The sequence below is a fragment of the Hemibagrus wyckioides genome, linkage group LG18 (genome assembly GCF_019097595.1).
Source record: "Hemibagrus wyckioides isolate EC202008001 linkage group LG18, SWU_Hwy_1.0, whole genome shotgun sequence".
NCBI lineage: Eukaryota > Metazoa > Chordata > Actinopteri > Siluriformes > Bagridae > Hemibagrus > Hemibagrus wyckioides.
In genome coordinates, this window is record NC_080727.1 from 5,975,768 (window position 1) to 6,100,154 (window position 124,387).

At 38.7% G+C, this 124,387-nt stretch overlaps 5 protein-coding genes and 2 pseudogenes across 18 annotated transcripts; all 7 read left to right on the forward strand.

Moving 5' to 3' along the window:
- Nucleotides 1-3,186: 3,186 nt before the first annotated feature.
- Nucleotides 3,187-5,446, forward strand: LOC131369261 (glutamine synthetase-like). Its single transcript, XM_058415802.1, has 6 exons — nucleotides 3,187-3,358; nucleotides 3,884-4,045; nucleotides 4,145-4,291; nucleotides 4,516-4,643; nucleotides 4,768-4,967; nucleotides 5,056-5,446. The coding sequence occupies exons 1-6, from the start codon at nucleotides 3,187-3,189 to the stop codon at nucleotides 5,387-5,389; spliced, it is 1,143 nt and encodes a 380-aa protein (XP_058271785.1). The 3' UTR covers nucleotides 5,390-5,446.
- A 5,292-nt stretch (nucleotides 5,447-10,738) lies between these two features.
- On the forward strand, nucleotides 10,739-14,079 carry LOC131369145 (glutamine synthetase-like). Its single transcript, XM_058415609.1, has 3 exons — nucleotides 10,739-10,794; nucleotides 13,481-13,669; nucleotides 13,752-14,079. The coding sequence occupies exons 1-3, from the start codon at nucleotides 10,739-10,741 to the stop codon at nucleotides 14,077-14,079; spliced, it is 573 nt and encodes a 190-aa protein (XP_058271592.1).
- Nucleotides 14,080-22,957: 8,878 nt separating this feature from the next.
- Nucleotides 22,958-28,105, forward strand: LOC131369146 (glutamine synthetase-like; annotated as a pseudogene).
- Nucleotides 28,106-29,530: 1,425 nt separating this feature from the next.
- On the forward strand, nucleotides 29,531-35,225 carry LOC131369147 (glutamine synthetase-like; annotated as a pseudogene).
- On the forward strand, nucleotides 35,225-35,661 carry LOC131369269 (glutamine synthetase-like). Its single transcript, XM_058415813.1, has one exon. The coding sequence runs from the start codon at nucleotides 35,292-35,294 to the stop codon at nucleotides 35,610-35,612; it is 321 nt and encodes a 106-aa protein (XP_058271796.1). The 5' UTR covers nucleotides 35,225-35,291; the 3' UTR covers nucleotides 35,613-35,661.
- A 5,613-nt stretch (nucleotides 35,662-41,274) lies between these two features.
- On the forward strand, nucleotides 41,275-84,489 carry arrdc1b (arrestin domain containing 1b). Its single transcript, XM_058415346.1, has 8 exons — nucleotides 41,275-41,522; nucleotides 67,678-67,788; nucleotides 72,423-72,473; nucleotides 77,057-77,211; nucleotides 78,060-78,242; nucleotides 78,368-78,544; nucleotides 79,087-79,567; nucleotides 80,409-84,489. The coding sequence occupies exons 1-8, from the start codon at nucleotides 41,405-41,407 to the stop codon at nucleotides 80,474-80,476; spliced, it is 1,344 nt and encodes a 447-aa protein (XP_058271329.1). The 5' UTR covers nucleotides 41,275-41,404; the 3' UTR covers nucleotides 80,477-84,489.
- A 3,979-nt stretch (nucleotides 84,490-88,468) lies between these two features.
- Nucleotides 88,469-121,138, forward strand: ehmt1b (euchromatic histone-lysine N-methyltransferase 1b). 14 transcript variants are annotated; one of them, XM_058415313.1, is made up of 28 exons: nucleotides 98,792-101,062; nucleotides 101,258-101,481; nucleotides 102,636-102,723; nucleotides 102,833-103,323; nucleotides 103,769-103,934; nucleotides 106,321-106,454; nucleotides 106,720-106,875; nucleotides 107,841-107,912; nucleotides 108,208-108,334; nucleotides 109,295-109,444; nucleotides 109,969-110,204; nucleotides 110,310-110,453; nucleotides 110,526-110,752; nucleotides 111,283-111,471; nucleotides 111,644-111,726; nucleotides 111,820-111,926; nucleotides 112,036-112,158; nucleotides 112,670-112,771; nucleotides 112,884-112,988; nucleotides 113,380-113,534; nucleotides 114,646-114,813; nucleotides 115,897-116,041; nucleotides 116,790-116,867; nucleotides 117,544-117,659; nucleotides 117,741-117,827; nucleotides 117,995-118,073; nucleotides 118,722-118,897; nucleotides 119,521-121,138. In XM_058415313.1, exons 2-28 carry the CDS (start codon nucleotides 101,449-101,451, stop codon nucleotides 119,705-119,707), a joined length of 3,924 nt encoding a protein of 1,307 aa, XP_058271296.1. In that variant the 5' UTR covers nucleotides 98,792-101,062; nucleotides 101,258-101,448; the 3' UTR covers nucleotides 119,708-121,138. The 14 variants fall into 14 exon arrangements, with proteins under 14 accessions (XP_058271302.1, XP_058271299.1, XP_058271293.1 ...); XM_058415315.1 differs by having other exon boundaries at nucleotides 98,792-101,058; XM_058415317.1 differs by having other exon boundaries at nucleotides 98,792-101,054; nucleotides 101,258-101,956.
- Nucleotides 121,139-124,387: the final 3,249 nt, after the last annotated feature.

The following is a 124,387-nucleotide window of genomic DNA, read 5'->3' on the forward strand; positions in this document are numbered from 1 at the left end:
TTTCTCCCTTTTCCTCTCCTTTTAGTGCCCGTATCTGCCACGGCCCGTGGAGAGTCAGTAGCAAGTCTGTGAGGTCAGACAGACTAAGATGGAAGAAGACCTGTCGTATAGTCAGGAAAGCATGAAATGAACAAGGATGGGGTCTATAATGAACTCTGTGTTATCAAATTAAGAACATTAAATTTACACTATGCCACACACTGCCTTTTACCAGACAAATATTGTCATTGTTTTGTTTATTCACAGTGGAGTTTAGATGTTGTTAACACAAACGCTCTCTGTATGGTGTGTGATTTGTTGTACTGAGACTGTGGTGGTATTTTTATCCATGTGATGTGTCAAAGGGATTTCTGTACCAGATATTAGATTGCTGTAGGATGTTTCCGTACACAAATGTGATCTATTAAAAAAAAAAAAAAAAGCAACTGTGTTTTTATAAGTTGCCAAATGTATATTTAAATATTTATGTTTAAAAAAATCTTGTATTTACCACTTATATTGAGCATAATAAATAAATAAATAAAATAAAACAAGGCAACAATGGCCATCACCATCTTCTTCACTGTCCTATTCCTGATGACTGAGTGGGTGGTGACAATGACAATTACTTTTCACCTCTTCTTATCCCAAGGCTGCTGTCTCAGCGTGAGTCTGCGCTTTGCCTGTAACAACACTGCACAGCACAACAGCAAAGCACTACATCATCAGATCCACATATGCACCATAGTAATCGTGTGGAGTGATAAGCAGTGATGAGAATATGAGCTATAGGAGCTGACCGAGCTGACAAGTACACGAGCTGACAAATTTCACATGGCTGACTTAGGGCTGGATGTGAAGAAGGCAACATACAGAGGACGTCTGGTGCTGAGTGAGTCATCTGTGTTATGAGAATAGTCCTGGAGCCTGAGTTGTGCAGCAATGGCATAAAACATAATGAATAAACAGACACGTATGTTCGAAAAGAGACTCTGAAAAATAGAAATCAAGTGTGCTCAGTACAACTGAAGTGTCTTTGTAGTGCACTCAGTTGTACTCAACTTAAATGCTTTAAATATAAGCGTCAGTACAACTGTATACAAATCATGTGCCAATATTTCTCAAATGAGTTCAACTTAAGCGTATTCAACACAACTTAAGTGTGAATGCAATTCATATATATTCAATGCTTTTCAAGTGTATTCAGTACTACTCAAGGTTTTTCAGCTCAAGAGTACTTAACTGAAGTGTATTCGATACAAGTCAAGTGCTAATACAACTCAAATTCATCTCAGGTGTATTCAATACATCTTAATTGTCAGTACAACTCAAATCTATTAATTGCTACTCAAGTCTATTCAATACTGTTCAAGATTCTTTTCAAACAAAGTGTACTCAACAATACCTAAGTGTCAATACAAGTTCTGTGCATGCAACTCAAGTGTATTCCATACAAATCAGCTGCTAAGACAACTCAAATTGATTCAACTCGAATGTATTCCACACCTCTGAAAGGCTGATTAAGCGAAACTTTAGTCAAGTTTATTCATCTCAGTGTTCAATTCAAGTATTCATCTCAGTGTTCAATTCAAACTCAAGTTCAGTATGACTTAAATGTCAGTACAACTCAAGTATACTCGGATGGGTGTGCAATGCGACTTAAATAGCGGAGCAACTCAAATGTATTTAATACAGTGTGTCAGTGCATCTGTGTATTCAAACCCTTGAATGTGTTCTACTCAAGTGTACTTATTAAGCCTTAACTGGCAATAAAACTCAAGTGTACTTAATTCAAATATATTCAGCACAACTCAAATACAGCTAAAGTGTCTTCAAACTAGGTGTATTCAATAAAACCAAACTGCAAATACAGCTTAAGTGCACTCAGCTCAGGTCTATTTAATATAACTTCAGTCTCAGTATAACTTAATGTATATGTACTTAAGTGTTCAACACTCAATAGCGTAAGTGAAATTTCACTATAGTGGATGTTTAAATGAGAGGCTCTACAATACAAAGTCATAAAACAGATAGATTTTCTGTGATTTTCCTTATGCCATTAAATCCTGAATTTCTTGCAGTGTCTACCACAAGATATTGATAATATAAATATCATTCTAACAAATGCATATACAAATCTACCTTTTCCAGTGACTGACTGTTGGTTCAGCTGAAGTAGAACTGCTGCCTTCACCAAGGCTCACTTCTCAATCAGCATTTCTTACAGATTGCACCCTGGTTTATTTGTGAAGTGAAGCTAGACTGGACTTAATGAACAGTTCTGTCCCTCTGTGGCCTTTGCTGGGTGTCCATGCCTTGCTCTGCAATAAAACTGAGCTCTCTCATCACTTTTAGTGGCTCCTGGTATAGTTGTATAGCATGTAATTATGCGTTGAATATGGTGGATAACCGGCCTCAGCAAATTAGAGTAATTTGTGTTTCAGCTGACAGTCACGCATCAGTGATTGTAGTTCCCCAAATGGATTCATGGTGACTGGAGAAACCAGCTAGTGTCTGTCTGATGTAAAGGCAGATTTTTTTTTTCTTTTAAATTAGCTAACATATTTCACAAAAAAGGTTATATTATTTTTTTTTGTAAAAGAAACAAATGAGTACCAAATTTAAATAATTTAGATTAGCTGGCTTTGACTAAGTTGTCTAAGTCAATTAGGTAAGCAGTAATGAACTTGCAGTAGGTGTGGCTTTTTTTTTTTTTTTACATCACAGGAAACACTTAAATGCAGGATTCAGAATGGTATTTGGGTTTTGCTGTTCATCTTGTGTGCAGTAAACAAGACGGACAGTCCCGGAAAATTTAAAGTAAGTCTCTTTTGTGTCTAGTGAATGCTCTTATTATCGTGTATTTATGCATAAACATGTTTACATCATTTTTGTCTGTTTTAGGTATTTAGAAAGTTCTAAGTATGATGTATATAATAATTTGCAAGCACTGTTTAGATGGTTAACTATTAAATTGTATTACACTACACTGCTGTCGAATGGGAATCTGATTGTTTAGAGCCGTTATTGTTTGTTTTTATAACAGCACACGTTTATATTAATGGGCTTTGTCTTAATATGTTACCATTTCAATAAGGGATGCTCCACTGCATTGCTTTTCTTGCTCAGTGTTTCCACTGTTCTGTTTTTACAGCATCTCTGTTCTTTCCTAATATTCAGTCTACCTCAACTTTCGCAGGTGCTGCCATGTCGAACGCCTTGTCTGTCAGCTCGCAACTAAATAAGGTGCTGCGCTCCCACTACCTCAGCCTTCCTCAGGGAGGTCTCTGTCAGGTCACCTATGTTTGGATCGATGGCTCTGGGGAGGGCCTTCGGAGCAAAACCCGAACCTTGGAGTCTGAACCCAGCAGCACTGAGGGTATCATAAGAACCTAGTCTGAAATTATGCACTAACTGAGAACAAAAACATCATAAAAAGAAGTCTGGACAATGTGTGCTGAGTCTATAATCCAAATGGGAAAATAGAATGATAGAGTATTTTACCTGCACTTTCTACAGATATGTCATTATGTGTAATCACCTGACAGGCTTGTTTGTAATAGGCTACATGAATTTACACTTTGGACTAGGAAGAAATCAGCCCGAGCCTCATTTTTTTCATACTGTTCTGTATGTTATTTAATTAGTTGTTGATGGTACTGTTATGTCTGATTGCACAAACAACCAAATTCACTGTAAAACATTTCTTTAAAGCAAACAATATGATCCCAAAAATATAACATTATGTAACCTTTTATTTAATTTTATTTTAGACATTTGCATTTTGCATTTAAATAAGCAGTCCCTGGAACATTTCCTTTGAGAAACTTTTTATATTAGGTATTTAATAAGTAACTGTAGTAGAGTAAGGAATTAATATTTTACACTTTGCTTTTTGTGCTAGATATTCCAGAGTGGAACTTTGATGGCTCTAGCACAAACCAGTCTGAGACTGCTGACAGTGACATGATCCTGGTTCCAGTAAGTATATTCAGAGACCCTTTCACTCTGGACCCCAACAAACTGGTGTTCTGTGAGGTGCTCAAGAACGACCGCAAACCTGCAGGTAAAGTCAAAGAAAGCTCATTTGACTAATAGTTGAGTTTTTTTTTATTAATTCAAAATTGACTTTGAATACTGTATTATGCTATGCATTTATATGTAGAGACTAATCATCGGCATGTCTGTAAGAAAATCATGGAGAAGGTGAAGGATTTCCGACCGTGGTTTGGGATGGAGCAGGAGTATACTCTGCTGGGAATAGATGGACATCCTTACTCCTGGCCATCAAACGGATACCCCAAACCCCAGGGTAAGAAATTAAGACTTTATGTCAGAGTACACAGAATGAATTAGATGCTTGGGCCTTATATAATGAAAGACAAAATGATATGGTTTGTTCTAATTATTTACACATGAATTATTGTGTAAATATAAACACAGGCACAAAGGATTCCGTATCTTTTGAATTTGAATTTTTCTGTCTGTATGAATATTACATGTGTTTTGTTTGTTTTTCCTAATATTTATTATCAGGTCTATATTATTGTGGAGTGGGTGCAGATAGGGCCTATGGCAGAGACATTGTAGAGTGCCACTATAAAGCGTGCATTTATGCAGGCATCAAAATTTGTGGTGCCAATGCTGAGGTGAAGCCCTCTCAGGTAAATTGCAATTTTCATTCATTTCATTCATTATGGATCATAGAGTTTAGGTGAAGATTTAATAACCAGCGGTAACTCAGACATAAGTGCTATGTTGGCGAACATTTTTGTTGTCTCTGTACAGTGGGAGTTCCAGGTGGGTCCGTGTGAAGGAATTGTAGCAGGAGATCACCTGTGGATGGCGCGTTTCCTGTTGCACAGAGTGTGTGAAGATTTTGGTGTAGTTGCCACTCTGGACCCCAAACCCATCCCGGGGAACTGGAACGGAGCAGGCTGCCACACTAACTTCAGCACTGAGGCTACTAGAGCGGAAGGAGGGCTGGAGTGAGTACATTTTTATTCATGGATACGCTAAGATAAACAGATCGTTATGCCTTTATGCATGTCCTTGTGCTTCTCTCTAATATATTAGGCATATGGAGAAGATCATTGAAAAATTGCGCGCACATCATGTCCAGCACATCCGAATCTCAGATCCTCATGGTGGTCATGACAACCAGAGGAGACTCACAGGCTTTAATGAGACCTCCAACATCCATGAGTTCTCAGCTGCTGTGGCTAGTCGTAGAGTCAGCATCCGCATTCCCCTGAATGTTAGCCAGGACAAGCGTGGATATTTGGAGGATCGCCGGCCTGCCGCCAACTGTGACCCATATGCTGTGACCAGTGCTATTGCTCGCACCTGCCTAATGGAGGATGAGGTGGAAGATCTCCTGAGTGATCTGGATATTAACGATTTGGAGTAAAACATTCCAAATACCATTAATACACATAGTCCTATGTAACTGGACATATAACATATAGTATACAGATATATTGAATATACAGTATATGCAACTTAGACCTGATGTGTTCTTTTGGTAAAATGTTAAGCTCCCTGTCTCTAGGTCTATATCTCTAACAAATGGCCAAGGTATTATTGCCAATATTTAAATAATGATATATTTTAATAGTTGGATAATGTTCATTAAAATAAAAACTGTGCTGGCAGGTTCACTGGAATTATTTCAAACCTGAAGAGGCCCCTGAGTGCAAAAAAATTTTACAGGATGAAAGGCTCTACACAAACAAGTCATAAATCAATATCAAATCCCATATTTCATTAAGTATCTTCCACAAGATATTGATAATACAAATTTAATTAAAATGAATAAATGTTTAATGAAATGAACAATGTTCAATGTTCAGACATTATTATATATAAACAAATTATTTGGTTTGAATCCATGTAAATTCAACAGTTTCACAGGAACTGTTCAGTCAGACAAACTAAATGCAAATTGACGCAATGCAATAGACACTAGAGTGACAAAATGACAATACATGTGCCCATCAAATCTATTTAATTTTCTGAGTGACTGAAAACTAATACTATAAAGACAGTGTTGGTACAGCTGAAGCAGAACTGCTGCCTTCACCATGTCTCACTTCCAGATTACAGCCTTGTTTATGTGTGAAGTGAAGCTAGACTAAAGGAACAGTTCTGTTCTGTTTGTCTTATGTAAAGGCAGATATTTTTAGCCAACATATTTTACAAAAGGTCACACAGGTCATATTTGGGGTCAAAGAAAGAAGTGAATCTTAGTCGATTTAGTTTTGTAAGATTCAAGTTGAATAGTTGAATCTTACTTGTCTAAGATAATTAGGTAAGCAGTCATGAACTTGCAGTAGGTGTGTTTTTTATTTATTTTTCACATCAGATTCAGAACAGATCAGGATTCAGAATTGTATTCAGGACTCACTGTTTCATATGAGTGCAGTTAACGAGAGAGACAGTCCCAAACTAATCTAAACCTCCTAAAGTAAGTCTCTTTTGTGTGTAGAGAATGCTCTTATTTTCATTTACATATATGCATAAATATGTTTAAATCACTTTTGTCTGCTCTAGGTATTTATTGTTCTATATATGATTTATGTAATTATTTGCAAGTAATTGCAAATCTATATCTAATTATTTGCAAATATTTGTTTCAATGGTAAACTATTACAATGTATTATACTACACCACAGTTAATACATTACATGTTCATCTGATTGTTCAGAAGTTGTTGATTATTTCTTTTTATAAGAGCACAGGTTTAGATAACTGGGCTTGCCTTAAAAATTTTAGCATTTCAAAAATAATCAAAAAATACCCTATAATGGGAAAACAATAAAAAAAAAAACTTCAGGGTGGTAATAATAAGTCTCATTTGTGTTGGACTACATCACACCAACACTGAACTACACTGATTTTTTTTGCTCACTGTTTCCAGAGACAGCATCTCTGTCTTTTGCTTATTTTCACTTTTCGCCTAAGGGTATAGAAAGGTGTATATATAGGGATATTCAGACAAAAACAACTTCTGGACTTAAATCACCAAATCTGAATATGGTCTTTTAAAACTTTGGTGTAATTGTCACTCTGGACCCCAAACCCCTACCAGGGGACTGGAACAGATCTGGGTGCCACACTAACTTCAGCACTGAGGCTATTAGAGCAGAAGGAGGGCTGGAGTGAGTATATTTCTATACAAGGATACAAAAACAAATTCTTATTCCCTTATGCATGTCCTTGTGCTCCTATCCACTATATTAGGCATATTGAGAAGATGATTGTATGAAAAATTAGGTGTACATCACGTCCAGCACACCTGAATCTCAGGTCCTCATAGTGGACAGGACAACCAGAGGAGACTCACATCTCCAACATTCATGAGTTCTCAGCTTCTGTGGCTAGTCGTGGAGACAGCACCAACACCCCGCTGGTAGCCAGAACAAGAATGGATATTTGCAGGATCGCCGGCCTATCGTATTATATCATATTCTCCACAGTGGTCAGGCCAAACAGAAGAATGTTCAAACCTAGGCCCCATATTCATACACCATTACTCAGACTAAGTGGTCTGTTCTACATTTGTGCATTTATGTTTTACGTGCATTTATTTTATTCATGGACTAGCTTGGAATACACATTGTTTCTAGCCAGAGTAAACTAAAAAATATCTTTTGTCTCTGCTTACTTTCTTCCCTGCTGCAACTGTCAATTTGACTTGTTCTGTTCTTTGTTGTACTTCTTGAGGATGACATAGATGCTATTAGGTAGTGTGTCATAAAAGGACTCTGCATCTACCTGAACGAGGATCCTGACGATCTGGTGCAGGAGTACATGGTGAGTGTGTGCTAAAGTAGGCAGAGCCAGATTTTTTTTAAATAAATAAAAAAAAGAATACAATATTTATCTTTTATTTTAATCTCATTAAAACAATAAAAACAAAACACTTCCAGACACTATAAAACCCTCTACAATTACCTGCAAAACAGCCATCAATCCCAAACTACTTTCAGGACTTTAAGGAGAATGAGCGTGACCAAAGGCAGGCAAATCCACAATGTTTACATCTGCTCATCCAGATCATGTTCATACACAATTGAACAAGAAAGTGCTACCAAACAAAACTACCTACATGGCCACACCCCCTACTATTAGCCACCTCCCCGGCTACACTTAAATAAATAATTTTCATTTTATCAGGACATGGCTGATGTCAACACACTAAAGGCCCATAGAGGGCACAACTGTGGGTATCTATGTTGCCAGAGGGACTTCCAGCAGTGACTACTCTGATGTTGGAGTAATCCTCGAGGGTGTGGTGGTACTTGAAGATCTGGAGAGTGTGGCCTTTGCAACTGCCATGCTGTTTGCACTTTTTTATGCCTTAAATATGAGGTACCCGTCAAAGCTTTGCTACACCTTTGAGGTTATTCAAAAGGTTATAATGGAGTTAGATTCAAGGTTTTGAAATAAAACTGTCGTTGTTTTAAGTGATGGGGAAAAAGTGTGAATGTTGTTAAGATTGATTAAGAAAAAAAAAATTGAAAATTAGACAACAAAACTGGACATCAAAAAATGAATAATTGCTGAAAATGTAATTGTAATTTATTGTATTAATATAATAACTTATTTTAAATATGAACATAAAATTATTTAAATGAATAAACCATTATAATTTATCCATTTAATTTGATGACAATTTTTTTTACAATTTTGAAAATATTGGAATACCAAATGATGTTGGGCTGAAGTGATCAAACAATGTTGGAATAAAAGGGATCAGACTGGGTTAGAGTGAAGTGATCACATTGTGTTGGGGAAAAATATTTACTTTATTGAGTCAAATTTTAATAACTTTGCATGCACACAAAGTACTTGTGCTGGTTGCATAAATAGTTTTTTTTAGTCATTTTAATTTTAGTAATTTTAGTAAATTGTTGCTGAAACAAACATTATGTGTGCAACCAATGTCAATTATTGAATTTAGTAAATCCAATGAGTTATTTTTTTCAGTGTAATGGGTCCTGTTATTTCCCCTCCGCCCAACCAGAGGGATACGCCTGAATACTGAGCAACTTCCAGGTCAAGAGACACTTCTGGGTTTTAGCATTCTTAAGCCATGCTCATGGTAGCGTGCCAATCCATTCTTTGTTCCATTGTTCAGTGATTTGTTCTGTAACGACTTTGCTTATGTTTATATCGTTCTACATGTTTCATGCCTAGCGTTTTTCAGATTTCTTTGCATCCCAGATTGTCTCTTCTGTGTTTTGGATTATTGCGCCTGTTGTTACTGACCTTGTCTTTGGATTACTTTTTTGATTTGTCTATTGTTCTGATTAATAAACCGCATATGGATCGTATACTGCCTGCTCCCCCCTCTACACTGTACAATACTTTGCCAGCAGGGAATCCAGCAGACATTAATCAGCTGTAGGCTATTGTCGCTCATCAGGGAGCGGTACTGGTGGCCTGTCACGATCAGCTCACAGCTTCACTGTCTGCCAACTCCCATCTCCTCCAGGTCCTCCATACGATATATGCCAAGCCCCTGCCACCCCCAGTGCCCCAGAACCCATGTAGCTGGGTAAGACACGGGTATCTCCACAGGAGCGCCAGTGATGTCTGTAACTCCAGCTCTGTTTTAACTGTGGACAGGCAGGTCATCACTGTGCCACATGCCTGGAGAAGTCCAGTTCCCGAACTGCTAAGGTGATTCTGAGTCCTTGCCCCTACATTTTCCTATTACCAGTGCAGTTGCTATGTTCTAATGGAATTTGTACTCTCTCAGCCCATCTAGACTCAGGGTCTGCCTGATCCATTGCTGGGTAGTTGAAGATTTACTGATGGATCAGGAACTACGACCTACCAGAAGTGTCTGACTGAAGGACACGCTTAATACACCCCAAAGTCTTCAATCTACTCCTCAACCAATCGGCTATAGAGAATATGGTTCACAAATGAACTGAAAAAAAAAAAAAACCAAGAATACAACAATATGTTGTAAAAAGAAAGAATTTCAAGAAAAAAAGACTTTCAGTTAACCCCAACGTTATACCCTCAATATGAATTTCTAAGAAAACAGAACATAAACACATTAGATAGATAGATAGATAGATAGATAGATAGATAGATAGATAGATAGATAGATAGATAGATAGAACTTTATTGTCAGTGCAAAGTACAGGTACATAGCAACGAAATGCTGTTAGTTGAACCAAGAATAAACTTCAGATATAAAGCTTCCTTCAAACCAGTTGAAGTGTTTATTATTTTTTTAATGAGCCAGTCTTTGTAACTGTAGTCACACTGAAATTTTGTTGAATTTTATTTTACAGATGTTTTTTTTTTCACAGACTCTTTCCTAGAATTGGATTTTCTTCCTAAAAATTTGCAAGTGTATGTTGTTGATTCACTTCCCTACCTTACCCCTCGGCATCCCTCTTCCCATCCAATCAACTATATCATTTATATCATGTATATCTATGTATATACTCCTTATGGCTCAGCTGTGTTTTGCAGCAACAGAAAAACTAGATCCTAACTGATAAGCATTTCTTAAAGATTACACTATTTTTTATTTGTGAGGTGAATTCTGAATGAGAGTGGTGGTCTGCTGAATTCCTGGGTGGCCTGAACTGCGGGCCTTATGCACCCACTGGATGAACTTGGCACTTGGCTAGTCAGCACATTTTGCTTATTGGGCTGACACTCAGGAGGAAGCACTTCTGACTGGTGAGCCTGTTGGATATTCTCCATGAGGTCCCAGTGTACAGGGGCTATAATGGTTGCTGAGGACAAGATGGATTCCTGGAGTGGTGGCTGGTTTATGGAGTCATGGTGCTGTGAAAGTGCATTTTTGGTTCCTGGTCGATAGGTCACGGTAAATTGGAACCATGAGAGGAATAGGGCCCACCTGGTGTGATGAGAGTTGAGCCTCTTGGCACTTTTTAGATATTCAAGATTCTGTTATTATTGGAATGGGTGTTTTGCCCCCTCAAGCCAATGCTGCCATTCCTCCAAGGCTTTCTTGATTAATAGAAGTTCTCTGATGCCAACATAATAATTTGATTCTGTGGGGGTTTATTTTCAGGTGTGAAAGGCACATGGGCACTGGGGTCCCCATGACGCTCAGATAGACCTGCCCCTACTCGGCAGATGAAGGTGTCAACTTCTACAATGAATGGTTTGCTTGGGTTAGGGTGCTTCAGAATAGGGGCTGTTGTGAAGCTACTTTGAGACTCTCAAAGGCAGCTTCATCACTTTCAGTCCAGTAGAGATGTCTGGGTTTGCCCAGAAGTAGTGAGGTCAGCAGGGACACTATGGAACTGTAGTTCTTTATAAAGCACCTGTAGAAATTGGCAAACCCCAAGAGATGCTGTAGTACTTTTACATTGGTGGGTAGTGGCCATTTTATCAACATTTGTACTTTCTTTGTATCCATTTCCACCCCTCATTGACTAATGATACACTATATTGCCAAAAGTATTCGCTCACCCATCCAAATAATCAGAATCAGGTGTTCCAATCACTTCCATGGCCACAGGTGTATAAAATCAAGCACCTAGGCATGCAGACTGTTTTTACAAACATTTGTGAAAGAATGGGTCGCTCTCAGGAGCTCAGTGAATTCCAGCGTGGAACTGTGATAGGATGCCACCTGTGCAATAAATCCAGTTGTGAAATTTCCTCGCTCCTAAATATTCCACAGTCAACTGTCAGCTGTATTATAAGAACGTGGAAGTGTTTGGGAATGACAGCAACTCAGCCACGAAGTGGTAGGCCACATAAACTGACGGAGCGGGGTCAGAGGATGCTGAGGCGCATAGTGTGAAGAGGTCGCCAACTTTCTGCAGAGTCAATCGCTACAGACCTCCAAACTTCATGTGGCCTTCAGATTAGCTCAAGAACAGTGCGCAGAGAGCTTCATGGAATGGGTTTCCATGGCCGAGCAGCTGCATCCAAGCCATACATCACCAAGTGCAATGCAAAGCGTCGGATGCAGTGGTGTAAAGCACGCCGCCACTGGACTCTAGAGCAGTGGAGACGCGTTCTCTGGAGTGACGAATCGCGCTTCTCCATCTGGCAATCTGATGGACGAGTCTAGGTTTGGCGGTTGCCAGGAGAATGGTACTTGTCTGACTGCATTGTGCCAAGTGTAAAGTTTGGTGGAGGGGGGATTATGGTGTGGGGTTGTTTTTCAGGAGCTGGGCTTGGCCCCTTAGTTCCAGTGAAAGGAACTCTGAATGCTTCAGCATACCAAGACATTTTGGACAATTCCATGCTCCCAACTTTGTGGGAACAGTTTCAGCTGGCCCCTTCCTCTTCCAACATGACTGTGCACCAGTGCACAAAGCAAGGTCCATAAAGACATGGATGACAGAGACTGGTGTGGATGAACTTGACTGGCCTGCACCTCAACCCGATAGAACACCTTTGGGATGAATTAGAGCGGAGACTGAGAGACAGACCTTCTCGTCCAACATCAGTGTGTGACCTCACAAATGCGCTTCTGGAAGAATGGTCAAAAATTCCCATAAACACACTCCTAAACCTTGTGGACAGCCTTCCCAGAAGAGTTGAAGCTGTTATAGCTGCAAAGGGTGGACCGACGTCATATTGAACCCTATGGATTAGGAATGGGATGTCACTTAAGTTCATATGCGAGTCAAGGCAGGTGAGCGAATACTTTTGGCAATATAGTGTATATCCAAGGATCCAAATGGTGTCTGTCTGGAACTCACATTTTTCTGCCTTCACATAGAGGTTTTTTCAATGTAGAGAGGGGGATATACCCGACTGCTAGGGCTTCCACTATGTAATTCTCCATGGCTTGGCTTTCTGATAGCAAGAAAGGATGGAGCAGTTCCAGGGACAAGGGGGCAGCTTAGTGGCTTGTTACTTGTTAAAAACTATGGCCAGGTCCTGGTATTCCACTGGGATGTTGATCAGGCCCTGACTCTCAGGGCTCTCCACTGAGATCGTTAGGCAATGGCGTGTCAAGCGATGTTGTAGGCAGTTGTCCTCCTGGCAAAATGGGGACCACCACACAAGTTCTTTACAGTGCCAGGATAATTGAGGATTGCATTGGTGGAGCCAAGGGGACCGCAATATGAAGGGATTGGAGACAGAAGAAATTATGTAAAAGTCCAAACTTGCAAGTAATTTGGTCCATTTGGGTAATGTTGCCCTCTCCAGTAGGGTGATTATCGATGGTCTATACACCTATAGCAAACTGGTTCAAACAGCTCTTCCATGCCTGTCCTATTCCATTATAGGATATCATAGTGTGCATTTGCTCTATACTGCAGAATCTTGGTGGAAGCAGAAGGTCATCTGGGTATTTTTCCCATCTACTGTTTTATGAATACTGGGAATTCAGACATACTGTTGGTATACTGCTTTTTGCCTGTAGTAGAGTACTAGGGATGTTTAGACGGAACCAACTTTTGATTTAAATCACCAAATCTAAATATGGACTTTTTAAATGGTTCATGTTACATGTTGCTGAATATTTTTGTTCCAGGTGGGTCCATGTGAAGGAAGCTGTAGCAGGAGCTCACCTTTGGATGGCGCACTACCTACTGCACAGAGTGTGTGAAGGCTTTGGTGTAATCGTCACTCTGGACCCCAAACCCATCCCAGGAAACTGGAAAGGAGCTGGCTGCCACACTAACTTCAGCACTGAGGCTACTAGAGCAGAAGGAGGGCTGGAGTGAGTATATTTTTATACATGGATACACAAACACATCTTTATTCCCTTATGCATGTCCTTGTGATTCTCTCCACTATATTAGGTATATTGAGAAGATGATAGAAAAATTGCGTCCACATCATATCCACCACATCAGAATCTCAGATCCTCATGGTGGACAGGACAATCAGAGGAGACTCACAGGATTTAACAAGACCTCAAATGAGTTCTCAGCTGCTGTGGCTAGTCCTGGAGTCAGCATTCGCATCCCCCTGAATGTTAGCCAGAACAAGCATGGATATTTGGAGGATCGCCGGCCTGCCGCTAACTGTGACCCATATGCTGTGACTGGTGCTATTGCTCGGACCTGCCTGATGGAGGACAAGGAGGAAGATCTCCTGAGTGATCTGGACATTAACAATTTGGACTAAAACACTCCGAATAACAGTAATACATATGGAAATATTGAATACATTGAAAATGAAATATTGGGTACATTTTTTTTTTACATTTTATTTATTTATTTATTTAATTTCCTGGCCATGAGATGATTTGGATAAGCACACATGTACAAGCTAAAGATTTAGTTTAAAAAAATTGAGATAACTGATCACTTTATTTCACAACAGATTTCACAAGGGGGCAGCACATGCAAGCAATGACTTTTGAGGAGCTCGAGTCATATACAAGTTGTGGTATAGAGTCCCTGTTAATAATCTTTGACAAATGTATTAAACTCACCATCAAAGAGTTGTTTAGGGTTTCTTACATGACATATGGTTTCTTATCGTATTTTAGTCTTTCCTAGGTAAATCCTCTAGACCTACCTAGACCTACTGACAGAAAAAACAATCAGCTTGTGGTCTAATAATAATGACAGATAGGTTGCTTAAGCCATTCCACAAATAGATGTGTTTTAATCTGAGATTAATTTAATGCTACAGTCATGTAGAGAATGTGTGGCTAAACAATCAATATTCTTATTCAGGTACTTTTTAAAGTGCAATCAATGATCTGGTGCTGTCAATTTTTTTGTATTCTGTTCAAATAAATGTGCAGCTCATACTAAAAGGATTTTAAAGGTCATAAGCAGGCAAGGCAGCCACAATTTTATTTTTTTAAAAGTAGCATCTAGCAAATATTTGTTCCTTAAATACTAGACATACTATAATGGGATTTTTAAATTCTTCTTCTTATTATTATTATTATTATTATTATTTATTTATTTTTATTTTTTTATTACCTTGTTTTGTTTAGTGTATAGATTTTCTCTGTCAGAAATTGTTGCATTTTGCAAAACAAAAATAAATTTTTGCACATATCAGTGAAAGTCAGAGTTAATGCATGAATGCACTAATAAATTCATGATGTGTCACAATCAACGATTTTGTTTTTTTAATGTCACCAGAATAATAGTTTTATTCGTTTGTCACCAGAATATTTTTTTTTTTTTAATCGAGCCAATGAAACCCATGGGTCTTGCTAAGCATTTCTTACAGATCACTCCATTGTTTATTTGTGAAGTAAATGAAACTAGACTGGACTTAATGACTTAATGAACAGTTTTGTCATGGTCTGTTTCTGTTCTGTTTGTTAAATGTATTCAGGCAGTTGTCTCTCAAGTTTCTTTTTTTAAGTTAGCTTACATGTTACATGAATCAGGTCATGTTTTGGATAAAGAAAGAAGCAGATCTTACACAATTTTACATTCAAAAATGTTTGGATTGGGAGGATTAGGAATGTGCTTGCAGCAGGTGTGGCTATGTGTTTTGTTTTGGGTTTTTTTTTTTTTACTTCACAGCCAACATTTAAGTGTTGAAGCATATTCAGGTTTATCTGTTTTGTTTGAACACACTTAAAGAAACTTAAGCTACTTTAAGAGGGACAGTGCCAAACAAATGTAAAGTAAGTCTCCTTTGTGTGTAGAGAATGCTCTTATTATGTATTTATGCATAAGTATGTTTAAATATTTTTGTCTGTTATAGGTATTTATTGTTCTTATTGTTCTATGTGTGTTTTATCTAATTATTTGCAAGCACTATTTAGATGGTTAAAATTGTATTATAAGAACACCGCTGTTGAATCTGATTGTTCAGGAGCTGTTGATTATTTCTTTTTTTAACGGGACATGCTAAAATTAACGCTGTCTCACTGGAAATCAATTGAAAACAACTTCAGGGTGGTAATAATAACTACTTTGTGTTGGATTACATCACACCAACATTGAACTGCATTGCTTTACTTTCTCAGTGTTTCCACTGTTCTGTTTTCACAGTATCTCTGTGCTTTCCTTATTTTCAGTCTACCTCAACTGGCCTCATAACAGAATTCCCCAGCTATGTGTGGAAACATCTGAACCCATGCAGATTAGCCGTTCCCGAACCTCTCTGGAGGAACAAGAAGGCCGTCAGCATTACCGATTGTGTTTTTACTGTGGCCAAATCAGACACTTATGTGCCAGCTGGATAACCAACTGATCTTCACTCATCAAACAATCCCACTCACCATGCAGATTAGACTCTTTCACTCTGAAAAAATTACCCTGCTCATCACTTCCTACCCCACTAACCAAATCATGCTGGGCTTTCCCTGGTAACACAAGCCCGGAATATTATTGGCAGCTAGAGGTACCATGCCGCTCCACCTCTGTGGAAAGCCTAGACACCATGAAAAGTGTGCCCATGCCCAAGGAATACCAAGACCTGAAAGATGTTTTTTGCAAGGAGCGCACAACCAAACTACCCCCCCCCATCACCCCTGGGACTGCTGCAGTGGAGAAATATATGGAGGAGGCTCTAGCAGCAGGCTTCATTCATCCTTCCACATCACTTGCAGCATCAGGTTTCTTCTTTGTTAAAAAGAAAGATGGGGGAATATGATCTTGCATAGATTATAAGGGCTCAACGCTTTTACTGTCAAACATCCTTACCCTTTACCCCTTGTACCTCGTTCATTACAGCAACTTAAAAACGGCAGAATATTTACAAAGCTGGACCTTAGAAGTGGATACAAATTGATTCGCATTTGAGAAGGGGATAAGTGGAAAACTGTGTTCGTAACTGCATGGGGCCCCTATGAGTATTTATTAATGTGAGTTCCATCAGCACACAATCATGTTCCTGGGATATGTCATCAACCACAAGGGGGTATAAATGGATACTAGCAAAGTGAATGCAGTTATGGACTGGCCCATACCCACCAGCATTAAGCAACTTTCTATAAAGGAGGCACTAGAGGATTGGAGGCACTGGCTGGAGGGGGCCCTTCACCCATTCCAAGTACTTACCGACCACAAGAACCTGAAATATATGAAAGGAGCTAAAAGACTTAATCCCAGACAAGCACGATGGGCCCTCTTTTTTTTTTTTTTTTTTTTTTTTTTTACCAGGTTTCAGTTTACAGTTTCATACAGACTTGGCTCCAAAAATAGCAAGGCGGACGCACTCTCCCACCAGCATGACCACATCCAAGTGGAATCCCAGAAAACTATACTGCCACCCTCAATCGTTGTTGCCCACATCCATTGGATCATCATGGAGGAAATTTGGCGGGCTCAGTAGGAGGAGGAAGTACCCCAAGAATGCCCCCCTTCATGCCAATATTTCCCTATGACCCTCAATCAGTGGACCATTGAATGGGTACATACCATGCCCAGTTCTGGACTCCTGGGCATTCAATGAACTTTACAAATGTTCAGGAAACATTCTGGTGGCCCTCATTTTTCAAGGATATCAATGCATATGTCAATGCCTGCCCAAGTCTGCATGCCCAGAGAACTGCCAACTGGGTTTCTGAAACCTGTCCCAGTCACCTCAACGACCATGGTCTCATGTTTAAGTCAACTTTGTTACTGACCTCCCAACCTCTCATGGCTTCATGATCATTCTCATGGCAGTTGACCAATTCTCAAAGGCCTGCAAACTTATCCCTTTACAAGCCTACCACACAGCCATGGAAACTGCCACCACCCTATTTGAACATGTTTTTTGAAACTTTGGCATCCCTGAAGACATTGTCTCTGAAAGAGGAGTACAATTCACCTCCCAGGTGTAGAAGGCACTCTGCAAAAAACTGGGTATTGATGTGAGCCTTACATCTAGCTATCTCAAGCTAATGGCCAGGTGGAACAAATGGTCTGGCTATCTACAAAAAATCTAAACCTCCGGTTTCTTTGTCGAAAATTAAGTGCCAGGTACATTGGCCCATTTAAAATCATTCGTCAAATTAACGGGGTAATTTATAGATTAGAGTTGCCAGAAGCTTATTGCATAGCACTGTCCTTTCATGTCCCCTTTCTTAAATCCACCCACACCAGTGACAACCCCACTCCAATGCCTCCGCCCTTAGAAGTGGATGCTGCACCGGCATACCTGGTCCACACAATATCGGACTCTCAGAAAAGGAGGGGCCAGTTGCAATACCTACTGTGAAGTGTACAGCCATGGGGACTGGGAATAGTATGGGCCCGAAGAAAGAGCATGGGTAAGTGCACAACATCCTTGACCCAGCCCTCCCCTTCGAATTTCACATCACCCACCCTGACTGACTAGGCCTCAGATTCCAGGGTTGACCAAGGAGAACACCTAGAGGTGTACCTGGTGTCACAATTACACCTGCTAACCTTGTTCCTGCCTGCCAGAGGGACCCTTCGCCTGAATATTGACTATTTTGGTGTTGCACAGAGGTCAGCATGGGCACCCTGACTGGTCTGCAGCTATGTAGCCTCATACGCAAAACACTGATGCACTGTATTCTGTGTATTCTGACACCTTTCTATCAGAACCAGCATTAACTTTTTTTTAGCAATCTGAGCAACAGTAGCTTTTCTGTTGGATCAGACTACTTGGGGCAGCCTTTACTTCCCATGCACATCAATGAGCCTTGGCCGCCCATGACCCTGTCGCCGGTTCACCACTCTTCTTTCCTTGGACCACCTTTGATAGATACTGACCACTGCAGACCAGGAACACCCCCAAGAGCTGCAGTTTTGGAGATGCTTTGATCCAGTTGTCAAGCCATCACATTTTGGCCCTTGTCAAAATTGCTCAAATCCTTACGCTTGCCCATTTTTCCTGCTTCTAACACATCAACTTTGAGGACAAATTGTTTACTTGCTGCCTAATATATCCCACCCACTAACAGGTTCCAGGATGAGGAGATAATCAGTATTATTCACTTCACCTGTCAGTGGTGAAGTGATCATGTTATGCCTGATTGGTGTACGTGTGTAGTGTGAATACAATCCTGAAATACTACAAACTATCATGATGGCATTGTCATTTGATCTACGATGTCACACTAACTAAAACATTTTTTTTTGTAAAACTGCAACTTCAACAAGTTAACAATTTACTCAGGTGTTGTTTAACAAGTACACTTAACTACAAGAAACAATGCTTGACACTTATAGCACTCATACTTAAAAGTGCAGACACTCTACATTTTCTATCAAGTTTATAACGTGGAGAGACATGTCTAATATGTTCTACAGGTAGACTGCACACTAACAGGTGATGGTCTGTGATGTCATTGCTTTGAGATAGAATGGTTATATTAGTAACATCAGTCCCATGTGATATAACTAAGTCTAGTGTATGATTAAAATGATGACTTGGTCTATTAATGTTTTGTTTAACCCCAAAGGAATTTAGTAGATCTATAAATGCGAGTCCTAACGCATTGTTAGAATCGTCTACATGAATGTTAAAGTCTCCTACAATTAACACTTTGTCAAAATTGATCAAAAGATCTGAGTGTAAATGTGCAAACTCATTAAGAAAATCAGTGTAGGGCCCGGGGGGTCTATACACGGTGGCCAGAGCAAGATATAGTAGGGATTTTTTATGTATGTCAAAGAGTGCAACATTAAGGATGAGCACTTCAAATGAGCCAAACCTGGGTCCTGTTTTCTGATTAACGGTAAGAGAATTATTATAGATGGTTGCAACACCACCACCATGACCTGTCTGATGGGACTCATGCTTATATGAATATCCTGAAGGAGTAGACTCATTTAGTCCAATGTATTCATTTGGTCTAAGCCAGGTTTTGGTAAGACAGAGAAACTATAATCTGAGAACAGACACAGTTTCTATAGGACGAGCTATGTGTGAACTTGTATTAGTCTGGCTAGTTGAACAGTAGCTATTATAATTGTGATCTGAGGTATGACTTACCAGTCAGATGGCGCGCAGTGTCCTGGAGATGTTGTCTGAGAGGACTGCTGCTCCAACTCTGCTTGGGTGCAGGCCATCAGAACGGTAGAGCCAAGGACGCTCCCAGAAAACATTCCAGTTATCAACAAATGGTATTTTCTGTTCTTGACACCAAGACTGTAACCATTCATTAAATGCAAATAGCCTACTGAACCTTTCGATTCCTCGCTGGAACGTGGGAAGTGGTCCTGACACGATAATCCTCGTTGTGGGCGATGTGGTGTGAACCTTCTCCACCAGGCTCCTGAAGTCCTTCTTCAGGATCTCCGTCTGCCTCAGCCTGATGTCGTTCATGCCAGCATGGAGGACCACAGCTCCGATGTTCTTGGTGAGGATCGCAGGTACCTGTGCAGCAACATCAAAAACACGAGCACCAGGAAAACAACCAGTGCGCACCTTACCTTTAAAGACCAGAAAGACCTGGGCATAATATTAGACAGCAACTTGTCCTTTGAAAATCATATTTCCAATATTACAAAAACAGCCTTCTTCCATCTTATAAATATTGCCAAGCTTAGGAACATTTTGTCTGTATCTGATGCAGAAAAACTAGTCCATGCATTCATGACCTCCAGACTAGACTATTGTAATGCATTACTAGGTGGTTGTCCTGCATCCTCAATAAACAAGCTACAGTTAGTCCAGAATGCAGCCGCCAGAGTTCTTACCAGGTCAAGAAAATATGATCATATAACCCCAATATTATCATCCCTGCACTGGCTACCTGTTAAACTTAGAATTGACTATAAATTAGCACTACTTATGTTCAAGGCTCTAAATGGTTTAGCTCCCACGTATCTAGCCAGTCTTCTAACGTTACAATCCACCACAGTCTTTAAGATCACAAAATTCCGGACTTCTTTGTAGTTCCCAGAATATCAAAGTCCACAAAAGGGGGTAGAGCGTTTTCGTATTTAGCTCCTAAACTTTGGAATAGTCTTCCTGTTCTCAGACTCAGTCTCCCAGTTTAAACGTAGACTAAAGACTTATCTTTTTAGCCTGGAATACATTTAACACATCCCATAACCTTGTGCTCCAGTACATCTGATTAAATGCACATTATTATCTAGTACTGCTAATATTATGAACAGCAGCTACGCTAATGCTGTTCCATTGTTTCCCTTCTTCTACCCATCCCGAGGCATACAGAGACTGTGCCGGCTCCAGTGGCACCCGGAGATGGACCAACTCCAGCCGGCTTCTGCTTTGTGAGGATTGGGGTATTCAAAGCAGCGCTGTGGATGACAACAACTTATTGATTTACATAATATTCTACACATGCTGTATCGGCATCACACAACTGTTACCCAAATGAGGATGGGTTCCCTTTTGAGTCTGGTTCCTCTCAAGGTTTCTTCCTCATACCATCTAAGGGAGTTTTTCTTTGCCCCAGTTGCCTCAGTCACCTCAGGCTTGCTCACTTGGGATAACATGTAGGACTGTTTGTCTGTTTGTCTGTTTATATGTTTGTTGTTTTTTAATCTTACACAATTTTACAACAAAAATATATATAGATTGGCTTTGAATAGGTTGTCTAAGTTGCTTAGAAAGATAGTGCTGAGCTTGCAGTAGGTGTGGCTATTTTTTCATGGCCAACAATTAAGTGCTGAATAAATTTCAAGTCTCGATGTTTCATTTGAGCACAATTAACAAGAGGGACAGTGCTAAACAAACATTATTCTCCTAAAGTAAGTATCCTTTGTGCGCCTTAGAGCTGCAGTGAATCCATCGAAAACCCAGAGATCATACAACCATCTCTGAGGAATATAACGACCTCAAGGAGATCTTCAACAAAGTGCACGCTACTAAGTTACCCCTCACCATTCCTGGGACTGCTTGATTGACCTCCTACCCAACACTATACCTGTGCTGAATCTACCCACTATTGCTCCAAAAGAACCAAGTCATGGAAGACTACATCAAAGAAGCCCTAATGGCTGGGTACAAACCTCCATCCCACCTGTTGCCACTGGGTTGTTCTTAGTGGAAAAGAAAGACAGAGGTCTCCGACCCTGCATCAAGTCAAGTAATTCTATAACCTCCCACTAGTCCCAGCTAGGAACAGCTTCACAAGGTGCACTTTGAGGAGTGCATATAATCTGATTCACACCAAAAATGGCATGGATGGTAAACTATGCACTAGGCACTATTAATATATGGTAAGGTTGTATGGCCTCACCAACGCACCCACTGTGTTTCAGGCCTTCATCAATGAAGTCTTCCAGGACCTAGTCAACAACTATATCATAGTATGCATAGACTACATATACCTCCAAATGGCCTTCGCTAGACCAAATTTGAAACCCAAGTAAAAGCATGCCATGTCCGCACCATCAGCTTCCCGCTAGGCTCCTTGAACCTCTCCCAGTGCCCTGGCGGCCCTTTCAATTAACTTTATCACTGATGAAATAACACTCCCTTGTTCCAATGGATTCACCACTATTTTCGTGGCTGTCTCATAGCCCCAAAAGGTCTGCCTACAGTGATGGCCCACTTCAAGTTTTAAGATAGATCAACCCAGTGTTGTATCATGTCCAGCTCCTATCCTTCTACCACATATCACCCACTTTCCATGTGTCTCTCCTTAAACTGGTGCACAACCCCTCTAATGGGGAACCTTCTGACCCAGAACCACCACCCCCACTGGAGATTGAAGGTGCCCCAGCCTACCTAATACACTCCCTTCTTCAGTCCTGGCATTGTCAAGGCCAGCTCCAATACCTCATGGACTGGGAGGGATATGGCTCTGAAGAGCTATCATGGGTCAGCACCCATGACATCCTAGACCCAACCTGATTGAAGAATTCCACAGAACCCAACCCAACAACCCTGCACCAAAACCCCATCAGAGAACACCTGGAGGTCTCTAACATCTTGGCTGGCAACACCACCAACAAGCCCCCTCACCCAAGTTTTGAACCACTTCCGGGTCTATGTGACTTCCAGGGTTTTTGGATATGTAACACATATCCACATAGAACATTTCGTACTCAGTGTTGATGCGTTAGAAGCAGGAAAAATGGGCAAGCATAAGGACTTGAGTGAGTTTGACAAGAGCCAAATTGTGACATCATGTGAATGGCCAGGTGCATACATGTCGCTTACCTGGGGAATACATGGCACCAGGATGTACAATGGGAAGAAGGTGGAAAGCTGGTGGAGGCAGTGCCATGCTTTGGCCAATGTTCTGTTGGGAACCCTTGGGTCCTGGTATCCATGTGGAAGTTACTTTGACAAGTACCACCTGCCTAAGCATTGTTACAAACCATGTACACGCTTTCATTGAAATGGTATTCCCTGATGGCTGTGGCCTCTTTCAGCAGGACAATGTGCCATGCCACAAAGCAAAAATGGTTCAGGAAAGTTTTGATGAGCACAATAACTTGACCTCTAAATTCCAGAGAACTCAATCCAATCTAGCATCTGTGGGATGTGCTGGATAAACAAGTCCGATCCATGGAGGACCCACCTACAGTATATCAGTATTTACATTACAGTACACATGTACAAACTGGCAGCAGATAATAAATATGAAGTACTTTCTGAATCTAGAATATAGTTAATAGTTTTATATGTAGACAATGTTATTGCAAATTATATTAATGTCCTCCTGTAACGTTCTCTGTGACAACAAAGCTGTATGAGTCTTTTGGAGAATGAGCTCCACTGACACTGTAGTGTATTGTAGAGTGGGTGAGACAGATTGTCCATGATGGAGAGTAGTTTGTTCAGTGACCTCCTGTTCCTCACTGACTCAGACATCTCCAGTTTGTGTCCAATGATAGATCCAGCCTTGCAAATTAGAATGTTAATCCTGCTGGCATCCCTGGCACTGATGCTGTCCCTCCAGCAGACCACAACACAGTAAATAAAGATCTCCAGCTTCTTGTTACAGACATTAAACGATTTGAGCTTTCTCAGAAAATAGAGTCTGCTTATTCTTCTTGTATACAGCGTCAGTGTGGGTACTCAAGTCCAGTCTGTCATTTAAGTGTACACTCATATACTTGTAGTTGTCAACAATTCCAAGTGGGTCCTATTTCACAGGTAGTCAGCAATCCAGGAGATTGTGCTGGTGGTTGAGCTGACACCCATTCTAAGCAGCTTCTCACTCAGCAGGAATGGTTAGATGGTGTTGAAGGCACTAGAAAAATAAAAAAACATGATCTTCACAGTACCACCACTGCCATCCAAGTAGGAGTGAGCACACTGCAGCAGATAGATGAAAGTATCAACAACACCCACATGAGGCTGGTAAGCAAATCTGGAATGGGTCCAGTACAGGTTTTACCTGTGGGACCAGGTGGGCTAAAACTATTCTCTCCAACACCTTCATGACATGTGAAATCAAAGCAACTGGTCTGTAGTTTCTGAGGCTAGATGGGGTGACTTTCGTAGGTATCGGTACTAGACAAGATGTTTTCCATAACACCGGTACCCTTTCCTGCATCAGACTTATGTTGTGGATGTACTTCAGGATACCAGACACCTGAGTAGCACAGGACTAAAGAACCCTGGGACTAATACCATCAGGGCCTGCAGCCTTGCTTTGATTAAGTCACTCCACTCTTCTCATCTGGTTGGCCATCACGTCAAGTAAGAAGATGTGGTCGATGCAGTGGAGGTAGGAATTAGGGTGTTGTGGTCAGGAATACTCAGCAAGCCTGTTTGGTGTTCCTTTGGATGTTTGTTTGTTTGTCTGCGAGACTGTTTCTGTGTGGGATGGCCCCGCAGGGGATCCTGTGCTGAACCTGTTAAAAAACGCATTCAGTTCATTGGCTTTGTCCAAGCTGCCCCCCTGCTGACGGTCTTTCAATCTGAAGCCTGTGATCTGTGTCATGCTCATCCACACATCCCTGATGCTGTTTTGCTGAAGTTTACTCTTCTGCCGGTACAAGTCTTTACAGTCCCTCAGTCTAATTGACAGTTGCTGCTGTATCCTTTTAAGTTCTTCCTTGTCACCAGACCTGAAGGCATTCTGCTTCTTGTTTAATTGATCTTTCAGGTCACTGGTGATCCAAGGCTTATTGTGTCTTGATATTTCACCATACAGAATATATAAATGAAAGTAATAAAAAACTCAACATCATAAAAATCATAAAAAGGAACATTTTCTGTGGATGGGTTTCACTGTATCATATTTCTTGCAGTGATATTGATAATACAAATATAAAATATAACTAACAAATGTGTAATAAAATGTTCAATGTTCAGATAATTTATAAACAATTTTGTTTGGCGCTATTTCATGCAAACTCATCAGTGCTTTGCTGCAGTTGGTCAGTGTCAGACAAACTAGATGCAAATAGATAAGTATCTGAAGTGAATGTACTTAATGAACAGTTCTGTTTCTGTTCTGTTTGTAGGTGTGGCTTTTTTTTCACAGCCAACATTTAAGGGCTGAAACATATTTAAGCATAATTGAACAAGAGGGATATTTGACAACAATACAAGCATTATTCTCCTAAATCTCTGTTGTGTGTAGATAATGCACTTATCATGTATTTATGCATAAATATGTTTGAATAATTTTGTCTTTTCTTAGTATTTGGTGTTCTTTGTATGATTTATTCGATTTATTTGCAAGCACTGTTCAGATGGTTAACTCTTAAAATGTGTTATATAAACACCACTGTTGAATTGGAATCTGACTGTTCAGAAGCTGTTGATTATTTCTTTTTATAATAGGACAGGTTTAAATTAATGGGATTCTCTTAATATGTTATTTCAATAATGGATGCTTCACATAATCTAAGACACCCTCTCATTGGAAAACAATTTAAAACAACTTCAGGGTGGTAAAAATAACTCAAAAAAAAAAAAAAAAAGTCCAGTTTGTGTTGGACTACATCACACCAACACTGAACTGCATTGCTTTTCTTGCTCAGTGTTTCCATTGTTCTGTTTTTACAGCATCTCTGTACTTTCCTTATTTTCAGTCTACCTCAACTGTCGCAGGTGCTGCCTTGTCTGTCAGCTCTCAATTAAATAAGGTGCTCTTACTACCTCAGCCTTCCTCAGGGAGGTCTCTGTCAGGTCACCTATGTTTGGATCGATGAGACTTCGGAGCCTTCGGAGCAAAACCCGAACCTTGGAGTCTGAACCCAGCAGCATTGAGGGTATCTTTAGGAAATTAGGCTGTGAGAATTATTTAGAACTAAACAACAACAAAAACAAAAGTGATTAGTCTAGCTATTCATTCCAAATGGCATTATGAGAAAATAGGGTGAAAGAGTTAACAATCTACCTCTTACATTAATGACAATCATGACTATTTCACATGTATCCACTGTCATTTTGTATAATCAACTTACATGACCATCAGTGATAGGCTACATGAGTCTACATTTTGGACTAGAAATAAATCAGCCACAGCCTGACTTCTTCATATGGTTAAACCTGTGTGTTTGTTTTTTAGCAAACATTGATAGTACTGCTTTGTTTGATTACACAAAAGTCCAAAAATAAAATAAAACAAAAATAAAAATAACAACAACAACAACAACAACAACAACAACAATAATAATAATAATAAAAAAAATAAATAAAAAAATTAAAAAAATAATAATAATAATAATAATAATAATAATAATAGTATGCCATAAATGAAACCTAATTAATAGCTTTGACAGACAAGCTGGTTTAGCATTTACATTTATACAAGCAGTCCATGGAATAGGAAGTGAATGTATTTGTTTTGGAAAAATGTCTACAATTTAAAAGTGATCGACATGTTCAAATGCATTTATGGTTGTTCTCCCAAAAATCCCATCTTAGACCTTGCTGAACTTTTGTGCTAGATATTCCAGAGTGGATGGCTTTTGCACATACCACTCTGTGACTAAGAGCACCATGATCCTGGTTCCAGTAAGTATATTCAGGACCCTTTCACTCTGGACCCCTCTGTGAGGTGCTCAAGAACAACCGCAAACCAGCAGGTAAAGTCAAAGAAAGCTCATTTGATTAATAGTTTAGTTTTTTTATTAATTCAAAATTGAGTTTCAATATTGTATTTTGCTATGCATTTATATGTAGAAACTAATCATCGGCATGTCTGTAAGAAAATCATGGAGAAGGTGAAGGATTTCCGACCGTGGTTTGGGTTACCCCAAACCCCAGGGTAAGAAATTAAGACTTTATGTCAGAGTACACAGAATGAATTAGATGCTTGGGCCTTATATTATCAAAGACAAAATGATATGGTTTGTTCTAATTATTATAACAGCTATTTACACATGAATTATTGTGTAAATATAAACATTCATGCACATAGCATTCCGTAGCTTATGAAGCTGAATCTATGCCAGATTTTTCTGTCTATATGAATATTGTTGTATATTGAATATGTGTTTTGTTCGTTTTTCGTAATATTTTTACAAGATTCATATTATTGTGGAGTGGGTGCAGATAGGGCCTATGGCAGAGACTTTGTAGAGTGCCACTATAAAGCGTGCATTTATGCAGGCATCAAAATTTGTGGTGCCAATGCTGAGGTGAAGCCCTTTCAGGTAATTTCCAACCTCCATTCATTTAATTCATTATGGATCATATTCAGAGTTGAGGTGAAGATTTATAAACCAGCGGTAATTCAGACATAAGTGCTATGCTGGCGAACATGTTTGCTTGTTCTGTACAGTGGGAGTTCCAGGTGGGTCCGTGTGAAGGAATTGTAGCAGGAGATCACCTGTGGATGTCGTTTCCTGTTGCACAGAGTGTTTGAAGATTTTGGTGTAATTTCCACTCTTCCCAGGGAACTGGAACGGAGCAGGCTGCCACACTAACTTCAGCACTGAGGCTACTAGAGCGGAAGGAGGGCTGGAGTGAGTATATTTTTATTCATGGATACGCTAAGATAAACAGATTGTTATGCCTTTATGCATGTCCTTGTGCTTCTCTCTAATATATTAGGCATATGGAGAAGATCATTGAAAAATTGCATGCACATCATGTCCAGCACATCCCAATCTCAGATCCTCATGGTGGTCATGACAACCAGAGGAAACTCACAGGCTTTAATGAGACCTCCAGCATCCATGCGTTCTCAGCTGCTGTGGCTAGTCGTAGAGTCAGCGTCCGCATTCCCCTGAATGTTAGCCAGGACAAGCATGGATATTTGGAGGATCGCCGGGCTGCCGCTAACTGTGACCCATATGCTGTGACCGGTGCTATTGCTCGGACCTTATTAATGGACGATGAGGTGGAAGGTCTCCTGAGTGATCTGGATATTAACGATTTGGAGTAAAACACATGGTCCTAAGTAACTGGACATATAACATATAGTATACAGATCTTAGACCTGATGTGTTCTGTTGGTAAAATGTTAAGCTCCTTGTTTCTAGGTCTATATCTCTAATCAATGGCCATTTCATATTATATTATTGCCAGGATTTAAATAATGATATATTTTAATAGTTGGATAATGTTCATTAAAATAAAAACTGTGCTGGCAGGTTCACTGGAATTATTTCAAACCTGAAAAGGCCCCTGAGTGCAAAAAAAAAAAAAAAGTTGAGTTTACAATTTTACAGGATGAAGGGCTCTACACAAACAAGTCATAAATCAAAATCAAATCCCATATTTCATTAAGTATCTTTCACAAGATATTGATAATACAAATCTAATTAAAATGAATAACTGTTTAATGAAACGAACAATGTTCAATGTTCAGACATTTTATAAACAAATTATTTGGTTTGAATCCATGTAAATTCGACAGTTTCGCAGCAACTGTTCAGTGTCAGACAAACTAGAAGCAAATTGACGCAATTGTTGCAATAGACACTAGAGTGACAAAATGACAATACATGTGCCCATCAAATCTATTTAATTTTCTGAGTGACTGAAAACTAATACTATAAAGACAGTGTTGGTTCAGCTGAAGCAGAACTGCTGCCTTCACCCTGTCTCACTTCCAGATTACAGCCTTGTTTATGTGTGAAGTGAAGCTAGACTAAAGGAACAGTTCTGTTCTGTTTGTCTTATGTAAAGGCAGATATTTTTAGCTAACATAAAGGCCACACAGGTCATATTTGGGGTCAAAGAAAGAAGTGAATCTTAGGCAATTTAGTTTTGTAAGATTCAAGTTAAATAGTTGAATCTTAGTTGGCTAAGATAATTAGGTAAGCAGTCATGAACTTGCAGTAGGTGTGTTTTTTTTTTTTTATCATCATAGCCAACTTTTAAATACAGGATTCAGAATCATATTCAGGACTCACTGTTTCGTATGAGTGCAGTTAACGAGAGAGACAGTCCCAAACTAATCTAATCCTCCTAAAGTAAGTCTCCTTTGTGTGTAGAGAATGCTCTTATTTTCATTTACATGTATGCATAAATATGTTTAAATCATTTTTGTCTGCTCAAGGTATTTATTGTTCTATATATGATTTATGTAATTATTTGCAAGTAATTGCAAATCTATATCTAATTATTTGCAAATATTTGCAACCTGCTTAATGGAGGATAAGCTGTTTCACATAACTCACGGCCTCACAGTCTGCCAACACCCATCTCCTCCAGGCCCTCCATGTTATGCCTGTCGGTCAACCCGAACCACCGAGAATGGCACTACCAGAAAAATTGTATGGTTCTGCCAACCACTGACATGGATTTCTGAGACAGTGCAGTGACTTCTGAGACTTGATAACCTCATCTGGAACTGACATTCCACATGCCGGTTCTGCTCCCATACGATCCATGCCAAGCCCCTGTCACCACCAGTGCCCTGGAACCCATGCAGCTGGGTAAGACACGGGTATCTCCACAGGAGCTCCAGTGATGTCTGCAACGCCAGCTCTGTTTTAAGTGTGGACAGGCAGGTCATCACTGTGCCACATGCCTGGAGAAGTCCAGTTCCCGACCTGCTAAGTTGATTCTGAGTCCTTTCCCTTACATTTCCTTATTACCTATTAGCAGTTGCTATGTTCTAATGGAATTTGTACTCTCTCAGCCCATCTAGACTCAGGGTCTGCCTGATCCATTGCTGGGTAGTTGAAGATTTACTGATGGATTAGGAACTACGGCCTACCAGAAGTGTCTGACTGACACACTTAATACACCCCAAACTCTTCGATCTACTCCTCAACCAATCGGCTATAGAGAATATGGTTCACAAATGAACTGAAAAAAAAAAACAAGAATACAACAATATGTTGTAAAAAGAAAGAATTTCAAGAAAAAAAAGACTTTAAATTAACCCTAATGTTATACCCTCAATATGAATTTCTAAGAAAACAGAACATAAACACATTAGTTATATAGATAGATACAACTTTATTGTCATTGCAAAGTACAGGTACATAGTAACGAAATTCTGTTAGTTGAACCAAGAATAAACTTCAGATATGAAAGCTTCCTTCAAACCAGTTGAAGTGTTTATTTTATTTTTAATGAGCCAGTCTTTGTAACTGTAGTCACACTGAAATTTTGTTGAATTTACAGATTTTTTTGCAAGTGTATGTTGTTGGTTCACTTCCCTACCTTCCCTCTCGGCATCCCTCTTCCCATCCAATCAACTATAAACCTGTCTCCTTATGGCTCAGCTGTGTTTTACAGCAACAGAAAAATTAGATGCTAATTGATAAGCATTTCTTCACAGATTATACCATTTTTTTTATTTGTGAAGTGAATGAAATTGGACTGGACTTGAAAATGAACAGTTTTGTCAGTTCTGTTTCTCTTCTGTTTGTTGTATGTAAAGGCAGCTGTCTCACTTTTTTTTTTTTTTTCAATATTAGCTAACAATGCAAAACAGGTCACGTTTTTGGAAAAACAAAGAAGAAAATCCTACACGACTAAAAAGTTTGAATTGGCTATGAATAAGTTGTCTAAGTCGATTATTAGTTATGTGCTTGCAGTAGGTGTGGCTTTGTTGTTTTTACCTACATCCAATATTTACGTTCCGAATCGTATTCAGGCTTAGCTGTTTCTTTTGAGCACAGTTAACAAGAGGGACAGTGCCAATCACCTAAAGTAAGTTTCCTTTGTGTGTAGAGAATGCTCTTTTCATGTATTCAAGCATACATATGTTTAAATATTATTAGTCTGTTCTAAGTATTTCTTGTTCTTTTTGTTCTACGTATGTTTTGTTTAGTTATTTGTATTAAATGTATTATAATGTAATGTATTATAGTACACCGGTATTGAATTCTGAAATCTGATTGTTCAGAAGCTTTTGACTATTTGTTTTTATAACAGGACATGTTTAAATTAATGGGCTTGTCTTAATATGTTATCATTTCATTAATTGATGCTTCACATCGTCTAAGACACCCTCTCATTGGAAAACAATTCAAAACAACTTCAGGGTGGTAACCAATTTCTACCACATCTCACCAACACTGAACTGCATGGCTTTTCTTGCTCAGTGTTTCCACTGTTCTGTTTTTAGAGCATCTCTGTTCTTTCCTAATATTCAGTCTACCTCAACTTTCGCAGGTGCTGCCATGTTGTCTGCCTTGTCTGTCAGCTCGCAACTAAATAAGGTGCTGCGCTCCCACTACCTCAGCCTTCCTCAGGGAGGTCTCTGTCAGGTCACCTATGTTTGGATCAATGACTCAGGGGAGGGTGTTCAGAGAAAAACCCAAACCTTGGAGTCTGAACCCAGCAGCATTGAGGGTATCATAAGAACCTAGTCTGAAATTATGCACTAACTGAGAAATGTTTAGAATAAAACAAACAAAAAAAGAGCTAAAATTATGATTCTGACATCTGGACAACGTGTGCTTAGTCTAGCTATTCAATCCAAATGGCAATATAGGATAATAGGATGAAAGAGTAAACAATCCAGAAGTTTAATATATGTATTTTGGAAATTTCTTCATTTTAAAAGTTGATATGTCGGTCAAATACATTCATGTTTCTTGCACCACAAATTAAGGGGAGAAAGTGAACTTTACACTAAAAAATGGTTCATCAAATCATAGACATGCAATTAGACACATACAGTATAAGATATTATACAATATTTATTAGATTTATCTACTGAATCCTTCAAGATAGACTCTTTTTGTGATTCTTTCCTGTATGTAGGAAAATAATTTTTTTTTACTTGAAATAAGGAATCTGAAACTGTATATTATACACTGTACTTTTGGTAAAAAATTTCATATAAAGATCTCTGCTTTTTGTGCTAGATATTCCGAAGTGGAACTTTGGGGGCTTTAGCACAAACCACTCTGTGATCAACACCAGGATCCTGGTTCCAGTATGTATGTTTAGAGACCCTTTCACATTGGACCCCAACGAACCGGTGCTCTGTGAGGCGCTCAAGAACAACCACAAACCTGCAGGTAAATTAAATTAAATTCAAATTCAAATTAATAGATTTAGATTATAGATATTATAGATTAATAATAATTAATAGATTTTATTAGTTCAAATTTGATTTAGAATACTATATTTTGCTTTGTATTTATATGTAGAGACTAATTATCAGCATGTCTGTAAGAAAATCATGGAGAAGGTGAAGGATTTCCGACCTTGGTTTGGGATGGAGCAGGAGTATACTCTGCTGGGGATAGATGGACATCCTTACTCCCGGCCATCAAATGGTTACCCCAAACCCCAGGGTGAGAAATTCAGTCTTTATATCAGAGTACATAGAATGAATTAGATGCTTGGGCCTTTTTACAAAAGAAAAAAAGGGACATAGAAGGCTTGTTCTAATTATTATAACAGCTTTTTACACATGAATTATTGTGTAAATAGAAACACTCAGACACAAGGTTTCTTGTGTTCCTTGTCTCTTTATTAGGTCCATATTATTGTGGAGTGGGGGCAGATAGGGCCTATGGCAGAGACATTGTGGAGTGTCACTAAATGCCTTGTCACCTTGCATTTATGCAGGCATCAAAATTTGTGGCGCCAATGCTGAAGTGATGCCCTCTCAGGTAATTTCCTACTTCCATTCATTTAGTTCATTATGGGATGTATTCAGGGTGTGGGTGAGGATTTAATAACTGCACACATCAATATTCAGAACTCAGAATTAACTACAGACATAAAAGTGCTATTCAGAGTTGCCCATGTGGGGCAAAACAGAGACAGGTCTCGTTACATGTGATTATTGTTCTTGAATGGTAAAACTCCCCTGAGCACTGAGTTTGAGCCCTAGGCAGGCCTCTAGCTTGGTGTTGTCACAGCATATTGTCCAGTCTGATAGCTTCAACATACTGGGACAATGACATGTCTGCGTCCCGGGCAGAGGAGTTCGGCTTGTAACGCTGGCATAGACACATCTGTCAAATTCCTTCCTGCAGTGCCATGTGCATGGGCTCACTGTGGGGATGATGGGGTGGAGATGGTGGTGGAAACAGAGGTGGAGCTCCCTGTTGGCTTTGCTGAAGGCGAGCATTGCCGACTTGGAGCGCTGCTATTTGCTGCTGATAAGTGGCGAACATTCAGATCAGGCAATCAGATTGGGCAGACAAATCCAAAACACAGAGCAGAGAATTGAGGCAACTGTAAACAAAGCACAGGTCATACACTATGAAACAAAAAATGAGAGAACAGAGAACATGACTTGGAATGTAGTAAAATACTAACAATACTTCGCACCAGAAACACGTATTTTTATGTTTAAATGTCTCATATATATGAAATTGGCCTTGACTCAATAGCTGCTCAATATTCGGGCGAGTGTTCCAGTTGGGGTTTGAGGGGTGGTATTGCAGGACATGATGTTAAGTTCAGCAACATGCTGGATTAAGTGCTATTTTATAAGTTATAATAAAGTCTTTACAGGCAAGTGCTTCTTTTTAAAGTTGGTAGTCTAGTTGCTATTGAAAGTCTTAGATGCTTCTACTCAAGAAAATTCTTAATAAAGAGGCCAGAAAATTGATTTAAGCAAGTGTTTGAATATGTACAAAATGTCCCATGAAAATATCAATAGAAAGCTGTGCCCAAAATTGTGAAAAAAGTTAACAATTTACTCAGGTGTTGTTAAACAAGTTTGGTTTAACCAGAAGAAATGATGTTATAGACCCTTTTTGGTCCGACATCACAATTACGTCACAACGCTAGCTGGAGGCAAAACAAAGGGAAAACTGGAGGCGGCCAATACAAACCAGTACAGAGTCAGCTACAAAAGAAAGACAAATGTCATCTTGTGTTGTTGGATGCAAGAATCACCAAAGAACAGGCTCCAATTTGAAGTTTTTTCGCATACCTGCTGCCACTGTCGGACAAAAAAAAAACGACGACAACTGTGTTTAAACTGAATAAAACAAGTGGACTGGACAGAGACTATCATTAAAAATGCTCGCATTTGCAGCACACACTTCATATCAGATGAGGTTAAAGAAACTATTGTTTTTCGTTGGTAATATTTATGGTTTGGTTACATGTCCAAATATTTTTTATACATGCCCACCTAATCAGAAACTGAGGAACAAGTTAAATAATTTCTTATGTAACGCTAACTTTTTAGCATGTACATTAGCTAATGGGTAGCTAACAACCTGAGACTAAACAAAGGAAAGTGTTTGTGTTGTCTCCCTTTATACAGTTGCCAGAAGTGCTCAGTTTTTCTATCAGATAGGTGTAGATGTCAGGCCACTTAACCGAAGGTCATCCTGTCATATCCTCCATCCATTGAGTGATTGTGTATGGGTCGGCCAATCTGGTCCCATCTGTTAATGTTCATTTTTTCCTGGACAGTGAGTGACCTAACATAGTCAGATAAATTCAGATTTTGACCAATCATTGTTTAAAAACAAACTAACAAAACATGATAACTACCGCTTGTAAAGTGGTCAGGGAAATCTTTCTGCCTCCACCTAAGCTATACCTGCAAAAAACATCACAGTGTTTACTAACAGAAAAAGGGTCTATACACCTATAGCATAACTGGTTCAAACAGCTCTTCCATGCCTGTCCTATTCCATTATGGGATAGCGTTATGTGCATTTGCTCTATACTGCAGAATCTTGGTGGAAGCAGACGGTCATCTGGGTATTTTTCCCATCTGTTTTATGAATACTGAGAATTCAGACATACTGTTGGCATACTGCTTTTTGCCCGTAGTAGAGTACTAGGGCTGTTTAGACAGAACCAACCTTTGGACTTAAATCACCAAATCTAAATATGGCCTTTTTAAACGGTCCATGTTACAGGTTGCTGAACATTTTTGTTTGTCTCTGTACAGTGGGAGTTCCAGGTGGGTCCATGTGAAGGAATTGTAGCAGGAGATCACCTTTGGATTGCGCGCTACCTACTGCACAGAGTTCGTGAAGACTTTGGTGTGATCGCCACTCTGGACCCTAAACCCATCCCAGGGAACTGGAACGGATCTGGCTGCCACACTAACTTCAGCACTGAGGCTACTAGAGCAGAAGGAGGGCTGGAGTGAGTACATTTCTGGATCCACAAACAGATTCTTATTCCCTTATGCATGTCCTTGTGATTCTCTCCACTATAGGCATATTGAGAAGATGATAGAAAAATTACATGCACATCATATCCAGCACATCCAAATCTCAGATCCTCATGGTGGACAGGACAACCAGAGGAGACTCACAGGATTTAATTTGACCTCCAACATTCATGAGTTCTCAGCTGCTGTGGATAGCCGTAAAGTCAGCATCCGCATCCCCCTGCATGTTAGCCAGGACAAGCGTGGCTATTTGGAGGATCGCCGGCCTGCCGCCAACTGTGACCCATATGCTGTGACTGGTGCTATTGCTCGGACCTGCTTAATGGTGGATGAGGTGGAAGATCTACTGAGGGATCTGGATATTAATTATTTGGAGTAAAACTTTCCAAATGCCACTAATACATATGGGAATATTGAATAAAAATACAATGCACATGTTAGAAAATATATCAATGCCATTTAAAATATGCTTTTTAAAAAATCTTAAATGAATAAAATCTATGAAAAAAACATCACTTCAAATCACATCAAAGTTTTTTTTTTGTTTTTTTTTAACCATTTCCTGGCCATGATATGATTTGGATAAGCACACATGCACAAGCTAAAAATTTAGCTAAAAAAATTATAAAAGATATATAATGAGATAACTGATCACTTCATTTCACAAGAGATTTCACAAGGGAGCAAGCACTGACTCTTGAGGAACCTGAGTCAGATACGACAAGTTGAGGTATGGAGACCTTGTTAATAATCTATGAAAAATATTTTTAAACTCACCATCAAAGAATTGTTTAGGGTTTCTAACATGACATATGCTTTCTTATCCTATTTTACTCTTTCCTCTGTAAATCCTCTAGACCTACTATTGACAGAAAGAACAACATCAGCTTGTGGTCTAATTGTAATGACAGCTCTGTTACTAATGCCAGCAAAAGATTTATTTTTTTTTATCAAGCCAATGTAACCTAACGTATTATGTACACTACCAGTCAAAAGTTTGGACACACCTTCTAATTCCATGGTCTTTCCTGATGTTTATTTCTTTCTACAGAAAATACCGAAATCCACAATAATGTCCTTTTGAACAGTTGATATTGAGATATGTCTGCTACTGATGCTCTGTAAAGCCTTCATAACGGCTCTAATCTGAGGTGCTGTTAATTGGTGATTTCTGAGGCTGGTAACTCTAAATGAACTTCTCCTCTGCAGCAGAGGTCAGTTTTGGTCTTGTTTTACTGGGATGGTCTTCATGTGAGCCAGTTTCATCATGGTGCTTGATGGGTTTTGCAAATGCACTTGACAATACTGTTCTTGCAAGAACTATTCCAGAACACCTGACCTTCGTGTCTTAAAATAACAACTGACTGACAACTATTTCATAGTTTTGAAATCTCCAGTATTGTTCTAGAATAAATCCCTAAACAAAAAACATTGAATAAACAGGTGTGTCCAAAACTTTTGACTGGTAGTGTATATATATACATAATATAATATATTACGTAACATATTATATAAGGTATCGCTACCTTCTACCATATCAGTTTTATTGCAAAAGCCAAAACTACAGTAAGATTGTGCAGTCTGGATCTGATCAAATCTGAAACTGGAAAAATCACATTATATAAGTTATTATATATAGTACAAAATTTCTCTAGTTATTAACCTGTGCTGAAGGGGCTCATTGGAATTATTTTACGTCTAAAGAGGTCACTGACTGCAAGAAAAGTCAAGAAAATTTATAAGACAATAATTGCTTCAACAATAGAGGCACAGGGAGTGTCTATTCCTTTACTGCTTGACTACATGAAAGACTAGCATTATGTTTGGATTTTTGTTTAGTAAATTTTTAATAAAAAAAAACAGAAACACCTTGTTCAGCTAGAAACAAACATTTTGCACTCAATCCTGTAATGTGAGCTGTGCTTACTTTATTAACACTTTGATATTTTTACTATAATCCAAATACATTTGCAGAATGAAAGTACCTACATAAATAAATAATGCTGCATAGTCATATTAGGAAGGCTATCATTGCACACTCTTCAGTATACGTCATGTTAGACTCCGCCCTCAACTGCACGGATAAAGCAGAACCACTTGGCAGAGCTTTACTGACAATTAAGTAATCGCAAAAGAGATATTTCACTATACAGGATGTATACATAAAAAGGCTCTACTCATGAAATTCATAAAATCATATATCATTTTCTGTGGACAATTTTTATTATATCATCTGATCCTGTATTTCTTGCAGTGTCTTCTACAGGATATTGATCATATAAATATAATGAACAAGCTGTAATACAATGTTCAGTGTTCAGGTGTTTTATAAACAAATTTTTTGGCTCTAATTCGTGCAATTTCATCAGTGCTCTGCAGCAATTGTTCAGTGTCAGACAAACTAGATGCAAAATGATAAGTATTTGAAGTGTCATGTTCTGTTTTTGTTCTGTTTGTCTTATGTAAAGGTAGAGGTCTCGGGTATTTATTTCTAACATATTACACAAAAAGGGCATATCTTTGGCCAAAGAAAGAAAGAAGTGAATCTTAAACAATTTTACAACAAAAAAAAATATAGATTGGCTTTGAATACGTTGCCTAAGTTGTTTAGAAAGTTAGTGCTGAGTTTGCAGTAGGTGTGGCTATTTTTTCTGAATAATATTCAAGTCTCGATGCTTCATTTGAGCACAATTAACAAGAGGGACAGTGCTAAACAAACATTATTCTCTTAAAGTAAGTTGAATTTGTGTGTTTGCTCTTATAATCTATTTATCGCAGGTGCTGCCATGTCATACGTCTTGTCTGTCAGCTCGCAACTAAATAAGGTGCTGTGCTCCCACTACCTCAGCCTTCCTCAGGGAGGTCTCTGTCAGGTCACCTATGTTTGGATCAATGGGACTGGGGAGGGCCTTTGGAGCAAAACCCGAACCTTGGAGTCTGAACCCAGCAACATTGAAGGTATCATAAGAACCTAGTCTGAAATTATGCTATGATAACTATTTAGAACAAAACCAAACAAACCATGTGTGCTTAGTCTAGCTTTTCATTCCAAACTGCATTATGGGAAAATAGGATAAAAGAGCAAAAAATTCACTGCTTACATTCATTACACCCATGACTATTTCACGTTTCGTCTGTGTCATTATGTGTAATCAACTGACATGATGGTCAGTCATAGGCTACATGAGTCTACACTGTGAACTAGAAAAAAAATCAGTTTCAGCCTGACTTCTTCATGTGTGTGTTTTTTAGCGAACATTGATGGTACTGTTAAGTTTTATTAAAATTTTCAAATCCGCTTTCTACATTTAAATGCAATTGCCATGTTGTTCAAATACATTTATGTTTCTTACCCCAAAAATTAAGGGAAAAAATAACTTCTTAGTCAATAAGAAGTTCTTAGTCAAATCAAACATACTGTAACATCTCAACCCGCAATGTATATAATGTGTATCATTCAGCTGGATGTAAAAGCTAAAAAATATGAATTCCCCTGAAACATTATTTAATTCTTTGATACATCATAACACAGAAAGGGGTAGCAATGGACCCAAGCAAAATTAAGGCAGTAACTGAGTGGCCATTACCTTCCAGCATGAAGGAACTACAGCAATTTTTGGGATTTGCCCACTTGATGTACAGATGTTTCATATGGAACTACAGCACCGTGGCATCCCCGCTTATCACGATTCTATGAGGCAAACTCAAATGTCTGCTCTGGACAGAAAACACCAAAACTGCTTTCAAGAAAGTCAAAACCTGCTTCACAGTGGCCCCATACCTTTCCTAATGGAGGTTGATGCCCCCAATTATGGGATTGGAGCTGTTCTGTCCCAATGCCATGGGGAGCCAAGCAAGTTATTTCCTTGCGCCTTCTATTCTGGAAACTAACCCCCACTGAGGCCAACTATTCCCCACCTTCCGTTTGAGGATGCCCCACAGATGCTCAATAGGGTTTAGGTCTGGAGACATGCTTGGCATGTCCATCACCTTTACCCTCAGCTTCTTTAGCAAGGCAGTGGTCATCTTGGAGGTGTGTTTGGGGTCGTTATCATGTTGGAATACTGCCCTGCGGCCCAGTCTCCGAAGGGAGGGGATCATGCTCTGCTTCAGTATGTCACAGTACATGTTGGCATTCATGGTTCCCTCAATGAACTGTAGCTCCCCAGTGCCAGCAGCACTCATGCAGGCCCAGACCATGACACTCCCACCACCATGCTTGACTGTAGGCAAGTCACACTTGTCTTTGTACTCCTCACCTGGTTGCCATCACACACGCTTGATACCATCTAAGTTAACCAAATAAGTTTATCTTGGTCTCATCAGACCACATGACATGGTTCCAGTAATCCATGTCCTTAGTCTGCTTGTCTTCAGCAAACTGTATGTGGGCTTTCTTGTGCATCATCTTTAGTAGAGGCTTCCTTCTGGGACGACAGCCATGCAGACCAATTTGATGCAGTGTGCGGCGTATGGTCTGAGCACTGACAGGCTGACCCCCCACCCCTTCAACCTCTGCAGCAGTGCTGGCAGCACTCATACGTCTATTTCCCAAAGTGTAAATAGAAACACAAAGTATTCTGATGCTTTTGAATTTGAATCTATGCTTATTTTTCACTCCAAACAAACTAATACATGTGGATATATTGTATATAAATACTGCATATGTTAGAAAATAGATTCATGCTATTTAAAACGTGTATTTAAATAAATAAAATGCATTTTAAAAAACATTGTCAAAGTTCGGGTGATATTGGGTACTTCTTCTTCTTCTTTTTTTACCATTTCCTGGTCATGAGATGATTTGAATGAGCAGACATCCACACAAAAGGTTACCATTTCTTTTTAATCAACACTAATGTCCATTAAAAGTATAAGCTAAAGATTTAGCTAAAAAAAATGAGATAACTGTTCACTTCATTTCACAGCAGATTCCACTAGGGGGCAGCACATGCAAGCACTGAATCTTAATGACCCTGAGTCATATGAACTCCCAGTTAATAATTTATAGTAATATTCTTAAACCTACCATCTAAAAGTTGTTTTGGGTTTCTCACAACACATATCCTTTCTTATCCTATTTTAGACTTTCCAAGGTAAATCCTCTAGACCTACCTGGACGTACTATTGACAGAAAGAGATCACAAACATCAGCTTGTGGTCTGATTGTATTGACAGCTAGTTTGTTGAAGCCATTCCACAAATAGATGTGTTAACCTGAAATTAATTTAACGCCACAGCCATGTAGAGCATGGTGTAGCTAAACAATCAATACTTTGGTTCAGGTTTTCAGATAAATGTGCAGCTCATACTAAAAAGATTTTAAAGGTCATAAACAGGCAAGGCAGTCACAATTTTATATTTTGTTTTATTTTTAAAAGTAATCTAGCATTTCTTTTTTTCTTCCCCCTTACATAGTAACCATCATATAGTGGGAATTTGTTGTGATGTGTGTAGACGTAGTGTATGTCAGAAATCCATGCATACACAATTAAAGATTATTTTTGCGTGTAAACATTTAGTGTGATATTTCATCCATCCATCCATCCATCCATTGTCTATACCCGCTTTATTCCTAATTAGGGTCACGGGGGTCTGCTGAAGCCTATCCCAGCGCACATAGGGCGAAGGGCAGGGATACACCCTGGACAGGCTGTGATATTTCAGTAGATGAATAATGTTCATTAAAAATAAAAAATGTGCTAAAGATCCCTGAAAGGAAAAAAAAAAGAAGTTAAGAACCCCTGCTTGGAATGCAGAAGTTTGTATACCCTTCAGACAAACTCTCATGCATGAACTCTTTTTTTTCCCTCCCCCTACTCCAGTTAAGCTAGTGGGATGCACTGTAATGTGAGCCATTATTTACTTTGTTAACACTCTTTTTTATTATTTCTATTATCATCCAAATACAAATGCAGAATGAAAGCACCTACATGAATAAATAATGCTGCATAGGCATATTAGCGGGGCCTGCAATGCACGCGCTTCCCTTATACTCCACGCTGACGTCACGCCCTGGTCTGTCGACCCGGGGTGGGGAGAAACGGCGTGACAGAGAGAGAGAGAGAGAGAGAGGTGGGAACGCTGCAGGTGCGACGTAACGCGAGACTCCGCACGGATTAAGCCGAAATCTCACGCGCCTTGCCTCGCGAGCTGAGCGGCACCGAGACGATGGGCAAGCTGCAGGAATTCGAAATTACGTTCAGCCACAACAAAGTGGTGTACAGCCCGGGAGAGACCATTTCGGGAACGCTGAGGATCATCACCGCCAACTCGCTGCAGTACAAGGGTGAGCTGCTCCGTCCGTGTCCGTGCGTGCTCGGTGCTCGGTGCTCGGTTTTAGACGGTCACCCTGGCAGGGTGGAGTGGGTTTGTGATAAGGATATTTTTTTTGTCCAGTCCACATATCGGTATTGTCAGTGCTCAGACAACACACAAGCTTCCAGTTTTCTTTTCATTTAACGCACCTGATTCCATGGATTACTCCGGTTTTAAGGAATTCGGCTGTTTAACAGTGAAAACAGAAATGTTTCAGCATGGTCTTGTGTGGCCTTCAGGGATCTAGGGTTTGACACTGCTGTTTACTTCTAATTTCTACTTAGACTTGAAAAGGAAGTGGAGTGTGTTTGTGGTGAGGAAGAAAACACTCGGCAAGCATTCTGTTTGCAGGATACAGCTAGACACAATGTACACCTCCTGGTACCATCGCAAAGTTGATTGTTTTCCAATAACAGCGCGCCCTGAAGCGCTCTATTACTCTATATAACTGCAATTACATTTACTAGCTTATAAGTAACCAACATATTTTTTTTTTGTTATCCATTTATGGTTAGGTTTAATGTTGTGGAATATTATTAAAAAGAGTTCTGACTACATTATAGCAGCTGTACACAGCCAGTCAGTCTCTCTTTTATCTAATTTTAAGTTGCTAAGATAAAAATGCGACTTGTCATGTTTTTATTTTTTATTTTATTTTATTTTTTCTCAGGAAAGCAGAACTTCCCTGATCCTAAAGACTTCCTCGTGTCGGAAATATCAGTTTAGAAAATGCTGACACTGGAGACTCCTTCCATAAATCTATGAAAGCTTTCTCCTTAAAGAAATCGAAATGAGTTTCGTTCCTGTTTATAGCAGCTGTAAACAGCCAGTCTCTCTTTTATCTAATTTGAAGTTTTGCTAAGATAAAAATGTGACTTGTCACTTTAGGAAAGCAGAACTTCCCGATCCTAAAGACTTTCCAGTGTTGGAAAAATCAGTTACAAAGTGCTGACACTGGAGATTGCTTCTGTAAATGCTTTCTCGATACAGAAATCTTCATCATGTCAATGACTTTACATGTTTGTGAGCTAACAACCGGTTTCTTTTTGTTTCTGTATTATCTGGAGTTCTAACCTGTTATTGTTAATGTATTGCCTAAAACCTGTGAGTTGGAGCTACTGCATTCAGAATAAGTAGAAAGTAAGTGAAAATGAACATCTTCCAACCAATGAGATTCAAGAATTCAGCAGTGACGTGAGCTGTGTGTCGAGGATGATTCATTACATGTTCGTCTATAGCCAAAGTCCGAGATGAGACGATGGTTTGTTAAAGTCTCAGATGGGTGGTGACCTGTCCAGTTTGATGAGTTCCCTGTTATATCAGTCTGAGCATGTATCTTAGCTGGGGAGTTGATTCAGGTGTGTTTGCTCTGGCAAATTATCAAGCAATGCATCACACTGACTCCTCAGGATAGGAATTTATAACCCATGGCTTCTAACAGAATCTCAGTGTTTTCCAACTCAAACCCTGCCTCGCTTTGTTAAAACATGTGTAAACCTGATGACATGCACGAAACAGCCACAAGCTATGGGCAGTTGCTTCTTTCAGATGATGAAGTTGTCTGTGCTGTGATCTATCTGTAATGATTTCCCAGTTCTAACTCCTATAAGCCTGAAAGCAGGGAACATTAATACAACCAAAGGGCATGTATTACATTTGGCAGGAGTCTGTTTCTATTTTCAAAATAGAAAATCTAAAACTATTTTTTTACTACAGTATTATTACATATAAATGTGTTCAAATTTTGTCCAGTGCAGTGTCTAAGCACATTTATTTAAAGTTTGTACTCTAGTTTAGAGTCTGTGAGATCTCTCTTTGTTTGAGATATTACTAAATCAAAGCTTCATCCACTGGATAGTGCTAGATTTCTTTTGAAACTGGTCTGAAGAGATAAATGTAAACGGTGTAATTTGCTCAGAATGATTTGATCTTCTCATTACCCGAGTATCTAGGCATTTAGTAAACTAGCAGAAACTTTTGTTTATGTCGGTTGCTGGTGTCTTGAGATGTCGGTGGTGGCGTTTACTTTGAGCTATTAGTGTTAGCTCGTTATTAGGGTTGTTTAAGCTGTCGGTACTTTTTACTTTAAGTTGCTAGTGCTTTCTTTGCAGTTGTAGCGTTAGCCTTTTGTTAATGTTGTTTGTTTTGAGCTAGCATTGACAAGACTATTGCTAGTATTGTTTACTTTGGTTGTTTGATTTGAGCTTGTGGTTAATGCTAATGCTGTTAAAGTGGTTTCCTGAGTTAAGCAGTATGAGTTAGCCCGTTACTAGTGACTGAAAAGTGAAAGTGCAGAAATCAATATTAATCCCTTAACCTACTGCTTATTATATATACCTCTCTCTCTCACACACACACTCACACACACTTACTCACTCTCTCAAAATAGTTAGTTCGCTTGGAAAGGTTAGTAATTTGTCAGAAATCCACAGACTAAGGTTCTATAAAACAACTGATTAAATATCATTTAAAAAAAGTATAGAGAACTGAGAATGTACTCATATGTGACATCTGCACATTTTATCCGAAAAAATACCCTGACACGATAATGACGGGTGGGGCAGTGGAAAAATCAAGCTTCTGATGGTGTATTTAGTGTGTTTTGTTTAAATAGAATTATTATGCAGTTTAGAGACAAAGCATTAGATTACAGTGTCGATTATTGATTTAGGGGACCTGGTGATTTTCACAATTTCCTGGTGACAGAAATTAACATCCAACAAAAGGTCAGCTTATATTTCAATCTTTTTGTATGTTAGGAAGAGCTCACAACAACCGATTGTCTCTTTAGTGCATTTCTTGCATGAGTGCTCACCTATGCTTAACCAACCCTTTGTCCTAGATGGTGAACTTTAAATATAGGGAAATAACACCAGTCTAACCAGTTCATGCATAAATCTTTTTGTTAGCAGAGTAAGAAATAAATCTGCATAAATATTCAGTAACGGGTGTTAAATATACAACACGCAGTGTGTTGACATTTTGGGATAAACATTTTGTTTTCGGTTGTGATGCTTTGGTACTGCTTTATCTATTTGACTGATGTCTTCTTTTATATTAGACACAGTGGCCCAGTTGTTATTTTTGGTATAGATTTTCCTGCCTTTAAATAGCCTTATCACTGTGTGTATGGTTTGATTGTTAGCCCTACTCACTCACAATAAGTCTCTGTAATACATTTGTTTTGTTTTTTCAGGAAGACTATGTAAATGGAGAAGCCGAGCTGCAACCTGATCTGAATATTCCACGGGCTCTACCCTCTTTTAACTGTGCATATAAAACTAAGACTAAGACTCTAAATCGCTGTATAATACCACAGTGCTCTTAAATTCTCTGATAAATGACCATAAGTGTTGATTAGTTTCTTATAACTGCAGCTTTCTGTAAGGGGACATTTATTTTACAGCTTGGGCTTCAGTATTTTGTGCTTTTTGGGGTTTTTTTTCCCCCTGTAACAGACAAGCTGCATTTTAATGTCTTCTTGACCTTAAATGTCCTAACTGAAATGTCCTTATATGACTTAAATTAAATGTCCTCTTGATATGACAGAATAACAGAAAGTCTGGTGAGGCAACAACTGTTTGTAGCTGCGATGGGATGAGTGATAACAGGAACTGACTCATTTCATGGAGATTCCACAACATGTACACAAACGTATCGTTAAGCAATTAAACCGTATGACATGCTTTTCGTAAAACTTTTAATAGTTGGCAAATTGCCTTAGTTTAAGTGGAATTGCTGTGGGACATGCTGTTATTTTGAAAAACATTAGCATTTTCGTTAAAGCATTGTTGGATTGTTGCTAGTGTTGTTTATTTCAAGCTAGCAGTGTTAAACTTTTAGTACGGACAATGTGCAGTAAATATATGATGGCTAGACTCTTTGTTGTGTTGTTTACGTGTTTGTGGTGTTAGCTTGTTGCTAGTTTTTACTTCAGAGGAGCAGTGCCAGTGCTGCTAGCATTGTTTGTGTTAGCCTGTTGCTAGTGTTGTTGCTTGAAATGGTTAGAATGTATTATGTTTCATTTATTCAGTTGTTTTGTTGTGTTTATCAAACATATTTTACACAAAAAGAGAACAAAATTGACATCTATGTGTTTAAGCAAAACATTTTAGTGGAGGACAGAGGAAGTGAGGAAAAAAGTTCGGGTTTATTGGACTGAAAACAAAACAAATGTGATTCTCTGTAGTCATTTTATTTATAGCAAACAAGCACGATTATGATTATTAATATGCGGAGGAAAAGTCTTAAACGTGATTGCTAGCAATTTAGCTTCTTCTTGGTAAGCACACACACATGCTAAATATTAAGCATGATTTTGCACGTATATATGATAGGGAAGTTCATAAAATGGTTCAACAAGGACAAGTGAGTGAGGTTTGTCCGTTTTGCTCTGTTGTATTAGCCCATTTATTGCACACACATAGTAGATTGAAATCTTTCTTCAAATCTTGATTCTATACATGTTAGATGCTGAGAGATGGAAACATTATCTCCTCTTTTAGACTTTGTATGATCCCCTAAAGACTATGATGTCCTTGGAAATGGCAAAAAAGGGGACAGGTCCAGTCCTAAGCATGTGTTTGTCTTGTCATCATCAAGTCTGTATTTCAGTTAAAAGATTTTGTCACACCGTCAGAAAGATTTTTGGAATTGCAAGCATGTCATTTTTTCCCCCTCAGACACCCTTTCAGTGGGTGGTAAATTACCTTTTCAGCAGCGAGTGTGTGTGTGTGTCTCATGTAAATACATGTCTGCGTCGGCTGACTCCAGGTCAGGGAGGCAATAAATAAGAGAAAGGGTGATGGAAATTTTCCAGTGGAAAAGGTTTATCTGATGTTGGTCCATGGCTCATCTAGATCATTAACTCTTCCTGCGCGGGGTATTGAAAGCTTTTCTTGTAAAGCCTTCCTGATACCAATATTTATGCTCAAAATGAGCAAACCCCAAGGCCCAAATTGACCTTGTACATAATGGTGTACATACAGCACTTCTCAGTTACAGATCCTGACTGTAGGCTAGGCAGCAGCTGCAGAGAGAGTTGCTCAAGAGGAAGTGTGTGTGTATGTGTGTGTGTGTGTGTGTGTGTTAGGGCTTAGAAAAATATCTGTCACACATTTTCGCCTAATATGCACTGTATCACTCATTTGATTCACTGTCTGTAGAGGCACTTAATGCTTACATAACACTGTCCTCATTCTCTTCTGCACACATGTAATGTCCCATGCAAGTGGATTATTTTCCTATAACAACATGAAGTGTTTTATTCAATTCATGCACGATTTGCCAACAGTTGCGAATCTTTTCATTTATTAATGAACGATACCTTTTCTAGTTATATGTAAAGATTGTAGGATGACTTTGGGACAAGTTATGCAACTTATGATGTCCCAACAACTTGTAAAACTCCAGTCACTTCCTTTATTACGGCGTGATGCCAGATCAACATGGCCGCTCTCAAAGTAAACAATGTAAAGAACTGCTATCTAGATTTAAATTGGTTTCTAACAGCATTGGCTTTAGATCAGTACAGACACAGTACTTGTTTGAATCTTTAATACCGTCCGTACGAATCGTCAACATTTATTTCATTTATGAGTGGTCAACTACGTCAGCCGTCTAGCTTGTTGTAAAGCTACTCGTTGTTGTCCACTGTCCTTGCTGTGCATGTTATATGAATGATTACTACACTAATCTAGAACCAGTAGCTACTTAAGAATGTAAGTTGATGAACTTTATGTGATAAACAAAATCCACGCTTTCATGAAGGCGTCTACATTTTTTCACACTTCGGTGGGATATGACGTCATTGCAACAGTGCCATGAATGCAGCATTAGTCGTTGTCATCTCTGATATATCTGAACAGCAATAAACCTTTGCTATGAAGGCTCAGTTTCCCTTTTACCCCATGCTTGAAGTTAATTAGACATGCTGCAAAGAAAATAGAAAGTGCAAGTCGTCTGTTCGGAGGCTACAAACTATGGTCACACTGGACACTTCTTTTCAGATAACAACATGTTTATTATTAGGATCGTCTTTTTCGAGTTGTTTCTATAGAAACACTAACAAAACAAAGAATGAGAGCATTAACACATCATTTCTATTGTAGCCGGAACTACTCTGTTTTTTTTTTTCTCGTGCCATTTTCCTTGTGGAACACTGACCATGAAAATCTAAAACAGAAGTCTGATCTTTAAATCTTAAGTCCAGATGTTGTGAATTGTGGAAAGACATCTGGGAATTGGGTGGAGAGAAAGCTGCTTCCGACCACCGCAATTATGCAATGATATCGGCAAATGTGTGACTCATGCTGCAATCTCTCTTTGGGGGTGGTGAACTCTAGCCTTCTTTGTGTTATAAAATGGTGTGATTTCCAAACATTTTTGATGCATCTTTTGTTATTTCTTTAGCCTATATTGTCCATTGGTTTAAATGGATGCTGGAACTGAATGTAGAACTGTGATATGATTGTTATTGCAGTGCAGATTAAGAACTGTATGGCTTTTAGCCTTCTGTGTGTGTGTGTATGCACATGTAAAACCTTTTAACCATATCATTCTGCAGCAAGTTGCCTAGCCTCAGAAAACAGTTGATGAATTATTTTAATGTTCTGGTTCTGAATGTAGTTTTTTAATCTAGTTGTATATGCTCACTTTAGTAATACAGGCTTAGATGCTTGACTGCACACAGACACTGAAAGAATCAAACACAGCAGTGTAAACAGCAAATCCATTAACGTTCCTCTTCCTGCTCTTACAGGTGCTGAATAAACAAATTCAGTGTTGCTGTTATTTTTCATCCTTGTCCTACATAACCTCGTCAGAAAGTTTAGTTTTCCTTAAAATGATTAACTACAATAAGATATTCCAATCTTTGCTACTTTTTTTTTTTTTCGCTTGTATGGGCAGCATTTCTGCTTTAGATGCTTTACCACAAACAGCCTTGATTGGATGCTTTTGTTAAAATTAAAGATTTACTTGATCGGTAATTAAGAATCTATAATTAGCAAAGCTCTACACTGCTGAGGTTTTTGCTACTGTTTTAATATCATTTTGCCCTCATTAACTTTTTCCTCGTTTTTACACGATACGTACACGATTAGACGATAATAACAACTGAAAATGTGTTCCTCATATGATTATATTCACACACAAAGAAATACTTAAAACAACTTTAATCAATTTAATAAAATTCATAATGTGATCATAAATGAGCAGGTAATTTAAATAAATATGAAAAAAAATAAAATAAATAATAATAATAATGAATTGTTATTTTTTCAGATTTATTTATTTATTATTTTTTAATTGTCTAACATTGTATTGTATTGTATACCACTGTGGTATTTATTTAATATAAATAAATTTATGTAAATTTATTTAAATATATGTATTTATATAATAATTTTGTTTTTATTCCTAGTATAGACATATGGCCTATATGAACGTATTATCAGTACTGTGGAAATATTAACCATCCACTTAAGTTACATCTTAAGAGCTCCCATTATAATCCTGTCAGTTTTGTTGAGTCTGTGAGGATGTTTTTTTCCTCCATGAGCATGTGCTTTGTGTCAGTGTCTGGTCCTGGCTGTATGTGATGATGCTCCCTCGTTGAAAAGCGGTCCTGTATTTACAGGACACTAGACAGGCTGTGTATCAACTTACTAACAGACTAGCTAAGGTCGTGGAGTGAAATGAGTCCAGTCAGCCTTAGACCTTAGAGATATACTGCGCTTCATTATTGATGAGGCGGTGCCTTTTTTCAGGCAATTAGAGAAAGACACTCAAGATGAACAGTGTAGGAAATCTTTATTATTATTTACTCTGTAGCATATGATTGCAGAGTGATAGAAAAATTCCTCACAAGTTGAAATGTTGCTATTTGGTAGTATATATAGCTGTGAAAACTATAGGCTTTTCTGAACTTTTCGGTTCAGTGGAAAAGTAGGAAATTGTTTTGAAATATTCCATGCCATTCCATGCCAATGGAAGTCTGAAAGTGTATCACAGATGGTTTCCATATCAACACTGGGAGATGTCAATGAACCTCCACTTATCCCTACTTGTTTTACACAACTAGCATAGTTTATTAGGTATTTTAATTTTATAAATAAGGAGAACAAAATGGGAACCACTTTCTCATTCTTCTTAACACTGCTCTGGCATTTCCGGTTCACTTACACTGGTGGTATTTTATAGTCAGTTCTGCATGAGCTCCCAAAGATAAATGTCATTGGCGCTCATCAAATATGTAAGAACACTTGCAAAGCCCATTGTAGCAAGCTGAAGAAAGGCTTCGAAGAGAACGCTTCATCATACATACACAACTACGAAGGGGCAAGCAATTTTAAATATGACTGATATGAATAGAGGATTAATAGCCACTGTATTGCTGAGGGTAAACAATGCAGCTGGAAAAAAATCTAACAAGGTTGCACTGAATGCAAGTAGGCCATTTACATACATTTACAAGCAAAGACACTTTGGTCGAGATGAAACAGATAAAAACAGATGCTTCTCTTATTCTTATTTTATTCATATTGCATATGTCATTTTGGTTTTATTTATTTATTTATTTATTTTACACATCAACAATTTGTGGCAGAAAAGTGCCATTTTTTGGGCCTTTTTTTGTGTGTATATTCCTATGGTAACCATTTATTAAATGATGTAAAGTGTTTGCTTGTGATAACAGATTACTTCTCAGTTTTTAACAGTATCGGTTAAAGGATAAAACACTATTAAGTAAAGAGTGGAAAACCCATGAGACTGTCTGTTGTCATCTCTTAAGTGGAGCCCTTTTTGCATTAACCGCTGCCTCAAGAGGCTTGATCATGAAAGGTGACACCACTTTTACTCTTGCCAGACATGCGCTTTAGCCGTGCCCAAGCCCAAGTGTGTCGCTGGGAATCGGCTCCTTGCCCCATTTTCTGTTGATTTCTAATACAGATGCAAATGTGTATTAAAGAAAACAATATCTTCGTTTGAGTCAGTATCTGCATTTTTGTCTTAAATATAAATAGATAGCTATGCTAGGCTGCTATGCTCATGATGGTAATATTGATTTGATTAGTCTATATGTTTTTTTTTAGGTATTCTGATACCATTTTTTGAGTGTTTCTAAGTAGAAAAACTCCATCCCGTGTGGCTTGCTTTTCAATCTTTATTGTAATTTCCGTAATGATTCCAAGGGAACACACTTCAGATCACAGATATTGACTCAGTTAAACAGTGAAAGCAAGATTTTTATCACTTTTTGAAGCATAGTTTGTCAGAAACAGTGTGGTGAGGCAAACAAAGTGTATGAAGGCAATGGTAGAAAGGTGCTCCTTCAGCATAGTATGGACGCAAGCCATCGAAATGCTATTTGCACCTTGCAGCACACTGCAGTGCTGCTCAGTGCTACCCAGAGCGGCAGCTACCACTGCAGTGAATGATGGATCGAGTGTCTCATCACATATTTCTTTGCCGTGCTGAGCTACATCCATGCAGCAATGTTCCTGCTCAGCAATCTACCACTGGACACATGCACCGTGGCTGAGTCTGCATCATTGTTTTCTCTACATAAGGGGCAGTTGTAATGATGATGATGATGATATAAATATAATGATGTTTGCTATGGATTGAAGCAGTTGGTGCTGGACTTGATATTTACTGCTGGTGAATGTTTTAAAGAATACGTGACAGGGATTGTTAAGATTTCTTATCTTATCATGGAGACAGGTAGAAGCACTTCACTTTATGTTTGCTGACTTCTAGGAGGTTTATTCAGCTTTATGGTCAATTCTGTGATGGTCAGAATTAATATAGTGACATATTTAACCTTGGCCAGGGTAAAATTATGCCTAAGGAAATGAGAGAACTGTAACAAGCATGGATGTTCGCTTAGAGCAGGGGTGTCCAGTCTTAGTGTCCAGGTTTTTATACCAGTCAAGCAGAAGCCATATCTGATTCCACCTGTTTAATCAGTTGATTTTGGCTTTCACTAGACTCAGATGTTTGGTTGGAATGAAAAAATGCACTCACACCGGCCCTTTCTGGATAATATTGGACACCACTGGGTTAGAGGATTCTGTCTGAAAGGCATAAAAAAGGTTAAAAATACAGAGAACAGGAAGTAAGGGAAGGAAAGTACCTAAATAATAGAGAGCCATTAAATCAGCTGACCCTCCTTTGAGATCCTTATACAACTTTTCCACTTTATTTTTACTAGTGTAAGCCCTGTATGTGTTAAAGGTGTTAACTCACAGCGTAACCTTTTCACTAGTTCAGTCCTGTATGTGCTAAAGGTGTTAATTCACAGCCTAACCTGGCAGTTACAGAATGTTTAAGGTTATTAGCAGTACTTAAACTAAAAAAAATGGTCAGGAAATGCTATTTTTACCTCAGGAAATCAGTTTTCTACCTCAGGAAATCTTGCCTAACAAGGTCATTCTTAAATACTGCTACTCTTAAAATGCTCTAAAAACAATTTAGTTGTAAAGAAAAGAGCATATCCTATTTAAAAACTGAAATAAGAATAAACAACAACAGATACGAAACAGTTTGCTGGTTATACTTTAGCAGGATATCTAGCTAGGAAGGCTAACTAAGTAGACTCAACAGATTTTGTTGTAATATTGTTTATTTTTTTCAGTTTTTTTTTTGTCTTTGTCAGGTTTTTTGGGGGTATAAATCTAAATTTAAAGGTGAAGTCTCTGAGCTCTCTACTGAATTATGATCATATTATTATCCAATCTGCCGCAGTTTCTCCTTGTTTAGTCAAGCAGAGGATTTGTATTGTAGCATTCATCATATCTGTGCGTCAGCTTGGTGTCTGTACAGACTCATGCCAAAGGCGCTGGCACCTTTTGACCCTGACTTTACTGCACTGTGCCTCCTGGCAGCTCTGCCAATCCACCAGCTGCCCTCTACGGGGGATTTCAGCATGGTGCTACAGGCCTGGCAAAATGCCCAGACTCCTACACACTGCTTTTCTTTCACTCTCTTGGTCTAAGGCTTTGTCTTCAGCCAGAGACTGTGGGGTGATACATGATCGTCTTGATGCCTGTACACTTAGTCAGTTTGAATAACAGCTGTGGTGTGTGTGTACAGCAAGATTCTGGCTATTTATTGGAACCTTTTCCTTCCTGAATTTTCCTGAAACTGACATCAAATTAAAGAAAAAAGTGGAAAATTTCACTTGACACTTGATGTTAGGTCCAATTTGACAATATTTATAGGCCTGTTTGTTTCTGAGGTTTAGATTAAACCCGTTAAGAAGCATACAAATAACTATAAGAACTCAATAATAAATACATTAACTCTGATGATGATGAAACATTACAGACCCCCTGACTGAGCTTTGTAGACCCCTGGTCTGAGAACCGCCGGGATTCCAGCTAATTAATACAACAGTCAAAAAAGTGATAATGTATCAGTGGACAAATCATAAATTCATTAACTAGCCCACAAGTGTGCCGCTCAGTCAGTCCCATGGTTAGGTTACTCAGAAACTTAATTATCTAAAAGGTTAAAAGGTATTTTCTCTAAAGGATTTAACCCCAGAGTATGACAAGCTAAGTGCATTATTAAGTAATATGAGATGCGTTTTATTGATTATGGCCTTGACTATCTTTTTTCCTGTCATCCTATTAGCAGAGCTGTATGACAATTTTGCACTGTTCTGTATTTTGTGTAGTTTAAGAATTAGTTTGTGCTTGAAATGTGATATATTTAATCTTACATCAATAAAATATGGGTTTGTGAAAGTTAATATAGCATTTTATTTTTCCATGGGGATGGTGGATAGAAAAAAAAATGCTGACTATAACAGCAACCTAATGAACTTTATGTCTTTGGGCAGCTATAAATAAAGAGACAGATAGTCCAGACATGTAATTTGCTTGTCCCAGGATACCAGACTAGTGATTTGTCCACCCCGGAGTTGATCTGGAATTGATCTGAAATGCTGGCTACATTGACCACCAAGCATTGAAACGAGGATATGTGTGAAACTGTCTTAACCATTGACTTTAATCTGCTCATGGTCTTTAAGTTATTGTACTTACCTGTATTATACAGATTTTTGATATCTATTTGACCTTTCTTGAATCTGAAAGCCAAACACTATACAGAGAGTGCTAAAAAAAAAAAAGGATGGAGGGCTGGAATGTTGCACATTCTTTGGTTGACCACCCTCACCATTGGCATGGTTAAAGTAGTTTAAATGCTAACAGATATAAACCATATGTCTGTTTAGTGAACTTTTACAGCCATTCTGTTCATTAGATACAGTACTTGAAAGAAAAATCTATCCAGGGTGATTTGCTTATTAATTGTCGACTTGCATGTTATCATAATCAAGATTACAATCAATTTTGACTTTTCTTTAGCTTAAAGGTCTTTCCTTGACTTGCTTGTCTACTTTCACTTAAATTGGTTACACCAATGAGATTTAGTTTTTGCTTTATTCCTACCAAAGACAGTGATGCAGCGGCGCTTTTGTCTGTCCACATGTCTCATCTCCTCACACACTCTGTTCAAACAGGTAAGGCAGAGCTTTAGTCTTTTAGTCTCTCAACTCCTCTTCCATGCACTGTGCTCAAACAGAACGATTTCAAAGCTTCAGTTTTCAGCTTAATATCTCCATCATGCTTATTGTATTATAGTCAACCTAAGTCTCTGCGCTAGTCAGAGCAGCAGACAACCACATGGGAATATGGGAATAATGAAAAATGCAGCACCAACCTACAGAATACAGAAGACTCGTTAATTACATTGCAGATATTTTGATGCAAACACATTGAATATGTTTCACATTGAATGCCTCTGAAATGGAAGATGCAAACAGTAGGCCTAAGCAGAAATTATTTCTATGCTGGTAGAGGATTTCTCCAGAAAGGATCTCCAGAAGCAAATCTCAGTCAGAAAGAGTGCTTTTATGTGGCATTTAACCAAGGTAATTTTCGCATGGTTCGTGATCAGTGTTGTTGCCATGCCACTAGCCTTCAAGTCACCGCCACAACAAATGTATGGGAATTTCCCAGGCATGATTCGCAGCTTTTGAGTGCAGGTACTCCCACAGATACTGAACTGTACAGAATAAAGAGCCTTTTGATTTCTTCTCTGGCCACACAGATCTGGCAAGGTTATAGCCTGGAATGTTTTAATGAACAGTGGGTAATCATTTGAAGGATTTCTCTCAGAGCTGATAAGGAGGCATTTGCTCAGTGAACTCAAATCCAGACTGTTGCATTTAAAGTGCAGGGCAGGATTCAACTTGACTAGACTGGAATTTGTAGCAGTACAGTAAATAAATCTGTAATATCTGATTTGTATCTGATGATCTAGACTTTGGATAAAATGCTAAGAATTTTTAACAAGGGAGTGAGATTTGCGAGGCAAGTTTTGTTGTATTACTTAATCATATTTAAATTGCATAGTGAAGAATGAGGCCAAATACTAAGTACTAATTCCCACCCACTAGCTACCTACATGTGAAGGGTGAAGGCTAGCATGTGCATATATGAATATATTTTATTATGGAAAGTGCCATCTCTCCCCTTTGCGTACATGAGCAACAATTGGCTAGTGTTGCTCAGAGTACGTAACACTCAGGGGACAAAGTAATGTCATCCTTCCCAGACAAAGAGGCCATTTTGATGTCTTGGACCCCCAGCAACGGATGGCAGAGGAGTCTTTGGGACTCTAATTCATAATCTTTCAAATACTTTTCTGTTGGACCATTCAGGAGTTTCAGTCTTCATTTAAACATGGCCAGTGACTCAGATGTTCAGTCAGTAAGGGGAACCTTGATGAAGTGTTGAGTGGTGGTGGGTGGAATACTAAACTATAGACCTAAATAGGTCATGCTGCAGATTTGGGTTGGACAATTGGTGAAAAGTGATTGGGATTTGAAAAGAAGTCATAGGGCTGCATACTACATCAGTTGCTGTGGTCTGGTATGTAGGGGAAGGCCTACCAGGAGCAAGTTGTAGAAGTCCAGATATCTTAATAATACAAGAGCTTCAGTCCTCGTTGCAAGACGCCCAGTGACTAAGCTGACTGGACAGCAAGGAGAAGTGCAGTTTGGTCCACCAGTTGGTTTCCAGAAAAGAGCCTTCATGAAGGTCTTCCTGTATCTTGAGTGCTGGTGGGTCAAGTTGAGGTATGCTAGAGACTTGACTTGAAGGGCATGTGGTGCATAGTGCATACATGGGTTTGGTGGTTGGCATGTGGTCTATTTTTGCTTTTGTAAGCCAGCATCATTGATGGGGACTTTGAGAGCAAGTAAATGACCAGTTTCCGGGATATGGGGTGTGACAGGAAGACCTGCATGGCCAGTTTGTAATATGAAGACAGAATGATTGTTGCTTGTCCATAACCACATTGTGGTTGCTTGCATAGACTCCATATTGCAAACGTAATATTAACTCTAAGCTGTATTGAAGGAAATTCAAAAATTAAAGTCTTATATTTTAAGACTATATATTATAGTCTATAGACTATATATTATATTCTTATCACTGAATTCACTAGAAATTCATTACTGTGCATTATTGTATTCTTTTTGACTTATGGGAAATTCCACCCTGCTTATAATACTTATCAACTGATGTGCAATCCCTTAAGGCTAGAAAATGGAAGAAAGTTGTTTCCATTGCCCGCATTCTTTTTCAGTGGCCTGTGAAAGATCCACACTAACTAACAGATAGATGTCTGGCTTCCTTTCTGCATTCCTACACTGCTCGTATTTCTCTTATTGCAAAGCGTACCAGTAGTGTTCGCCTTTAATGTTCATGTGATGGGAGTTAACAGTAACAGAAAGTGTGAGAAAAAAAGTGATTTTCTTGCTAAAGCGAATGGAACGTAACTCTAGCTTGCTGATGCCCAGCGAGTGCAAAAAAAAGTTAAACCCAATGACTTGGAGTATACAGAATATAAGCAATGTCTCCACAAAGAAATATGTAAAGTGAGAATATTTACAGGTTTTCAAATCTTAATGTTCAATAACAAGCTTTGGATCACACACAAAGAAGTGTGAAAGATGATGAAATCTGGAAATAAGAGAACAGCATGGTACCCATATGTGACCCTGGATCTGGACAAAAGCATGCAAGCATGTACAAAAACAGCATTGACTTACGTCACTTAGAGAGATTTTAAAGACATACCGGAAAATATCCTTGACTTTAACCTTTCATCATTCGTAATATAAACCTGTTTGTATTCTGTCCACAACTATTGCGTGAGCTGAGCGATTTTCTCCGAATCGGGTTGTTTTCAAAGCTGTTTTTGTCTCGTGTAATATTAGTCATCGGCTGAAACATAATGACTCAGTTGACACGATGAATGAATTGAAAGTGAATGAGTGATGCTTACTAAATTACCAGTTGAATTTCTCTATTCAAATAAAATAATTTGTTAAAAGTTTCAGTTATCCAAAGCTTCTTTTGATAGTTCTATGACTGAGGACACCAGTCACCTTGTACTGCTTACCCATTAATGGTCAGTTTATGGCTATAAGAAGTACGATTTAAAAAGGTAACGTTTTTTTTTTTTCCCAGTCCAGTTTTTTTTCCACTGGAAACAGATAAGACATAAACGTGATGAAGGGAAAATGTTTCTTTGTCCAATCGTTAAACACATTTTTGTCATTTTCTTTAAACAAACTGTGTCATCAGATTGGTTAATAAAATAAAAGATGTTTGAAAATTTTACCCTAATGGACTTTAGGCCTGTAGCTAGCTTCTTGTCTGATGAGCTGCCTTGAGCTAAACATACTGCATTTGCATACTGTGTATTAGAAGAAACAGCAGATAACGGAGGAGCTGCTACAGGATTTGAAAAGAGTTTATAAAACTCCAGTCACTGAACTCTATACCTTTCTTCCTCCACAGGTTTGTCTTGATTTAATATTTTGTTCAAGTTGGGTGTATTGAGATACTTTGATGACCCAATGACTTGGAGTATACCTTCACATATTTTTCTATGAAAAAGAAAGAATCCACTTTAATAAAAGATGACAGAGAGAAAGCAACAGCAAGGGAGTGAAGGAAAATTTCCTGTCAGGATCACCTTCAGCTTTCACAAGTCATTTTGCATTTGTTAATCCGGCTCGGTTTAATAAAAGCAGATGTGCTGACGGTCGCATAAAAAAAAAATGCCTCTTCTCTGGAATATACAGTCTAGGCGTAATTGGGCTTTTCTGTGATTCATGCTTCTCTCACAGCTGATGGTGTTTGAAGTGGCTTTATGCAGGGATGAAGCCATTCTGTTTCAATTTAGACCTTTGATAAACATGGAAATCTGGGCATAAAAATACCGGAGTGGATTTGAGACGTCAATTCAATTTCACTTCCTTATAAGATTTCTTAAAATGGAGTCAGTGAAACATCAATGCTGAGAATAGACTTTTTTTTTTTTAATGTTGATCGTCATGTTAATATGTTGATAGCCAAAAATGTGCAAAAAATATATACTATCTAATTCATCTTCACAGGAGTGGAGGAATGATAAATTATTTAGCTTGTATACCAGAGACGTGTGGTGCCCAGTCCCATGTTTTTGGTTTTTACTAGAAACCTAATTGACTTGGCTAAGAAAAAATTCCCTGTAGTTATTTGGAAGATCTAAAACTTGTAATTATCTAGTTGATACAGGAGACTGGGATTTTTCGGATTTGATTCATGAAAACCACAGGAAGTGCTGCAGTGTAGTGGTTACTTACTCTCCTTGTTTGGTTAATAGAAAGATGTCCTAATGATGGTTGTATGACCGTTCCAGCAAAGATGACTCAAAGATGTGTGTGTTTAAGCACATGTTCTTATATGGTCACATTTAAAGATTATAAATATTGTGGCTACAACTAGTAGGGGTGTAAGAATGCATCATGACACAATGGATCGTAATGGAAAAATGGGACCATGTGCACAGTGGAAATGTGCGATTCCTGTAGTACTGTATTAATTATGCATCTAATGCGATTGTCCCTTTTTAAAAGAATAATAATAATAAACAAAGGTCCCAGTCTGTGCATACATTTAAAATGTATAGAAACTACTCTGCTCTACTCTGAGATTCTGCGCCGTTAACAGGAATCAGTTATTTCTGCAATTATGTCATTATAGGTTATGATAAACGAGCTCAAACAACACCATCCTCATGACTCAGTGGCTGAGAATGTGGCATGGGGAAGTTGGGCATTTTAGCCGACTTTGGAGCTCTGTTTCAATGGTTATTATATTTGGATTGATAATTATTTGGATTGATAATTGGGAAAATGTGTACATTTAGTTCTTAATTTTAGGATATGATGCACCTAGCTCTGAGACTGTGTTTATTCAGTCAAATTTCTGGAAGAATTTATAATCAAATTTACTTCTTAAATTTTAGGATATGTAGCACATGTTGCTTTTTCAATCTTTAAACAACATTTAGTTTTTAAATAAAAATGCACATTTTATTGCATTGTTTATGATACAAAAAGCCTTTCCAGTTATACTTTTTCTTTGTAAAACTTTGTTCAGAATATTCTGAGAATCATACTGAATTAAAGTCATAAATCCAGTATCATGAAAATAAATGTGACCAGAGTGTCTCATTACACCCTTAGCATTTAACGATTATTTTAATAATTTAATAGTCTACTAATCGAAATGTAATAACTTGATACATGTGAATGCTGTGAGCATTAAATAAAGTAGAATTATTAAGATCCATTTGAAAAGGTTCCTTCCTGAGTCTAATCAAAGCCTGGAACTGGCACTGCTTTATTTTACAATGCATCAGTTTAACTCAGTGCCTTACATCTGTTTGAGTTTGATGACTGTGTGAAAAGACATCAGCAAGAAACAGCTTCTGTAATCAGAACCCACAGCTTCTGTGATTTTTTTTTTTTTCTTCTTCCCAGTAATTGCTGACTGCAGTGCACAGCACTTCATGGTAGCCTTGTGACCAATGTTGCCATGCTAGTTGAATAAGGTTAATTCTAATATCTATCATGATCTCAGCAATGAAACTAATATCTATCATGATCACAACAATGAAACTTTTAGGGTTGAACAGTGGGTTATAATTATATCACAAGGTCTTACTGATGGTATGATAAGAGCATTTCTGCTTTATTAGGTTCAGGCTATAACAAGATATAATGAACCTTAAAAAACTAATCTTAAAAAAAAAAAACATTTCCGCATCATTTTCTTACAGACTGTTGCGATTGATTCCACAATATTTCCAAATAACCTCAATCCAGAAAACGTTCTGAAGTTTTGTGGTTAAAAGACAGGGACAATGTAGACCTGTGAGCTTAATGTAGACCTCCTAACCTAGTAGACTGTGACCTTAAAAGAACGGAAAAAACCTCAAACAAAAGCCAGATTTTAGACAACAGAAATAATCCGAATTTTTGAGGCCACTTAGAGATTTCAGATAATGGTAATCATCGTTTGTGGTGCGGTCAAAAGAAGTCATTTAGTGGGTCAACGTTAGCTCACTGGAATCAGTAGCTTATGAGACAAAAGCAGGGAGGTCTCTGGAGATGCTTCCTTCTCCATTTCATTCAAATGTCTGTACTTGGTCTGATACAATCTGCTACGTGTTTCAGTGGATCTGAACCTGATCTGAGGACAAACCTCTGTCCACAGACTATTGGAATTTCTTGAAAGAGTTGACCATGAACCACACAATAAACTATTGGAAGTTTTGGAAACGTTTCACTTCTTCAGCTAGGAGACTGATGTCTGGTCCGATGCTGAGTGTAATCGATATGTTTGCTTGTTTCGGTACAGTTTGTTTACACAATCTTGAGAAATTATATACACGCTAATGTATTAACATGAGTCGTACTTAAAAGGTGCCAGGATTATATGTAAGCAGTATCACATGAGCAAGAGTGCGGTTATGCTGAATATCTGAGTACAACCATTAAAATGTAACTGATATTGAGTATAAATGCACTCTTGCTCACGTACAACAATTCAGTTCACACACCATATGGCCAAAATGTTCTCTTTATTTTTTTTGCTCCGCTAGCAGAAATAGATCCCAGATAAGAGGCACACACACTATAGTTTGCCAGCTTTCTAGTTGACATTGATTTGTACATTCCTGTTAAAGGTGCTTTTGTTAAAATTTGCATTTCTTCTTTTTCCTCTTCATCTGATGAATGTTCGTATTTTAAGTAAAATTTATATTCCTGAAAAGTTTTATTTGCCATGTTCACTGATGATGTCCCCCACTGTACAATACTGTAATAAAGGTTAGCAAGTGGAATTTTACTTTAGAAAAACCACCCAAGTAGAGTTATAGGAAATATAGGTAAATACAAACTACTACTCAATCAATCAAATTAGTTGTGTAATTGAATTGTAGTACAACATGATTGTGACGTTAATGAAATTGCCTTGGTTGAAAGGTGACTTTTTACTTTTCCCAATTAAAGGGTTAAGGGACTTGCTCAATTGCCCAACATTGGAGCTTGGTGGTGCTGGGGCTTGAACCCCGATCAACAACCCATAGCTCTAACCACTTGAGCTACCACTAATATGTATGTTTGCATATGTTTTGTGGTGTAATTAAACCTAAGAAGATCCTAACCTAAAGACTTAAAGTTAAAGACCGGAGACTAAACACTTAAAGTTTTCCATTGCACATCAGCTATATGTAGTTTATCAGGATCTGTTATTGTTTTAATTCCATGCTTCAATGCGTCACTGTAATTGAAGCATTACTTTGCATTACCTTTCCTTTTCCTTTTACAAGTCCTTTTTAATGTGGCTCCAAAGTGGTGTAGTTTTTCATCTTTCTTTTATAATAATGATCTGAGATTAAAAAATGCGTCACCTCATTTGTTGAATCAGTGCTTTAGAGTCAAACATAGGGAAGTTCCTTTTTGCTGTATCAGGTTTTGCAGCTTGCAAAAGAAATGCCTTGGAAACAAATCTTGTATTGCATCACTGCACGTGGGTAATGATACGCTTTAATGTCTTCCGTTGATGTAAGAACATTTATGAGTAAGGGTGGGAGTGTGGTGGGATTCCTCCTCCTCCTCCTTCTCCTACTTCTTTACCTCCTCCTCCACCACTTTAGCTGAAATACTGTCCTTAGGGTGAACAGTTTTCCTATTGTTTTTAGTGGACCTCTTCCTCTGTGTTTTGGCTTGAGGACAAAGCCAGCCTATGTTGCCTTTGGATTTTGGATCCACCCTTATTATACTTAGGCCGTAGCTCCAGTTTCAGTCTGTCTTGATGAAACTTCCCTCAGCTAGTCAGTGAACAAGGAGATATTAGTATCGTTCCACACCAGAGCCATCAGATCTGGCCTCGCCCGCATGCTGACTCATTGTTGAATGGCGTTCTAGTCACAGGGGTCAAATTCTGTCTAAATGGCTTTACAACAGATGTCTGATTGGCTGCAGGATGCCTGCCAGTTGCCAGGGAGATTCCAACTGCCCTGCTTTTGTTTAGGATTTTCTTTCCTTGGGCAGTGGTTAGCCTTTAGTGTCTACCAAAGAAGTCTTACAATAAACTGTTGAATGGCTGATTCTGACTGGTGGATTGTGTTGGTTAATTTTATAAATTATAGCGTGGCTTGGGCAATAGTTTTTTTTTTTTTTAAATATATAGTTTATTAATATTAATGTGCATGTTCAAAAGCATTCCCGTTTCTATAGTAACAACGTAGAAGGTTTCTATAAGGAAATGTTTATTGAATGTTAGATCACGATATTTCAAGGCAAGATAATATGCATTACAATATGTACACAACAATATAAATATATGTCCAGTTGGTCACGAATTAACAATGAGTTAAAGGAACAGTAGCTGTTCAACTTGGGATTTTAATGTGTAGGTTTCTTAATAAACAAAAAACTATCTATCTATCTATCTATCTATCTATCTATCTATCTATCTATCTATCTATCACTAATAAGCAAGCCACAGGCGATGGTGGCAAGGAAAAACTCCCTGAGACGAAATGAAGAAGAAACCCTAAAAGGAACCAGGCTTAAAAGGGAACATGTTTAATGGATGTTCTGTAGCATGAAACGTAGCTATAAACGGATAAAAAGTGTGACGTGTCAATCTTTTTAATAAAGAAATAATTAACAAATTGGTTTGACAGTAGAGGAATAAAACTTAAACACATAGGGAGTGGTGTTGTAGGAAAATAAAATTTAGCTTAGTGGTATAGTACTAGAAATTTCTAGAAATTTGTTTAAATTTTAGTTGGTTTGGTTGGTGGTTTTGTTGCAAAATAGACTTGAGACATTGTTATCTGTGAAGAATAACGTGTTGTGTAAAAGTTGTGTTCTCTACGCAAACACAATGGACTATAAAGTCCAGGCTTGAGAAGGGAAATACTTAAAGGAAACTGGTGGGAGTTTAGAATAGAGTGGATTGTCTTCAGTTTTGTATGCACTTAATTTGCGTGTCAGTCTTGTTCAGTGCAAACTTTCAGTAAGAATGACAATAAGTATTCCGGTCCACAGTCCCATAATTCACTCGGTACAGTGTGTGTTAGAGGCTTCATCTCAGTTAAATGTAGACTTGCAGTCGGATTTGTGTTGCATTAGTGAGTTCTTCGTTCTTCCTGTATTAAAGAGTTGCAATGAAACAGACAACAGGGATGCCCCAGTCTCTGTTTATACCCCCTCCCTTCAAATGTGACTCTATTTTTGCTTATCTGAAAGAAAGGTCTGATTATAGTCACATGGTCAGGCTGCACTCCTATCCTTCCTCCTTTTCCATTTCCCAGAATGAGGGAAGGTTTCATCTATTTCAGCCAAAAGGTAAAATTAGAAATGCTTTAGCTTATCTGTATGTTTCCGTTCGTGTCAAAATGACCTGTTTAAAAGGTTTACTTAAAGTTAGATTTTCTAAAATGTTTGTTTTTTTCCCCAACATGAAATTTAGCTTATTTTTGACAAATTAAGCAAAGGGACAGACAGACATGCAGACAGACAAATAAACAAATCAACAAACAGATAAACAAACGAAAACAGACAGACGGACGGACAGACAGACAAAACAAACATGAAAAAACAGGCAAACACAAGCTAGCAAATACACACAGAGACAAATAAACAGACCAACAAAGAAATACACGCAAAAAAAAAATAGAAAAAGTCTTAACAAACTGAGGTGTAAACAGACAACAAAGTGCACATAGGATGACAAAGGAGGCAGACAAATGAACAAGTGCATACAAACTAAACAAAGACAGACGGACAAAACAAACTGATAGACATCATAACATATAGCCTGACAGACAGACAAACAAACAAATAACCAGACACAGATGAATAAACAGACAAACAAATACAAGCAAACAAACAAACAAAACACAGACACACAAAACAAACATGACTAACACACAGGTTGACAAGCAAACACACAACAAGGCAGATTAATAAACAAACAAACAGAGAACAGACAGACGGTGAAACTGACAGAGGAACAGACAAATTGGCAAAAACTAAATAACTTAAATAGATAGATTTATAAAGTAACCACAAAGTAACTGGCTGGCATTACTTCCATTTTACGTTTTATTTGCACGTACACCAGGTTACACACACCTGCTCACAGGAGCATAAGACGTGGTGTGTGTTTGTGTGTGTGTGTTTGTTACTGTTCCCAAAGTCACCATGTGATCCGAGATTAGAACATCCTTTGCAAACAGAACACAGCTCATTTATATACAAAATGTTAACGCCTTATCGTCCGATCTAAAAGATGAATTGAGGTAATTCATCCAACAGTTGTTTCAGTTTCAGAGGTTTCTTACTGGCAATCCACAGATGGTCTAACTGTTAATTTAGAGTTTTTTATATACCCCAAGCTGACCGAAATACTGAGGACCCTCTCCTGATTTTTCTCCTTTAGAGCATCCTGCAATTATTCCTGCAGAGTGAACCTGGAGAGGCTTCGGTGCCAGCAAGCTATGCCATCTGCTACTGGTGTTTGTGTGTGGTGTCGACAGGATGGCGTTTCGGAGCCCGTGCCAAAGTCTAGACTCACCGCAAGTCTTAAAATTCCACATCCGTATGACGGATGACAGATTGAATTTGTGTCGTCGGAAACTTGTGGCTCTCTGTCTTTAAAAACGATACGGTGGAATGCATCTCCTCAATCTTTCCACACGTTTTAGCCACAAGTGTCTTGTGGAGTTTAAACTGAAAGAGATTCGATTTCACTTAGAAAGCAGAATGAAAAGCACCTGTATATGTGGAATCTCTGTTTTTTTCGTTTTCTCCTTTGGGTATTTCAGTGCTTCTTTGTGTCTGTGGATGCGAAACATGATGCTCTGAGAATGTTGTGGGGGGGGGGGGGGGGTCAGGGGTTGGGGACATCAGGCTAGCAGTGTGTGTGTGTGTGTGTGAGAGAGAGAGAGAGAGAGAGAGAGAGACTTTGTGCCACAGCCATGAGGTGATTAAGCTTGACTTTGTTTGCTTTAAACTGTTCAAAGTCCTTGAGTAAACTTGACTCTACCCACTCTGTTTACCGGACAATACAATTTTATTTATTTATTTTTTTACTGTCCTGAATGAACTACATTGTTTCTGAATTAAAGACCAGCAGTTGCATACCATTTTGTGAATAAGCAAGCCAGTGGTTTGATTGAGGAATGTGTCAGACTGTTATCTCTCACTACTGTGGCGCAGTCTTGCGTGTGCATATTTGTGTGGCAGTCTGGGAAAACCCTTCAGACGTCACAGTGCCTGAATTCCGGTAAACAGACCAAAAAGACGTGTTTTTCAGCTTCAAGAAAATGAAAATATTTCCTCAGAAATGTTTATATTAAAAATACAGTCGGTCTGCATGAAGATATGTAAAAACCCACTAGCTAAGTGTGATTTTCTTAGTGTTGGTGTAGTATAGCTATGTTCCACTGCAAAAAGTTCAGTTTCTAATCAGCTGGTAAAAAACCCTTGATTTGGAATGAAGTCTGAATAAAATGCAGGGGTTTTTTCCCTTCTTTTTGGTCATGGGATGTAACCCAGATATAAAATGCTAGAACTTGTGATTGTGATAAATAAAAAGGTGAAACATATTTAATTTCCCGGAAAGTGTGTAGTTTAATAAATTTGACCATGTGAAGGGTTTTCTAGGGCATGAGACTTTCTTTTGTTCCCCATGATTCTCAGTTTGAACAGTTGGTGTTTTTTCTTTCTTTCTTTCTTTCTTTCTTTCTTTCTTTCTTTCTTTCTTTCTTTCTTTCTTTCTTTCTTTCTTTCTTTCTTTCTTTCTTTCTCTCCCCTCTCTCTACCTTTCTCTCCTCTCTCTCTCTCTCACACACACACACACATATATATATATATATATATATATATATATATACACTATATTGCCAAAAGTATTCGCTCACCCATCCAAATAATCAGAATCAGGTGTTCCAATCACTTCCATGGCCACAGGTGTATAAAATCAAGCACCTAGGCATGCAGACTGTTTTTACAAACATTTGTGAAAGAATGGGTCGCTCTCAGGAGCTCAGTGAATTCCAGCGTGGAACTGTGATAGGATGCCACCTGTGCAACAAATCCAGTCGTGGAATTTCCTCGCTCCTAAATATTCCACAGTCAACTGTCAGCTGTATTATAAGAACGTGGAAGAGTTTGGGAACGACAGCAACTCAGCCACGAAGTGGTAGGCCACGTAAACTGACGGAGCGGGGTCAGCGGATGCTGAGGCACATAGTGCGAAGAGGTCGCCAACTTTCTGCAGAGTTGATCGCTACAGACCTCCAAACTTCAGGTGGCCTTCAGATTAGCTCAAGACCAGTGCGCAGAGAGCTTCATGGAATGGGTTCCCATGGCCGAGCAGCTGCATCCAAGCCATACATCACCAAGTGCAATGCAAAGCGTCGGAAGCAGTGGTGTAAAGCACGCCGCCACTGGACTCTAGAGCAGTGGAGACGCGTTCTCTGGAGTGACGAATCGCGCTTCTCCATCTGGCAATCTGATGGACGAGTCTGGGTTTGGCGGTTGCCAGGAGAACGGTACTTGTCTGACTGCATTGTGCCAAGTGTAAAGTTTGGTGGAGGGGGGATTATGGTGTGGGGTTGTTTTTCAGGAGCTGGGCTTGGCCCCTTAGTTCCAGTGAAAGGAACTCTGAATGCTTCAGCATACCAAGACATTTTGGACAATTCCATGCTCCCAACTTTGTGGGAACAGTTTGGAGCTGGCCCCTTCCTCTTCCAACATGACTGTGCACCAGTGCACAAAGCAAGGTCCATAAAGACATGGATGACAGAGTCTGGTGTGGATGAACTTGACTGGCCTGCACAGAGTCCTGACCTCAACCCGATAGAACACCTTTGGGATGAATTAGAGCGGAGACTGAGAGCCAGGCCTTCTCGTCCAACATCAGTGTGTGACCTCACAAATGCGCTTCTGGAAGAATGGTCAAAAATTCCCATAAACACACTCCTAAACCTTGTGGACAGCCTTCCCAGAAGAGTTGAAGCTGTTATAGCTGCAAAGGGTGGACTGACGTCATATTGAACCCTATGGATTAGGAATGGGATGTCACTTAAGTTCATATGCGAGTCAAGGCAGGTGAGCGAATACTTTTGGCAACATAGTGTGTATATATATATATATATATATATATATATATATATATATATATATATATATATGTGTGTGTGTGTGTATATGTGTGTGTGTGATCAATAAAATTAGAAATAGTTTAGAAATCAAATTTAATATAACCTCACTGACCAAGCAAAGCCGTTGTCAAGAGCTTAGCTGTGAACAGTAATGGCACAGTGAAGTGTAATAAGCTTCCAGACGGAGTAGCTGGTTGTATTTGAAGAAAATTGTCAAGTTTATTAAATATAAATCAAATGGCCGTTGAATGGCTCCTCTGGTGTGAATGATCCTTTTGATTAAGAATACAATAAATGACACACAGCAGGGGGTTGATTCTTTTCCTGTTTTCTCACTCTGATATGTTTTATTCATCTTACGGCACAGCAATTTGCCTAACGATTACATTTTTTTTTCTTATCAGTTCATTTTTATCCATTTATAGTTACATTTACTGTAGTGGAGCATTGATTAATGGTTATTGAGGATTTCGATCGTTGGTTCCTGGCTTGACTTGTCTCATTTTCTCATCTCTTCTCTCTAGCCATCAAGTTGAACTGTGTGGGCTCCTGTGGCATCTCCAGCAAGATGAACGACACTTCCTGGGTGGCGGAGGAGCAGTATGTCAGCAGCATGCTCTCTGTGGCTGACAAAGGTAAGGAGATGGACTCAGGTTGCATTGGGCTTTTTCTACTCTTGTAGTTTATTACTGCATAATACTTATATGTAATAACACGATGTTCTAGGTGCAGACCACACTTATTGATTTGGGAGGCAAATATCCAAAGCGACTTATTACTGAGGCAGAACACAAAAAGAATCTAGATCGAGGGTGGCTAATCTTATCCACAAAGGGCCTGTGTGGGTGCAGGTTTCCATTCCAATTAAGCAGGAGTCACATCTAATTCCATCTGTTTATCCAGTTGATCTTGGCTTTTAAAAGACTCAGGTGTGGCTTCTGCTCGTTTGGAATGAAAACCTCGAGGAAGTGATAGTAAAGATCCATCCTAGAAGCAAGTGTAAGTTTGCTGTAGGATGAACAGTGTTGAAAGAAGCGCTAAGGATGAAAAGTAACATTAAAATTGCACTTGAACCAGGTCTAGAAAGTGAAATTATTTAGTTTGCTTCTTTTAAACCATTTTTCTCCAAATTATTTGCTCAATTTTATCACAGAGGCTCATTTTGACATGGGGGTACAAACTTTTTGCATTTGACTTTGCTAGAGCTGTAATAATACACAAAATTCAATGCAATCTAATACAGTGGGGACAATCTCCTTTATATTAGCATTAAGAAAGTTGTCTATTCATTAAAAAAACGAAGCATTGCCTGAAAGTGTACCTTTAATTTTATCTTTTAAAATTAATTAAAACATTAATGAAATTTCAGTCAAAATCATTGAAACTAAACAAAAACAAATAGGTGACTCTGTGTGATCTAATCAGACTTGCCAAACCTGTGTGTTATGATGTACCAGAATTAAACCTGGCTAATTAAAACTTTATGTGCCGGGTTGCCAGGTATCCGCTTCATAAATTATCCGTTCCAGTGATATCTCGAAAAATCGATTCCTCCGAGTGGTTGACTGTATGCAAGGGACATGGAAAGCAAAGAATACATTTGATGAAGAAAGAAAATAATGTGAAAAAATGTATATATGGTATCGCTGTGAACAGAAAAGCTATGTATGTGAAAGCCTTGTCTTGGAAGAAATGACACGCAGATGAGATGTAGGTTTGAGTTGTTTAAGGACTGAGACTTGAGTCAGGGAAAAATGACCCATAAGGTTGGTAGGCTTGTATTACTTCCTGTCTCACTGTGTGTCTGAAAAGGAAAAGTTTTGACTTTTCATGTCTGTGAAGCAAGTGACTCACTTGCTTCCTTGTCACTTTAGATAGATTGACAGTAACCAGTGGGAGGTTAGAGGATGAAAAAGTGTTGCACGTTTTTGTGCTTGAGTGCATGTATCATCAAACAGGAAACCCTGCATGTTCTGTGGATTGAATCATTCATGCAAAACATATAAATATTTAATGCTGGCTACAGCTCCTTTGCTTGTCTGGAGATTTACTTCCTGAATTATGTTTTGCATGAAGAGTTAAATTCAGTTTGATTTCTTTAGCGTCTTTAATAATAGACACCGTCACAAAAAGGAGAACCTGGTGTAGATTTCAATCCCTAAACATGCAGCAGGGAAAATCTCCAGACTCAAAAAGAAACCCAAGCTGGGTGACCATTCTGGTTGATACTGGATGGTACAATAAAGTCAAAGATTATTCAGTGTCTTGAAGGGATGTTCAGTATGATCAAGTCCTGGGATAAGCACAAAACAGTCTTTTATGATTATAGCAGCAGTTATTGGTTTCGTGTTATTTTCCTTTGTTATCTTTCATTATTGAAGGTTTAGCACATTACCCAATCACAGGCATGATCCCTAGCTTCTATGGCAACTTATCTTTCACAAATTTTCTCACATAACTGACCAGACGTTCGTTGAAATCCCACTTCTGCTAATTATTCAGTGTCACATATGTATTTCCTCCTCACTACAATGCAGTCCTCTGAAGCGTTTTGCCTTGTGGCACTACCTACCGAGACATTTTTGTGAAGTGTTGCTATGTCCAGATTTTCGCGTCATGACGCACGTGTTGGATGTCTGTTGATAAGCATCTAGTTGTAATGTTCTAACACCACATTTATCAAAAACACAGGTAAACACTTGGTGCTAACCCGGCTTCTAAATTACAAGTGTGATATGTTCTTCTGTCTGAGGTTAAAAGCGAGGTTTAGAATGACCATAACCTGGTGGAATTGAATAATTGAATGGGTTTATTGGATGAGAGATATTAGAAAGTCTGTGGTAAGAAATGGTTGCAGTTGAATTCATACTTCTTGTTAGAATTGAGTGACTACTGAGTTTCTATTAAAGCAGCACCGCCTGTACTTTTGGAAAGTTTTCATTACACAGGGATTTGGACGCTTGATGGACGCTTCACTTAAATGGAATGAAAGAATGTTGATAGGTTTTTTCTATAAGGAACTTGTTTGCTCTCTAACAAGCTGCAGCTTTGTCTTATCAACGTCAAAAGAGAGGAAATTATACTACGGTTTGCTACAAGGAAAGAAAAATCCTTCAGTGTATGCTGTCATCAGAAAATAATAAACTTCAGATAGATCCTAGACAAACACGCCCTGTCATGTTTTATTCCTTATTCAAGGCAATATGCTCTGACAGCCATTAACTAATAGGTTTGTTTCTACAAAGATCTTATCAGCCCATGAAACTGGATTTTCCAGTGCTTCAGCGGAAGGAAAAATTATTCTTCAGGGTGTGTTGCAGGTAGCGTTTTATTTGAGCTGGGCTGGTTAAACTGGAAAAGGTGCTATTTTTAAAGTGGTTACCAGTTAGTCATGATTTTAATTTATTAATAATTGATAATGTCATAACATTTACTGGTGTGTTTTGACAAACACAGATTCCTACACTGGCAACTTGCTGGCTTATCAGACTTTTCAGTCAGTATAAGAAATGAATTATTTTTATTTATATTCTATATTATTTTATATACATAGAAAATGAACATATGGGTGTCGCTTTTTACCCTGTACCCAGGGTAATGCTTTGTTTTGACATACAGTGACTCATAGTGATAAAGAGACTGTAGATTTCATTGAGAGCTGGTGACTTCCGTCAACATGAGCATCAGCGAGCATTGCGGACTAGATTTGGGCATGTCCAATGGTGCGACATAGTGGATACGAATTTAACTTTATGCAAATATGGATATATTTGCCGACTTCCAAAGAGAGTGAAGATCGATACGATGCACATATACATTGGTGAACAAATCCAGAATGCAGAATTTTAGCAGCAAGAACCCTGACACGCAGCTTAAGAAGCTAGCCAGTGGCATTCTGTGGGTTTCTCTGATTCTCATTTACATCTTATCTGATTGTATAAATGCTAACTTCAACTCTTTCTGCACTTTTACCCATTTGTACACACTGCTGTCTTCTACTAGTGCATGATTTTGAGAAACCATCACATTAACAGCTGACAGGCTGATAAAAACAACAATGTCTCCATGACTACCAAATACTTAAAACATATACCTCTGCTTTGCTCCGGGGTTTAAAGAGCCAGCAGACTGCAGCAACTGTACTTTCAGAGCCGAGCACTTCAGACGAGAGCCGCTCCTTCTCATCGTTTCCTCTAACAGACCTCTTCCTGTCTGCGAGGCAGCTTCGTGTAAACAATACGAGATTTATGCCATAAGTCTCAGGCCACAGTGATGGTGTTAAAATCCTGAGATTCTCTGCACAGCTGGGTTTTTTATACACATATAACACATCATGTATACTTTGCTTTCTTTACAAAGCTTTTAGAAAGTGTTTAAGAAAGTAATGCGGCAGGGACAAACGGAGAAGTTAGTCATGTTTCTCTTGCCTAGTCATTGTCTTATCTCTTTGACCTGAACTTCCTGTTGCAGTCAAGAGCATGTGTTAGTATGATGCATAGCATGAACTACACACACACACACATACATTTTCTACATTGCATTGCATAAATGATAGTAAGACGGATTGCAAAAATGAAAATAATTATATAATTATATACAATATTTTTAGCAGCCTCATGTGCACTCCATCTAACCTATCAGATTTGAGCATTTAACCAGACTGTCAGTTCCTCCAGCATTTCACTATTTTGTGGTTATGGAAATTAATGCCAAATCAAGTCAGTTCTGCAATATTCTGAGAAGCTTGAAGCTTGCAGCTTGCCAGTATGACAGCAGATTTTCCTCTTATTTGGGCCACAGTCTGTCATGTGACATCATCACAACTCACATTCAGCCAAAGCCCTTTATATTAAATTTTTTATTTATATTAAATTCAAAAAATATTATTGATTATAAGTTATGAAGAATTATAAGCTTGTTGGAAAACAATCACCATCGTCATGGTAACAGTAACTCCACTTTGGGGCCACACCCTTATTGATTATGTTCCGACTCAATGTCATGTTTTCTTGCTCATGTAAAAAAAAAATATGTATAATAATAATAATAATAATAATAATAATTAAAATGATAAAAAAATCTAATCAGACTCTGTACATTTTATATTTGAATTGTTTTACCTGTGTTTATATGTTTATTCAATTCCTAAACCCCAGACTATGGCGTTAGACTGGATTCTGCCTCACTTTTAAATTGTTCTGGATAACATTTTGCAAAAAATGAACAAAAAGAAATATGTTTAAACCGCAATTGTTCTCTTGTTTTGCAGGAACCCTTCCAGCCGGAGAGAACTGCTTCCCTTTTCAGTTTCTCATACCAAGTAAGCTCAAAAGTCAAACTGTTCCTGCTAATTATGCTAAAACCGAATTAGATGGGTAGACCTGTGTGTGTTAATTAGCCCTTAGAGCATATGACGCTAGTGGATGTTCACACTATTTGTAAATCTGGTTAATGATTTAATGACAATTTACCGCATCAGCATGTCTAAGGTTATTCATTAATGGTCCGCTGATAGGTAGAGGTCCCGTTCCTTTGCTTCCCACCTACATCCTGTTTAATAAGTTGGAGTATATTCGGAAGCTGAAGAGTGTCACTGCTCTCTTGAGAACGTGTTTAAAACGCTAAGTGGCTAAGTATAGTGCCTGCAGGTGGAAGCTAAGATGTATGCTGTGAGTCTAGGAAGGAAAGGAAGGTTATAGCTCTTATCCTCCAACAGCATGCTGGAAAAATTCTCATAATCTGCTTCCTGTTTTCGATTACCCGTTCCAGCAGCCATTAATCATAGGAGTTTGTCATTACTGTCCTAGTCCTTTCAGAGTAGCAGGGGATGTTCGGCTGTTTAGCTAAATAATTTCGAGTTTTTGATTTTTTGGTGGCAACCAATTAGCCTATAAGTTTAGAATGTTTGTTCCTGAATGATAATGAAATGATAAAAATGTAGGCGAAAAACACATATGTCGATTTATTCTACTTATCAGAGATCACACTGCACCATCTTGCCATTTATGCAGATTATGTTACTAAACTACATGATATTCTGTATGGTGTTCCCCAAGGATCTGTACTCGGTCCTCTTGTGTATTCTTTCTACATCCTGCATTTGTTACACTGTGCTAAACCATCAAAATAACTATGCAGCCACTAAAGAGCTTTACATATCCAACTTGACAACAAGCATTATTTCCAGGATGAGCAAAACCTTCCTTGAATATAATGAAGACAAATGAGTCCTCATGAGGAAGTTTAGCTACACAGACAGAAGTACAGTACAGACAGAAACCTGGGTGGATTTCCTAATTCTGCTTGCCCTTTAAACCACACTTTGATACTTGATCTTTCTTTTTGAGATTCTTATTTTTTCATTCATCGGATATCGGATGAGTTAGGCCTTTATACGAAGTTGACACATGCTTTTGAGAGATCTAATTACACCAGTTCTGGGAACATTACATTACCTTAACTCCCAGTTATATACAGAACAGATTATCTGTCTCCATATTTTCTAAACCGTTCACTAAGATCCAATGAGCGCAAAGACAGACAGAAATAATGTGGCAAAACACCTTCTGTTTTCATGCACCTAAAAAAAAGAAAAAGAGAAATTAAAAACTAGAAATATATATATTTCTAGAGAAAGAGAGAGAGAGTTTTGAATTTCTGTTCTTCTTTTTTCCCCATGTTGTCGTTAAACGTTTTTATTTTCTCTTTTATTGTCTATTTTATTTCATTATAATGCTTTAAGTTGCATTTTATGAGTGAAAAGCATCGTAAAAATAGATATAGATATAGATATAGATGACATAATACAACATTACAACAGGTGGCACTGATCCAAATATCGGTTAAGGACCAATATGAGCATGTAAAAAGAAATGTTTTGTAAAAGAAATGTTATTCTGTTTATACTTAAGAAGAAACTATTAATATTTTTGTACTTTCTTATATTTATTCTATATTCTATATTAATATATTATTTATTATATTACAATGTATGGGTTTTTGTGTGAAGAGCTACAAAACAAAAGTGAAGCTTAGTCATTTTTAAAGAAAACAGTATTAGCTGATTATCATTATCGTGTTTCACATTGGGGGCGTGTCTTTAAAATGACTGACAGAAATCCAAACCAAATACCAAGAAACATTTTGGATCAGAAGGCAGGGTTTTTTTTGTTTTTTTTTCTAGCTACATAATACACATGTTCTGAGGCAAAAGCTTAAACTATTTTTATTAATTTCTACATTTTTATGCTAATACTACTACTAATAATTATTATAATGCTATACTTATATTTTAATAATATTTCTTCCTTCAACCTTTAGCCTCAGTGTGTTTGCTAACACGTTTGCCAGTCATACGGAAGTTGATCAGCTGCTTCGTTGGTGCTATCGAGGGTGTAGTTGTTTACGTGTGCTTTCCAGAAAGATTACGTTTCAGCGTTCCAGTAAATCTGATCTCACCTATGAGCTAACTTACCTTTGTTCTGTAGATAGTCATTTAGTACATATGGAATTGCGGGCAGATTTTAAACACACCCTGTGTTTTTAGTGGTAACTCACTTCCTGTGATTATTCTTTACAAAAAAGGATATTAAGCCTCATTGTTTACTTGTAAAGCCCTCGACTTGGGTGAATCAGGGCAGGACAATAACAATAAATCTGAGTTATCTACAACTCTGGAGGATGTTAAAATGTTTAATTGATGTCATTTTCTGCCCTCTGCTGTCAGATTGTTGGTATAATTCTGACAAATCCATAATTATTTTTTTTTTAGGAGAAATTAGTGACAGTAGGGACAAGCCAATTCTCAGAAATAAACTTAAGACTTCTTATAAATTGCTCTTTTACATTAATCAGTGTTATTGATTTTTTTTATTGAGATACTGTGATATCTTGAAACAACTCATGAAGCACTAAACCCATTTTATAAACTTTTATGTTATTTTATTTTTTTAATAAAAAATAAAATTCAATATTTATTTATTTATTTATTTAACCATTAAAATGCCATTTTGTTCTTAAATAAGTAACACTAAATAAATAAATACTCTTATTTATTTATTTTTATTATTATTTTTTTTTTTTCCTAACAAAATGAAATGATTCACTTTTAAATTATATTTTAATAATTAATCATTTTAATAATTTACTTTCAGTCTGTAATTTATGTAACAGGGCTGTACTTTTAAAGTGCCCATCACTGAATATACAGAAAGAAAAAAAAACGAAGAAATAAAGAACTTGCTTTTCTTCTTCCCATGATCTTCAGGAAATTTAGTGGACTTGTGGACTGTTCCATTCATTTCAGAGGGGTGAATATGTTCAAGTAGTAGGGATAAATGAGTGTGAACTGTAATGTAGAATTTTTTTAAATAATAGAAAAGCGTTTCTATACAGTAATGGAGAAATAAGAGGATTATTCTATTGATTTACATGACGTTTTAAATGCCCTATCACTCCGTTCTATTATTGCGTGATCTCTGGAATTCTGATAAAGCTAACCCTTAACCGTATCAGAGAGCGATGTTTGGCCACAGTGAAGGCTTGATGGTGATTCTGGCTGACAGGCCTCTCTGTGTCTAGCTCATTATCAGTACTTAGGTTACAGTTCCAACAATAGCCCCTTCTATAGGGTTTGCCTTGGGCATCGGGGCATTTCAGAGAATTTATATGATTTTCTTTCCTTTTCTAAGCTCAAGTGTATCGAATGGATTTTATTGATTTAAGCCGACCTTTAAGGTCTTTAGTCATTACAATTGATGATTTGATAAAGGGGACTTGACGTAATTGAAATGAAGAGCATTTGATTCATTTAGTGTGATTTTGTTTTCTCTCTCTCTCTCTCTCTCTCTCTCTCTCTCTCTGTTTCTTTCTCTCTCTCTCTCTCTCTCTCTGTTTCTTTCTCTCCTTCTCTCTTTCTCATTTTCTCTCTCTTTCTCTCCTTTTCTTTCTCTCCTTTTCTTTCTCTCTCTCTCTCTCTCTCTGTCTGCCTGTCACTCCTCTCTCTCATGCTCTCCTTCTCTCTCTCTCTCTCTCTCCCTCCTTCTCTCTTTCTCTCTCTCTCTCTCTCTCTCTCTCTCTCATTCTCTCTTTCTCTCTCTCTCCTTCTCCTATCTATCTATCTATCTATCTATCTATCTATCTATCTATCTATCTATCTATCTATCTATCTATCTATCTATCTATCTTTCTATCTGTAAAAGCCACTGTTGTTCTTTCTTTCTTTCCTTTCTTCCTTCACTTTATTATTATTATTATTATTATTATTATTATTATTATTATATAACATAAATGTTACTATAGATTTTTATAAATTATAATTAAGTTAAAGTTTTTCTTTCTTTCTTACTTTCTTTCTTTCTTTCTTTCTTTTCTTTATCATGGTTCATATTAGCACAAAAGGCATTTTGGCTTTGAATACCTCTTTAATTTTTCTTAAAAAAGAAAAAGAAAAGAAGGAAAATCCAGAATTAAATATGGTTTCCCTCACCCTTCAGTGGATCTTGGTGCTCAGTGCTTTTTTTTTTTTTTCATCTTCTTGTTTGTCTCTGTCATCCGCTTCCATTATTAGCCCTACTAAATGAGCCCCTGCTAGTCACTGTCCTGCCATGCTAGAGGAAAAAGCTTTTAAATCACACTGATTTCATCCAGTGACAGTGCTATATACAGCTCTGGCTAATTAGTCCTAGTCTGAGTCTAGTCTTCTACAGCCACTATCTCTTTTAATTAAGTAAACCAGAAAATAGACCCAGGCAGCAGTTGAATGAATAAAATGAAGTGACCGTATTCATGACATTACTTTATACTCATTGTTTTTTAGGGGAAAAAATCTGAATGTGTTTTTTTATGATATGATTTGGTGTTATGTCGAATTATGTCTCATTTCATTAACCATTCCCTCCTCAGCACACGCTCCCACTTCATTCGAGGGTCCGTTCGGGAAGGTCGTGTACAGAATCAGGGCTGTTATAGACACGCCACGCTTCTCTAAGGACTACAAGTCTCAGAGACCCTTCTACCTACTCAATCTCTTGAACCTCAATGAGTTGCCTGATATAGAGGTGAGAGGTCTTATCACTTCTTGTTATAAATAGCATGTCACCGCTGTGATATATACACACAGATAAGAAGCACTATCTACATGACACATGTCTGGTTCGTAAATTATAGAGTGCTTTGCATAAGTATTCACCCCCCCCTTTACCGTTTTTTTTGTGCTACAATCGATATAATTTACAGATTTTACTGCTTGCAAAAAGTATTCACCCCCATTACGTATAATCGTCTAAATTCGTTCTAATCATTACCATTAGAAGTCATTCGTCATGTCATGTAATCACCCGTTCTTGGAAGACTCCAGGAAGTTTGAAAGAGAACATACCTAAACAAAAATCATCATGAGGAACAAGGAAAAACAAATTCATGACAAATCAATCAGACCACAGTTATTTAAAGCAAACCCAAACTATGAACATCCTGTAAAGAATCAAAGCGGCATTTATATTTTTATAAAATAGAATGACGAGGCTGCCCTTTGAGACTATTAGTAGAGATAATATTTGGCTGGTGTCCATGAACAATGTGATGTAATTATCGAGCAAAGGAACATCATGGGAGGTCAAAATTAAAAAAGTAAATATATATCTAAGTCTGAACACCGTAGTTTATGTAAGCTCATGAAGGTGGCTTCATCATTGTGCATCCGTTGCCGTGTTGTAGAAGTAGGCTGAGGCTTTAAAAAGGGCATTAGTCAGAGCGTCCAACCAAACACTAGACCACAAAATATGGAAAAGTTCAAAGGGAGTGAATACTTACGCAAGCCTGTACTAATAAATATACGCTGCCCAAGCCAAACAAGGAATGTTTAGTCTGAGTCACAGTCCTGTTGTCTGATGATGTCTTCTGGCAGCAACCCAGTTGCGCTGTAACAACTAAGAAGTTCAACTACTTCCTGGTGAAGACGGGGACCGTGATGCTGAGAGCTCACAGCGACCTGAGAGGATACACTCCAGGCCAAATCATCAAACTGTCCACCGAGATCCACAACAAATCAGGAAAAGACACAGGCTATATCCTGGCTAGTCTCATACAGGTAGACAACCATGCTGTCTCATATTTCAGTTCAGTGTCTTGAGGTTTCAAAGAGACCTTTTACATCAGTGTGCAGCTTCTTGTCCTTTCTGATGAGAATTTTTCTGCCCCCCAACCCCCATGCAGAAAGTGACCTATAAGATGAAGAGGCCGCTGTTTGATTTGCGGACCATAGCGGAGGTAGAGGGGGCAGGTGTCAAAGCGGGGAAACACGCAGAGTGGAAGGAGCAGATCATCGTTCCTCCTCTTCCTCAGTCTGCCCTCGCTGGCTGCAGCCTCATAGACATCGAGTACTTTATCCAGGTTAGTGCAAACAGATTGGAACATTTTTTATCAAAGTAATCTAGCTTTAAGACACAACGGGCCTTCTGATTTGTGTGAATGGAAGAAACTATAAATATATTTCACTCAATTGAAATCATTTTATTTTTTGCCTATTCTTAGATTCCTGTAAAGAGCTAGTGGAGGATTGCGTAATAGTCCGGTTTTGCATGTGTGCCTTAATGAATATGCAATTAGGGAGTCACCTACCTTAAAGTGCAAATAAAGGTGGATATGCAAATAGATTTATTTGTGATTAGCGCAGCCTGAAAGTCACTTCAGGAATGACTTCATGCTCAAATTAGTATAACTGTAAAGTACTCTATAGCATTATATAAAAGTATTATATTTCTGGATATGATTTTTACTGCCGGGAAAGCACATACTCACGTGGTTTGAAATCTATTTAAAAAACATAATGTTCAAACTGCAGAACATATTTTTCCTCCAAAATCACACACTTCCCGTCTGCCTCATATTCTGACCGAACTGTAACTCACTTTATTATTCTTTCATTCTGAAAGGTTTCACTAAAGTCTCCCGAGACGGTGGTGACTCTGCCCATCTACATCGGAAACATCGCCATCAACCTGACCCCCACGAGACCGCCTCCTCCAAACCCCCTTCAGCACGGAGCTGCGATGGCCGCCATGCCGAGCCTAAGCCCTGGACCCGTGGTACCGAGTGCGCCTCCGGCTGAGGACGACGAGGATGAGGTGCAAGGAGCAGGAGCGCTAAGCAGCGAGGAAATTCCTACTAAGAGTCACTCCCAGCAGGACCCCTCAGGCCAGGCCATCGCCATGTCACCTGGTGCATTCAGTCACACTCCGGCCCAAGCTCTTCCTCAGGGTCAGCCAGGCCAGTCAGCCGAGAGCTCGGCACCGCTTTTCTGTGTCTCCACGGGGGCCACCATTCCCTTTTTCACCGACGGCAACGCCACACCTGTACCCACAACCTGCCCTCTCATTCTGCCTCCAGATTATAGCAACTGCGAATATCCGCATGGTGAGTGTTGATCTGATTTATTCGGTGAAGACATAATCGCGCATCACACAGTAGCCTTTATTTGCAAGGGGTTCATTTCACACAAGAAGATGGGGTCATTTAATTAACAGTATGTTGTCTTTTTACAAACTCTCCTTGCTCAATAGGGATAACTGGTAATAGGATGGTATTGGCTTATTGGTATTGAAGGCGTTCGGCTAGACGACAGAGAAGCACCTCTTTTTACATTTAAACCCCACCGCATCAGAGGTCCGCTGCAACATTCATGGCTTAACCATTACCACAGCCACTTTCCTACACTAAAAGTTCATTTTAATGATTTATTTCATGCAAATCATGAATGAGCACAAACCTACAAACACTAATCCCAGGTGAAAATAATTTAAATAGCAAAATTAAACTAGACAGACAAAAAAACCTCCCTCATTAGTAATGGTTCTGTTTAACCTGAAAGAATTATTTATGTCGCTGATTATTTACTGATGGATATATTGATATTTGTTTATTTTATGCCTGTCGTATTACGATGACATGCATCTCAGGCTAATGACGATCTAAGGAAATTAGACAGATACTTTATCCAGCTTGGATTAGCTAATAACATCTGAGAGATGACATTACCGTACCTCTTCTGGTAAATCTACTGCTCGAATAGCACTTAAGAGAATCATGTACATCAGAGAAAGGCATGCTTTAGAGGGTCTTATTGATCCTGAAGTCATTTGTTCAAATGAATGAGTAATAACTAGTTGATAAAATAGTTTTAACATTATACTTTCAGCTATTAAACATTTCTGGCTTTCTTACAAGTATTTATGTTTATTTTCTCTGTCATTCCCAGAACCACCTCCTACATATGAGGAAAGCTGCAGCAGTACCAACTCCAGCTTCAACACCAGCATGACGTAGATGACAACACTGGGAAAATGCCTCTCAGTCAATCTGCAACTTCCCCTGCTGGACACTCCAGGCATTGCCATCCTCCCCAAATATGACCAAACGTATTTAAAGGGAACTTGTCCATTTTTTTTTTCCACTCGATTTATAGAAACGATATTCCTCGCTCCTTGGTGTGGAGAAAGGGTCTCTGGATCAGTGCCTAATCATGGTCGCAATCCTGAACTCTGAAACCTGCATCTGTGATGCGGTGACAAACGATATACGATACACAGGATGTGCGTTTGTTAGCCAAGGCTGGCCTTCTGCGACGCTTGTCCCAAAACACACGCTTGTCCGAGTTTCCGAAAGCCCCGTGGTCAATCTGATGCTGATCTGTGAACATTTCCTCAGGCCCTCCTCAGGCAATGGCAGGAGGACTCGTTAGATTTTGATCAGCACAGTTTCGAGAAAGATAAAGCTTGCATACTGATCCGAGTCTGAATTTTGTGCAGTCACTGAATTTTTTTCCCAATGTATATAAATATAAAGTAGCTCATTATGATATTATTATTATTATTATTAGATATTGGTATTGAAGGCGTTCGGCAGGACGACTGAGAACCAGCTCTTATTATGTAAACACCTGCATCAGAGGTGCCAACATCTACGATTTTCCTGTTACCATAGCAACAGCACTCGCTAAAAGTCATCTGAGTGATTTCCTTCATTATAAACTAGTTCAAACATACAAACTCTTAGTCCCAGATGTGAATATAAACAATGTTGAGTCTGTATCAATACCACATTTATTGCAGGAAGCATAGATTGCTCTAGAAGCGGGGCCATTGAAAGTGGGCGGGGCATCATGGGCGGTTTTGTTAGTCATCGTTTCTTACCTATATGTGAAAATGAAACACTTGAGCACATGTTTGTAAGTTCTCATTCATAACCACAGACTTCCTGTGTAAACGTCATCTTTAATCCACAGGTCTGCATAGCAATGTCAGCGAGTATGGCTAATAAAAGTAAAACATAAAGGTATTCACGAGTACGGAGAAGTGAAAAGAGCATGCAGAGAAGAGAGCGGTTCTGTTGTTCCGAGCACTGAGTACCGAGTCGGGTCTTTACTTTGCTCAGTAGTCAAGTAAATTGAAGCAAAAGAGCCATGGCCTACAGTAAAAAAAAATAAAAATAATAATCTTTATATGATTAGAATTCACTTCGAATATAAAAGAGCTGTGTTTCAGTCTAAAGATAAACTAGATGTTTGATAGAAATTTATTATTATTCATATTACTGTTATTATTGTTCTTTCTAATATTATAGCTGTGTGTGGTAAGTGTTTAGCAGAATTATTTTAAAATATAAAAGACTAAAACTTCACTTATTTTTTCCTAAAAAAATTTTGATTCGGTTACTGGCAAATAAAGCAAATGAAAATGAAGGCCAAATCACTGAAGGGGAAAGGACACAGAGGTGTGAAAGATGCGTATTTCCTACTGGAAGGGAATAGCTTAACTTCACGCTGACTTTATCTACTCGGAATTCACGAGCCAATCCAGAAACCGAGAAACAAATTGCTTACAGCTGAGTTTTGAATTAAGAGCCTCCTTTTCCGCTTGAGTAGAAGGTGTTTTTGGGGGTAAATCCTGCTCGGATTGTTCCCGTTAGCAATGTTGGCACCTCTGCTGCGTATCGACTACATGCATATTTTTTCCTTCTTGAAGATTTTACGAAGCCCTTCGATGTTATCCCATTATTCAGATATGTTTATGAAATACATGAATTTTTTCTCTATTTAAATGGAATGAAAATATTTCTGGAAGAGAAGAGGATTTTAAAATAAAGACCACGTAATGTTAAAGAATTTTTTATTTAAAAAAATATAAAATCTCCTCGCCATTTCGTAGGTCAGGTTTCTGCATGTGTTTATAAAAATTGACTGAGAGTCTCGGAACAAACCAGAAGATGTTTCTTTAGCTGGAATGAAACGCCGAATGTTCGTGAACCCAGGATATACAGGAAAAAAAATTTCAATGAATTTACAATTGAGGAAGTTTCAGCATGAATTCCCAGAGGCCTTATCCTGCGATTGCTGTGTAAAACTCTGATGGTGTTTCTCCAGTATTTTAAAACATGTATTAACCCTTAAGACCCTTAAACTGTTCTCTCTTTTTTTTTTTTAGAAGCTGAAGCACAAAATGGCACTTTTTTAAATAGGATTTGACTCTTTTGTGTGTGTGTGTGTGTGTGTGTGTCCTCCTTCAACCCCTTACATAAAATCAGTTGTAGATTTACTTTACTGTGATTTTTTCTCTCATTATAGCAACTCTTCTGTTTTTTGTTTTTTTTTCTTCTTCAGATATTCAGTCAAACACGTTACTCAGTTATATTTTCGGAATCAAACAAAAGTTATTGCATGAAAGAGTCTGTCCATTCCTCTCATTTCTTTCCTCTGTGTATAATTTTCAGTACTGTGAGAAGGAGAAAAATCGAAAAAGTCTCACATTTTAATGAGACTACGCTGGTTGATCATCTTTCTAAGCAAATCACTGTGTTACAATGCAGCCTCTCCTCAGATTGTAAAAATAAATAAATGAATGAATAAATAAGGATTATGATTTGATGACGGAATTAAAAATACAAGGGTTGGTAACGGGGGAGAGAGATAATATATGGGAAAATTTTAATAGTTATAAAGAAATATTTTACATGAACTCAGTTCTAGAGACCAGTCTATTCTGTTCTATTCTAAGTATTAAAGACCTTATTTGATGTTTTATTTTTAAACCTTACACATCTCGGACACCTAAAAGTCACGGAGGTTTTAACAAGAGTAAAGGTTTTAGATTTGTAGCGAACTGATTTGAATCAAAACGGTGCTCTGTAAGCTCCACTATGCTAGAACATTTGACAGTTCTTCCGTTTCCATTCAAGCTCTACATGGCCTGATGTAGCAAACTGTCATCCAAATCCATATTTTATTATATTACAAATCTAAATTACTCTCAGAACTGTAGAACACTACACCGATCAGACATAACATTATGAGCAGTGACAGGTGAAGTGAATAACCCTGAGTATCTCCTCATCATGGCACCTGTTAGTGGGTGGGATATATTAGGCAGCAAGTGAACATTTTGTCCTCAACGTTGATGTGTTAGAAGCAGGAAAAATGGGCAAGCGTAAGGATTTGAGCGAGTTTACAAGGGTTAAATTGTGATGGCTAGACCACTGGATCAGAGCATCTCCAAAACTTTAGCTCTTGTGGGGTGTTCCCGGTCTGCAGTGGTCAGTATCTATCAAAGGTCCTGTAAGTGTCCTTCGAGTCCTCAAAATTAGTCCTCAAATTACAGGACTTAAATGATCTGCTGCTAACATCTTGGTGCCAGATTCCACAGCACACCTTCAGGGAACTTATAGAGTCCTCAATGGGTCAGGGCTGTTTTGGCAGCAAAAGGAGGACCAACACAACATTAAGCAGGTGATTATAATGTTATGCCTGGTTGGTGTATATATCGAGTTCTTTCATTTAGATCCAAGGCACGCATGCCAACGTCTACAACACATGCCTTAAATCTTGGAATAGTAACTGTGGCAAAAGTGTGCAGAAAAATGTCCGTTTCTGTCGTTATGATAAGAAATCAAACATGATGTTATAGGGAAATGATAATAGACAATGAGCAGAAGTGGGGCATTATTTTCCAGGAGCAGGACACTCTAAACATCTTTTATTCCTCCTTACTGTATGCAATTTTTTACATTCGCAACAGTTATCATTTTATTGTTATTTTATTTTGAACAACACATTCGTTGTCTTTATCTGTTTATTGTTACATTTAATGTAGTGGAACATCTGCGAAACATGTTTATCACCAGTCTATTTGTTAAAGGTAATAGGACAAATAAATAATAAGTTGTTGGGAAAGCCCAAAGTCCATTACGGAAAACTACAACTGACACTGGAGACAAAATGAATGAATGAATGAATGAATAAATAAATAAATAAATAAATAAACAAACAAACAAACAAACAAACAAACCTCCTCTCCTCGGCATGTCAACAATGACATATGTGCCATCCAAGTCCCTGTTACTATAGCAACAAATGGATGTGAATAATATAAATCTTGCAGCTGTAACCATCAGAGCCACATTATAAAAACGAATGAAAATCTCCAGATTAATCAGATTTGAGAATTCAACGTTACTGTGGTATATTTCACAAAGAAATCCATGACCGAATACATCCTGCTTCTTAAAATGTGTTCAACATTCTTCCAGTCTTTAAATACATTATCCCGCTCCATCACCAAAGGTTCAACAGCTTTATGATGTTCTTTATTTGTCATTTTTCCCCGTTGACATGGTCTCTAGTTTTGTATTTTTCTATCGCTGTGTATAATTATGTGTGTTGCGATGTTTCGAGCAATGTTGTCATCTGATCCTTGTTAGCAGGCTTTGGAATACAGTAGCACCACTGTGGATCGATGTATGTGGATTGTATTTCAAATAAAAAATAAAAAAAAATAAATAAAATAAAATATTTGAATCCAAATTAGTTTTGTTTATAATAAAATCTCATCAGCCTCTATTGCTTTAAAACTTGTTGTGTTGTCTCCAGTCTTTATTTCGTGGTTTGATTAAGGATGTGTGGAACTGGATTACCAATTTGAGAGCTTTACTCCGTCGGCAAATCCTTCAGGGAAGAAAAGTCATGAAATCGTTAGCTAAGCCATTAGCTTTCTTGCTCAGTCTTATGTTTTGGTTTCCCAGAAATCTGACTGACTATGGTAGAAAGTGGTAGCTAAGCTAACATAATAATACATAGCAAGCTAGTAGGCTAGTTAAATAGATTACTAGTTAATGTTTGTGTTTGTGCCATGGACAAAATATCAGCAAGTCCTGGCTTTACATGTAAAAATTAGAGGTACTATAGTTAGTAATTATAGCTAAAGCACTAGTTATAGTACTAATTAAAGTCTCGCTAGCTAGATTTTTTCCTTAACAACAATGTAACTGTGTGTAGTTATTAACTGAATTGTTTTACACCTTCCATGCTTTTATTTTGCTCAGTTTTTTCCATTGCATTTACATTTATGGCATTTGGCAGATGCCCTTATCCAGAGCGACTTACATTTTCTACAACTGAGTACCTGAGAGTTAAGGGCCTTGCTCAGGGGCCCAGCATTGACAACTTGGTGGACCTGGGACTCAAACTCAAACCTTCTGATCAGTAGTTCAACCCCTTATCCCCACTAAACATATCCACCCTGCTCCTGATTCTGACCCCTGAGATTCAGAACAAAAATCTCACGATATGGTTACAGCCTCAAGGTCCGCCACGCTACTGTGATAAGCATTACGTTTAAATGTAGCAACATAAGTGATAAAATGACTACAAGATTTTGTTCTGCTTAAATCTTCTAGTCCACCATGAAACTACAAACAAATACAAAAAAAATTTCCAAATTTGCTTGTCTCTGGCAACCAGGCCACTGAATTGTTCACATCAATCGATTGTCTATCATTTGTACAAACAGCACTGCTCAGGCAAAATTCAGGTAAATAACAAAAAAAGAACAATATATTTGTTTAAAATGTCAGACCCATATTAGAACCTGGGAAAGAACTGAAAGAAAGGAAGTTGCTCCAGTCTATTTCTAGAGTCAGTAAATTATTTATAGATTATAGTGGGAGATCTATGTGTTAATGAGAGTCAAAGCTTTTTTTTTTCTTTCCAGTTGAAGAATCCACTTGACTGAGAACCAGCAATACAATCATACCCGGCAAGTCTCTGGTTATTAATGTCATCGTGTTATTAAGTATTAATAAACGCAGTGTGAGTTGATTACAGCATGTGCTTTCCATTTTCTTCATTTATAATAAAACCACTACAGCATTTCTTCCCTCTCACTGCGATTAAGATTACTAAACAGCTGATTTTTTATATACACTCAATGGCCACTTTAATAGGAACACTAATGTAATCGTCCAATCCGCCAATTATGTGGCAGCAATGCAATACATATAATAATGCAGATATTGGCTAAGAGTTTTAGTTAACTCTTTCACATCAAAAAAAGGGGGATTTTCACACACAGCAGCTTCTATAGTGTTTACACAAAATGGGGCAAAAAAATATTGAGAAAGTGGCAACCCTAAACCATGCAACAAATCCGGTGTCTCTTTTTAGCAAATGTTAGTTACTGCCCATTATCTGATGAAACTCTTCAGCCCACGTCATGGCTGCTTGCTACACAAGTTGGGAATTAAAAGTTTATTTCCCTCACCACCAATGATGGTGTTGCCCCCAATCACAGATGTTCCAAAACAACCAGTGGATAGGTGTCTTCAGAAAATATTCCTTCTTTGTGATATTTTGATATGCACGAAATCCAGTGTTGGACCGTGAATTTCACACCTAGGCCTTCACCGGTGTCCTTCCTGAATTAATCCACCTCTATACCATCATTATGATGCCACGGCAGTAGATACTAATCAACCGTTAAATAGCAAAGTAAAAAGAAATTAGGCTACAGTATTTCACACCTCACAATGAATAGTCAATTTTATTACAGTCCGCCTTGAAAATGCATTTGTAAGGATGTCTGCGAACAAATCGATTTCTTCTCCTCCGTCAGCCATTGAGTTAAAATATATATATATTTTATTTAGTTTGTGCGGTTCGCTGCCTCTGACTACTCCAATTATCCAAATCAAAGGACGGGAAATTGCTGACGTAATCGTATTCCTGCTAGATGGCCCCAGTGACGCCAACTCGAAATCTGATTGGTTAATGTAACAATCTCATTGCCACTTATTTTAAACTACGGGCACCTGCACTACTGATTCTGAAGGCCTCAAGGCAGATTTCTTTCACCGTGGCAACACATGATGTCAGCCATTGGCTCAAATATGATTGGATAAATACTTTTATCATAAATATACGCAACCAAGAGAAAAGCTATGAAATGTAGAGAATAGACTATTAGGAATAATTCAATACACATTCATGGAAAAATATATCAAATATATTCAAATGCAAGTCAGTGATTCAGATCACTGCTGTTTAGGCCAGCAGAGAAGGCCTTGCTGGCCCTGACCGCCCACCACTGACGCAATCATGATGATTTAACAAATATGCAAGGAAGTCTGCAATGACTTGCAGCAAATTTTTGAGCATGCAATGTCCTTTCCCCTAAAAACAGACAACTCTGGTACATGTTTAAAGGATAAAGTGGTTCATGAAGATGATTGGATGTGCGAGTTAATGGATTTGTCGCTGAATCACATACAGCTGCTTCTCCCCTGTTTTAAATTGAGACGATTAAAGATTATTCAGAATAGTCCATGAAGGCATTAAGAATTTCATGTTACTGCTGAACTACATTATTGCAGAGCAAAGAAAGATTTGGTGGAAATTGACTTCACAACATTCACAGGTTGATTCGCTAAAAACAACCGGTTTTAAAGGTTCCTTGAACGGTTGAGGTTCTAGCTTTTGTAAAAGTTTTATCTTTTATAATAATGCAAACCCTGAGATATAATCCCACGTGGGGAAGGTTAAGGGTTCTTCAAGAGAGCAAACCATAGAAGACCTTAGAGTGCCACATGCTGCCATTCCTATCAGACTATACCGTTTTAATCAGTGCACTGAAGTTAGTCTTGATACTTATTAGCGTAATACACACTAATAACAAAGTCTAACTAGTTAGAAATGACCTTTTAGTGAAATGGTGTGACAACAATTCATCCACTTTTACTCAACCATTACAGCAATCTAAACTTTACACTGGACAGAGTCAGGCTAATAAGACCAGGCTTATAGTCTAAGTCGAATTATTAAAGTGTACCAAAAAGCAAGCCTTTTTTTGTATAATGATATTGTTATTCATTAACCATATTAACCATGCTTAACTGAATATACTTTTATTTAAACCAAGAATGAACTCTTATCAACGACCCCGTTAGCTGCTTAGCACGCTTACAAACTCCATTGTAAAAGGTGGCGCTCTGCGTATTTAGTTTGCGATGCGCCATAAACTCACAGAAGAAGACACAAACCCCCCTCATTCCTACAGAGGCACAAAAAGCTTTTAAAGCATGCTACGGATTCGCTCAGGATTAAGTGAAAACGCGGGATTATAAACTCTTTAAACGTAAGCCATTCTGTTTAGCAACACTTCTTTTTCTAATTTTGCCATGCAATCATAGATTTCATGGTCCGGGCGGTAAAATGGAGCTCTTTGAAAAAAAAAAAAAAAAAGATGAGGATTTTGCATGTTACAGCCATACAAACGGATCTGTGTGAATGCGCATTTTGTACGCATTGATGAACAGCTCGAAGGCGCGTGTCATTGTGATGTTTATTCCGGTTTATTCGCTTCTATTATGTATTGAATGCAATTCACGAGTTTTTAAACGATCTACTTTATTATTCTGCTCCGAAACTCGTTCACTCTGGGTAGTATTGCTGAAGCATAAAGCGCTGTTTAGGGAAAAAATGATACAGTTTGCACAGGAACCTGTAAAATGTCCCGTTTGAACGGAGGGTCTATGTGTACGCTTGTGTTATGCTCGTTCCGGGGCCCCGGGACAATCCGGCTTCTCGTGCTAGGGTATTGCCATAACAATAACACTGTTTATTAGTTTAATGATTAAAAAATACTTTAAAGTCACGTTAGAAGAAGTTGGATTAAAAAAAATTGTTGCGTCGAATATTAATATCTGCTGCTTTCAGTGTTTTTGTTTTTAATGCATGTGTGTGTGAATTACATTTCATCATACTGAGATTGTAAATTTTCCCACAAACTGAAAAGTGTTTGTCGGTATTAGTTAAAAGAAAACAAACAAACAAACAAACAAATTACACCTAGTCTAGGACATTTACCTGGTTAAATGATCAGCAATTGAGTGAAAGTTCAGTTTCATTACAGGGTCACGTGATCATTTCATTCATTAAAGAAACCCTAATTGAAGAGATTTTATTTTATTTTATTTTATTTTATTTTTATTCCTAGCCTGATTTTGTGCAAAGAAGTTGAAGAAAAATGATTTACGTAGCATGCACTCTACTTGCCATTACGTTAAGAATCCTTAAGAAACATATTATGTGCTATTTGGAGAACCTGCACTACTTAGGCACTAGAGGGCGCCCCACACTTGGCATATTTTATTCCATAGCTGCATCCTGTTCCTGCTTCACGGCTTAATGGTGGTGGTTTCATTGGAAAAGCATTTCTTCATTCATATTTAGTAACTGCTCAATCTTGGTTTGGTTTGCGGTGGATCCAGAGCCTGTCTTGGGAGCAGTGGCTACGAGGCAGGAACACACCCCAGTGTACACCCTCAGTCCATTAACAGACACACATTCATGTGAAGAATATCTTGTAGGGAAGTGATAAAATTATGGATTTTGTAAATGTCAGTGGTGAGCTGTTGAGTGTACATGCCAAATTTGGTCCATTTCAGTCGTACTCTTCATGATGTAATATGTCTTTATGCACAAATTCAGGCTTGGGCTTGGAGAACCAATATGATTTCATAGACCCAGACCTCCGTAAGGTGTTTTTACGTTCAAAGTCAGTATGAGCAGATCAGTGCGTTGTATGATGCACAAACCTCAACTGACTTCCTTTCCTTTCTGGTCAAGAGCAGTGAGGATTGATCTGTTTTTTTTTTTGTCAGCAGCCGTTGGCTTCCTGCTGGTGAGAGGCAGTGTAGGGTGTGAAGGTACTATGCTGAGGGGTGGATTGTGCTTTCAGAGTGGTGTTCAGCACCGACACTGGGTTATAAACTGGTTGTACTGTGGCCTGCTTTTGTAGTTATATCAAGTTGCATCTTGAATCTGGTTTCCTTGGTTTTGTTTGGTTGTTTATGACGTCATTTAGGTTTAAGGAATAAAACAACAGGGTGTGCTGCAGTAGGAATGTAATCATCCTGATTTGCTGAATTTGCAATCAATCAGCTTACTGTTTAATAATGAATAACACACCATGCTTTTTTATCTATCTATAGGTACGCTTGCAAGTTAGTAACATTTATATTGAGTTCACCAGTAGCCCAGTGCTTTAACCATTAAAATCACAACATCCCTGTTCCTGTTAAACCACCAGTTTATGTGCAAAGACATCCTGTCCTGAAGTCTTTCCCATGGTTGGAAAATTTAGTGACTGTTAAAAAAGAGCTGAAACTGGAGACTCCTTCCCTAAACGTTAAACATTTCCTTACTTTTGTTAAGTTTTGTTTATCAACAGTTGTACCTTTCTTTTGTAACATAACCAGTTTTAATCCGTTTATTAGCCTTAGATTAAGTCAATAATCAATCTGACTTGAGAATTGAACAGGAATGTGATGTAAGATATGGATACCAAAGCCTTTCGTACTTAGCGATACCCGATACTTGCTGTAAGTTTCTGTTGCCAGTTTATGCAAAACATGGGTGTGATATTTAGCGTCTCATGTTCACAAGATCCGTGTAGCGGATCAGTCAAAATGTCTTGAGTTCATTGCATCAAATGTGACGGTGGATTGGATCAATAAATGTGAAGAAGAAAAAAAACAGTTTGGTTTCAGTTGGATAAGATTAATACCAAGATTGTATTTAAGTTACTTACTATGTAAATAAGGCAAGTAGCAGCATCGCAATGCAATGAAAGTCTGTTTATAGATGGGATTAATAAAGCAAAGGTGCCAATATTTATGGTTGAGATGTAGCATTTATGATGTACAGTTTTTTAGTGACATAAAAATATTTGGTCAGCTCAAATGGAAAAATCAAATTCCTGTATCACGAAAGCCATTTCACTGAAGGGGAAAGGAGGTAAAGACCCTAGCTGTGGTTGCTTTAAGGTTTTGAACTTTGAACTGAAGTCATTCTAAAACAAGAGAGAGAGGATCATGCTTTCTGGTCAGTTTCAGCAATGCTTTTAGCAAAATGCTGTCTTCCGCATAAATACTAGCGTTCCTGTGGTAAAATTCTACTAGTGTTTTATACCATGAGCCAAATACCATGAGCTACCATTTTGGACCATTCCGTCAGCCATTTTGGGATTTGGTGTATTGTTGGCATCTCTGATCAGATTTCAGAATCAGAAATTGTATACTAATGCCATACTTAGAGTACGAACACTGGTGGTGCTTATGATGGTTGATTAATTTGTCTGAAATGGTAGTATACTGGTTAAGAGCTAGGGGTCTAAATGTAACAGGACTGCCGGAGAACCAGGTTTTAAACCTCAGCTGTGTGGTTTTGTATCTTGTCTTGGTTGCAAGTTTCAGTGTGCAGGGTTGACAAGAAAGTTGAAATAAATGTAACGAGTTATAGTTTAGCTTAAACTGTTAGGTCATGCAGTCAATTACGCACCACTTATTCCAGATATTCCATACCTAGATGCTGGACAATGTAGATTTCAACACCGTTGCCCTCTTAGTGTGGGCACCTTTCTGGATTAACTCCATTCACTTGAATCTTCCAAAGATTTTTGCCAAAAAAACTGCACCATTCAACCTTTCAAAGCTCCTGAATAAGGAATTTGTTGTTTATTACTGTTTATCTTCTCTTTAACTTGACTTTAGCTCCATGTAATGCTCCTAATATTTGGTAAAGTTGTATAAAGTGATGATTTTGTGATTGGATTTGAGTCGGATTTCTTGATTCGTCAGATAGGTTGTGTTTCTCATGACGCATCTAAGCTAGGTTGAGGCTAGCTTTCAATAGAGCTATTGCTGAATACTGGTATATATATATATATATAAATGTAAGAAAAAAATTACTGGGATCTCTGCTCATGTCATGTGACTATTGTTATTACGCTGTTATTGTACAATTGTGTAGTACATTTATCAAGTAACATTATCAATAATAATTGTTCAAAACAAGTTGGTCGTAGTTTGTAATCATGTCTGTTCAAGCAACGAAGTTTAACGCAGATATACAAATATGTCTGGATAAAGGCAAAACTCTGTAGAACGAAGTGAGGTCTGGCCAGTTATATTTATGTTTATAGCAGCATAACAACTATTACTAACCCTGGCTGTGAGGAAATCTTACCCTTGTTAACGTAGTACTGACTCACCAAAGTATGTAGACATATCCTAACTTGACATGCGGATAATTTTTTTTTGCACTTCTGTGTAAATTTGATGTATATCACTTCAAACGAAATTGGCTGCACACGCAGGGTTAGGATGTAACTCGCTGCTTCCTAGATTGTGCAAATCTCGATTTGAGAATATAAGTAATAGAAGAGAAATGCAATGCCGTTGTTTGTATTTCTGTGTGTTTAATGGTCTAAATAAGGTATAGTCTAAAACAGAAGGGTTTTAAGAAAATAGAAAAGAACGTTACTATTATGTCCCGAGAAACTCTGGAAGACACTGGCTAGTGTTTACATGCTGACTGTGATAGATCCTCCACCTCAGCTACATTACTCGAGTTTATAATTCGTATCAACTAAAGATGCCATTATATCGCAAGTCTGGACGGTCAATATTTATAGGCTACTATTCGCTGCACTCATCTATTCACACGCTAATGTTGGTGGAGAAATAATCACTCCTTCAGAATGTCCTGTTTTGCACACTAACGTCTTTTCATTAGCTATTTTAAAATGGTTTCCCTTGTTGTCTGTACAATTGCTCTTCTTTGTTTTGATGATGATTTGGTAGTGCTGTAGCTTCATGGACATTCCGAGAGCTGGTATCTGATTACCAACTGAATTATTTAGACTTCGCTATCTATCAACTAGTTTAAATTGTTAAAAAAAGGCTAGCTAACTTTAGGCACCTTAACATACAGAATTTTTGGAGGCAGACAAGGTTATAAAGAAACACAGTTTTCTACATCGTTTTGGAGAAAATGTCTTGATGCAGAGATATCCAAATATATTAGTGGCAGAAAAACGAGCCACAGCTAAGTGTAGTGCATAGGTTATACTGTTTCAGGAGATGAGCAAGAAATGGCAGAGCAAAGGTATCTCGATGCTTAAATGTCATCAACAAGACTTGGAACCTAATAGACAGCTTGAATAAGACTCCTGGTGAGAAGATGCTATACTTATAAATAGTTGACGCTTACGTGTGGTTGAAGTGTCAGTTTTAGCAAATGTCTTCTTTTGTGTATCATTCTTAAATGCTAATATGCAGTTTTATATATGCTATGTACTTAGAAATATAATAGTAAACAAGTATCGTAGAATAAACCAAGGTCCTTGACTATAGTCTCTGCTTTCACAGACAAGCCACCATCAACGTCTAGATAGAAATTAGCAACCATACTGCAGGTGGACTTCGCGCTTAATATAGTTCTTCTGTTTAATAAGGTAAAAGGAGGAAGGAAGTGTCTGTTCATCTGTTTTTTGTGTTGCTGAATGTAGTTTGGCTAATAAACAAATGTGTGACAAAGGTAACGGTTGGTTGGCGTTTCTTTGTAAAAATGCATAATTATACCAAAATTGAAATAAAACCTGGACTAAAATAGACCTTTAGTTCTAGGCCATGGTTTACTATTTTAAAATGATTGCAGTTAAATTATTAAAATTATTACCATTCTTTGTCTGTTATTATGTTTGATGTGGGAAGTGTCAACAGCTAATTAACAAGATTGTAATACGTTATATGCTTTTTTTCTGCAGTGTATATATTAAATACTATGATGTATAACAATAAAAACACATTTTTGTTCATTTTCCAGAGCACATTTGGGCCTATACACAATTAAGTCTGTCTACTTATTTATCACAGAACACAAAACGTATTACTTTTTAAATCTGTCACGTTTTGACTGTTGCCTAGTGAGAATTGCATTCGTACAGTAGAAACTTGGTTCGAAGCCAGCCCTGGTGTTTCTGCACTACCCCATGCTTAAGCACAGACATGAATCTTTATTTGCTATGCTGGGCCTCTGTTCATTTTAGCCATTAAAATAGATGTTGACAAGATTTTTTCACTATGCATAAAGTCCGAGATGGGATTCAGCATGCTTTCTGTAAGCACCACCACTGGATCCACACACCATTCCATGAAAATGGCTGCAGTGTTGTGGTTTTTTTCCCTGCTCTTCCTTCTTCGTGAAGACCAGCAGAGCTCCAACTGAGCATGCCCAGAGAGCGCCATGTCAATGCTTTCTACAGAGAGTTGGTCATGTGACCTGAGAAGGGACGGTGCTTGTGCGGGAAGCTAGACTTTAGTCAGTGGAGCTTTACTCTCGCCCTCTTCCTCCTCTTCCCCCATCAATGGAGACCCACAGGCTATGCCAGGTACTGCCATGTTGCTGGAGGGCTCAACATGAAATAGCAGGATTATTAGCTTCTCTATTTTGCTGCCTCTCTTTTGGGAAAGCCAATGCCAGATATACGGCTGATCATTTATTTGATTCCCGAAAAAGAAATAGGCCAAGGTCTATCTTGGGTTGCTTTTTCTCTCTGTCTCTCTCTCTTTCTCTGTCTTTTTTTGAATGCAACTTCTCATTTTTCATTGTGATTCTGAATTTCTCTTTGATTACAGATGACAGATTCATCAGTTGATGTGTGCATGGGTACAGAAGCTGATCAGAAGGCCTTCCTGACGGTTGTTGGACAGAGGCTGTGTGCAGGCTCTACCAGATATTCTCTTGTACTTCCTGTGACCTTGCTAGTAAAGGAACCAGAGTTTTTCATAGTGGTTTCTTGTGTTGGGCAAAGGTGTAGCTTGAGTGTCAGTTGTGAGATCTGTAGCTCAAACACTCTCTGATATTTACCAGGCATGGCTGCATATTTTCTGCAGCTATGAGGAAGGAAAATGTGGCAGTTGTTTTGGTAAATCTTTACTCTCTGCAGGCTTCTAATGAAGGTATGGACTGAAAGGAGGCTTGTTCACAGTGTCATTGTTGATCCTTAAAACGAATAGTTTGATTTGTTCAAATGACTTCGCAAGACTTGGACAGATGGGTAGTCAAGTAAAGCTAGATGTTGTGGGATTTCTTTTTTTCCCCACACCAGTGATTTTTTGGAAAAGTTGCCGGTTATATTATGGTAGGTTATTATTCCTGCAGTCTCTTGGATCGAAGATTCCATTCAGTTAAAGCTCAGAGTTAAAGATTATGCTGATGAGGACTTAGGCTCACTTTTGCACACGTGGACAGGGCTGTTTTCATTTTTGTAAGCTGGGTGTTGTATGTTGTACATAGCTCCTTTGCTTTGGTTCCTTTATAGGAAAAAGTAGAAGAGCGCCGTTTCTTCTCTTCCTCTTAGTTCTCTGTCTGCTCTCCCCTGCTGTATCCCTTTTGTGGCTCTGTGTCTGTCTCTTGCTGTACAGCCAGTCAAGCAGAAGGATTTGTGCATGGAATGGTAGGCATGAAACTGGAGATTCAGCTTTTTTCTTTAGACAAACGTGACGCGGGTAGCGCTTTCACTACGGTTTACACGTAATGAAACACCTCATGAGGACTAGTGGCTCTGATTCAGAGTAGTGCTTTGGCAAGCTGACGTGAATTCAAAATGGCTAATGGTGGTGAGGGTGGTGAGGGTGGAGGGTGGTGAGGGTGGAGGGTGGGGGGGTGGGGGGTGGGGGGGACTCCTGAGCATGCTCCATTGGTGAGCTTCGTCATATAGTGAAGTGTTGTAGTGGAGAAAAAAAAAGCAGTTGGTAGACACTAACGATCTAGAATGATCATGGCCTGCATGATTAAAATGTTTTGAGGCTTTTTACTAGGCATTTTAATCCATTCTAGATTTTGAAGTGGTTTTTGAACAAAAAAATGCAGTTCTATGGTATAAGCAGGATTAGAAGAACATACCGTTCCAATTCAATAAACTAGAACCACAACTCTGATTGCCTGGAAGTTAATCCTGCTTTAACCTACACTTAGAATTTCAAAGCTTCTAAGCTGCATTTGAGGTTTGTTTTATTTTATTTATTCGTAACCTTGACATACTTTCGGTTTAATAGCAGTGAATAGAAATAATGCTGGTTGAGATTTGTGTTTAGTTAATGCTGGTCCAGAGATGCAGAATGATTGCTGTTGGTTGTGTCGAAGCCAAAGGCTTGGATTAGTCAGGTTATTCAGTCTATCAGCAGCTCCCATTTTCCACTGTTGTAAATGTTAAAATCATTTTCTGTTTTGGCCTTGAGCACAAGTCTCTTGTGACAGCCCTGCCCTCCTCAGGCTCAGCGGAGATAAAGACCTCAGGGTAGACCAGATGAGATTAAGGATTGCTCACACTCTTGGTTCTGCTTGCTGTTTTTGAATATGACGTCCCTTTTGCCTCCTCATGCATCTGCTATATATATATATATATATATATATATATATATATATATATATATATATATATATATATATATATATATATATAAATACATTTTTTTTGCCAGCAAAACAAAATGTCTGCTTTCATTGGTGACCTGCTTTAGGAAGAATTAAATAAACATTGAAATTCGAACTGACTGAGCATGCTCGGTCGGAGCTTTTGCAAAGCTGGCCAACAGAGGGAGCTGCTAGGTCACATGACCAGCATGCTGGGTGAATGTCTGCATACAGGAGGAGGTGGGGAAAAAAAAAAAGAAGAACAATCTGTTCGAAGCTCTCGCTCAGGCTTAATGGAGGCCCTCGGTAGAAAGCAGGTATGATGCTGCTGGAAGGGGACCCTTAGCAAAGGAACAAGACCTGAAGCCTCCATCCTTGCTGGCTCTGAGTATTTGCTGGTTTTAGGCTGTGCTTTTTTCCACCATCTGTCTTTTCTCCCTCCATTCATGTTCAGACCATTGAGAGTGCTAGTTAGAGGGGGAGCTCTCTTGTGACAGCCTTCAGATTGAGTCATGCAATGGTCTGGTCCATGGATTGAAGTAGAGACCACTAAGTCTCTTACCAGTGACTCACAGAGCTTGCAGCTAAATGTAGTTGCCTTTAATTCTGGTACAGAACTGTATGAGTAGTCAGATGGCGTGGCTTGATTGTTGGCGGCTTGGGTACTTGCAAAGGGAGAACCCAGTGAAATAACGCTGTCTGGTTTAATGAGTGCTTAATTAGGTGTTGTATTAGGTTCTGTGTTATGAGAGGCAACGAGGACGATGGGTCTCCTCTCTGAAGTCTTTGAAGAAGCCAATCTTTTTGTGTAAAATGCATGCTGTCTTTTATTCTTTGCTTGAGAGCGTTCTCGTTTTGTTATTTCCTGTGTACCCTTTTCCCACATGACTCATGATTACCACAAGAATGCTGGATAAGAGGAGAGAAATGGTTGCAGATATGCCATGCTGTTTGCAGGAAGATAATTGATTCGTGCAGGTTTGGGCCTGTTGAGCTAGCCAGGCCAAACTGAACGAATGGCATGCTGAAGGGAAAAAAAATGAAATGCAGTTTTTGGGGTAGTGGTTTATTGGAGTTGATTGATTTTCTTTAACTGATTGCATAAAAAGGAGCTTTGTCCCTGCTGTGGAAGAAGAAACAGACCCTGATTAGTCTGCTTAGTGTTTTGCCCTTTGTTGGAGGAACCACTGAGATGACTAAAGAAAGCAGAGCCCCAGGTGTCGTGGACAGTGGTGAAGGCTATTTTGTGTCAGTACTGAAGACGTGTCTTTGTTGCAAATGTGGCCTCCTTTTTAGGCGGCGATAGTGCTGATGTTGAATTATGTTTCTGCCTTTCTCACGTGTTTGTCTTTGCTTTGCCCTCAGTAAGCCATCATTCTTCACCATTGTGGCGATATAAAACAGGAACTCTCATTTTCATTTTTGAATACGATTATTTTTTGTGAGTCTGCTTAAGGTTGTTGGATAATCTTCTGATTTCTATTTTCCTCTTTTGTTTATGGCTAATTCTACACCATGGACTGCTCTCTATCTGTATCTCTAATCGTACTTCTTTTTACTGTTCTGTTGTTTTGGTGTAAGGAGGTTGATTTTTGGATCTGTATTTTGATCTGACCTTCTTCATTAACATTCGTGCAGTAACTAAGAAACGGACATATTCCAGAGTCTCAACTGGAACACTAAGACAAATTTGTTGTTTTTATTCGTTCAAATAGCATTTAATACCAATTAAAAAAAAATCTTTAAAAAAAAGTCCAGTGAGAAGAATGAAAAATGGCCTGTGTTGCCCAAGCATTTGAAACCTGAGCTGTTTTATTTTATGCCATTTATTTTTGGAGCAGCAGCAGCATGGCAAATTCACTCATCCATCAGGTGAGGAGGAACGCTAATACCAAACAGGCATCTCAAGTATTCCCATGTGTGGAGCAGTTTCTGTTAATCTGTTTGGGCTAATTTGTATAGCTAAAATGTTATGCCTTTTTTTTATATATATATATATATATATATATATATATTCTTTTCCAAAAACACTATGAGGGAGTCAGTCAGAATTGATGGATGATCCTCCATTTGCGCAGTTCCTACCTAGATGTTCCTTCTGCCATAGACAAAATTCACTGTGCCCTGTTGTATCAGTAAACAATCTGGTTACGAAATGGCGGTTGGGAGCTGAGGCCCTTCCCTCTTTCTCCCGTCCTCTATTGGAAATGATCTCTCTGTGGCCTGTAGGGGGAGGGCTTGGGATGAAGAACAGCACCACTCCATGGGAAGTTTTTCAGATATTGATATGACACAGCCAAGCTTTTTCTCTGTTCCTTCTGCTGTATGAAATATACTACTGAGATTACCAGAATGAAACTGTAGTAGTCTTTTGTTCATGTCGAGGAGAAAAAAGTTCATCCCTAACGTGTTAGTGTTTTGGATTGGAGTCTTTTCTCTGAAGCTGAGATGAGATCAGCTGTGGAGCTACATTGATGTCATCATATAAGCAAGCGGAATGGGCTGATAAGAGAAAGAGGTGTGGAATTAAGGTCAAGTTTGAGCCTGTCATACCGGAAATGCCAATGGATAAAGTTGCAGCACAACAAGCTGTTGGTTCAAAAACAGAGCAATAATCTGGGTTAGCGTATGTTATGGGTCTAAAGTGTGGACATGCTGCCACTTACTGCGTGTCAGATTCTCAAGTTCTAGACATATCAATTTCTTATCTAAGCCTTTATACGTCTTTGAACTTGTGACTAGATTACAAACATCAAATTTGTTTTTTACCCCAAAAGTTATGGCTGTTTCAGGTTTTTTGTATAGTCTGAAGGACCATGTTTGAAAATGTCATTACATCTTCAAGATTGAGTTTGTTTTTGTGCAAATCAAAACAGTGTCTGCCAGGTCACTTGTTTAGAAAAGGTTTAGGGTTTACTCAGACGCTCAGTTTTAGTGAAATGTGACATTTGTCATACATTGTACCGTTTAGATTGAAGATTTCCGACAAATGTCAAGTAAGTAACTTCTGTAATGATTATGACCGGATTTACACAGGATCAACACTAGAAATTCCATGCATACTTCATTTCATACCTTTATTCTAAAGGTGCTTGTCGGAAGCTTTACAGTCATGCAAGCTGTTCTTGATCTTACCTAAAACCCAAAAAGGGATCATCTCACTGACACGTCGTCTATATTTTATTGTTCTGCGCACCCAGTTCAGACAGTACTTGGTTTTGGTGGTTTTGGAAGTTAGACCAGAGACAATAGAAAAGAGTGCTTTTCTGGACTGTCGATATTGAAGAAAAGTGCAAATCCTCTTTTCCCACAGGATATACTGGAATCTTTCCCCAAATGTCAGATAAGACAGAATATATAGGCTGTTACCCAGAGTTATTTCTACTGGTCATTTTATTGAAGGTAATATACGGTGTAATCTTTCCACATGTGTGCGCTCAGAGTTCATAAAAATTCCTGACATGTCCCATTATGAAGGGACTTAAAATCCCAGTGTTACTCTGGTGATAATGACATTACACCACCTTCCTGTGTTAAACTAATCCAGTCTGAATAGAATTACAATTCAACATGAATCTTTTCACTGTTCTGTTTTTGAATAGGAATAGTACAGATTTTTAGATATTCAAAATGCACTATGTTTGTTTGAGTATGGGAAGCCATGAAGGATCGATTTTCAGCGCTTTTTACATATATTTTCTTTTCTATTTTGAGCTTAATCAACAGACCTTTGGTGAAATCAATATCTCGACTCGAACAGAATTGAGAGAGACAGCCTTATCCAAAAAAAAAAGTTTGGCAATACTTTGGTCTTTGTGGAAAAACTGGTGTGTCCATGTTCAAAAGTCTCGATTACAGAAGAAGGACATCATGTCCTTGGATGGTAGATCCAGCTGAAAGAGAGATTCCTTTTGAAGTCACTCCTGCACCCTTTGCTCAGAAAGGCCCAACGTTCACTTTGACTGCTTCTCACAGTGTTGTTTTAGGTTTTGATGGACCAGAACCTCCCAGGGTTGGTTAGGTGTGGGGGGACTCTTATTATGAAGTGGCTCCCCTTGTGGCGAGAGAGGGAAACAGAAAGAAGGACCGACCTTTGTTGAGAGAGCAGCTCCAACGAACGGCAGCCATTTTCTGTGTCCTGTGGAAGGCAGCCAGCGTGGCTGCCAATCAGATGAGGAGGTTCTGGGGAGCAAAGGCACGGCTGGGGGAGGGGCAGGCAGGGGAAGAGCCTGGATTTTGCTGTAATTACTACACCTTCTGACCTCCTTCCTTTGAGCATGGCTGCTGAAAATCACTACAGTAGATGTTGAAGGCTGGCAAGTGAGTGAGTGAGTGTGCTTTGAGTGATTGTATAACTCTAGTTGATTTGCAGTTACCTCAGTAGATGGAGCTACTCGCCTGCTTCTGTCCTTCTCAAAAGACAGCAAGTTTAGCACTTGCTTAATGTTCCTCAGGTTTTCTTTGGATTTTTTTTTTTGCTCATTATAGATCTTGTTAATGTTGACCTGTTTTTTCTTTTGCAGAGGCCATGCATTCCCTCTTTGCTCCATGGTCCTGGACTGAGCAGTGAACTCTCAGAGACTATAGATATGCTTGCACCATTTTGACTGCCATTCTACAGGGAACAAGCCCTGCTCTGTGTTGAGCAGACCGGCTAAGGCAGAATCATTTCTGAGCCTTGACACACCAGACTGCTTTGCCTCTTGTGCATTAGATGCCCTCCCTTTTTAAAGTTGTTTGGGGCAAGGCAAGTTCAGCGTCACCGCATCCCAGCAGGACATTGTTTGTGTTAATTAGATCTTTGTTCACGGGTATCTACGCCATTTGCCCTGCATGCCTTTCACCTTTGTTGAGAGATATTCATATTGAGGCATGAAGCGGTTCACTGCTGTTTGTGTTTTTTAGAAGACTTTTGATCTTGAATCAGAGCACACTGACTGAGAAGAGAAGACTCTCTGGTCAAAGGCCTTGTACATTGCATGTGGGGAAAAAAAGAGCTATTTGTTGTTGTATTGCTGGTTCTGACATTTGTGCATTCATGATTTTGGGCAGGAACCAAAGCAGCTCTGGAGATGAGGCACTTCCTCAGTGCAGGGTTGACTGAGCAGCTGGGACTCTGTACAGTAAATGGGCCAAAGGCCAAATGCAATTATTCAATACAACAGGGGCAACTAAAACGAGATTGAGAGTGGGTGTGCGAGGAAGGTAGGATGAAACCGAAGGTAACTTGAGAAACATTAATGGTGGGTTTGAGGAGATCTGGTTTTAGCAGCATGTCTTCACTTTCTGCACTCTTCTCACTTTTCAGTAGGAAACACAAAGGAAAGACAAAAGAAACACGGCTAATCAAGCAAATATCTCTTTCCTGTTTTTTTCCCCACTTACATGGAATTGGGACTGAGGTTCTGGATTAATCCTCTTGGGCTGTACAAATCTCTCATGATCATTTGCACTCAATATATTGCTTAATAACCCAGCTGTGAAAGGATACGCTATGCCAATAGAGCTTTTGCCAGCCAATCAAAGCTCCTGTTTGTTGTTGTGTTGTTGAGACACATTCCCAAAGGAAGAGCTAGTGTTTTTCTCCTTCTCAGTATTATACAGACTGATAAAATGAGGTGCTTTTTGAAATGTATATGATGAGTTAATCACACAGTTGGTTGTGGTTCATAATATTTATCAAAGGTGAAAAGGACTTGGTTTTGATTTTTTTTTTTTAATTGCAGCATTTGCAGCAAATTGTCCTGGTTCTCGCTGTGTGGCATAAAAGCTAAATTTGATACCATGTAGGCTCTTAGGACCTACAAAACATTGCAAATACAATAAGCCTCTTTTTAAAGGTAATTGAGTGTAATTTGTCTGTCTTGTGCCATTTTTATCCTAATTATGGTATTTTTTCAGCCTGCTGGTCTGGTCAAAGGGATTACAGGGAAGAGAGAGCCAATGAAGACTGACAGTATGAAAGACACGCACAACGAAGCAGAAGAAGGTAGCTTCACTTTTAAGTATTTTGTTCATCTCTGTAACTCTTGTGATTTATTATTTGATCCATATTTTTGCTTTCTGTTCATGTACAATGTACTGTTTTGTCCATTTAGGGCTCGAGGAGCCCTCAGTCAGACGAGCAGAACCTTCCAAAACAGCAGAAGAGCTGAATGGGACAATTAAGAGCACAGAACCGGACAAAGTCCAGCAGGACCTTGATGTCCAAAGGTCATCCACCCAATCGCATGCCATGGAGAATGGACTTTCAGAAACTGATCCTCCCCACGGTTCCACAGTGGGCAGTAATGGATATATTCTCAGTAAAGCCCAGGATGACTCTCCAGCTACTCAACACAGGACTAACTGGTCCCCTAAGGGCACCTCACCCATAGGGTACGCAGCGAAAACACTCCCTCTTTCAGCTACATCCCAAACCCAGGGCCAGGGAGCTTTAAGGACTAACACAAGCACAGGGCCCAGCCTGGCAGAGGGGTGTTTGGAAAACGAGACTAAAAACGGCACTGCTACGAACACGCCTCCACGTGTGACAGTACACAGAGCACGCAAGACCATGTCCAGGCCCGCCTCAAATCACGCACTAAAGGTAATGTGTGGTTCAACTAACAAACCATTCAATCTCAATTTATTTGAGTACTCTAGTGACATTTGAAATTTCTCTATTCTATGCAAATTGGATAAATTGACCAATCTATGGTGCTTATTCATTCCTCGGACTGACCCTTTAGCATGTGTGACGCACTGTTTCTTCAGTTCCCCACTCACAGTTCCTAGCTTTAGTTCCCATTTACTGTTTGACACAGAAAATGGAAGAATAACCAGGGTTTCATTTTATCTTACCATATCTCCCCAATCATATAATATTTATAAGACTGTTGTTGGTGTATCTGGTGAGTGTACATAGGTACATTTACCTCGTGCTTCTAATCTGCCAACGAAACTAGTATGAACTCCCTTTTGCTAGTGTAAACAGGTGATTATTTCAGTCATCTGATTGCACACAATTAAAGCAATTCGTTTGATCTCTGTAGGTTTTAAACAGGGAAATAAAAGAGCCAACCGTGGTGAAAGGTGAGAGTGTGGACCGATCAGAAGCTCAGCCGCCTGTGCAAGCTCCTCCCACTCAGAACCAGCTACCTCAGAAGCAAACTGATGCCACACCAGCACCAATCGCCACACCAGCCAAGCCACACACAGGTTCCATACCGATTTTTTTCCACATTATTATCAGTTCTCAATACAGCAGGCACCTTGACTCTTAATCTAGCGAGCTCTGGAAATATTGGCACCCCTAATGAAAATTGATGTAAATAAATACCATGTAATAACTGATATTCTGAGCATAATCATTTACAGTTTTATTTTTTTTTAGCACAAATAAAGAAAGCTTTCTAAAATAGGTGCATTTAAAAATGACCACCAACACCTCCATTAATATTTAGTGGAGGCTTGGATTGAATAACAGCACTAAGACACTTCCCTGTAATAGATCTTGGACCACTCCTCCAGACAGATCATTTGAATCTCCTTTATAATTGTAGGGTTGTGTGTGTAGACTGTCTTGTACTGTTAAAAACCCAAGGACAGTGTACATAAGTCTACAGAAACCTGTTAAAATTGCAGGTTTTTGTGATGTAAGAAATGAAAGAAGTCAATAAGAAATATTTTTCTGTCATAATGTGACATAGCAACCAACAGCGATAATCAAATAGAATTGTTTTACAGGTAAAAGAAAAGATGCAGTAACCTAGTTGCTTACGTTTACACACCCTCTTATAATGCAGCATGTGACTGTGCTCAGAATCAACCAAGCACATTAAATATTCAAATGTATATTCAGAAATATTTGTCACACACCTGAAAGCAGGGAAATGATTCTATTTCCTGTGTGGCACAAGAGAATAATGTCTGCCCTATTGTCTGAAGATTATGAGTTTAAAACCAGACAGTGCCACAGGAGTCCATCTCTCTGTCCCCTGTCACTCACAGTGAGATTAGCCAATTGCTGATATCTGTGAGTGCGTGAAGTGTTTTACGAATGTGTCAAAGCTGCCTTGTGAAGCTGCATAAGCAGCAGTCAAAGAGGATGCCAAGGTTGGCTTCACTTCGACAGGAAGCACGTGTTAGCCCCACCCTGCCTTGTTGGTAGATGATTCTGTGGTGGGTGGAAATTGATCTGACTGATTTCAATTAACCTAAATAAAATGCAGCTGTTACTATAGGATTTTCTTGGTATCATCTTGGTTTCCTCCGACTGTTAAAGCCATGGTCCACAAAAGACTTGCACACTATTACAAGAACTCATTGTCGTAAGGTTTCGATCTGGAGAGAGTACATAACGTATTTTGTATATATACCATTGGACACAATGAAGGCCATCATCAAGAAGAGGACAAAATGAGGCACCTTAGTGACATTACCAAGAATAAGACAAAAATCTACAAGGAGGCTGCCAAGAGACCCAAATGAGCTCCTGCAGGAATTTATGGCATGTACAGGTCACTCCCTACATGTGACAACAGTCTTTTGTATTCTTCGTGTCTGGGGTATGGATAGGGTGGCCAGACAAATGCCTGTTTTCAAGAGAGAAAACATCTAAAGTGCCAAAATATGTTCTAGTCTGAACCCAAGATAGAAACGTTTGGCCACAAAAACAAGACCCAAAACAATGCCATAGCCATGATAAAGAATAATATTGGCAGCATCATGCTGCTTCATGAATAACTCCAAATACCAAGCTATTTAGCCGTCATACCTGCAGGCCTCTGTTAGAAAGTTGAAAAAGATTTTACCTTCCAGAATGATGAAGACCCAAAACGTAAATCCAGGTCAACAAAGGAATTGGCTTCAGAAGAAGATCAACATTTTGTAATGGCCCAGTCAGAGCCAGGAACTAAATCCTATCAAAAACCTGTGGAACGTCTTAAAAGCTAGGCACAGATGATCCCCTCATAATTTGCTAGATCTTGATGGATGTCCAGTGTACATTCTGAAAATGTACTGTTCACCATTATTACTAAAGGGAAGATGCACACTTCTTGCAGTTTCCCTTCTGCACTTAGCAAACTTTTAGACTGATTGTGCCCAAATGGAATCGGTTTTGTTTGTTAGTGCATGTTTTGTTTTTTTTATTGTAAACGTTTTGGTTTTCCTCATTGTGATAGATAGCAACCTAGCAACTCGAGCAGGTGTCCAATCTTATCAGGAGCGGGTGTGGGTGCAAGTTTTTATACTAGTCGAGCCAGAGCCACACCTGATTCCTCCTGTTTAATCAGTTGATCCTAACTTTCCATAAGCTCAAGTGTAGCTTCTGCTTGGTTGAAATAAGATTGGACACACCTAGAGATTTTCAAGGATTTGTTTTTCCTGGTTAATTTTTGTTGCTTGATTTTTCCTCAGAGACTATATAATATTAAGTACTTTTTTTTAGAAGGGTCCCAGCAGAGCTGACCGATAAAAATATAACTGCAAACGAATCAAACTGGCCTATCATTAGTATGAAAAAAAAAAAAGAGACATAGCTTTTTAAACTGGTTTATTTGATGTGTTGGTATTTGACTGCAGACTTTTGCTTACTCAATAGCATCTGTGCTGAGGAAGAAGAAGAGAAAGATGGGAACATACAGCCTTGTTCCTAAGAAGAAGACCAAAGTGCTAAAGCAGCGCACGGTGCTGGAGATGTTCCAGCGTGTGCCCCAGTCTCCGCCCACTCCTCAGGTCAGCATTCCAGACACACCAGCTCTACATAGAACCTTGATGTATCTTGGAAACTTTGGTTTCGTGCACAGTTTCTCCAGCGAGTTCATCTGGGGAGGTTCAGTGTGGCATGTGAAGGTTCAGTGCAGTCTTGGCTCCTGCCCGTGCCTCGTGTTTTAGTCTTGAGTTATTTTGTTGATGGGTGTAGACGGTGGGTGTTTCCCAGCTGTCGTGGACTTGTGGGTAAGTTTAACAGGTCTCTTTGCAATCGTGTTCTCTGCATCAGCCAAAAGAGGCCGTGCAGGTTAACGGCGATCGAGCAGAGAACGAGTCTGATGAATCCGAGTCGGAGGACGAATCCGAAGATGAAGAAGAGACGGCTGGAAAAGAAGAAATGGCTGAAGCATCTCAGGAGGACAGCAGACTGGCTTCGATCCCACAGGTATGTTTTTTTTTTTTCTTTTCTTGTTTATTCTCACCATCCTGCCGAAATGTAGGATTTTAGTCTCATATATATGTGAGAGGGAAAGTTTTTTTGCTGTCAGCAAAAATTACAGTACTCTTTGGCTGCGCTAAATGTTAGCGTCAAGATTTCTAAGTTTCTAAAGAAGGTGGAAGGAAATATCCATCCTTCTTCCTCCCATTATGGTGAAAAAGGGGAAAAATGAGGAACACTAATTGGGTTAGATTGAGGGGGAAAAAACAAAGTGTTTAAAAATAGTATATGTGAGGCAGTCCGGAAAAAAAAAACATCTTGCTGTAGCTGAATTCAGAATTTTATTTGGTCTAATTACTACCTTGTCCTGGCTGTGTGTCTGTAAGAATCATATAGTTAGCTATGCAACATAGCAAAATGGACATACCCTTCATTCTGTTTGTAATCGCATACCAGCTGTAAAACACATCTGAGATGCTCCATCTCCTCATCAAAATAACTTTTAACCAACCGGCTAAAAAAACATGTGATGCTTAGTCAACAGAATTCAATTTACCAAATTAATACTGAAGCAATTATTTACCCACTGATGTTAGCAGGAACAAAGATCACTGGAGAGAAGAGGTTATAAATATAAATTAGGCTATAAATGTAGAGGGCGTATTTTGGTGGAAATCCTCTTGAAATGCCCCTTTCTCCCATTTAGAGGAATTATAAAATGCTAGAACTTGACTTGTGACTGAGATACATGCAAAAGAGAAAGGAAGTTCAGGAAAGCTGGTTATTTTCAGAGCTATATATGTGTATATATATATATATATATATATATATATATATATATATATATATATGTGTATATATATATATATATATATATATATATATATATATTAGTAGAAAATGTCAAAAGTTGACCACGTGAGGGATTTTCCCAGACACGCGCATTTGTTTGTTGTTTATTTATGATTTAGCTTGGCGAGGAGCACGAGTCTGAAGAAACTGCAGAAGAGGAAGGGGAAGAAGAGCAAGATGAGTCAGACTTGGTAAGAGCACCAGACATCCTTTCATCGAAAGATCTAATACCTTTCTGAAGCAGTCGAGCAGTCTTCAATGCCCTAAGGTATTACCTGTCAGTAAAGAACTCGCTATAGAATTCGATAAACTAGCAGAGCATTATTTGACGCATTTTTGTCTTTTTGTATTTTAATAAATAATGCAGGACTAGTCATGTTTTTTTTTTTTCAAGGGTGGTCTAAGTTAAAATGCAGTCTTATAATGAATTCTGTTGGGTAAGGATTGGGGCAAAATTGGTTTTAAATGAATTTTTGTCTGTCACAGAGTTCTGAATCCGGCTTAAAGAAGAAGGTGAAAAAGAAGGCCAGAGCAGACAGCCCTTGGCTCCGGCCTGCTAGGAAACGGAAAAAGAAGGTGAAGACAAAATCAACGGAAATTTCAGGTAATATCTGTAAGTGTGTATTGCATCAGAGTTATTTATTTCATTAGATTTATTATTTTATTTCAGAGTTTATTTAATAAGATTATGTAGATATTTATTTGAATAGATTACTTATTAGACTGTGCACCTTAAGGACTGCTTTTTTCAATTTTGTTGTACTTGTGCAATAACAATAAAGACATTTCAAGTTACATAATTAGTTATATAATTGGAGTCCATCCATGTCAGTTTAAATACACCTATTCCTGACTGGAAAGTTTGTCAGAGATCATAGCTAAATAAACAACATCAGGAAGAACAAGTTTAATTAGGGCTTGATTAATCCCAAAGTTTTAACATCCAACAGACCATTAAATCCATTAGTGAAACTGCAAATAATATGGCACGAGTGCAACAGTACTAAGAGGAGGCTGACCACCAAACGTCAGTGACCAGCTAAGAAGGGCATTAGGCAACCAAGCGACCAAATAAGTTTAATTCTCACTATGATCCCACCATCACTATGCATCACTGTGAGGATTGTTGTTGATGAGGGTTCCACTTGATGCATTTGTTCTATTTTGGTCTCATTTGATAAGAGAAACTTTTCCATGTATTTTCCGAGTCTCCAGAGTGCTTTTAGGCAAAGACTTGGCACAATTGTCCACCACAAGTCAGTAACTGGGTAAGAAGGGTACTAATCAGAGAAGTAGCCAAGAGGTCAAAGTTAACTCTTAACATCATGTTTGTGTTCCAGGTTGTAAAGGGTTAAATCCTTATGCTAGATGAAGGTAGTCTAAACCAGTGATCACTGATCCACATGCTAGGGTTGTTACCCTTCAGCCAAAAAGCACCACAGCTGAAATGGTTTAGTTCCAACCAAAGACTAATTCTTGCTAAGACTTAACTAAACTAGGGTTGGGTCTTGTATTTTCCCTGTAGTTGCAGAATGATGTTGAGTTCTTTATGTCTCTGATCCTCCAATTTTAGCTATGAATGCCCAGACTCGGTTAGAGATTCCAGCCCAAACGCCTGCTCCTCCCCCTGCCCCTGCTGACCAGGAAAAAGAGTACACAGAGGTTCCGTTAGAGTCGCTTAACCTGAAAGCCCAGGATGCCTTGCTGAAGTCTGAAAGCAAGGGTAAGACTCGATGGTGTTCATATACAGAATTTGGGGACATTAGATATTTGGAATTCCAAGTTGACAAGCGTCTCCTCCCCCCCCCCTAATCAGAAGTTACGATTTTTAGACATTGCTCCTGTGCTGACGATGACTCATCAATGGAGTGCTCTCAGTACAAAGAGGACAGGATGCCCCCTGGTGGTGATAAATCCCTCCACCTGTGTTCAAGGGCTATTTTTAAAATATTTTTTGCCAGTCTAATTCTGTGTAAATAAGAGTAACGCTCTTCCTCCCATAATTATACATTTTCATACATTTTATTTGATCTAAATGAAAGAATGACGTATGTCAACAAATAGAATGTCTCGAATATAGTTTCTGATTTGCCAGTGATAATGTAAATACTTTATTCAGGCTTTCATTTTAATAATGAAATACATCGAGGGCTTTTAACCGTTTCCATTATAAAATTATAGAATTATAAAAGGAACATATACTTGTTCAGCTTCTCTTAATTAAGGCATGTGTTGTGTCTTGCACAGAAGCTGCTAGCACAGCACAGAGTTCAGCAGTGGACATGGTGCAGGAGCTTCCGCTGTGTAGCTGCCGAATCGAGACACCCAAGAGTAGAGAGATCCTCACGCTGGCTGATAGGAAGTGCATGGCCACGGAGAGTGTGGATGGCCAGGTGAGAACCTGCAGTGCAGAATATGATCGATTATGGAAGACTAATCAACACCATCTGACCAATCAAAATCTAGAATTCGACCCCATTGTGGTATAGACATCATTCTCCACTTTTATCTGAGAAATCCAAGTTGAATGTATTAGAATAGGCTTTGATGATCACGCACGAGTTCACTCCAGCTTTACTCCTGTGTAGCTAAGTCGGTGTCAAAGCGCAGTTCTGAAGCACGAGATGATGAGGCCGTCGAACTCCGTGCAGCTGCTGGTGCTGTGTGAGGAGCATCGCACAGGAATGATCAAACATCAGTGCTGCCCTGGCTGTGGCTACTTCTGTAGGGCGGTAAGTGTACCCATCAGGGTGATCATTTATTCATTTCCTGCTGGAAATTATATTCTGGAAATTTTCCTGTAGGGAACCTTCATGGAGTGCCAGCCAGAGGTGAACATCTCTCACCGCTTTCATCGGCACTGCGCATCAGTACTGAAAGGTCAGAGCTTCTGTCCACATTGTGGCGAGGAGGTCAGCAAGGCCAAAGAAGTCACCATCGCCAAAGCAGACACCACCTCTACAGTGCCCCGGAGCCAGAGCCCTGGCACCCCGGCGACTACGGAGGGCAAGGCGGACACCACCACTGGAGGGTGTGTTCTTTAGAACAGCATTTATCTTCTATTAGAATTAAATTCAGTAAGGAATTTTTGGGATTGATGAAAATCCACTTAGTTTGTTCATATTCTATGAGAGCTTATGTATAAGGCTTCAAATCATCTAACTGGCTTGAACTATTGCGAATTTATATAAATGGATTAGGCAACCACAAATATCAATAAATATCACATATTTATTGGAATAAGATCAATTTCATGAATATTTGTGAAACTAGCTTTAAAAAAATTCAAAAACAATTCCGTAATTAAGATGAATAAGACTAGCCATTTAATTCGGACAAAACAAATGGCACCCTATAACTGAGGAATGTGTTAGTGTCTCTCTTTGGCAGCTGATGAGCTGTAGTGGCTGAGAAGCATCACTGGAAGATTTATCACACTCTGTGCTTAAGTGGTGGTCTTTCACTGCTTAATCGTTGTTTGGACTTTTTCATGTCCGTATGCTTTGCATTTTATGGAGGTCAAATGTAAATGCTGTGTGCCAATGTGTGTATGATTTTTAGATTGTCTCGCCTTTCGTTATTGGGAGAAGGGAGAGTAGACAGCACTTTAACTAGGCCTTTGGAAGCTGGGGATGGATCAATCATCCTAGAAGCCAGCAGGCCAGAGCACATGGGCGCTGGGGCTGGACCCTCTATAGCACCTGCTAAGGAGACTCTGGAAACCATTTTGTTGGCATTGGATGCAGAGAAGTAAGAAAAATACACTTTCACACTTTTATAATATAGCAATAACGTATTACATCGTACCATGGTTCGCTCAAGTATAAACTATGAGGCTGATTTAGTTGTTTTTCTTTTACATTATTAATAATAAACATGTATTCATGATTTATAAGATGCCTGTCTTATTTCACCTGTTTAGGCCCAAGAAGCTTCGCTTTCACCCTAAGCAGCTCTACATCTCTGCTAAGCAGGGGGAGCTGCAGAAAGTCTTAATGATGCTTGGTACGATGCTGTGTCCTTACTCAAGCTCGTAGCCTTTTACACCGCTCACACCAATCAGCTTTATAATACATATGTTTCCTTCTTTCTTTCCAGTGGATGGAATTGACCCAAACTTTAAGATGGAGAGCCAGAGTAAACGTACGCCTCTCCATGTAGCTGCTGAGGCCGGACATCAGGAGGTCTGCCATATGTTGGTCCAGGTCAGTATTAGTGCACCTCATATATAAAGGTTCAGTCTTAAATCACATGCTTTAACACTAACCATCTAGGGTTTCATTTAAAAGTTGGGGTTGTTTGTTTGTGCGTCAGGCCGGTGCAAACCTGGATATATGTGATGAGGACCAGCGCACACCACTGATGGAGGCTTGTGAGAACAATCAGCTGGACACAGTACGCTACCTACTGAGAGCAGGAGCCATCGTGTCCAATAAGGTCTCTGTCTCCCTGTTGTATCTATCTATCTATCTATCTATCTATCTATCTATCTATCTATCTATCTATCTATCTATCTATCTATCTATCTATCTATCTATCTATCTATCTATCTATCTATCTATCTATCTGTCTGTCTGTCTGTCTGTCTGTCTGTCTGTCTGTCTGTCCATCTCTGTCTGTCCGGTCTATCCAACTGTGTCTGTCTGTCTGTCTTTCTCTGTCTTTTGTCCCTATATATCTGCCTACCCATCTCTCTCTCTCTCTCTCTCTCTCTCTCTCTCTCTCTCTCTGTTTCTGTCTGTCTGTATCCATCCATCCATCCATCCATCCATCTGCCTGTCTGTCTGTCTGTCTGTCTGTCTGTCTTTCTGTATGTTGGTCAGTCTATCCATCTATACCTCTATCTCTCTATTTTTCTCTCTATTGTTCTGTCTCTATCAATATATCAATATGTCTGCTTTGATGGATCTTCTGATGATGTCTTCTTTCCAATCTGCCATTTTTTTAGGATGCTGAAGGCTCTACGTGTCTCCACCTTGCTGCTAAGGCTGGACATTACAATATCGTAAAACACTTGCTGTTTACAGGCCTTACGGACATAAACTGTCAGGTAAAGAGATCAACGTTTGTAAGTTTCCCAACCTTAGTTATATCGTTCGGTTGTGGTCTTTAGTCTTGTGGCTGGGGATCTGGCAGTTTTACAGCTGTGCTCTTGTCTGCAGGATGACGGTGGCTGGACAGCAATGATTTGGGCGACAGAGTACAAACACGTTGAACTAGTCAAGTTGCTGCTATCTAAAAGTGCTGATCCCAACATCAGAGACAAGGTCAGTGTGGATTTACAAATGTGGGGGGAAAAAATGACAGTGTTTACACGGCCATATTGGACAATTTTCCTGAATCACTAGAAAAAAAGCTAGAAGTTATGCAGAGGATAATGGAAAACTTTTGAAAATTTGTAAATGCTTTATTGTCATGATATTGAATGAGAATACATAGCTTCAGTGTTTAATATATATTTTTAAGAAATTCCTATTTAAGGAACAAATGATGTTGACTGATCAATTAAATTTGATCATCATTTTTTTTAACCGTATAGCACAGCTAAATTTGTATTTAAAATCATTACATTTATTAGCATTTTAAGATATTAAACACTGTCTGTTATTTTGGTTACTTTGGGACATTATTTTATAGCGGCTGGTTTTATCTTGGTAGGAAGAGAACATCTGTTTGCACTGGGCAGCGTTCTCTGGCTGTGTGGAGATTGCTGATGTCCTTCTGAGTGCCAAGTGTGATCTTAACACCGTTAACGTGCACGGAGACTCACCACTGCACATCGCTTCGCGGGAAAACCGTTTGGATTGTGTCTCGTGAGTGCAACCTGATTAGACGGCCAATTAACGCTCATTACAGTGGAATGCACGACGGAGACGACTTAATGTGACTGGAGTATACTGTGATCCATCAAAGAATTTCAAATTGGAGTGTGTATATTGAAACTGGCACCTTGGTGGCATGTACCACTATTCTGCTAATGCATGGCATGTTTGTGAAACCAGTTCCACTGCATACTCTGGCTGCTGGGAAGCTTACAAAGCTGCCAGACTGGTCTCTCATCTCTGAGAAAACTCGTGCTTCTTGAACGCTGTGTAAATCCATTTAGAAGATTTTGGGATATTAAATGATTCACTCTGTTTATGGTGGTGTAAATAATCATTTTCTACTTCACAATGACAGTCAGTTGTTGTTGATTTATCATTATTATGATTATTAGGGGGTCACAGTGGCTTAGTGGTTAGCACATTTGCCCCGCATCTCCAGGCTTGGGGGTTTAATTCCCACCAGTGAGTCTGGATGTTCTTCCTCGTTTAGTTTAAAGACATGTGTTGTAGGCTGATTGTCCATAGTGTGGGTGTTTGTGGGATTGGGATCAGTGATGGGTCCAGGGTGTCCCCTGTCTTGTTCCTCTGAGTCCCCAGAGATAAACAGTTCAGAAAATGGACAGATGATCATTTAACAAGCATTATTTAGATATAATCTAATCAAAATATGGTAGTGAATAAGGAGCCATGCTTTGGCCATGACATAAAACACGTCACATGAGCTGTCAGTCATCGTAGATCTGTTGAAATTTAGCAAGGATAACGTTTTAATCACCAATATGGTAAAACTTTCTATAAGGTGATGTTTATTAGCATTCATGGAAGGCGTCTCCAATTTCAGCCAGAGGTAAAGCTGTTCAGGAGAGAGTATGTTGTGCTTCATGGTTTCAGGAGAAGGTGAGGGAAAGACAGAAATAAAGGACGTGATATGATGAACTAGCTTGTTTCATGGCCATTCCACAAGATTAAAAAAGCGATTATTGACAATTTGTTCTTGCATAAAATTGAACACATGATTTTATAGGAAGATTAACGTTAGTAGTAAGTACTACTACCTGCTAGTAAAGTAAGTAGTATCTCAACTTTATACCCACTGCAGGTTGTTTCTGTTGCGGGGTGCGGACGTAAACCTAAAGAACAGGGAAGGAGACTCGCCGCTAGAGTGCTGCGGCCAGAACTCTAAGGTGTGGAACGCTCTGCACGCCAGCAAGAGGCAGAAGGAGGCAAGCGGTCAAGGACACACCTCAGGAGAAAAGCTCCTTAACAGGTAGCTTGAAACATCATACCAGTTTAAAACTAATCTATAAATGCTCCTCATTTTATCTATACAGCATTGTATCTCTCATATTGCATCATTGCTTTTTCTAGCACATCCTCGTGCTAGAAACTTACTTAAACATCGATGCAACATTTATATCAAAGTATCTATTCCAGCAAATCTTGTCTGGAATAATCTGTTTGCAGGGTTATACAATTACAACAAAATATGTACTTTTTCATGAAGGCGCTAACTGTAGCTTTTCTTACCTATTTGCCCAGTGTCATTGACTAGTGAGCCAGTTCATGCTAAATAAAGAGAATGCAAACAGCCACCTCCACTTTATTCCCACTTTCTGATACCACTGAAAGATAGGGTTAGACAAGATTAGTGTAATTAAATTCAATTTTATTTCATTTTTATATATTCTATTCTATTAAATGTTTCATATATTGTACTATTTATATTTTTTTGGTTGCGTATATTTTCTTTTGTTTGAATATATTTTCAGATATCTTCGTTTTGTTTTGCTTTGGTTTATTCCGGGTATTTTGTGTGTTTTATTTACTTACTTTACTTGCAGAAACTCACTTTAACTAACTTTAGTTACTGACTTACTTGATTTACTGACATACTTGCTCTACATGCAGACTGACTTATTTTGATTTATTTTACTTACAAGACCTACTAACTTTTTTTTACTTATAGGCTTTACTGACTTAATTTACCGAATGAGTTACTTACTGACTTATTTATTTACTTACTTAGTGACTGATCTGTTTAACTGCTTACTCACATACTAGCCTACTTTACTTATGTTTCTTACAGACATACGTATTTACTGACTGACTTAGTTACTTTAATTAATGGTGTACTGACTTAATCACTGTATTGCTTACTCACTTATCTCACTTAATGACTTGCTTACTAGCTGGTTATTTACTGACTTAATTACGTACTGACTTTACTTAATGACGTACTTCCTTACTTAACTGCTTTCTGACTGACGTACCTTCCCTGACTTTCCCGTTTTACTCTGGTGTTTGTTTTCAATGTTGACGTATACAATATGTTTCATCTGCCTGTTCTCAGGGACATATCTCGCGGTTATGAGAGAGTACCTGTGCCATGTGTGAATGCTGTGGACAGTGAGCCCTGCCCCAATGACTACAAATATGTGCCTGATAGCTGTGTCACCTCGCCCATAAACATTGACAAAAACATCACCCACTTACAGGTATTCAGCTTATGAATATTATAGGTATGTCTGAAAAGCACATGTCTGGTGGGTGTGTCTTTGAGTGGTACTTCTGTGTTGGGAAATATTAAATATGTTCTGCCAAAGTTAGGATCTGTGGTTGCCTTTTACATTTCTGGTATTTGGCAGATGAGCTTATCTAGAGAGGCTTGCATTTTATACAACTGAGGGTTAAAGGTCGAGCAGAGGCAGCTTGGTGGACTTGAGTCGAACTCGCAACCTTCCAATCAGTAGTCCAATGCCATAACCACTAAGCTACCACATCCCCTTTTGTCACATCCTATCTGGTGTACCTACAAGTAAAGGCACTTGATGGGTATCTTGACATTGTGGTATATGCTCAGTTCCAGCTCAGCTTAAAACCTGATTGCCTCTGCCAGGAAGTTCAGACTCGGCCTTTACAAGTGTCTCCGAACTTGTTAGACATTACATAAAAAGTTGTGTGTTAATTTTCTCCAGAAAAACTTGGATAGATATAGGTTTTGCTTGTTTCATAAAATATACAAGAAAGAGAGGGAGGGAGGGAGGGAGGGAGGAAGGAAGGAAGGAAGAATAAATACTGCAAAAATTTTAATAAACATGCTAAAATATTAATAAAATAATTTCCATATATGGAATTAATGACACATCCATATGCGCCTCAAAGACGAGCCTTTCTGATATCACAGCATCACTCTTTCATTCAGTTCTATTCAACTGTAAATTGGTGACGTTATTTCTTTTCCAGTACTGCGTCTGTAAAGAAGACTGCTCCTCGGCCAGCTGCATGTGCGGTCAGCTCAGCCTGCGCTGCTGGTATGATAAGGTGTGGCTGAATATCTTGTGTCCACATTCAGAAATAAATTCATCTATTCATTATCTGTGTTACTGAGCTCGCGAAGGTACACTAAGTTTTGGGAACACTTGGAAATTTCCTCGTTTTCCAGTTCTATGAAGGAAGTAGTTCTCAGCATGGTAAGATCATTTCTTACCAAGAAAAGAAAGTTCGTTCTTTATGGACTTTTTGAGCCTGTTACAAAACCCCGCAACTCCTGATGCTCCAGATACTTAACCAGGGGTGTCCATTTTTATCCACAAGTGTGGTTTTCGTTCCAACCGAGCGTTCCACACCGGCCCTTTGCGGATAGGATTGGACACCCTTGTACTAAACTAAATTAAGAAGGCCACTTTTATTGTTCTCTTAATCAGTAGAACAGTTTTCAGCTGTGCTTGCACAAATTGTTAAAAAGAGTTTAAAGAGTTTTCTAATCATAAGCTAGCCTTAGAAAATAATCAACTTGGATTAGCGAGCATAACATGAGATGCTTGCTGATAATGATCATTCTTTGAAAATCATCTGTTTCATTATAAGACTTGAAAAGGGTTTTCTTTGGAAAACAAGGAAATTTCCAAAGTGATCCCAAACTTTTGTGGTACCTTAGTGTATGTGTCTGACAAGGTTAAATGCTCAGGACTCACTGACCTGTCATGATCACTCTCAGGAGAGCCGCCTGCTGCCGGAGTTCTGCTCCGAGGAGCCACCTTTCATTTTTGAGTGCAACCATGCCTGTTCCTGCTGGAGAACCTGCAAGAACCGCGTTGTTCAAAACGGACTACGGTAACGTTGTGTCACTGTGAGCTCGTACAACCTAATGTGAGGTTTTTTTTCAGTACTATCTAACAGTTTTTCTGCCATCAGGATTCGACTGCAGCTGTTCAGGACTCAAAAAATGGGCTGGGGCGTTCGGACATTGCAGGACATCCCGCGAGGAACCTTCGTCTGCGAGTGAGCTTCTCTCGTTTCTCTTTCTGTGGCTGGCTGTCTGACTTGATCTGGGAATTCTGGACATTATGTTCAGTTTAGGAAATAAACACTCTGTCTGGAGTACACTGTGTGTGTGTGTGTGTGAGGTGTAGAGTTTTGTGCATGTTCTGATGTCCTCCTTTGCGCAGGTACGTCGGGGAAATCATCTCGGACGCAGAAGCTGATGTCAGGGAGATTGATTCCTACCTTTTCAGCTTGGACAGCAAGGTAGCGCAAGACTAAAAATAATCCGCCTCATAATGCCTCACCGGCTTTTGTGGTATGTCTCAGTGAAGCGCCGCTGGTCTGGCGGCTTTCTTTCTGCATCCACTTTCTTCGTATTTTCCCTATGGGTGGATACGGTCATAATATTACCGTGTTATTATCAGTAGTTTTACACCTTTGAAAATGAGGTGTATTAAGGCTCCCTATTGTTTCTGTGGTTTGTGGGCTTAAATAGAGTATTTTTGTTTTATTTTAATACTCCCATTGCTCCTAAAAATAGCCTGTCGTCCAATATTATAGTTATGAGATTGATGTCACGGCTCCCAGACTCACATGGATGAACTGGACTTGGAAGGAAGTGCAGAGGTTTTCAGTTTCATTGACCAAATGATCCTTAGTCTTTATACTATTTTTAGCTAATCCAAGGAAATTCATTCACTATAACTGCGCTGATTACAAGGCAATTCAATTAGCATTATACTCCTCATTCATTCAAGCTGATATTGCTACACAGAACTGCAGGACTGTCAGCAGTCAAGCTCTGATCTCTTGCCACAGGAAGCCTTTGCTACTTTAAACGTTAAGGATAATTAAAGCTGTTTTATAGTCATCCTGTTCCCGTACCAACATTTCCCTGTTTTTTTTTCGCAGGTCGGCGATATGTATTGTATAGACGCCCGTTTCTATGGCAACATCAGCCGGTTTATAAACCACCACTGTGAGCCGAACCTGTTCCCCTGCCGAGTGTTCACCTCCCACCAGGACCTCCGCTTCCCGCACATCGCGTTCTTTGCCAGCAAGAACATCAGCGCCGGAGACGAGCTGGGGTGAGCCGTGCCTCCGCGTTTCCGAGACAGAGCCGCTAATATGCAGTCATTAGCTTCTCGTTAGCTTCTCATCAGTGTAGTGTAATGAGGGGTAAATATAGATGGTTGAACGGAATATATTTGCAAAATTGGGACTTTTCTTTCTTTCTTTTTTATTTTTAAGAATGGTGTTTCATTCGCTGAGTAATAAAAGGAGGTAGATCCCAATTTCTGGCTTCCTGAGTTATTTAATCCTGTAAATCTCAGGTCGAGTTCCTAAATCCGATTGGTCCGAAGGTGTTAATTAAATACCAGTAGTGCTGGCTGTAATTCACAGCACGGGTTTATATTCCCGCGTTCGTTTATATACGTTATTGTTTCTATAGTAACAGTGATTTGTGTGGTGACTGATCTACATCACAGACTATTAACAAACAAATTAGAAAATAACGGTTTGTTTTTAGGATTTTTTCTAGCATCAAGGGAGAAACGAGTAAGGCTAGTGATGTTTATAGCTACTGTAACGTAAATGATAATAGGAATGAATCTGGTGATTTGCCATAACATTGTGTACCACAAGTACATAGAAAAATCTGCATTCCTGTTTTTACCATAGATTAAATAATCTGACCCTTTGTCTCCAGATTCGATTATGGAGACCACTTCTGGGACGTGAAGGGCAAACTGTTCAGCTGCCAATGCGGCTCGTCCAAGTGTAAGCACTCGGCGGCGGCCATCGCTCAGCGGCAGGCAGACAGCACACCAGGAGAACAGCAGGCCACCACCCTCCCAGATACCAGCTCGTCTACCACGCCACCCAGCCCCACCTGAGCCTCCTGCACTTATCCTCCATCTACCAGCCATCACCAGCGCGCGCACACACACACCTCAGCAGGGGAATCCTAGCAGAGAAGCAGCCTGGACCACTGGCCTTTATCAGCTACGGCGCTCTTGGTTTTAACTCGTTGTTGGACTGCAGATGAAGGGTTATGCACATGTACAGATATTTCTTGTTAACAGAGGATAGAATGGTGCTGTAGCGTGTCGAGCTGAGGTTGCGCTCGTGGCCGTCCTCAAGCCCGTCGCAGGATTACGCGTGACTCCGTGTCCTTTGAAGAACAGGCAGAAGATGATGTTTTTAACCAACGTTACCGACGTCCACGCACAATGCAAAAGCCGCGATGCGTTTACTTTCCCTCCTCAACAGATTTTCCGACGCGAGATGCACACCTACATTTTCTCAAGGACTTCATTCTGCAGGAACTTATGATGAAGCATTAGAAATTCCAAATGACAATGTTTGATGATTTGCAAATGTTTTTTCTTTTTTCTTTTAAATTTCCCCAAATAAATGTTGTATTTTCCAAAAAAAAAAAAAGCTGGATGTGTGATGAACATATGTCACTTTTTTTATTTTTATTTTTTATTTTTTTTTTTCTCCCATTTGAATCATTTCCGGATATTGTGAGCGTCTGTTTGTGTGGTTAAATTCTCATCGGTGCTGGACGTTATTTATTTGCCAGTGTTAGTCGATCAATTCCCATCTGCTGGATGTATTCTCGTAATCCTGCACAGACCGTGGGAGGGACCGTGAGCCTCAGAGACAAACTGCCCACTTTGAGCTGGCTCCTGCATGTTGCTGATTAAATCCGAAAAGCTTCTTATGCTGTTCCATTGCTGTGAAACTGTACCCTGGTCATGAGAGGACTTCCGGACCGACCCCACTTTACTTTAGGACTTCCAGGAGAGAACGAACTCATCTCAGCGGCGACGGTCTGTCTTTCCTTCATGATAAACATGTCGAAACTTTTAACGTTTGGCATTAAAGGCCATATGTAGGCTAGTAGGAATTTTGGTTAGGGAATTTGTGGTTACTGAATACTGCAAATGGTGCTGAACAAAGATTTTATTTGTTTTTATTTTTTTATAACTCAGTGTGAGAATACTGAATACATTCTGAACTAAGATTAACCAAGTGATGTTTTGTTTTGTTTTTTTTTGTTTTTTTTTCCTGTTAACTTTTATTAAATTTACCTCCAGTTTTCTAACTGTAGATGACATCATTAGCCTGTACCCATTTTGTTACATTGAATGATTTCATATTGATGGTGAAGCTATGTCTTTTTTAATGTTGATAGTATAGTCACAACCATTGTGCTCATTCTGCCATGTAGATCCAAAACACTGCAAAATGACAAGGAAAAAATGCTACATTTTTTTCTCAACCGAGACGATGGTGGTTGTAATTTTTTTTTTTTTTTTTTTCCAATAAATTTACTTCTAATAAAAAAAAAAAAAAGAATGCATTTTTTGTTGGTCAGAAAGGTGAGGAGATGATTATGATGATGTTGATGTTGATGATGATGATGATAATAATGATCATCATCATAATAATCCTAATCATTATAGTGACTGCAAGCAGCGATTGAGGGGGGCCAAGCACTTTTTGGCCCTACACTACGGTGATGGACGAAGACCAGAAGCTACTGGGATTGACAGTGGGATATGTTCCCTGCTATATACAGTACATATTGAGGCAAAACTTCAAACTATTGCTCAGATACCTAAAGGTTTCAGTATCCATCCTAAGCTGTAGATGAACTCAAAGAGAAGACTGTTCACATTAGATCATGTTAATAAACATTCAGATCAGGATTTTGAGTTGATGAAACAGCCTTTATATCGAACCTCGAGGCATCAATTATTGTTTGGTTTGGCCTCAAAATGAGGTGAACAAAAACACATAAAATAACGCTTATAAGAACCATTTCCAGGAATTAAAGAAAAAGATTTCAAGTTGAGTTGAAGCACGATGGTGGTTGCATCAGTTTGCCTCTTGGTTGTTGCAATGACTGATGCCTGATGTTTAACCCCAATTAAGGTCATTTCGGTTCCAGGCTGTAACACAACAAATGCAGAAAAGTAGTTGGTTTATAGAAAAGTAAATCACAAAATAGATTTGGCTTCGATTTGTCTACTTTTAAAAGGCATGGGGAACAAGCTAAATGAACTGTTGGATAGTGCCATTATCTGTGGGATAGTGCCATTATCTCCACTTCCAGTCTAGCAATTAGCTACACAGTGGTGTCAATGCTGTGGCCCACCTGTGTCGCAACCCCTGTGCAAGTGCCCTAGCTGCGCTCTGGTAGTTCCACCCCTGGGCTGTTCTGTATAGACGAGCACAGGCTGTTTTCCAAAAGGCCCAAGCAGGAAGTCTCATTAACTGTGTGTCAACAGGCTTTGTAAACTATATACTTATAGTCTTCCTGATTTTGGAAGAAAAATAAAACTTGTAGCTGATTCAGGGTACTGAAGCCTTTTGGCAAGATAAAGCTTCTTAATGAGCAGGACAGGAACTGCCTTTCCGCATTCCACAGAGCTGCGAGATCCTCTGGAGCCAAACAGCTCCGTCCTCAGCATCTGGTGGCAAGTGCTTCAACTGCGAATCAACTACTTCGAGTGCACACACTTTTGAAAACATTTCTTCTAAGAAAGTGAATGCTAGGCCAGCTTGAGTTTAACAAGAAGGAGAAACTATGAGTGGAAATGTCCAGTCCAACTCCAAATGGCTGGAGTGGAGATCAACTGTGGTTTATGGTAGGACTGGTTTTGGTTTGGACCTCGATGTTGCAAGTGTTAGATGCAACTTTAAAGCAAAATAGATTTTATATTTTATTATATTTGAAATGATTTAAGTGGCATGATTATTGGTCAGTCAGTGGTTTGTAATGTACCAGTGTATTTGTAAATTTATTGTAAGAACATGAAATGGATTGCTTTTATCATTTCAATTTTAAAGATAAATGAATTCTGGTCCTAGCTACAGTGTCAAATACCTTAGAAAATGGCATTTAATATTGTGTGACAATATTTCAGGTTATTATGGATATAACTTTCACATATATAAAGGCGATTATGTACATATATTCGAATTTGGAAGGGAAATTTATATTTCTAGGCCTTACTTTAAAAACTGTCTTACCTTTAAAGAAACAAATAAGTTAGACAATTAGTGCAGTTTTGTGTTTAGCCATTGCTTGAATTTGTTTGTACTCACTCACGTGTTTGTTCCATTGCTGTTAAGCCATTGCTTTTAAAATGGTTCGTCCTCACGTGTTCGTTCCATGACTACAGCTGTGCGCTCGGTGACACTCAGAACATGGCGGATGCTGACACTAGGAGTGGAGTACAGCTCCTGGGCTCACACCCCTGAGCTCCCTGACAGGCAGAAGATAAGGAGGGAAGCGATGGCTGACGTGTCACACACAGCTGCACTCGCTGAGCCTGATCAAACGTGTGAAGACGTCCAAAGCAAGGATCAGTCCAGCAGTTATGACAGCGTTATTGACCTAGAGAGGCCTGATGAGCTGAAGGGAACAGACATTATCAGTGCACATGAGATGTGCCAAGATGATGCCATGCTGTGGTGGAGCAGGTGAGAACTGAAAATGAGAAACACTGTCTGTAACAATTAGTTTTCCAATGACAAACACTCAAATATATATTGCTTTCTGGCAGTTTTCTTCCTTTATTCATTAGGTTTGGAGTCACAGAAGCTCCGTTAGAGTAATAAAACACAGTTAGACATCAGAAAAAAATAACAACTACATCTTTACTGTCAAGAAATCTTGATTCTATTATTATGCAAATGAGTAACATGACCAAACCAACATGCACTCACCAGCGTTACATGACCTACATTTGCATAATTGAACCTGATCGCCTCAAGCGTGATGCAATAACACTTGGTTGTCACATCCTCTTTCACTGACATTTACAGCTTTACTTCGAAAAATCGTTTGGCAAAAATAACCTTAACAGGAAATAAATTATCACGGTGTGAATATAGCAACATAATATCTTGAAATAATGAAATCTTAAGACAAAATAATGACACAGCTCTGCATTTTATTTCTTGCAGCTCAGGGCTTCCATAAAAATGTTTTCATTTGGGGGTTTTAAATTGTATTTGGTGATAAATTGTTAAAACAAACATAAAAAACTGCTTTTCTTATTTAAAAAAAATCCTAGCAGCAAGATTAAAATATAATACATGTTATTATTAATAGGAAAAAAATCACATTTAGTTATATAGTCAGATCTTGGCTTATACAGGAAAAAAAAAAAGGTTGTTGCAATGCTTTTTTCTGCCATTAGAGGGCATTACAGTTTAGAGGAGGAAAAAAATCCCTCGTGTATCTGTTTGAACAGTTGAACAGGAGGAAACAAATGGTTTACTTCCTATATTTCATATGTTAAACCTTTTATTTACTGAAAACTTACTGAGTCTTTATACTAATAGGTTAAGTGTTTGGATTAATGGTCTTAATTCGTGCCTAATTCATAGTAAAGTTGTGTCTTTTATCAGTGGTATGAGGGGTTTGATGGTGATGAAGGTTTATTAAGATGGAGATCAGATGTAATGCTACATACTAATTAATTATTCCTGGATAAATCCAGCCATTCAGCATTCTCTGCACCACATTTAGTGGCTTAAGGTCTGAACAGGTG

What these genes read in the sequence shown, in the direction of transcription:
- LOC131369261 (XM_058415802.1), top strand. Translation starts at nt 3,187, where the DNA reads ATGTCGAACGCCTTGTCTGTCAGCTCGCAACTAAATAAGGTGCTGCGC. An exon ending in TGAACCCAGCAGCACTGAGG is followed by an intron (nt 3,359 to 3,883) that starts GTATCATAAGAA and finishes TTTTTGTGCTAG; the next exon opens with ATATTCCAGAGTGGAACTTT. An exon ending in CGGATACCCCAAACCCCAGG is followed by an intron (nt 4,292 to 4,515) that starts GTAAGAAATTAA and finishes ATTTATTATCAG; the next exon opens with GTCTATATTATTGTGGAGTG.
- LOC131369145 (XM_058415609.1), top strand. Translation starts at nt 10,739, where the DNA reads ATGGTTGCTGAGGACAAGATGGATTCCTGGAGTGGTGGCTGGTTTATG. An exon ending in GGCTGGTTTATGGAGTCATG is followed by an intron (nt 10,795 to 13,480) that starts GTGCTGTGAAAG and finishes TTTTTGTTCCAG; the next exon opens with GTGGGTCCATGTGAAGGAAG. An exon ending in AGAGCAGAAGGAGGGCTGGA is followed by an intron (nt 13,670 to 13,751) that starts GTGAGTATATTT and finishes CCACTATATTAG; the next exon opens with GTATATTGAGAAGATGATAG.
- LOC131369269 (XM_058415813.1), top strand. Translation starts at nt 35,292, where the DNA reads ATGATAGAAAAATTACATGCACATCATATCCAGCACATCCAAATCTCA.
- arrdc1b (XM_058415346.1), top strand. Translation starts at nt 41,405, where the DNA reads ATGGGCAAGCTGCAGGAATTCGAAATTACGTTCAGCCACAACAAAGTG. An exon ending in ATGAGTTGCCTGATATAGAG is followed by an intron (nt 77,212 to 78,059) that starts GTGAGAGGTCTT and finishes GTCTTCTGGCAG; the next exon opens with CAACCCAGTTGCGCTGTAAC. An exon ending in CAACTGCGAATATCCGCATG is followed by an intron (nt 79,568 to 80,408) that starts GTGAGTGTTGAT and finishes TGTCATTCCCAG; the next exon opens with AACCACCTCCTACATATGAG.
- ehmt1b (XM_058415306.1), top strand. Translation starts at nt 96,935, where the DNA reads ATGACCAGCATGCTGGGTGAATGTCTGCATACAGGAGGAGGTGGGGAA. An exon ending in GTGGCTACTTCTGTAGGGCG is followed by an intron (nt 110,454 to 110,525) that starts GTAAGTGTACCC and finishes ATTTTCCTGTAG; the next exon opens with GGAACCTTCATGGAGTGCCA. An exon ending in TGCGCTGCTGGTATGATAAG is followed by an intron (nt 116,868 to 117,543) that starts GTGTGGCTGAAT and finishes GATCACTCTCAG; the next exon opens with GAGAGCCGCCTGCTGCCGGA.